Source organism: Mesocricetus auratus, unplaced genomic scaffold, assembly GCF_017639785.1.
Source record: "Mesocricetus auratus isolate SY011 unplaced genomic scaffold, BCM_Maur_2.0 Super-Scaffold_100018, whole genome shotgun sequence".
In the NCBI taxonomy this organism is placed as follows: Eukaryota; Metazoa; Chordata; class Mammalia; order Rodentia; family Cricetidae; genus Mesocricetus; species Mesocricetus auratus.
The window spans coordinates 2,947,498-3,081,292 of NW_024429199.1; the positions used below are offsets into that span (position 1 = coordinate 2,947,498).

Below are 133,795 nucleotides of genomic sequence, written 5' to 3' on the forward strand. Positions count from 1 at the left end.
GGCCCACGGCAGCCAGCACTGAGAGAAAAGCAAAGCCTCCAGCTCAGAGGCTCAGAGCAGACAGCCCCGGGGGCCTGGCTGGATCAGGAAGCTGGGCAAGGATGAGAGGGAAGGTAGGTACCGGCTCACACCCAGCGCGATCACCACCCACTCCCTTCATCGGACCAACTGCAGTCCCAGCTTGTGTTACGTGTTTCTGTGAGAAAGGCAACGTAGTGTTCATATGTCCATCACCCACCGCATCTATTACCTTCTGAGTTTCTGTTTAGAACATCTGTGCTTGTCGGATAAGACAGGCATCAAATTAGGCTCCAAATGTCGCCGTTTGTAGTCATTACAGGCACACACAAACAATAGCAAAACTTCAACAAATGGGGCTGATTTGAAACATTAACTTTCAGAAATGTTCCCAGCTGAATCTACAATCAACTTCTATTTTTTCCCCCCTAGAGATAGAACAACAGGTAATTACTTAAAAGAACCAGGGGAATTTTCCATGTACCTAATTTGTGTCCAGAAATAGCGACAAACACTTGCCTGGAATGGCTGAACAATTCTCTATACACTTGCTGCCACAGAAGCCAATCTCCTGAAGCGTGTCCCTTGGAAGAAATTCTACTTGAAAGACATCTGTGATTTCAGGCATATCAAACTTGACATGTGCACGTATGACTGTGGGTGTGTGCATGTGCTCCCATAATAGAGTCCCTGTGTTCCTCGTTCTCTGTGTAGCCCACGCGGAAGTGGGCATGAAGTGATTAAAAAAACCAAAAAACAAACCCGAGGAGAATACCTTCTAAAGCCTAGAGTCAGTGGCTGCTGTGCTATGGGGGGAGAGTTGGTAACTATAGCAACTTGCTTTAGAAGTTGTTCTTTCCCTGCCAAAAATCAGGTAGGCCCTGAAGCCTTCCTACCGTCGCATGTCAGGAAGAGAGAAGCCATTCAAGGGAGGCAGCGGGCCAGCACACAAAAGCAGAGCAAGCCTCCTGAAATTCCGGTGCTGCTCGGGTCTGCGAAGGAGCAAGAATAGGACAGCCGAGGAAGGCCAAGCACAAAGGGTGGATTTTACACCCACACGAAGAGAATGAGATCGCTACAATCGCCCAGCTGCAGCTATCCCAATACAACCTGGCACAGGACCCAGACAAGGATCAGTGTAAAAGAGCCAGGAAACCACCAGGATCCAGCCAGGGCCAGGGTTTCCCTCCAGGCTTCTGGATAAGCAAGGAGGCTGAAATTAACACCGAACTCTACCACGAACAGACTCTGTAGTTACATTTAAAAAACTAAAATGAACTGTTAGCGAGTCATAGACCTTTGGTCCCATAGGGTGAGCTCACGTGTCTCATCAAAAACCTTCATGTTAATGTTAGCCTGGGGCAAACACCTTCTCAAATATGGTTAGACAAGGGCTCCCATGTCCAGTGAGCCTTCAGCATTCAGGTCCCAGGAGCACGCAGCAGGCAAGTGTCCTACACAGGGTGGCATGTGGCATCTTGTGCAGGACACCAAACGCGGTTCAGCCCACTCTCCTAACCCTGCCATTCAGTTCCGTCTCCACCCTGTCTTGATGCACCTTCCCAACTTGGCCGTAGAGCTGGCTTCTCCTCAACTGAGCATCTGGCGCGGCTCCCTTCTCCCCAGCTCTGAGGACAAAGTCTCCAAGACACTTCTCCTCCATCTGCTCCTGCTCCCCACTGTATCTCATAACATTGTGGGTCTCTACCTGTGTGCTGATCGTGTCTCTGTTTATATCTGCGACTCTCGGAATGACTGACCCAACCACACAGCTGTCTAACAGAAACCACAGGCACCATGTGCCCGTCTTCTCCTAGACAATGAGGGATTCCGCAAACCAAGAGCACACTGGATATGAGCCCCCATAGTCCGTCTCCTCTCCTGCCCAGGTCCCTGTTTGCCTCCTCCCCGTGGTCTCGGGTTTCAAGCCTTTGCCCTCCTGTCTTCAGTTTCTCCTCCACAAGGCAGCCAGAATCTTTAACAGTGCACACCACACCCTCTCGCTACTGCCACCTCCGCACCGAGAAGAAAGTCGGTGCCCGCCTCTTCTGAGTTCAGCGTGGTCAGACACTCCCGCCTGCCCCACCCCTACCCCTTGCAGTCCTCAGCCTGCTCTTGAAATCGGTTTCCTAGTCTGAACTGCACAGTGGAACGGCCATTCCCTCTGCCCAAGCTTCTGTTCTCTCCCTCTTAACAACGTGCCCGTCCCCTCCGTTCTTGTGTGGTGTCCTGTGTTCTGACCATAACCTGTATCCTGTCATAGGCAATATGTCTTCCTCAGATAAGTGTGAGGTTCCTAAAAACGACTGTTTTTCTTGTCCAGTGATGTTCTTTCCCCCAAGACACAGAATGCTGTAATACCTGGCCCGTAGTAAATAAATATTTGTAGATATTGAGTAACAGAAAAAACAAGTATACATTTGTGTGAGGCAAATGTGATAACCACTACACTACGGAAACCACATTCAAGTATACATTTGTGTAACATGTTGGCTATGTCCTGGTCCAATGGTTTGTTTGTTTTTACTTCTTTTTTTGCTAAATGATCTTTTAAAAAATCAGGTAGAAAGTTGGAAACATTTAGAGCTACCTCATGCCACTGTATCTCATGCTTTCAGAATGTTGGTTTAGAGGAGGCTAAATAAGGACAACAGGGTCCTGCTCTGTCAGATGGACTTTTCATTGGGGGTACTGGAGGACCTGGGGGAGGCCTCTCCCTCCCACTCCTCTCCTAGGAGCACACACATAAATGGTTCCTCCCAGCTGTGTCCTGTGGGCTCACTGCTTCCAGGCTTATCCACCTCCCAATGTAGGAGTGTCCGAGAGGGATTCCCCAGGGAGTTGTGGGAGCAGACTCCCTCCATATCATCACAGCATTTTAATAGCTATGCTGACAGCTCATGAGCATTAATGATATGTACACATTTACCAGACAGAGTCTAGGTGGCTGAACAGCATGGCCAGGACAGAATGTAACCTTCCAGTCCCAAAACACACAAAGCATGACCCTATGAACCACTTAACCTCTCTGGCCATAGTTCAATGCCAGAGGATGGAGCTGGATAGCCTGCACCTTCTCTGTGGTGTCTTGTGATCCATACACAGAGAAGCAACCGGTCACAGTGGCGACCATTGAACTCTGAGGCTTTATGTAGTTTACGTACTTCTCACTAGATCCTCAGAACATCATGACAAAATAGGGCACACTGTGTTCCTAATTATTCAGATGAAGCAACTAAAGCATAGAGAAGTTGAAAAACTCGTCCAAGGTGACTCACAGAGCAGGTGACACCTGCTGATCATCAGAGGGTGGGAGGGCTCTTGGCGAAGCATGGGTAGAAGAGGTTCCCACAGACCCACGGAATACCTTTTCTAGGCACAGGGGAAAGCTACAGCCAAGAAGGTATGAGCGAGTGATTTGCCCATTGCAACACTGCAAGCGAGCGTAGGCCAGAGCAATGTGGATTCTCAGGACTACTTAATAGCATCTGCTCCAACAAGTGAACTCTCAGGGGTGCACATCCCCCAACAGCGCGCCTTTGGACCTGCACTAGATCTATACCACTTAAAGAAAGGCTTAGGTTGTCTTAAAAAAAAAAACTGAAATTTTATTTGGAATTTGCATACAGAATGCAACCTGGCTTTCATAAGAATGCTACTAATTGCCATTGTGGGGTTCAAGTTCTTCTCCACAGAACTTTCCCCACAAGTCCACTGATGGCTGAGCTCGCATAAGCTGAAGCTAAACTTGAGACACCTAGGATCAGGCTCTCCATCACAGTCTACAAACCAAAATTTCAGGTTTTTTAGGTAGTATTCCCTCATGTACACTGGGATCACCTGAGTCTTTTAAGATGTTGCCTTTTAAGTTACATGCATGTGCATAACAGTGAGGGCCCAATGGGGACAAAGGCTTCAGATCTCGGAATTAGAGTTATGAGTGGTTGTGAACCATCTGACTTGGGTGCTGGGAACCAAACTCTGCAAGAGCAGGAGAGGCTGGTATCTGCTGACCCGTCTCTCCAGCTCCCCATCCCCAAACACTTTAAAAGATTGTACGGGCTCACAGCACACTGAAGCCACTGGAAGTTCAGAACCATGTACTGGCTATGTAAAGTGGGAAGATGATGGGTAATTGTGTGCTTTTAGAATGCAGGCTGAGCTGCTGTGCCCTAGCTGACTGGAGACGTTTGTTGTTTTTGTTGAAAACACCCAGGTGTGTGCTTCTTAGACTTCCAGAATGAGGGTAGTCCTGAGCCACACACTCCCCACAAACCAAATCCTTTCTTCCCACACTCTCTGGGGAGACTGGCTCTTTTTTGGGGGGGGAGCGTGGAGAGAGGTTGCTCTATGTAGAGCAAGTCTGTGGAGGACTACATATCTCCTTTGAAAAGCAATTACCATGTCACAGGACACACAATGCAGAGGGGGGCAGGGGCAAGTCTCCCACTTACCCGCTTCAGCTTCTCACGTTTCCCTCCCATGGTCACCAGTTGGGAGTTTTGGAATTGCGGCTATGCAGAGACATCCAAGAGAGTGCTACTGCGTTTCCGCTGTGAACCTGGCATGTTCTAGAGCCACCCGTGCAGTCTGCGCGTGTCTTCGAGGAGTTCCTAGACTAGGCCACTGGGGTGGAAAGTCCCTGTAACTACAGATAGCACCGTTCCGTGGGCTGGGCGCTAGTAGAGTAAAGATGACAGTGTGGCCCGAGCACCTCTCTCTGCTTCCTGACTCTGGAGTCAGGGCGCCCCGCTGCCTCTCTCCTGCTGCCATGACGCCTCCACCAAGTGATGAACTACACCCTCGTTCCGTGAGCCAAAATAATCCCTGTCTTGGCTGGAGGGATGGCTCAGAGGTTAAGAGCACTGGCTGTTCTTCCAGAGCTCCTGAGTTCAATTCCCAGCAACCACATGGTGGCTCACAACCATCTGTAATGAGATCTGGTGCCCTCTTCTGGCCTGCAGGGACACATGCAGACAGAACATTGTATACATAATAAATAAATCTTTAAAAATACTAAAAAAAACAAAACCCTGTCTGCCCTAAGGCGCAGTCATCACGTATTTTATCAGAGCAACAAGAACACTAACAGCTAGGTACCTGTATATGTATAGCTCACATGGCAAACTTTGACATGAGTAAACTTGTAAATTCTTAGTCCTAATCCTGTTCAGTGTGCTCTCTGCTGTACCGGAGGAGGGAGCTACTGTCCACCCTGCCTGAAGCTCACCATGGAGCAGTCCAGAATTGCCCCTCCTTTCATGAACGTGCCTCACTCTACACAGTGGTCCTGGGCCTGCATTTAGTTAGGTGGGCAGATGCTTACAGATAACAGACCTTCCAAACCTCAGCTGCAAATTCATGATTCAAAGGGATGTATGCTCCATGGTTCCCCTGCCCCAGGAGCAACCTTTCACATAGTAACTGAGGCTAAGGATGAGGACCTCGGCTATGTTACTAAATGCTAGAAATTAATGGAAGGAGTAATGGAACAATGCCACGAGAAATTTGATGTACTCCAGAAAACCCTGTTCAGGGAATATGAACGTAGACGGGATCAAGACTCTACGCTCAGCTCAGCGTCATGAAGGGTACATCCCCCACAAACAAGATCTTTCTGGAAAGGGTTTCAAATGCCTTTTCTTTTCTCCTGAATACTGCACTCACATTTGAGAGGCCAGCAGGCAGGAGGCATGTCTGTGAGGCAGTCTCTCACCTTTCTCTGCCTCTATTCCATCTTAAGCTTCTGCCTGATCCCATGGGACCATTCTGCTGCAGGGTTGCCTGTCTGGCACCTGCTGAAGCAGGGAACAGCATGAGGCCTAGGCTGATAAAGACAAAAGCTGTGCTCTCTTTCAGGGAGAATACCCTAGAAGAAATAAAGCCACTTAAAAAAAGAAAGGAAGGAAGGAACGGGAAGGTAGGGAGAGGAGGGGAGAAAGGAAGAAGAAAGAGAAGAAAGGAAGGGATAAAGAAAGAGAAGGAAGACAGAAAGAAAGAAAGAAAAAGAGAGGAAGGAAGGAAAGGAGGGAGGGAGGGAGGAAGGGAGGGGGAGGAGGGAGGAAGGGAGGGAGGAGGGAGGAAGACAGGAAGGGAGGAAGCAAGCAAGCAGGAGAGTGAAATTTATGGGTTCCTGGATAGTTTTCTCAGGCAAGCTAGCTGTCTTCCAATCATGGTGGTTGCTCAGTCACTAGGTTGGCTCTGTTGTCCTGACCACTTAATTCCAACACCTTTCCTGCCTCAGCATAGATTACTGATATTGACAGCCTACTGGAGTCTGAAACCGTGAGATGCACAGATGACTTCCCAGTAGTTCATTCAGTTATCTTAGAAGCTATGTGTAGAGACTAAGTAATTCTCTCCCGTATTTACTGACAGGCTGTTTTAGTGGGGTTTTCTGTGGTTCGTAATTGGCCTTGCCTTACTGGGACTATGAAATGTTTGCTGTCTTGTGGAAGAAAGCAGGAAAACCCCATTGCTGTATTCAAAGCTTTACAGGCACATGATACTTCTAAAGAGGCAATTCTCCAACCATCAGCAAGATGTAAGAAATTGAGTCAGTTGATTTGTTATCAATGACCATATATACCTTCAGACCAGAGTTGAAGGCTCAGTAATGTACACCCAGCCGGAAGCAGTTCTGCTCTGCCTGGGCTCATCAGGGTCCAGGCTCATCAGAGGACACTCACCACCTAACCCCCGCGAGGCACCCACCACTGGAAACATTCCCTCTGAAAGCAGCCACTGGAGCCAGGCTACCTGGATCCAAATACTACTACTAGATGGATGACCGTCCACAAGCCATGTAACTGCTCTGAGCCACAGTTTAATGCAGGAGGATGCTACATTCTCTGTGTACCTTGCAATTCCACACATGGTAACAGTAACACTTGTGATTATGTGTCTTGTCTTCTGCACAGTGAGGAAGGACATTAATGGAATGATACAACACACATGAAACATTTAGTGGTTTTAGTCAATAATAGAAACATTTCATACCTCTTTAGAATGTGTGCTGTTTTGCAATGAACTTTAGTTTGTTAAAATGTGGTTCATTTAAAAAATAAGCATTCATGTATTTGTTTTTCAATATTCTGGTGTGTATGTACAAGTATCTTTGAGTTTGGGCACAGCGCACTCATGGACATCACAGGACAAGCACACAAGTTACCATCTTTCTAAAAATGTGTGTACCAAATAAGATTTGGGGGAGGTAACATGAAATCTGAAAAATCATCTCAAGTACACAGTAGGTCCAAAGTGAAAACTGGGAGCTGGTGAGATTTCAGTAACAGCTGAACAAAGAGAAAAAAGAACATTTTGTTTTTGTTTTGAAGCCACAATGATTTTATATTGCACCATGGAGCGATACAAACATTTGTTGAATATTCACGCCAAGTGCTCTCACTTTAAATGAAATGCCTGTTGCATAAATGTTAATTAATGTTTGTTGATCTGTTGAAGAGTGATGATAATCTTCAGCATTTAAGTTTAGAGGCTGAGAATATTTTATTTGAAAGTATCATCATTTAGATAATATATCTGCAGTGTTTTGGAATTTAGCTAGGGTGGCTTTTTCTAAAATACAACAGAAAAACTTCTATTTCATCTTGTTTTGAAGAGGTCCTGATTTGATGGTGATCAGCATGATCCTATTAAACCCCCAGGGTCATGGTGTTGTCCCAGCCAGAGCTGTTGTCTAGGGCCATGTCTGGGTCTATGGCCCTGCAGCAGAGGGGGTCTAGGGTGATGTTCATGGCTCCTATTACCACTGAAGGCTCTGTGGATGCCCAGGGTCTGGTCAGCCACCTGAGACCATGTTGGTATCTGAGGACCATGCTGCTGCCAGGGCTATACTGATCTGGGTGGCCTGTGTTGCCACTGAGGGCCATGTCTGGGTTCATCGTCCTGCTGTGGCTGGAGTATGTGATGGTGTCCATGGCTGGTGTTAGCACAGGGGTTATAGGAACCACATGTGTGGAAATCTGAAGGCTACATTGACCCAGCCCTGCCCTTCACTGGCCCTTGGGTAAATGGCTCTGCCCCTCACTGGAAACGGCAGCAGGTGAGCTGGCCCAGACTCTCAGGGAAAAGCTCAGGAGAGATGGCCTTGCCCCTCACCACTGGTGTGCAACCTCACCTGGGCAGCACACTAGAGCTGACTCTGTAGTTGGGGATGCAGATGAACCGACTCTGAGGATGTGAGAGCAGGAGAGCTAACCTGCCCCCCCTGCCACACACACACCTCATAGACACCCTACAGCAATCAGGAGCGAGGGCCCTGCACCTCACCTGGGAGAAACAGTAGAGCTGACCCTGGTGGTGTGAGTGAGCGGGACATGAGGACCCGAGAGCAGGAGAACTGTCTTGGCTCCTCAGTGTAGCCTGCATTGGACTAGCTAGTCACGGCAGTGCTGGAGAGCTCGCCTGGGTATGACGATGAGCTAGCAAGCTGGCCAACCCAGCTACCCACCCAGGCCCAGAACCAGGGCTCTGAGTGGGTCCACTCCAACATCCACCTCATCCACGAACTGCTGGGGCATGTGAGGGACAAACCCACAGATCCAACACAGCAGGACTGCACGTTTCCCTCGAGAGAGAGCAATTCTTTCCTGTAGATACATGGTCTGAACCAAGCCTAATAAACTATATTGATAATTACAGAAACACAGAAGTCTTAAAGGTAGTTCATGTTAAAATATAGGAAATAACTTAGTTTAGCACGTACATGTTCTCGAAATTAACTTTCCAAGAAACTCAGAAGCATTAACTTTGAGCCAGCCTGGGGATGACTGTCTGTACCCTATATCATCTGTTGTCTGATTCTTCTGTTCTTTTTCCTTGGCTCTAGAAGAAGGAGATCTTGTATTGGACAATGGACTGCCAAGTACTAGTTCTCCAAAGATCTTAAAGGCCACATCTAGAATACTGTGAGTTTAGCAAAAAGAAAAGCACAGATTCTTCAAAGGAAGAGAACATACAACAAGGGGTGGGAAGAACTCAGCTGGCCATGGCAGGCAGAGACAGACACATGGCCTTTAAATGTTGTTTGACCAGAGACCATGTATAAGCTCTCAATATTAAGATAATACAGACAAGACCCTCAAGCCATAGAGTCATCTCAGCCTGTGTGAGCCAAGGTTATCCAAGAAACCTGGGGCCCAAACTTCGTCAAAGTGACAGTCACTTGCTCATTATCATTATTGTAGACCAGGTGGTCTCAAACTCACGGAGATCCACCTGCCTCTGCCTCCCAAGTCCTGGGATTAAAGGCATGAGCCACCACCACCCAACTGCATATATTTCTTAGAATGAATAGAGATGTGGATGCTTATAAATTTTGCTTCCTATATAACCAATCAAAAGTCTTCTAGAATTTTCTTAACAGTGTAATTCTGACCTTCTACGCAAGCTAAGCTATAATAGAATCATTCATTACTTATCTTTGTTGGAATCCAGCATTATGCTGACCCCGCCCCCTGACAATGGGCGGGACATCCATATTGGCATTCAGACAGATACTTGGGCAGCTCAAAGGTCCCTGTGTTGTGTGGTCACCTCATGGCTACCTCACTCCTAACGGTGCTGTGTAAGGACTAGGTATGCATGTGCAAGTTTCCCCTTTTAAGTGAGCATCTCCTGAGACGCATGTGCAAGTTTCCCCTTTTAAGTGAGCATCTCCACGTGTTCACCCCTTCCTCTTGCCCTCATGCCCCCTCTCTCTGCCCCCTCCTCACTCTGCTCCCCTCCAATAAACCCCAAGGTTAATGAATCTCTTGGTTTGTGTTCCATCACCCTGGTAATTGAAACAAAAGAACAACAGTCTTCTCACACATAAAGTATGGCAAGGGGCTGCAGGCTCAGTATTCTGTGGAAGATGTCCTCTGCATCACTCTAGTTAACTTGACATCTCTTTTCAGGGCTATCGCACACAGGACTGCAATCATAATGAAGACCAACTCTCTTCATTTCCTTAAAATTAATTGTGGATCTGTTACATTAGTATAGAACTGACACAGTCTCTAGACCAGCATGAGCAAGAGGGTTTCAATTTCTATCCATCTCTGCTTAGGTTCCACTGTTATAAATTATGATTGAACCATAATAAAATTGTATAAATCATCACTACTGTTTGGAACTTAACTATTTTTTTTAATTAAAACACTCAGAGGTATCTTCTGCCTCATCTACTTGGCATCAGAGTGGTACCAAGATCACAGACACAGAATGTCAGATAATTAGAAAATAAATCTTTTATCAACTTTTGAAAAAGTGATTTCTGAATTAGAATGGCTCCTACAGGCTCATATATTTGGATGATTAGTCACTAGGGAGTGGAACCGTATGGAGGGATTAGAAGGGATCAGGAAGTAAAGCTCTCGGCTACCACTCTAGTGCCATGCCTGCCTGCCTGCCACCATTCTCTCTGCCATGATGACAATGACTAACCCTCTGAAACTGTAAGCCAGCCCCACATTTAAATGCTCTCCTTTGTAAGAATTGTCTTGATCATGGCGTCTCTTCATAGCAATACAACCCTGATGAAGACAGTTAGCAACATACAGAAAGTCTTGGCGACAATATTTTTAAATGATTTGTTCTAAGTAACAGTAGAAGCCACCAAACTTTATCATATCCTATACCAGGGAAGGAGCACAATAATACATTTTTAACTATATCTCTAATAACCATGATTTGGAGATAATAATGCATTGTATGCTTGTGGAATCATGATATAAAATATCATTGATCCCATGAGATGAAATAGTCATTTCCTTAGAAAAATAGCAGGCATCCAAACTCAACTACCAAGTTCCTTAAGACTTCAAGAACATTCTAAGTACACACAAGTCCAGACTAATGTTATTCACAACAGCACTGGATTTGGGAAAAGGTGGACCTCAGTGCAGGCTTATGCCTAAGAACAGATGGACTGAATGCCTATCATGTACTTTCAAATGGTTTGATTAAAAATTATGTATGGAGGCAAGAAGACTCAGCAGGTAAAATGCCTGCTAGAGCTTGAAGACAGGAGTTTAGAAACCTCATGGTTTGGAATCCCAGTGCCACACAGACACTGGATGGGTATGCCAGCCTGTTTATACTCCCAGTATGCAAGAGGCAGAGACAGCTGATGAAGGTACTGACATCTACCTCAGGTCTATACACATGGATACACACACACACACACATACACACATGCACACCACATGACCACATACAAATGGATTTGCATACACACAGAAACATCATACACACACCACTCCACACACATGCACAGATATGATCACATGCACAGATACAAATGTACACATGCATAGCACATGGCCACATACATATGGATATGCAAGCACACCATACACACAGACACATACCACATGATCTCATGCACACAGATATACATGCACACCACAAACACATATATTAAAAACAAAAAGCGCACATGGACAATATACACACAACATCAGAGTAAATAGTAAATGATATAAAGCAAAAAGTTACTGGGATATTTGAGACAGATTGGTTGGGTGTCTCTCCTCCTATTCTGGCAACTTTTCTGTAAGGAACATTAAGAAATCAAAGTCAGGGGACAGAGAGAGGGCTCAGCACACTGGCTGCTCTTCCAAAGGACCAGGGTTCAATTCTCAGCACCCACATGGTAGCTTACAACTGTCTGACACCCTCACAATGACATACATTCAGGCAAAACACCAATGCACATAAAATGAAAACTAAATTTAAAAAAGGAACCAAGTCAATGCCCAGTGTTTGGAAGTGATGGAGGCAGATGGTGGGGCATCAAAGGTGTAGAAGCTACATTCCTAGCTGAGCACACAGGAGCTCCCCGGGGCCTAGGACAAGTTTCAGTTCTGATAGTGGTTGTCCTCTTGCATTAATTATAGGAGGGAAGGTTTTATATGGCTGTGTATCCAGAGCAGAAAACGGGTCTGGGTTTAGAGACTGAACTTTGGTTCTGAGAGTAAGGCCTCCTGCTAAGACACACCCAGTATCCAGAATTATAAGCAAAGGCACAGTGAGGCTGAGAGCCAAAGGAAGAAGGGAATCCTCTCAGATGAGTGCAGCGCAGGGCAGATCCCAGACAGCCTGGCCAAAGGGACACTCAGTCTGTCCAAACTAGGGCAAGGCTTTATCCTACTTGTGGCTGAATTCCACGGAACTGAAAAGAAGTCCGGAGACACCTGGGAAGCAAAGGACTATTTACAGTAAAAGCAGCAGCTAGTGTCAGCTGTCTGTGACGGTTTCCTGAGCTCCAGGTCGCACATGGGTGGGGACACAGATACAGACAGTTTAGCACGTTAGTGAGCTGCACACACCAGCAAGCTGTTGCAGAAGAGCGAGCTTCGGGTACCTGTGGCTCAGAGCAGGAAATTAGCAACCTCTCTGCTTTGGCTGGAGAGTTTTATCTCCTTTCCTCGAGTCACCCACTGTAAAAACATCAGTGAAAAATGACCAGAATGAACAGCGGTCAAGGCCCCCGAGTCATGAAGGACTCTCCTGGTGAGTCTTGGTAATGCGTACCTGGTGGTCAGTATTGTGCAGGCTGCCAATCATAACCAAAATACTTTGGGCATGTATCTGATGTGGGTGGGTTGCAGAGGAAAACAGCAGTTAGGAACAGATGGATGGGTAGGGAACAGTAGCTCATTCAAGATTTCATCATTGCTTAAATAGTAGCGGGTACAGGAACAAAGCAGGTCCCTTCCAAAATGAGACCAGGATCCCCAAGGAACATGGGAAAGGGCTCTCCTGACGGTGTCATTTGGTTTTCCCCTTACAGCTGCTGCTTCTCCCCAGATCTTCCTTTTTTCTCTTGTCCTCTCCGGTGGCTCACCCCTGGCTAGTTGGCTGTGTTCCCCTCTCCTTCATGTTTTCCTGGGCTAGGGTGTGGCCATTTGCATCTTGCCCTTCCATTGTATGTGAGGTTTTGCTTTACAATGAAACTTTAAGTTTTCAAAAACACAAAGATCACTTTAAAACCCAGGATTCTAAAAGTTAAGCCATAGTATGTTTGAATGTTCTTATTTATTCACTGTACGAGGGCACAAACGTGTGGCTCAGGGGATAATCTGCAGGGCCCAGCTCTCTCCTTACATCATGAGGTGCCTGGGAATTAAACTCACATTTAAAAAAAAATTTAAAATTAACTTTATTTAATGTGCATTGGCATGAGATCCCCTAGGACTGGAGTTACAGACAGTTGGGAGAGACCAGGTGGGTGCTAGAAATTGACCCTGGGTCCTCTGGGAGAGCAGCCAGTGCTCTCAACCGCTGACCTATCTCTCTATCCCCTAAACTCAGGTTTCTAGGCTGGTAGCAGGCGCCTTCACCCACTCAATTTTGACTATTCCAAATGAATTTTAGGATAAGTCTAACACACACCATGAGTAACTTTGTTTAAATTGGACTCGTACAACTTTACATGTTACTATCTATGCGCAGAATACACCCATGGGGTAAGATGACCACGAGGAAACACCCTGCTGCTATAGAGGCAGACGAACCTATCGCCAGTGCACATTCACTCGTGGGGATGCGGCGTATGAAAGGTGGCATATAATTCAGTGGAGATAATGTATTTTTATTCATAAAGACAACTGCTAGGTTCCCTATTTTATACTCTAAACAAAGCTAAATTCTAGGTGGTTAAAGACTGAGCAGACTTGATATGCAGAGCTAGGCTTTAAAGCCTGCAGAAACTGGATAAGAGCATCTTTATAACCTCAGGGAACAAGAGATGCCAAGTCCGGGCCATAAAAGAAGATAACAGTAAATCTGACTATTAGAACTTAATGATAAAACTCATCACGCTCAAAGTGAAAGGGCAAACTACAGACTAGGAGACTGTATTTATAGTTCATATCGTCATGCAACATAAATCAGTAAGAACAAGAAACATTCTGTAAGAAAATGGTAAAGGATATTAACAGAGAATACACAGGGAAACTTAAGTGGCCTGCAAATGTGTGAAAAAAATATAGCTAAAGAGATTATTTCACGGTCAACATATTTGTAAAGGTTACCAGGCAGTGCCTATATTTGTTGGAGCTGTCATAAAAGGAATTTAAAAAAAGAACAACCATTTAAAGGATCTAGTGGAAGGGATAGATGGCATGCATGAACAGAGAAGGAATTCCAGCAGAGAAAGAACTGTAAGAATGAAACAGAAACTCCACAAGTACAACATCTAGTAACAGAATTAACGGACTTCTGAAAGCAGACTTGCTACAGTCAAAACACAAACAAAAAAATCCCCAGTGAACTTCAGAGACAGAGCAACAGAGATTATCCCAAATTGAAACAGAAAACAAAATGTGGGATGCTGCCAAGAGGCAGAGCAGAGAGCATCTAGGACCCAAGACAACATTACATTGCATTTCGGAGCATACGGGTAACTGGGGCACCAGAAGAACTCTACGGAAGAAATATTTGATGGGGTGATAAAGGTTGTGAAGTTTCTAAAAGGGACCAACGACCAGCCAGTGTTGATAAACACTGGGTAGCCAATAGGCTATTCCTCCTCACTCCATGAACAATGAAGGCAAACTGAAGCCTGGAGAGGGGCGAGGCCGTTCACTCTACTGAGGGATGCACACATCACACTGAGCGGTCAACAGAAATAGGATGCATAGAAGATATTTTGTTCAGTGTCAGCAAGTTTCCTAAGTAGCCTTCCAAAAAAGGTACCACTATGCACACCTCATGGGAGAATGTAAGCTACTTCAGCTCTGCCATTCTTTATATTTGCAGGCAGTCTTTTGGCTGGTCTGTTAGTAAATATTAATTGGACGATGGGAGAAATGAACAATAAAGCACTGTTCAAGTACAAGGACTGTCAACACTCTCCTGTTAGCTTCATGCATTGTAATAAGCCACATCTATTTCTGCTTCTGTATTTTTAGCATCTCACAGTAACTAATTCTGATAATGATGACACTAATTCATGCATTTAAAAAAGTTATTTTAGCAGTCATTTACTATGAACTTCAACCTACACTGAAGTTAACAGGACACAAAAGTTAACAGGTTCTGGGCTGGGGAGATGTTTCAGCCAGTAGAGTGCCTGCTGTTGGTATGTGAGTGTCACCTGTAGTCCCAGGAAGGGAAGGAGGTAGAGACATGAAAATCCCCAAAGCTTGAGGGCCTGGTAGCCTGGCTTACACAGCAGCAAAACCAGAGGCCTGCCTTAACGTGAAAGACAAAGACCAACACCTCAGCCTGTTCCCTGCCATCCACATGTGCACACTGGCACCAACGGCATGTGCCTGCCTTTACACACATGCACATATATACTCACACAGATTAAGAGTCTCAGAGTCCAACAGAAAGGACAGTAATCTAAGCAAGTAATTATAATACACTCTGACAAATGATACACCAGTATTTAAAATGGAAATGATGTCCACATTATTTCCTAAAAGGCAAATAAATGCATACTAGCTTCTGGCAATAACAACAATTTAAACACGTTGTGGAGTTGGACAAGGCTGGGTGCAAACCTACTCCTTACACCACATGGATTGTAATAAGATGAAGGTCAAGTTGCAACTAGAAGCCTCGGCTCCCTCTTCTATGACATGGGGATAATGCATGTCCCATCCTGTTCTAGCATGGGGAAAAAAAAATCAATGGAAAGAAGTCATGTAAAGTGCTCAGGAAAACAACTGTCACCAAAGTAACAGATGGCTGGTGGATCATGATGGCATACTTCTTTGCAGTATGTATAATTTTAACCCTTAGGTATCTGAAAAGGTGCTATATTCACAACGGTAAGGATTCTAGGCAACTAATATTTTAACAAATACTCACTGGACTGAAGTAGGAGAGAAAGATGGGAAAGACACGGTCTATGATTTATCAGAACTGTTACTGGAGGAGACACCCACGAGGAGAGCATTTGTGATTATTGTAGACTCTATAGTTACTCAAGTTAAAATAGCATTGAACTCTGAAACATGCACCAAACATACGAGTGGCTGCAGAATGTATTTATGACAAAGCTATACAACTCTAAATGGTGCCCCGAAAATGTGAACAATAAACTGTCCACCTGACTGACAATCATGAGGTCTGTCACTTCATTTTCCTCAGCCCTCAGGATACGCTGGACACACTATCTCCACCTCTCCTGTAAGCCTCTGCTTCGGAACATTCCCCTCAGCAAGTTAAAAATAGCCTAGATTATTCACAGTCTCTGTTTTTGTTGCTGTTGTTTTGACAAGTATTAAAATGCAGCTGCATGCAACAAACAGTTTAATTGTAAGTTAAAAAAACTCTAGGAAAACTGCATTTTGGGTTGCTCATACTCAAGATGAAAAAATGGCTATTAAAATTTGCTTTTATATGTAACAAAATGGGCTTTATGTTAATTTTGATGTTGTTGATAACTGAGCTAGCCAATGTCTTGGTGGGGTAGGGAATGCTAACCTCTTGCTATGGACAACTAGAAGAGGTGGACAAAATATTTAAAAAAAACATGCTTGAAGTCACCTGGGAGGTAGGATAATGAAGAATTATCAGGGTGGCAGGGGGAGTGTTGGTGATTCAATGTTTAAACTCACCCAGGAGAAAAGTGACTCTAACGGTTCCTGAGGAAACTGTGGAGAGAAAAAGCAGCACTCAGCCAACCTCATGGTGCTAGGCGGCCAGGGGCCAGCCTTGGGGAGAAACCAAGTTAACCTTCCTGTTTTGGGCTGAGACCCTAAGGGCTGAAGTGTAGGAATACCACTGACTTAGAAGACAGCAACACAACTTTACTGAATATGGACCCAATAGGGGAATCAACAGTAACAGGCTGTAACACAGCGATTCTTACTATGTCCAATGAAACAAAAAGCAGTGTTACAAATATTGATAGAGGCGGGGTGTCATAGTGCACACCTTTAATCCCAGCACTCGGGAGGAGGAGGCAGGCAGATGTCGGTGAGTTTGAGGCTAGCCTGGTCTACAAAGCGAGTTCCAGGAGAGCCAGTGCTACACAGAGAAACCCTGTCTTGGAAAAAAAATGTTGACAGGAAAACTAGGGTCTTTTTAAAAATGATAAATTCTATAAAGGACAAACGTTGCAACATTGCATACAATCACAGGCTCAACAAAGGCTCACCAACTTCTGAAGGAAGAGGAAGACTACATTAAAATGAATTAGGCAGGAGTATAAGAGCTATAGAACAATGGTTAAGAGACCGGTAGACAGTAGGAACATCTAACACAAACGTACCTGAAATTCTAGGGGGAAATAAAGAAAAAAGGCAGAGAATGTTCCAAACCAATGAAAGACACTACAGCCCAGATTCAAGACACCTGCTTGGTTCCAAGTACCATAAATAAGAGGAAACCATAATATTTACCATATTCTTCAATTCAATATTGAAGAATACCAATAAATTCAATAGTGCAGGTGAAATGGGCACAACTGATATCTAAATAAACAACCTACTATCTACTAAAAGTCAAAAAGACTTGGTTTAAAAAAATCCTGCTGGATGTTGGTGGCACACGCCTTTAATCCTAGCACTCGGGAGGCAGAGGCAGGTGGATCTCTGTGAGTTCCAGACCAGCCTGGTCTACAAGAGCTATTTCCAGGACAGCCTCCAAAGTCACAGAGAAACCCTGTCTCAAAAACCAAAACCAAAACCAAACAAGCAAACAAAAAAAAATCCCTTGGGGGTGGGCAGGGGAATCTATTAACCCGAATAGGTTCAAACACTTAAAAAAAAAAGATAGTGTCTTACACAAGTTGAGAAAATAGAGAAAGAACATATTTAAGAGGACAGTGTAAAAACAACTGAAAAACTTGAAAAAGATACTTTGAAAGGGTAACTACTACTTCTTTTGATCAGCAAATACAATAATCTCTTAATAAAATAATACCAAATCAAACCCAACAGCATATAAAAGAGATGATGATCAAACATCCACTTCTAGAAGTACACATATATTACTAAAATGAGAGAAAACCACATCCGAGTGATAAAGAAAAAATGTGACAAAATTCTACTCTGTATCAGGATAAACACTTTGCAAAGAGGGCTGCAAGGGTGCTCCGTAAATGGCAAAGGGGACTACGAGAGTCCTGCAGGTGATAGTCTGATAGGAAATAGCGCTTTCCCACTGATGATGACCCAAGGCATGGAAGCTTATGCTTGGGCCCTTACCACTTGTACAATGCACTGAAAGACGCAGCTAGGGTTACAGAAATAGACACCATGGAGGTCAGAAAGAAAGCTCAGTAACTGCTCGTGGGTGGCTGAATCTGCTCATTAGAGGTGCAGAGTTCTTGAGACTGTCTTAAGAAGCCGTCTTGCTATATAGCCTTGGTACTTCCTGTGGACCAACCTCGAAGCAGCCTCCGGACTCCACTGTTTCAACCTCTGGAGGCTGAGGAGTCCAGGTGTGTATGTGCCATCATGCTCAGCTCCTAGAGACCGGCAACTGAGCCGCTTCAGCTACAACAGCACACAGACACACACAGCAGCAGAAATAAAGACGTACAGTGATCAGGCTATGCTGCTTCTGAATGTCTCGTCTGTTATCTGCCCTCCCAATTCTAAACTAACACAGAAAAGCAAAGGACCAAGATGCCTGAGCACAATCTCACAGGAAACCGGGGAACGTGCTGCGTTCTGGCTACCAATCCTTATTTAAGACTAAGAAAACTGATGAGGATGTGGGCTACAAATACAGGCATTCATCTACCTACACTTTCAGCATTACTGTCCACATATATCAACCCCTGACAGATGACAATACAGATGTAAATGATGAAAACAGTCTCTAGAAGTGAACATAGGACCATAATCTCAGCACAGGAAATTCTTTAAATAGAACACACACACACACACAAACATACGGAATGATAAAAATAAACTTCACTAAAGTGAGTAACTTTTCCCCAATGGCAACCACTAAAAAAAAGAGATCTACCACAAAAGGAAGTCACATAAAAGTATGCGGAGTCTTACTAGATATCAGGGAAAGGAAAATTAATTAAAACTTCAAGGACATTTTGCCACATGCCACACAAATGACTAAAATGAAATAGTTTAATCCCCAAGGCCACAACAGGGTATGAAGAAATGGAATTACGACTGCTACTAGAAGTACAAATTTGTCAACTGTTTTGGGGAAGAGATGGCATTATCTTGTAAGACTAAAAAGATGAGTGTCCTGTGACTCAGTCCACTTATTTGTAAAAGTTCCCAAATATAACCAGGCACGTGACTTTAATCCCACCATTCAGGTGGCAGAAGCAGATGGATCTCTGTAAGTTCAAAGCCAGCTTGATCTACAGAGCAAGTTCCAGGACTAGCTCAAAAAGCTACAGAGAAACCCTGTCTCAAAAAAACAAAAAAAGTCCCAAACATGAAGTAGTCATCAACTGTGAATGGATAAACTGTGACATTTGTGTTACCATTAAGCACAGACACATAAAAACATGGTTTCAATCTCACAAAATTTTAACATGTCAGACACACAAAGCATATCTGTATAATGAAACCAAAGGTTCATTTATTTATGCATATCTCCAAATTTAGGCAAAATCAGACAACAAAAATTAGATTAAATTTTCCCACTGGAAAAAAGTTACTCATTTTAATGACGTTTCTCTTACCATGTGTGTGTGTGTTCTGTTTTTTTATTTTCTTATGCTAAAGTTAGAATGATTGTTGACTACTAGAGACTGCATCATTTACATCTAGGTTATAATCTAGGCATTACAAGGCATCATGAGAGATGCCTCTGAAGTAATAACAGTATTCTACTCTGTGACCTAAAGGGAGTTACTGACAGATTATGGAGCTAAAAATGTATATTTTCCTATATACATTTCTCACAATAAAAATATTCCAGAATGAAAGCAGGGTATCTGGTTAGTTGGCCCTTTGCTCTGAGCTATTTTAAAAGCAGTGCTAAGCAGTTTACATAGAACCACACAATTCTGCTTTTCTGAAAAGCCTTGCTAATGGTAAAAAGTCTATTGTCAAAGAATTGTGGAAAATTACCAAGCCAACAATTAAAACTTTGATCTCATTTCAATATGCTCTAAAAGGTAAAATTAACACCTGAGCCACAGAGATGCCTTCCAGAGAAAATGGACCCCTGCTGACAGAGTAAACTGGGCAGACAAGATAACTCAGACATGAAAGAAGCAAACGTCAAATCTCAAAGGGATTCTCTGTTCTGAATTACACCGTCATCCTAGCAGGGTCATCTCTGACAGGACACTTAAAAGGCAGACTCTAGGCTGGAAAGATGACCATGGAAAGGGCAGCTAGAGCTATTTAATCTGGAAATACAAATTCTGCAGGTGAGGCAGGGAAAGAGGGTCTGTATCCTACCCTAAGAGAAGGAAGACGGGGAGGAACGAAATCTCAGGATGAGAGGATGGTTGGCTTGTGTGATCTGACAATTTGGAAGAGCCCATGAATGCACATGAGAAGAGGAAATCAAAACAGCACTGTAGTGAACTAGAATGCTCCAACACAGAAATTTAATCATGGAATTAGGCCAGGCTGCTGGAAAACAAAACAACCAACCAAACCAACGCATATAAACTGCATACTGGAGCCGCTGTAAGTTCACCAGCCTCAACTATTGCTTCCTGATAATTTCCTATTGATAATTTCTCTACAAAGCTCACTCTACTCACTCCCATTGTTGTGCCCAAATTCTGAACCACAAAATCACCAAGAGGCCCACTTCGATGCAAAAGCAGAGTCTTTATTGTAGAGGTTTAACGAGCTAACCCCATTAGCTCGGGCCCTTTCACCCCACCACCATGGCGAATGGCTGGAGAAAGACTCCCAAGCAACCTCGAGGCAGGGATCTTAAAGGACAGTGTAAGGGGAGTGTCTAGGGGTATGAAACAGTATCAGGATTGGTGTGCTTCCAGGTTTGGGTGACCTGCCCTGTGTTGATTGGTCAACTGGTGGTTATGGCCCATAGGCCCTCCCAGTGCGGTTGCTATGTTCTGCATGTCACTGTTGTGCACTGTCCATAAAGCACACCCAGAGCCATAAAGCTAACTTCTGATTGGTTCCTTGCCACGAGGGCATCTGACCTTAGTGACCAGGACGAGCGGCAAGGTCATGCAAGCACTGGTTAGCCTGTAATGGCTGCTAAAATGAGGGACTGGTCACTCCACCATCATTAACGAGTCCCCTGATCTACCTGAAACTCCAAATAGCACCACACGTCCCTCCAAACCCACTTCTCCCTCACTATTCCCTTGTAGCCAGGACCCTAGAAGGCATCTTGACTCTATCCTCTCCAGTAACCTGGTCTAGTATAGCTAAGCCTGCTGTTCTCAACCTGCGGGTCTTGAGCCCCTTTGAAGGTCTAACAGCCCTCTCACAGGGGTCACCCGTCAGATACCAGATACTTACATTATGATTCATAACTAGCAAAATTACAGTTATGAATAACGAAAATTATTTTATGGTTGGAAGTCACCACATGAGGAACTGTATTAAATGGTCACAGCATAAGGAAAGATGAGAAGCGCTGGTCTAAGTAACCCTATCTCACCCGTGCTATCACCGGTTCTAATCACCTGCACACGTCCTTCTAACTCATTCACATTTGTAGTCACCAGTTAGGTTTTAAAATTATATTCTAATGTCACCTCTCCAGTTTCATTGCCCTTTTTGGGGCGTCTCTCTGAAGACTGCTCACGATTCATTCCTCCCTTCTCCATTTCTGGCCATTGCATCCCATGCATGATGTGCCCTGAACTTTTCCTGCCTTACAGAGAACTTTCTGTTGAAGCAGAGACCCCTCTCTTTATTCCAACACTTGTCTGTCAAGGTATGCCTCAAGCCCTCAATGCTCTTCCCTTTGGACATGTGACCTGACTTCTTAAGTTTGGTCTCTCTGACGGTTTGAATGAGAATGTCTCCCATAGGCTCATATATGTGAATACAACATCTTCAGTTGGTGGGACTTTTAGGAAAAATCTCAAAGCTTGGTCTTGTTGGAGGAAGGGTATCACTGATGAGGGCTTTGAGGTTTTAAAAGCCAATGCCATTCCCAGTTAGCTCTCTGCTTCCTGTTTGTGGCTTCAGATGTAATGCCTGCCTGCCTACTGTTACATTCCCCACCATGATGTGGGGACTGTAACCCTCTGGAAAGATGAGGTCCGAATTAAACACTTTCTTTTGTAAGCTGCTGTGCTGGATAATTTTATGTCAACCTGACACAAGCTACAGTCATCTGAGTGGAGGGAACCTCAATTAAAAAAGTAAGATCCTGCTATAGGGCGTTTTCTCAATTAGTGATCAATGGGGGAGGGTCCAGTCCATTGCTGGTGCTGCCATCCCTGGGCTGGTAGTTCTGGGTGCTATAAGAAAACAGGCCATGGACCCCAGACTGACAGCTGGGAAACCAGTATAGGACCAACCCAGACCCCCTGAATGTGGGTGTCAGTTAGGAGACCTGGGCAATCTATGGGGCCTCTGGCAGTGGATCAGTATTTATCATCCCTAGCATACAAATGGATATTGGGGACCAGTTCCACATAGAGGGATACTCTCTCAGCCTAGACACACGGGGGAGGGCCTAGGCCCTGCTCCAAATGAAATGACAGACTTTGAAGATCCCCCATAGAAGGCCTCTCCCTCCCTGGGGAGCAGAAAGGATAGGAGGTTGGTGGGGAGCAGGGGAGGAGGGGAGTGAGAGGGAACTGGGACTGACACATAAAACAAGCTTGTTTCTAATTTAAATAAAAAGGAAAAATACATAAAAAAATAAAAGAATGTGGAAGACTTTGTTCTAGGAAAGCAGTTGAATGCTGTAAGCAGGGCTTAAAGGGTCATTCTAGTAGGAGCTTGGAAGACAGTACTGCTAAGATCAATGTGGACAATGGGGCCCAGTGAAGAGGATTCAGAGAGGAACACTAGCCACGGGGCTGGAGACCACTCTTGTGATATGCTGGCAAAAAATGTGGCTGCCTTTTGCCTTTGTCCTAAGAATCTGTTTGAGGCTAAACTAAAGAGTTTTGAACTAATTTTGCTGGCAGAAGTGATTCCAAGATAGCCTAATATTGACTCACTTGGTTATTAGTAACGATCCTTATTAGGCAGGTGAAAAAAATCAAGCAGGGAAAAAAAAGTACAGTTTGGAGAGAAAAAGAACACACCAGGAACTTTAATGTTGAGCTAAGGCTTGTGCTGAAAAGGAAAAGGAGAAATGGAAGAAAGGGATTGTGCTACCTCCAGGGCAAGATTCTTGTAAAAAGGAAGCTTATGCAACACAGGAAAACAGAGCAAATCAAAGTTTATGCAAATGTAATGGGGGCAGTTTCTACCCAAAGCCAGAGGCCACATTTGGCAGCGTCTACCACATGGTTCTGACTTTAGACTCATGATGCAGAGGTAAAGGAGTTGTGACTGTTATGGATATGGTGTGAGATGGGACCTTTGGCAGATCCCATGGCGGGTAAGACAAATACACCATCAGGCAGAACTTGTGCGGAAAGTTTACTGGGGGAAGGCAAGAGAGAAGACAGAGAGAGAGAGAGAAAGAGAGAGATAGAGAGAGAGAGAGAGAGAGAGAGAGAGAGAGAGACAGAGACAGAGACACAGAGAGAGATAGACAGACAGAGACAGAGACACAGAGAGAGACACAGAGACACAGAGAAGAAGGATGCCTCCTCTGAGAATGGGAAGAAAGAAGTGGGCAGAGCTTGCCTCTTAAAGTGACCTTTGCGCCTGCATACAGAGCCAGGGTACAGCTTCCCCATGGCGGCCAGGTCCCCAAGGGGTGGGCCAGGATGGTAACAGTGACATCTTCAAAGAAAGCCTCTGAGGCCAGCCATGTGGCAGGGGAGTCCCTGAGAGGTCACTACATAAAGCTGTTGAGAGTGAAGCCTGGATTGTATCTGAGACTCCAAGATGCTGGAGATGCCAGAGAGGTAGACATCTGCCAAGTAGAGCTACAGACAGGGAATGGAAGTAGCTAAGAAAGAGAAGTATGTTTCAGTCTGCAAGAAAAGGGAGGGTGGAACCATCTAGACCTTCTGACGTTAGACACCGACGACAGAATTTGGGGTTTGCCCTGCTGGGTTTTGGTCTTGCTTGGATCCAGGACTTCTTCATTATGTACCATTTCCTTCTTTTTGGAATGGTAAAGTATATTCTGTACCATTGTATGTTAGAAGTATATGATCTGCTTTTTTATTTTGTAGGTGGTTATAATTAAAAGACTGCCCTGAGTTTCAGAAGAGACTTTGGATTTTTAAACTATACTGAGACTGAGAAGCTATGGGGACTTTGGAAGTTGAACTAAGTGCATTTTGCATTATATGGCTATGGGCATATCAATGGTCAAAGAGTGACATGCGGCAGTTTGAATGAGAATGGTGTCCATGAGCTCCTATGTCTGAATACTCAAATCCTCCCTCAGTAACACTGTTTGGGCAGGATTAGGAGGTGTGGCCTTATTGGAGTAGACTTTGAGGTTTCAGAAGGCCACAGCATTCCCCATCTTGTCTCCTTCTACCTCATGCTTGCACATCAGGATACAAGTTTCAGCTACGGCTCCAGCGCCATGCCTTGCCTTCCTGCTGCCACACTCACTGCCATGATAGTCACAGTCTCACCCTGAGACAGAAGCCCCCAACACTCTTTCTTCTGTAAGTTGTCTTGTCGTGGTGTTGTCACAGCAACTGAAAAATAACTAAGACAGTCTCTGTACTGTAAGCTTCCCTAATGCAATGTTCGCTGTGCTTAGCTTATCTGTATACTTAGAAAGGAGGGCTCTGTCTATTCACAGCGATGGCCCCAGTACCCAGGCATCAACCCTGTCGGCATAAAAATAAGTCATTCACTAAATAGAAACAGAATAAAGAATATAAACATCTCTCATAGTAGGAAATAAGCTCATTTTAGAGTGATCTAAGTATTTCCTATGTATTTTCACTAAAGTTAGAAGTATACTTCATGTTCTTCAGGAATACAAATAAAATATACACTAAGGAATACTGGAAGATGTTAAAATAAAAAACATATTGTGATTAAATAACTCTTGTGCCTTTTTTGTTATTTCAGGTCAGAGAGGTAGATGGAGAATTTTATTAGTCTTGAAAATATCTGTGCTCTATATCACAGAAATAATATTGGAAAAGTTAGCTTAAAGGCAGGATGGATAAACAAGACAATTATCAAAAAGTCTTTGGAGTATAACACACACACAGCATCCTGTAAGGACATACATGCACACTCAATAAAATACTCAAAATCATTACAAGTTTACATAAAAGAGAATACATACCCTGAAAAAGACTTCAATACATGCTCAGTGGTGTGTGTGTGTTTCCCCTTAAAGTAAAAAAAGTCAGAGCAGCTGGCCTTACAATAATGAGAAAAAGGTATTGATAACTAGCTTAAAAAAAAGGGCCTCAAATGCTCATTCAAGGCTGTATTCATTCTTCACTCAGAGCCTGGCTGTCAGGCTTGAAAAGCAGCAGCGATTACTGCTGCATTCTACAGTCCAGTCATGCAGAACATAAATAAATGTGCTCTTCATACAGCAATGAATAAATGGGGGGCTCATTATATGTATTACAGGGGCCTATGCATTCTGCTTGGCTTCAATAAGTTGCCTTTAATTAATTACAATTATTTACATCCAACTAAGAAATCCCTTATTTGACATTTTATCAGTTTAACACAGAAACACTATCTTTCAATCCTGATTTGCACAATGGGTATCTTTTTTTTATGTTGGTATATATGCAGTTCTTATCAAGTGAATTAACAGAGATAATGGGTTCAAAAAGGAACTTCTTTAACTGTTTAGAAGCTTGAAATAATCTATCTTATAGTTATTTCAATTGAGGGAGAAGGTTTTTAAAACAGCTGGTATCAAGAGAAAAATGGAGTACGGGTTGGAGAGATGGCTTAATAGGTGTAGTTGGAGAGAGGCATCGGAAGCTGTTGCAGAAAATCCAGGTTCAGTTCCCAGTATCCACATAGCAGCTTGCAACTGTAACTCTAGTTCCAGGGGATTCAATAACTTCTTCCTGCTTCTCTGCACACCATACACATTAGTGGTACACATACAGAACTACAGGCAAAACACCCATATACATAAAAATAAATCTTCAAGAGGAAAAAAGTGGATGGAAAATTTAAAAAAGTAAGCAACAGTGCCTATTTACTGAGGTTAAAGTTAGTTCTATTTTGAAAATAACTCATGAGAATTCCCACTAAAACACAATCAGTTTTGCTTTCTACACACACACACAAAACTTCAGAAATGTTAATGATTGTTAGCTTTTGGCCAGAAGCCATTCCCATACTTTCCACTTACTGGAATACACACAGAGACACACAGACACACACACACACTGATGATATTAAGACTATTTCCCCATCAACTGTTACTGAGGTTAACAGAGAAAGACATTTTAACAGAAAGGAGTATTTTAAGAGTCCTAGGTAACAGAACAAAAAAGGGCATATCTGAAGTTGTTTATAATAATAATTTTGGAGTTGCCTTTTCGTGCCTAGCTGTCTTGTGAGTAATCTACTTGGCAAACTCAAAAAGGTAATGACTGAAATGCAAAGAGGGATGAGTGTTTGTCAAGGAAAGCCTGCAATGAAAGATCGAGGGAAATGAAAGGAGGAATATGTTGAGAGATGGACACATAAGAAAGGGTAGGACTTTCTAAAAATAAGCTCACAGGAGGCGCTTCCTAATTCATGCAACACAAGCTAAATTAACATTGTTTTTTTTTTTTTGTCTCATCTGCTCAGATTATTAAAAGCTCTGGAGGAACGTGGTGACACCTTAACATACCTTGTAAGCCTGAAGCTAGTGGATCTCCCTCACTCAGGAATAGTGAGAGAAACACCCCTTCCATGTACAGGCAATGGCTGCACTCCTCCCCACCGTGTGACTCACATTACTGGGAGGAAGGGGAAACAGAGTCCACAGATGCCACAGGGAGTTCCAGTTTCAAGCAGGTAACTAAAAACTGTTTGCTGGATTTGGTGACATGTGGAGAACGGGTGCCCACAACATATACTCATTCTATGTTTGTGGATAGCCCCAGAGAATATGGGGAACAGTTCAGTCCTAAGAAGGTGGTCATTACCCATTAGCTTTCATTCTTTTTATGGAAATAGAGCTGCTTTCTCAGCAAAGTAAGCCAAATATCCTACACCAAAAGGTTACTTTGACTCTTTGATGGGCACTGTATCCAGCTCCTTTAGTCATGGTATCTCCTAGAGATATTCCCCAAAACAAAAAGAAGAGATTATGTACACTGTGGTAAGTAATATACACCTCTAGGTTTTACTGACAAGCACATCTATTTTATTACTAAAAAATCGCCAATTTTCTTTTCCCTTAACTGTTCAAACCTCATGCCACTATGTTTTAGTTATCTGGCGATAGTTAATCTTTATAAAAAATATACACTAAGGGCTGGAGATGCCTCAGTAGGTAAAGTCTCTATCCCACAAGTCTAAGGACCTGAGTTTGGATACCAAGAACCCATATAAACCTTGACGTGGTGGTGCTTAGCACTCCTACATTACGATGTGAGAAAGTCTACAAGCTTACAGGCCAGTGAGCCTGAGGCATGTAGTAGTAAGCAACACCAGCCCATCTCCTAAACGAGGGGAAAGATGAGGATTGACACCTCAAGTTGTCTTCTGGCCTCCACATGTGCAAACACATACACGTGTGCCCTCTCCCGCACGCATGTGCAAACATATACACAGATTTTTTAATGCAAGTTCCAACTTTTAATTATAATCACACTTAAGACAGACTTTAAACTGCCATATTTTAAGTTAAACTTGATACTATATTTTCCTAAGGCTGGAAAGGAGTCTTGAATGGTTTGAATTCTTGCTCAAAACCTGTGGTTCTCAATCTGTGAGTTGAAACCCCTTGTGGGGGGTTGTCAAACAACCTCTCACAGGAGTTGCATATTAGATATCCTGCATATTAGACATTTACAATTTACATTATGATTCATAACTATAGCAATGAAAATAATCTTATAGCTGGGGGTCACCACAACATGAGCAAATGTATTAAAGCGTCACGGCATTAGGAAGGGTGAAAACCACTGTTCTACTAAACTAAGCTATCTAAAAGACTGAATCAAATCTTTTGTTTATTGAAACCATTAGAAAATTTTTATATACACAAATCGAATTGCCATAGCAGGACTTAGTGCATCATTTCTATTTTACAAAAATCCCAGGTCTCTGGTTATTTGCTTAAATACCTCCCATATTATCATGGTAGCAAGTGACTATGGATCAACCACCTCTTCCCCCAATAATGACTCATGAAATACCCCACCTCAAAACTTAGATGCGAGACAATACGCACTTACAGTTTGTTCATGAGCTCATGTGTCTGCAGTCAGGTGACAGGAAGGAGGTGAACCTGGGCTTGGCTACTTTAACAGGGTCTCTCTTTGGTGTCATTCTCACCAAGTAAGGACAGACTGGAGACGGGGAGGGAGTGGGGTAGGCATGGGGAGGAGGCCTATGTGTAGACCTGGTGTAGCTGCACTGTAGGCACACGCATCTGGTCAAAGCGAGTCTTAAGAGAATCCCAGATACAAGGAACACAATGCGCCTCTTGATAAAGAACTGGAAATGAAACTGCAGGATGTGGACACAAGCAAGGCTGAAGAGTGCGGTCACGAGAAACAAAACAATGAAAAACTGACCTGCCCTGACTCCAGCTAGCTGTTCTGTTTTGTTTTGAGACCAGAACCTTACCATGAAGCCCTGACTACTGACCTCAAGCCTCACCCTTGTCAGATTCCATGTGCTGGACCACACTGCAGGTAAGCAGTCAGCTGGTTCTCTTAGCATCTTTAAGGAGAGTATAACCTGACTCCCGTCACCTTCAAGTGATACAAATACAAACAACTCATCCTTACACAAACCTGTCCAGTGTGATGATAAACTGACAATAAGGCCCGCAGAGGGCAAACAGCAAGTAGGAACGTTAATCTCGTAAGAAAGCATGGCACAGAAGTTCCCACTTAAAAAAACTCAGAGGGCTTACACAGCTCAAGGTCCTTGAACTCTTTCACACACTACCTATGCATTTAGAAGCTACCTTACAACAGATTCATTCAAAGAGCGACACTGGAAATCTTTAAAATGAACCATTTATTACATCAGATTGTTATTCTCACGTTATGTAAGTTACACATATGCTTATTCTGAGTATTTCACATGGAAAAAATTTAAACTTCTATAGGCAAGCAAAACTGTACCACACAATATATAAGTGGGAAAGGGGTTCTGCTAAACGTTCAAATAAGGCAAGTATTTAAAACAATAAAATGATAAAAAAAAATTAGCCATTCCTTAAGAGAATTCAACACTACAAGCTAAATGTTCTTTCTGAGTGTATTCATATAATCGAGGCAGTGTTTCTTCATTTAAAACATCGAGAAATGGAATAAGGCTCATTAACAGACACAGCTGCCTTCAAAATTTCACGCTCAGTTGCTTTCTTTAGATTAAAAAAAAAATCACAAAGTGCACAATTAAGGTATATCAAAAACTGAATCTGCTACTCTATAACAACAGCTGTCCATGCTTAATACTTAGTGGTTTATTGGACCAAATTATATTTTTCCAGGGAGGGAAAAAAAAGCCACTGTAAAATATTTAGTTTGAAATATATGCTAATACTTCTCAGAGAAATAAAAAATTATGGAGGAAAAGGGTTATTCATTATGAGGAATAGGAAGCAAAACACTAGAATGACCAAACATTTTCAAAGAACAAGCGCCACAAAGGACATGGGCATTCAGTCTTGCAATACATAGCAATGCAATTCCTTACTCCAGCCAGTCTACTTCATCGAACTCAGAGTCATCTTCCGAATCACTATACTCCACAGCAATACGCCGAGACAGGATGGTGGCAACATCGTTTTCAATTCGCTCATGCTTAGCTTCCTGTTCACGCTGCTCTTCTACTTTTCGTAGCTGAATACCTGATACAGCAAAGCCAAACCAATTTAAAATCAGAATGCAAAAACCGGATATAATCCTTATGGATTAAAACTAAAGACATATGAGAAATACTAATGGGAAAATAAAAAGCAAACTCCACTAAAAGAATTTAAAGGAACTGTATTTGAGTTTTAAGTCTTTTGCTTCATAATCACCTGTAAATCAGATCCTGAACCCTCAGCTATTCCTGGGGATATCTGTATTTACCCATCATGCTCTGCTGTGCCTCATGCTCATCTGTAACCAGATTGACACACTTCTACTACCTTTAGGGGCAAATGAACTGCTGAATATATCTTCTGTGGCCTTACTGTCCTCTGTACCTGAAGGAAAGGCACTATCATTTTCTATACTCTTGACTCCTGCTTAGGAAGTGTTGAATTAAGAAATGAATAAACATGATCTTTTTTGTTCCTAAGTGAAGAACCTTTAACCCTTTATTAGAGGTACCTGGCAAAACAATTGCCAATTATACCCCAAATAAATAGTTTCTGCACTAAAAATGCCATTTTAAGGAGGTTAATAATATGCAGAGATTTTTTATTAAGTTTTCTCTATCATTGAAGTCCAATGCCTTATGTTCTTTTCTTTTCTTTTTCAGACAGTTTCATGTAGCCCAGGCTGGCATAGGACTAACCATGGCCAGGAATCACCCAGAACTTCTGATGCCCCTTATGCCTCCAGGGCTGGGATTACAAGTGTATGCCACTATGCTCAGTCTTACGCGGCACTAAAAATCACGCCCAGGGCTTTGTGCACACTCGGCAATAACTCTATCAACTAAACGACATTCCCAACCACAAGCTTTTGATTTCTCATTCACTTTAAGGAACCCTTTAAGTATGAAAACAAAATAGTTCAGTGTTATGTTTTTCCTGAAAAATCACTCAAAATATAAGTTCTAATAGCTGTTTTTTAAATACCATTTGTACCATAACATGGTCACCCAAAATTGGGGGACACAGTACTGCCTGTCCTAAGTATTTAGGAGATTTTCAGTGTTGCTGTAACAACGCTTTTCATGGCTGAGAAAATTACCTTTTCGTATTGCTTCCAGTAGTACACTCCTTGCGTCACTGATTACAGGTAGGGTGGATGGATGACGCTTTGGCTCAGAAGCAGGTATAACTTGTGATGGAGGAGATGGGGGCATTAATGGAACATGGGGACCTGGGGCAGTAGATGGAGTTGGATGCAGCCCAGAGGGAGGGTGAGCAAGAGCTGCAACTGTGACGGGTGATGACGGCCGAATGCCTGGTGGTGGCAGAGGAGGCGGAGGTGGGGGCGGAGGCAGTCCCTGCACTTCTCCTTGCGGGAGTGGATGAACTGGTACAGTCTCACATACTGGGGCAGCTCTAGCTACTGGTGGAGAAGGCTGTACTAGAGGAGGAGCAATTGGAGGAGGAGCTGGGTGAAGAACGCCAGGGGCAATCTGAAGAGGAGCTGGAGGTGGTGGTACTGCTGGAGCTTGCAAAGCAGTGGTTGGAGGTGGAGGTGGGGGAGGTACTGGTGGGGGAGGAGTTGAAGTCATCGAAGCTCTTAATGAAGAAGTTGACAAGGCAGATGGCAGAGGTGGGGGGGGAGGTGGGGGGGTGGGGCTCACAAACACAGGTGCTCTGCCTGCAGCCGGCGACTGGGGGCGGTTTTCTATCAAACCTGTAGCAGAGCTGAAATGATAAAGAGATCCTAAAAGTTACTGAACAGGAAACTAAAGAGAAAATAACTATAGAAATTATAAATGACTATCAGTAGCTACATCAATAGACCCGTTAACAAGTTCCTATAGAAAATTTACATTATTTAACATTGTCTCAAAAGAATGAGAACTGAAAGTGTACAAGAAAATTAATGGGTAGTGCTTTGGTTTATAATAATCTAACTTTCTGAACAGTTTCAACTTTGTATGCAACTTTCATATCCACTCAAGAGTTCTATGCCTACTTTAGTAAATAGTGTTCAATTCTGCATTGTGACAGGAGTCTAAGGAGATGCAACAATCACCACACTGCAGTATCTGTCCTCACACTTACTGCAAAACTTGGCTAATATGATCATGGTGTATTTATACTGAAGCTGTTAAGGCTCATCGTATGTCATTTCACTGAAGTCAATGCCAGCTCATTAAAAACCACAACAGGAAATTTACAGACCTTTTTCTTCCTAAATGTGGCATATCAAATAAGTGAGTGATACGAGGCTTTTGTGGTTTGTACTATTTTAAACTAATAATGGGGAAGCTGGGCTGAATTTTTCTATTGGAAAACTTTAATATGCCTATGTAAAAAAATGTCTAAGTTGGATAACTGACCACATTAAATTTCAAAATACCCTTACTGAAATATTGCTACAAGAAATTGCCTAGTCTCTTTGAAATATTACTAAAATATTTTTTTAATGTAAACTAACATCTTTGGCCTCCATATTTTAGACCCTTACCACATTGTAAAAATTTGTTTTTCTTAATAAATTGTATAAGATAATGCTAGTTAACAAAGCTGTAATGACATGAAAACACAAACCTTTGAAGCAACTAGCAATTAGCTAAATGTCCCCAGGAGAATGTGCTTGCTCTAATCAGAGGAAAAGCAAATACATTTTATAGGCCAAAGGCTCCTTGTTTTGTGAACCAAGTTTTGTTTCCCATGGTCATTTATGGACATTCTCCAGCTGCTTGCACACAACGATGGCAGACTAGAGCCCTTGTGACAGACACTATTTGTTTTTTTTTTTTGTTTTGTTTTTTTTTTTGTTTTTTTGTTTTTACAAGACAGGGTTTCTCTGTATTGTTTTCGAGGCTGTCGGTCCAGCCCAGCCTCAAACTCACAGAGATCCACCTGCCTCTGCCTCCTGAGTGCTGGGATTAAAGGCGTGAGCCACCACCGCCCGGCTGATAGACACTATTTGTTCAGAAAGCCCCACATGCTCACTATTGATCCTTTAGAGAAGGCGGCCACTGGTCCCTAAGACTAAGCGCTATGAGGCTGTCCTACGTACCTGATACAGGTGGGTATTGGTTTTGCATCTCCTGCTCCATGCATTGGTGGAGGTGGAGGTGGCTCATGCGGTCTGACTAAGACCCTCTCCTCAGCTCTGGTCAGAAGTTCACTCATCTGACTAAACGGCAAGGCAGAAAGTGAGTAAGATCCATCCATATGATCCACGTATGTCTGTGGTCTGAAAGAAACAGACATGAAGAATAGTGTATCTATTAGAGAAATGAAATGTTACATGAGTGCCAACAGTTTACCTCTGTGTGAATTATTTTTAACCAGTAAAACATAAAAACCAGAATCTATTACCACTTGAACATTTTTTTTCTTAAACTAATGACTTCCAAAAGTTTTGTAACAAGAAAAAGAAAAATGAGATTTAGATAAAATTTTAGCTGAACATGTGAAGATCTGTATTTACCAACTGCAGTGAATTCTGGGAACAAAGCTGGATTAATAGATGTGCAAAACATGTCACAAATTACTTACACTGGTAAACAGGCCAGACTAACACCTAAGTTTAACTGTAGCAGCATGCGTAGCTACAGATTTTGTCTGTTTAATTTCCATTCTTCCAGTAACATAGCCAACTAGTATCTCTCAGATGTGCATTTCTCTTAAAATAGGCACCAATATTTCAGTTATACCTCTATGTGTTATTCAAAAGAAGACGTGAAGCTCGATTCCAGTGAGTAGGTATGATAATACATATATAAATTTTCCCACAGAAACTTGAAAGCACGTGTCTGTTATGGTAGCACATTACTTAGATAGGACCCCTGACCACTGAGAAAGGAACAGTACCTAGTGCACATGTCTATAAGAGAACCCTGTCTGAAATCCCTGATATATCTGAATTGGAGACTTGGAAAGAATAGGAAGTTAGGGGACTGGGAAAGAACAGAATTGAACCTCTTCTTATCTCTAGTTTCATATGTGATAAATCAGTAAATCAAAAATATTCTAGACATACTCTGCTATGTCATTCAACACAGTCTGCCTGAAATATTGAGAGGTACTTAGGTTTTCAGATAAAAGCTAAAACAAATCATCTCTTTAAACATTTCTTTGTACAAATGGCAACACAAAGTCCACATATGGAAAGGACCTGCCAAAGGAGGTTGGATTTTAGCAGGTCAGGGCAGAAATTATTTCTATTACAACAGAGCCTTACAACTCCACAGCTTGGGAGCCAAGACTTAAAAGTATAGAGAGATATTATAAGAAAATCCAATGTTTAGCATTCATTCAAAAACAAAATAAAAAAAAAACCTTGTTTCAAAATGAGAGGCTGGGCCATTAGCAACTTCAATATGCTTATGTAGGAGATCAGCGTCATCTTCAGCCAGCTCTGGACCCTGGGCCAACTTCTGCCATTCTCTCCGTCTGTCATGAGGTGCTCTTGGCACTTTTTCAGGTTCATGAGGACGATCTAGATTTTTCTGCTATAACAGAAGTAATGACACAAAGCCAAGTGATGAAATATTAAATACTTAAACAGAGGTTATAATAATCAAAATAAAATTCCAAGGTCAATGTTTAAAAAGGCAATGTCATCATGATGTAGCAAAACATAGAAGCATTTTACATGTACATTAAGAGTTAAAAGTGACCAGAGTTCACTGTAATCCCAGTTCTCACCATGGTTTTATAACTCATTTTAAAACTGAGGAGTTAGATACGAAATGGTGTGCCTAGACGTAAGGGAGAAAATCCTTGGGATGCAGACAAGTCGCTAACTCTGACTGCCACATGTACTATTTTTTAAATAAGTCTCACAGTTTTATCATGGTCAGAACCATCTACCCCTAGTCAAATTACTAGGATACTTTATTTTCCATATGGGAAATGGCCAAACATTCCTATCGGGAGATAGCATAGAAAGGCCCGGAGAAGGTCAAATATCAAATATCAAATGCCCAAAGGGACAAAGCAAACAACACATATGAAGGAAGCCTGTCAGGCAGAAGGCGGGGCATGCTGTGAATTAGATAGGCATGGCCATCTAGGGAATTCTACTTCCAAGTTTCAAAACCCTCGTGCTTAGCAAACAAAACCTGTGTTCAGGAGCACTTTGCTTGCCAGCACCAGTCTGCAAACTCCAGTGAGAACACAAGGGCACTGTCCAGCACGTAAGAATGCAACAAGAGGGCATTATAGGGACTGAGGGAAGAGAGGTACACAAAGGCATGGTGAGACAGCCTGTGCCTCTACTGTGCCAAAATACAACGTGTTCCTTCCTTCTATGTACTTTAAAAATCATCCACAGGAAATAGAGCAGATCCAGGGAAATTTTATCAGAAAGTAGAAAATGACAGCATAATAGACTGGCAACAGGAGTTTCGTGAGAATACAACAACCTGTTGAAAACAGCTAGAACACATGGTGTCGCAAAAAACAATTGGATTAATTTACCACCTTTATTCCACATCTACACAATATTCCTTTGTGATCTCTGTAGTTAAGGATTTTAATGCATGGGTCCAATGAAACAGGACTGTCCAAGTGTAGGTTAATGAAGTTTCCCGTGTGCAACAACATATGAAGACATAAATGTAACTCCAAGCTTTTGAATCTCTTTAATACCTTCTGCTTTCTCTTTTCCTTCCTCTTATCCTCTGTATCTTGCAACATCTTTTCTTTCCACAGATCAAAGAAATATGAAGGATTGGTATAAAACTTCAGCCCTTCCTTCCCATCGTCCCTGAAATACAGTATGTCCAATGCCATGTATTAGGTGAGACATAGCAACAATCAGACGAACTTATCACTCAAGTGTGTGTTCCCCACATCACAGCCCATTATATAGCATAGCATGTGTTACAGTATTGCCTCCCATGCACTCAAGGCAAGAGGCATGAGGGCCACGAGTTCAAGGCCATTCTGGATTTCATAAAGAGATCATGTCTCAAAATGAATAAATATTGCCAAAATAGAGCATTGTAGGAATACATTTTTTATTATATAAATCAGAAATGAAACTATAGAAAATGAAAAGGCAGAGCTTTTCAGAGTTAATACTAATAGTTTGTAGTACTGCTGTTCAACACTAAGGCCCACTTCTGCTGAATATGAAATTTCCTAAGTCCTTTGAGAAAAGTCAATAATTATAAATAGTTCTGCAGAAAACCTAAGTCTGGAAAGAAGGAACACTTAGAACAGAGAACCTCTACTGTTTCCACCAGTGTTTTAACAAAGTTAGCATCTCACTAAACTCAAAAGGTGTTTCTTAATTTCCAGTTCAACATTGGCATTTATTTACATCTGTCAACCTGCCCACTGAACTACAGCTTCAAATAATTGAAAGAATTCCCAAGAAACACCAATTCCAGACTTCACTGGAGGAAGTAGTGGAAGGAATTAAAAAACTACATATTTGTAATTCAGAAAGTGGAGATATACATATCAAGAACAGATAGAATGCAATAATGATGTCTGTTATTGTGGAATTTTTAGCTTCATTTTTCTGATTAAATCCTAAAATTAAATTAGAAAGACAACGACAACTTCCTTGGCACAATTCCATGGTAACCGCTTTGCTAGTGGATCTTTATAATAATTACTTGAACAGGTCCTGTCTTGTGTATCACAGCCTGTGACGCTCACCTAACAAAGAAAGGCTTTCTGAAAGTGATAGGTGGGAAGGTCATTCTGTTGACAAGAACCAAGTGGGATGAGCGCAGTGTGTGACTCAAGCATGAGAGAGACACCTGTATTCTACTGACCTGTAAGGAGTGAGGATATTGAGTGGCGGAGGCTGCTCACAGACATCATATGTCTCCTGCAATGGGATAGGCAAAGTCTTGCGGTCGAAAAGCTGCTGATCTTGAATTGTAGAACTTCGGAAAGCTTTTCTCATTGTTATATCTTGCAAAGATACTAAAACAAAGATCACAAATTCATTTTATTTTCCTAAGACAACTCAGTTGAATGACTTATCAATGCTGCCCATTTATTTCTAAGCTAGTATGCCACAAAAGGTTGTGTACCTTTGGTGACATCATCAATTGGGTCAGTCTAAATACTCTAAATTTATTCTGGTCATTCTCCGCCTGATTTTCTAGGTGGTTTCTCAAGCTCAGAGGGTCCTAATGACACATTTCCAACAGTTCCTTCTCTTTGCCAGCTATTCTTACTCACCCCACACAACTTAACCTCTTTCCCTTTTCCCTGTCATCTTTCCCATCTACTCTCTTTCTCATTAGCCTATAGTCAAAAGAACCTGAAGGAACTACTTACCAGCAGCATTCTAGGTTACATAGTGTCAACTTCTTGCAATATACACTATAACTATTACATGTGAGGATCTATATCAGCTTGACTTTACTCTTTTAGTTGTAGTATAATGATTTCCACCTCATCATAAACTTTTGAAGACTTAGACTTTCTTGTACATTAGTGCCCCCAAGTAATTGGTAAAGCACAATCACCTACGTGATGATTGAAAGCTAACTTCATTTATTTTTGTAGTGTCCAGCATATTAAAATAAGGTATACATCAAAATACTGCAGTTTTGACATTCAGAGTGATTTCTTCACATTAAAAAGCTGGGTAAAGCTGGGCGGTGGCGGCACACGCCTTTAATCCCAGCACTTGGGAGGCAGAGGCAGGTGAATCTCTGTGAGTTCGAGACCAGCCTGGTCTACAAGAGCTAGTTCCAGGTCAGCCTCAAAAGTCACAGAGATACCCTGTCTCGAAAAACCAAACCAAACAAACAAACAAGCTGGGTAAAGCCAGTATCGGTTGCCCCCAGCACTTGGTAGGTGAAAGCAAGAGATTTGCCACAATTTTCAAGACAGTCTAGTTTATAGAGTGGGATTCTATCACAAAACAAAACTAGAAACAAAAGATGAAGATCTTATATACAGAATATGTATGGCCTTAAGTATATAAATGCTGTATACCACAGCAATGTCAGTAAACAATTACAATTTTTAATCATTTTCCCTAAAGTACCGTATCATTTCTTACACGTAAAGTTTATGAACATCTGGATCTGAGGACAAGCAGAGCGGTGGGGCTGGCTCTGCAACTGTGGCCACAGCGTAGCCTCATCGTCAGCAAGGCCACCCTCCGTCTTGTGAAATACTTACAAACATCGGAGTACAATTCAGAGATAGGAAAAAAAGGTTTCTCCTACTATAATCAGAAAGTGGGTTAGCAGGGGTTTGATGAATAAATACTGTGGTGACAAATGCTTTCACTAATTCTCTTTTCAGTGAACCTTTCTACTTTTCAGGGAAACCAGAACTGTTTGTCCACCTTTAAATACAAACAGTCAAAGCTAGAAAATACACAACAGGCTCAACAAATGACGCTAAGCAGCCCAGCAGAACAGAAACCGAGATCTGGTTTTGAGGGTAATTCTTCCCACAATACTCATACTGTTTTCAGGCTGGGCAAAGAACATGGATTAATTGTTGCTGCTTCCTCACGCAACTTATCAGCTCTAACCAGCAACCAAATCGGAGCCCGATGACAAATGTCCAAAGCCATTTTGGTAAAGGATATAAAAAGCATTCAAAATAGTAAGTCCTTCTCTAATGTCAACTCTTCCCTGTCACACACCACTATGACAATGTCCCTTCCACTTGAAAATATCTTTTATTACCTTAACAGTACTATACACACAGTAAGTATGTTAGCTCAATATTCTTGTAAACAAAATTGAACTAAATATAATTGTATACATTTCTATAACATTTTCACATTTTCTTAGTTACTTGGCAATTTCACGGTTGGTACCACTTAAAGATAATTGAAAATACTTTTATCATACTCTGTAGTTTAATTATATGTTCATAATGTTATTTTCTTTGAATTCCCACTGAATTTCAAAGCCCAGATTGAATCACAAATCTCCACAAAACAATTCTAATTATTCATATTCAAAACAGTTAAGTGTTCAGCTCTTAGATTCAGAATTCTTCTACATTCTTCACATATTTTAAAGGAACTACAGAAAAAAATAAAGAAAGCTATGTATAGTTCTGACATCTCACACCTTTAGTCATTTGCTGGTATCAGTATTTTTATTTAATGATGGTGTTAAGACATTTATTAGCATTTAACAGTATGAGAATAACCAGAATGTAATACATACATGCATCAAACTGTCAAGGAAGAAAAACAATAAATTCTATATTTGAAAAGTAATAGCATTTTGAAATTAAGTGTTAATTTCATTATACATGAAAGCAGAATTTACATAGGAATTATTACATGGTATACATTTGTAACTAAAACCTTAAGATGAAAATGTTGATATAAATTATATTTGAAAGAATATATGGTTATAATGTACTTCTCAATAACAATTAGATATATTTTAAGAATTTCATGAAATGCGATTAATGTACAAAAATATACTTTAAAGGAAGGCTCTAAGAAAGTCAACCTACATGTAAAACATACAGATGATGTGGACCTAGATGTGTTGATATCTTGTTTATACTCTAACAAATAAAGCTGGTCTGAAGATCAGAGGGCAGAGCTAGCCGCTAGTTAACCATGGAGGTCTGGAGGTCTTATACAGACAGACAGAGGAAGTGATAAGAAGGGAGGAGACAGGAGCTCAGCTTCTTTTAGGCTGGGAAGCTGAGGAGGTGAAGGTGGTGTGGCTTGCTTGCTCCTTCATCTCTCTGCTCTTTTGGCTTTCACACCCTAATATCTGACTCTGGGTTTTTATTATTAAGACCTATTAGAACTCGTGCTACACCTAGAATACAGGGACACTCTTAGAACTTCACAATAAAAAGGTAATCCAATTTTAAAATGAAACATATAGGGGCAAAGAACTAAATGGATATTTCTCCAAGAAAATATACATAGAGCTCTAAGCTCAGTATCATTAGTCATCAGGGAAATACAAACAGATGTGAAGAACAAAGTGGAAGACATGGGTCACAAGAGACCACTTACTGTGTCATTCACTCCTATGACATATCCAGACTAGGAAAATCCATTGATAGAGTATATTAATGACAAGACACAGGCAGGATGGAAGAAGGAATGTAGAGTGGAGCCTCCTTATGGAGTGATAAAAATGTGCTAAAATTGACTGTAATTATAAAACTTGGTTAAATATGTTAAAAAGACCTTGCTGAACTGTATCACAATTTAATGAATGATGTACAGCCGGGCGTTGGTGGCACACGCCTTTAATCCTAGCACTTGGGAGACAGAGGCAGGCAGATCTCTGTGAGTTCGAGGCCAGCCTGGTCTACAAAGTGAGTTCCAGGACAGCCTCCAAAGCAATACAGAGAAACCCTGTCTCGAAAAACCAAAAAAAAAGAGTAAACAAATAACTCATTAAATAATGCCAAAAGGAGTTATTCAATCAAGATATTAATCCTTGCCAGGCGGTGGTGGCGTACGCCTTTAATCCCAGCACTCGGGAGGCAGAGGCAGGCGGATCTCTGTGAGTTCGAGGCCAGGCTGGACCGATAGCCTCCAAAACAATACAGAGAACCCCTGTCTCGTAAAAACCAAAAAAAAAAAAAAAGATATTAATCCTAACATTCTACTCTTCTACTCTTTGCTTTAAAATTATTTAATGTTTTTATTGTCTAAATTTTAGATCTATAACTTTAATTTATACTAAAAATGTTATTCACCAAAAAAATTTGTTGAGTATATTATGAAAAATACACATGAAACAATGCTCTATAGTATATAAGTGAAAATGGTATTCTCAGTTTCATTTCTTTTTATGGATTAAAAAAAGCAAAGCAATCCAGGCAGTGATGGCACATGTCTTTAATCTCAGCACTCAAGAGGCAGAGGCAGGTGGATCTCTATGAGTTCAAAGCCAGCCTGGTCTACAGAGTGAGTTCTGTATGGACACAAAAGGTCAGGGGTAGACTGCAACATATTCACACTTAATACTGTTGAGAAGCATACTCATCTCTTTTAATGCACTGTAAAGAAAAACACAAATAAACTTACATTCTTCTTCTTTAGGGTCCAGCTGTGTGACACTAACAGACAAACGGTCCACACGTTCTTGCAATGAGTTAACTCTGAAGGAAAAACTATGTGCTTCATTGAATAATTCTCCAAATATGTCTTCAGCATACTTACCTAAGCAAATATGAAACACACCATAAGTAACACAGCTGTGATCACGCACTCACATCAAGCAGTTTAACAGCCAAAAGTACTGTCCTGTTACACATGACATTTATCTGGAACTGCCTTTTAACCCTATCCTAACGTTACTCCGCAATGCAGGGTGAAGGTAGGTGGGGGAGGGGGGCACACAATGGACTGACTCTACACCCTGCCTTCCTACATTCTGCTTGGTGACTTGTATCTAAAATGGAGACTTTAAATGCGTCATACTTAACTTCCAGATGAGGTTTGTAAAAATACATACAAATAACATATCTTTTCACCCCATAATCAGCATCTATACACAGACTCCACTGGTGCTGGATTTCAGCCAGAGTGCATAATACAAGTCTAGTTACTGTCTCAGGACATTTTACCTTCTATTATAATTTCTTTTAAAAATCATCAAAAAGCTAAAAATTTTCAACTTTTCTATTTATTTATATCCTTACTACCAAAAACTAGAAATCAAAAATAACCAGAAATCCTCTGAAGTTCACAAATCTTAAACAGAGGATGATATTTTAACAAATATGAGAAAATTGAAAATGCAGAGTAGGCTCAAATCTTTCCTTCATTCACTGTGAGGCACTGGTATCCATTCCCTCAACTGTCATATAAGAATAACACATAATAAGTAACAAATAAAATATCTTACATATAATTATATTTGCATATACATATAAAGAGATATAAAAATTCAATAACAAATATCTATCTCAAAGACATTTTAAGAAAAGACGATACAGGCAAGAAAATGCCTGATTGTGACTATAAGATTGTACAGTAAGACTCAGTGACAGGCCATCTTAGTGTAAGAACCTCGAGCAGAGAAAAACATCTAACTGTGGTGTGGGACAGTGTTCAAGGTTTTCCCGACAGTTTCCTGGCAGGTAAGAAAGTTGTTACAAATAGGATACAAACACAAATGTTAGGGTCACAGAGATGCAAAGTCTACTCCATCTCTAAAAGAGTCAGTTCAAAACAAGGAACTTTCAATAGTTTGCAAATGCTTGAGATTATAAGCAAGTTTTTAGCTGCTGCGCTGGCTAGTTTTATGTTAGCTTGGTACAAGCTAGATATTTGAAAGAGGGAGCCTCAATTACAAAAATGCCCCCACCAGATTGGCCTGTTGAGCATCTACTTGACTGATGATTAAAATGGGAGGCCCACACTGTGGCTGGTGCCACCCTTGGGCTTGGTGGTCCTGGGTGCTCTAAGAAAGCAGACTCAACAAGCAATGGGGAGTCATTCTTGTATGCTCTGTGAAGACACCAATTCCTGCCTCTAGGTTCTTTCCTTGAGGGATGGATGGAGTGTGGTATCAGAGTTGCAAGAAATGAACCCTTTCTTCTCCAATATTGCTTATGACCATGGTGTTTCATCACAGCTACAGAAAACCTAACTACGACAGATACATTTGTATTTTTCTAGAAAAAGGGTTCATAGCTTTTCAACAGCTTCAAAAAGTCCACGACACTATCCCCCATTTGTTTAAATGCCGTTTAGTTGATAGCATCCCATCCATTCTCTTTACATTCCTTACATTTCATATCTACCTCCCTTTCCCTCTGGAAAGAGGTAACAGCTTCAGTATGAAACTGATGTATACATATATGAAGCTCAACTATGCTTCAATGAGACCATTTCTATACAATGTCATTATCTATGAAACAAAGCATAAAGCCTCATCTACTCTTCAGTCCTCCAGTCAGCTTCATCAGTCACCAATGTCAAGTCACTTCTCCCCATGGACACATGATTCTTGCCTCTCATCCTCTCCTTTTCAAAATATTTCATTCTTTAAAGACCCAACTCAATCCATACTTCACTTCAGAGGCCGCCTTAAATCATAACTCACCATGATTACTCTTTAAAAATAGTCTGTGCAATCTACAGTTCATTCCAACGTTAATTAGATGCCTGTTCATTCTATTCAGAATGGTTTCTATACTTCTTCCACTAAATGAGATATTATTTTGGGAAAACAGCCACAAACCTGCAACATTAAACAGACCGTTCAACTTGATCTGTCCAATGTCTGTCTCCTTATGTTGTCTTACAAACCCAGTCCACCTATCCCCTCTCCTGCTTTCTAGCCTATGACTTGCCTAGAGTCTATGGTTTAGATAGATTGTTCCCTGGAGGTTTATGTGCTGTAGGTCTGGCCTATGGCATAGTGGCACTGAGACGGTAGAACATCACAAACCGGGGACCAGGACAACATGATTAAGTCACGGAGACATCTTTCGAAGGCTCCAATATTGTTCTCATAGTCTGGATTAGTTCTGAAGAGAGCAGGCTAAAAATAAAGTACCCCATATTAGAGAACTATTCTTCAGTCAGTCCGTACCCTCTGCCTCCCCATCATATTGTGATACAACCAAGTGGACCCTCGCCAGAGCTGAGCATAAGCCTGCTCAAACTAATTTTCAACTTGAAAAGGTGTGACCCATACATATCTTTTCTTTATAGGTATCCACGTTCAACAGGAAATGGAAAATACACTATCTGTCAAATTACTTACATGTGAGAGCAAAAATTAGACTTTATTAGTTCATCACAGCAGCCTAAAGTGACTGTATCCAACAAGAGAAAAACTACAGGAAGGACAGTAAGACACCTTTTAGGTGATTAGAACTACAATGGTTAAGAAATAACAAAAGAGAGGAGGAATCTGTAGACAGTGAATTTTAAATTTTCATTAACTATCTATTACAAAGAATAATTATTTTCTAATAGGAAAATATAAAATGTTAATTGGGAGATGTATTTTTATTCAGAAGTCAGGGGGATAGCTGTAGTTTATTTTCATTGCTGTGTTCATAAGCAGTTTTTTTGCAATATTAGTGGTATAAAATGGAAAACTCAGAATTGTCAAGAGCTATTTTACTTGTTTTTTGTGCTTGTGTGCCAGAAGCTGAGTTCTCTCGCTGTTTTCACGTCATGGTGTGTTTTAAACTCTTCATGTTAATAAAATATGTTTTAAAAGCTCCTAAAGTCCCCAGATGTAAACTCTCCAGCAACAGTAAACAGAGGTAACAGCCAAGCAAAGTCAAAGCCTGGCTCTATCTTCCACAGATCAAATCATACTTCCCATCAACTTCCATAATTCTAATCACCATGTGATCTGTTTTGAGAGATTCTGTTAACAGGAAGAAGAAATTACTGTTAAAACATACTGATTTTACATAAAGTGGCTAAATTCTCACAGTAATGTTAAAATCTTTGTATGAAACATCCCTCCTAAATCACAAGAACATTTTCTTAACATTCCAAGTCTAAAGGAAATACTGGTTTGCAACATTTAAACTCATATAAATGCTTACTTAGGCTACTCAGTTGTCTAATTATATTTGCCAGGGAAATGTTGGTTACACATTCCAGTTCATTCTTTATGCCCCTGGGCAGCGCTGTATGGCACAAGTGCCTAGGATCAATGTTTCTTTTCACTAATGGCATCCTGAGATCAACCGCTGTACCAGCTCACCTGTGAGAAACAGAAAGAAAATTCTGTATTATTTAGCTGCAAGCATCACAGTAACACATTTGAGAATGAAGTTATAAACTGTATGAGGACAACAAAATAGAGCCATCTGACCCAAAGAAGTCAAACTCATTTGTTAACTATTTCTTTGCAATTATTAGAATACATGCTGAGAGCATTCTTTTAAATTTTCAATATCAGCTGTCCCATTCACACCATTGTTATTTACCATGCATAGAGATTTGTGCTATGTAATTGGTATAAGAGATCCTTGCTGAGGAAGTCTAGAAAAGCTAGAAAGTAGCATCAAGTTTGTACTTCTACATATATCAGCTATGCTCAACAGCTCACCACCTGAAAGCTCATCAAATCTACCAAATCTTTAATTATCAAAAAGTTCTACTTCTTTGAATTAGTCTGTCCTCACTGGGGTGATTCCCATGTGCACAAATTCAGGAAGCGAGGGTTAGTCAAACAACACATCTCCCAACACTGTGGTTTAAATTTCAATGATCAGAGAATATTAACTATAAATGTCTAAACTCAAGTGTCATTATGTGCAGGCTGGGTTACAAATCAGTCACATGAGATGCATCATGATCAGTGTGACCAATCCATCAGTTTGTTGCACCATGTGTTACTCACGCACGGACAGCGAAGCTTTTAATTCTGAGTCTCCTTGCCTGGTCATCCTAAACCCACACAAAACTTTACAAAGCAGGTGGCTGAAAAGAGGCCTGACAAAGACAAGAGAGCAGCCAACAACACAAGAAAAGATAATGCTAAGTGGAATGAACGAATGAACAGCTGACTGGAAATGTCACTACTGCCGCTGCTTGAGAGACTCTAGCTATGCAACAGGAAGATGTTACCTTATGGTCACAAATGAGAAATGTGCTTGTGAGAACAGGGAGCACGTTCTGCAGAGTAGATGATCCAGGAAGACGTTCACATTAAGGGAAGCCTCGGTGCTGCAGCACTGCCCTGAGAGGGATGGGAGGCTAATTCAAATGCAGCAGCAGAGAGAAGCTGGAGTTTGCCAAGACACAGAGAAAAACGCTCACTCCACTAGCTGCGCTTTTGTAAGCTACACAAGGCAAACACTGTTCAAAATGCCTTTGGCAAATTCTGTAGTAAGAAATTCTTAATGATTCGAATGGTTTAAGTTATATTTTACTTACATCCAGCTGATTCTACTGTTTTTTTTTTAAAGTCCTTGTACATTTTAAACAGCAAGAGTTCAAAATGCTTTTTGGTTGTTTTTAACTGTGTATTTTGATATGTATGAGTGCAGACATGCACATTCTTGTCCTTTAAGAAATGGCGATGGGGATCAAACCCAGGTCTTCAGGCTATTGCGAAGTACTCTCACCTGCCTAGTCATCCTGCCTTCAAGATAAAAAACAAAGCAACAAAAACCAGGAAACATTAAACATCATAAAGAGTATAATTTCTCCCATGGATTAAGCCCATAGTCTCAGTGTGTGTGTGTGTGTGTGTGTGTGTGTGTGTGAGAGAGAGAGAGAGAGAGAGAGAGAGAGAGAGAGAGAGAGAGAGAGACTGAGACTGAGACTGCTCCAATGAGTCAACTGGGTTACCTGAGTAGGGGACTTGAGGATTGAGAAACGGCAGATTAAAGAAAGACAGAAACGCAGGATAGATTAGGAGGACTGCCCAATCCATGCCTTTCAGCACACTGGACAGCAAAGCAGAACAAAGGACAGAACAGTATAATCAGTTAACCAACTCCCTGCACTGTCCTTGAATAGAGGAGCAGTCAGGCTTGCTATCTATCACGTGAGTCCTGCTAGCAGCAAGCAGCTGCATTCCCTATCTCTGTGTCTTTTGGCTGGTATCAGAGCTGGTTAGATAGATAATATATTTTTTCCCATGGGTTTATTAAATTAGAACTTTCTCACAGCTCTCAGGGAGCCTGACACAAGCAAGCTTGAACTCTAATGTCTTACAAGTCAGAATAGACTCCAAATGGAAACTGAGTGACTTGTGGGCCACCACATGTGTATGTCTGTGTTCCTGTAGTCCTCACTGCCCCATTGTGTGTCTGTGTAGGCCAGAAGTCAATGTTGAGTGTCTTCCTTAATCTCTCTATATCTTGTTTTTTGAGACAGGGTCTCTGCCTAAACCTAGATGAAGCCACCAACGCCCGGCCTAGATGAAGAATCAAGTCAGCCAGGTAGCCTGGCTTCAGGGACTGTCCTGTATGTGGCCCTAGCACTTAGATCACTGGTGTGCACTATTACACTAATGTTTTATGCAGGTGACAGGGAGCTGAACATGGGTCCTTGTGCTCATCCCGTAAGAACTTTACTGACTGAAACATCTCTCCAGCCCCATGGTTTATTTGTTTGTGTGTGTGTGTGTGTGTGTGTGTGTGTGTGTGTGTGTGTGTGTGTGTTGAGGACTTAGCCCCCAACTCTCCTCCTCCTAGATCCCTCTTCACTATTTCCTGGCACTCTAATCGCTCTGACAGTCTGTCTTCACATGCTACTTTGCCTAGAATACCTTTCTTTTCCATGTCCTCTCAGGGAACACTAACTGTTGAGACTATACTCAGCATCTGAAATCCCACTGAATTCCCCAGGAAGATGTAACCATCTACTGTTGGTGTAATCAACTTTGACCTATATTTATATTTAACAGAATTCTATCAAGTATATGCTATTGTATGGTCACTGCCTTATTCAACTTGTATTTCTCATATACTAGGTGATGATCAGATGATCAATAGTTGATTGACATATACGTGGAGGAAAAAGCAAAATCATGGCATCTAAGTATAAAAACAATAAAATTCTTGAGGTCACTGAGAAGGCAGACAAGCACAGACCTTCCTAAAGCAACTATTTAATTATCATTTAAAGAGTTGAGGGGCTTATATTTGCATAGAAAAGGGATACATTGAGAAAAATCATGTCCTACAGTTGCACAGAATCAACACTTGCTTGTTTCGTGCGGGAGTAAAGCAGGGATATGACTTCTTTCAGACACCTTTATATTCCAGCTCAAGAGGCTGAGAGACAGCAAACGCATGCCTTCTGATGGAAAGATACAGAAAGGCTTATGAAGTAGTTTCATACATTATGGTGATGATAAAAAGAAAATGGCTTACTGTGTTTACAAGAGTGTCTTTCCATACAATGAAAAGGTCCTAAAATAACGTCTGCCCGTGTCCCTTACCTTACTTCAGTTTTCACGTCATACTCATTTTTTATTTCCCCGTCTGAACTGCAATGGCCATTTATCTAATTCAGCTATCAAAACCTTAGTGATAAAAATGTAAACAAAAGCTATGAAAATGTCAGATCCCTAGTTTTAGAGATCTCTTCACCACTTTAGCATAGTACTTTGCCTAAAAAGAATAAAAACTAAAATAACCACCAGGGCATAAATTACCAAGCAAATATGAAATCAAATTTATTTAATTGTTTTTAATATCCTGAAATTTACATTTTATTTAAAAACAATACAAAATTGTTCAGAATGAGCTAGCTACATAGAACATCTTTTAAACTATCAATGTTTGACTTGATTCTGAAGGGAAACTTTTATCTAATAAGAAAGACAAAATATATTGTGCTATAACATAAAACAACTCATTTTTGAAACTGTTACTCTGTACCCTTAGGTCACACAGCTAAAGACACTACCATAGAAACCCCCCACCTTCCTATTATATAACCCACATGGTTCTAAAATCAGTCTGGCCATACAGAAACCTAAAACAATTCTCAGGTTTTTCATATATTTCCAATGTTCTTAGCAAATAAATTATCAATTACTGATGCAAACTTAATGATATGTCCCCTAAACAGGCCAATTCTTAAAAATCTTAAATTCTTAAAATGATTATTAAGATAAAATTTTAGCTCAAATCTAAGTAGTGCTTGTAATTAGAAAACACCTTCTTATGGGAATATTTCTAACACTGATGCAGGCTGTAATTTAAATCTTTAAATTAGCTGCAATAATGTTGAAGATGACAGGTTTGCTATAGCAGACTGAATGCTCCCTTTTAGATCCAAGAAAGTGACAACGTCAGCAAAATACCTGACAGCATTTGAAATTAAAGCTGCACTTTGGTGAATATAATAATCATTTTCTAAGTTCTTCTAAACCTGTTTTCTTTTGACTTCTAATGAGGCACACCTATGTATAAAAGCATGAAGCAATGTATAAGTGCCAAAATACCCCCAGATCAGATACCACAATGATGTTGAAACTTTAGAAAAATCACAAGAACAAGTCATACAAATTCTCATTTTCAGAACTCAGAAAAACTAACCTATAGGGGGAAGCCAGGTCTAGGCAGGCGGGCACCACTACAATGAACAGGTATGTAGTGGAGAAATGGGAGAGAAGCAGAACTGAAGACAAAAGGGTGGTGAGGACAGGCGGACATGAGTGGCCTATGCTGCTGCTACCTGGGACCACGCATTGTCCAGGCTTGTGCTGTGGCTGAAGGTTATGTCTGGGTCTGTGGCCCTACTGCAGTCCGGGTCTATGTTGATGTCCATGGCCCATGACATCATTGAGGGTCGTATGATTCCCATGGTCTTGATCGCCACCTGAGTCCATGTTGATGTTTGAGGGAAATGCTGCTGCTATCGCCATACTGATCGGAGTGGCCTGAACTGCTACCTGAAGTCATGCTGACATGCAAGCCCAAGCTGAAGGACACGTGTGGATCCATGGTCCTACTTCAGCCCAGGTCTGTGGCCCATGTTACTACAAGGGGCCATGGGAAAGCTGGCTCAGGTGGCCTGGGCACCAGAGAACTGGTCCTGCCCCTTGTCAGCTGTCTCAGCGGGAGAGCTGCCCTGTGTCTGCATCCCATCCCCCCTCCCCTCGAGAGAACTGGGGCATCAGTCGCATCAGCATGGGAGAGCTGGTCCTGACTCAGGCCTGAGAGGTGGTTCCAGCAGAGGCCTGGATGGACCAACTCAGCTACCACCCAGGCCCACATCCAGGGTTTTGAGTTAACACACCCTAACACCTACTCCATCCATGAGCTGCTGGAGCCTGAAAGGTACCAGTCCTGCAGAACCATAGCTGCAGGATCTCCAGGACTCAAGGTAACAGCAGGATATCGGAGAGGAATCTTAGTGAGGCTCCAGTATTGATGGCGTAGCAGAAGCCAGAGGCCTTGAACCAGACCCATAATTCCTTGTGATGAACTTTGCACATAAAAGTATTTGGGCAAAAGGGTATACTGCATGTCATACCAAGACTACTACAACAAATGAATATGGGATGGGGTGGGGGAAAAGATGGAGGAAGCGAAAACTGTTTCATTTTGCTCTTTTAATTCTCTTTTGGGGAAGAGGCTACAAGGATGGAGGGCTAACATGGAAGGATTGGGATATGTATGGAACTGCGTTGCATGAAATGAAATTCCCAAAGGATCAAGTAAAAAAAATTACGAAGAAAAGAGAAGAAAACTAGCCTATAAAATTATTTAAAATGTTCAAAGGATTACAAGTAAACAATGCCAAAAAAATCAGGGCTTAGAGATTAAAATAATTATAATCAATAACTTTTTTAGTTTAAATGCAAAAATCCTTCGCATACTCATATATTTAAAGGGTTCCCAGCTGGTGAGAGTATTTGGGAGGCCAAAGATCAATACAACAGTCCTGCTGGCAGAAGTGGGTCTGGTAAGCATGGGATTTAGAGGGTTCTAGCCTGCCTCATCCCGGCCCTCTCTCCATCTTAGTTCAGCTGCCATGTAAAGATCTTCACCATGTATTCCAGCAGTCACAGAATTGCTATCATCCCATCCCCATCAGTCAACATAAAAAAACCCAACCTTCTGTAAGTTACTTCTGTAAATACTTGTTAGAGCAATGAGAAAAGTAACTAATACAACCTGCTGAAGCATAAGAATTACTAGTATTTTACTATGAGATCAGCAGTAAGTGACTAAGTCTTAGGACTCACGTCAAATAGTCTATAATCACTTCAAGTAGTATCTTAGTTAAAAAAAATAACATCAGCATTATTTCTTAAAACAGACTTAATTCACTTTATTTTTCTTATTATAAAACCCCTCTGTGGTGCCACAGTTGGAGGCTGGGTCCTCTGAGCAGAGACTCTGGTGTGGGCTTTCCCACAATGGTCAGTGAACTCCTGACAAGGAGATTTGATGAACACAGTCTCTTTCCAGAGGTTGGAGGTCAGGTAGCTGTAGGTCTTGGAGATGGCATCAAAGGTGGCCTTGGCAAAGTTGCCCAGGATGGCAGTGCAGCCCCTGGCTGATGTGTAGCAGTCATCAATACCAGCCATCAGCAGCAACTTCTTGCGCAGAGGAGTAGGGACGATGCCAGTGCCTCTGGGGGCATGGACTTACCAGCAGAGCCAAGTGGCCTGTCACCTTGAATGGAACAGTGTGGGGCTTGCCAATCTTGTTCCCCCAGTAGCCTCTGTGAACAGGGACAATGGAAAGCTCGGCCAAGATGATGGCAGGGATTATCTTCTTGGAGCACTTAACACCAAGACCAACATGACCACTATAGTCCCCAATAGAGACAAAAGCGATGACCCTGGTACACTAGCCAGCCCTGCTTCTCCACTGGCATGATCTTCAGAACCTCATCTTTTAGGGATGTGCCCAGGAAAAAATTAATAATCTCAGCTTCCTCAGTGGGCAAGGAGAACAGGTAGAAAGCCTCCAGGGACTTGATCTTCATGTCCTTGACCAGGCAGCCCAGCCTGGTGATGGGGATCCTTGTCTTCAGCTTTACCTCCATGAGCCTGGTGGCCTTAATCACAGCCATGGCCTTGACCCTGACCACTGTGATATAAAGACTAAGACTGCCGCCAAACCCTCCAAGGAAGCTGCTGTGGCCTCCTAATCCTGGGCTGCTGCTTCCTCCAGCCCCTCTGCTGCACCAGCAGCATCTACCATTGGATGTTTTCCAAAGAAGGAGGATTAAAAACTCTGCATCACAGAAATAACTGTCAATTTTCCTAACTACTGGATATTTAGTTATTCAATCTAAAGATCTATTATGTGATCAATGGGGCAGACCAGGATGAAATAATTATTACATATAAAGTTCCAGAATTTTAAATATTTTCAGGATTTTTGACAGAGGAAAAAAATTGTTTTTTAGGTGAACAGGCCTATGTGTGTACATGCGGAGGTCAACTTTGGGTATATACCTACATGCTTCCCACCTGATAATTACTACTAGTGATGTTATTTTTTTTTTTTTTGATAGTGTCACACACTGAACCTGAAACACGCCATTGTAGCTAGAATGCTGGCTCATGATCCCGGGATCTGCCTGTCTCTGCTCTCAGTGTCTCAGTGCTGAGGTTATGGGTGAAGGACACTACATCAGCTTTTGTGTGCACATCTGGACTCAGGTCCTCATACCTGTGCAACCACCACTTTATCCCCTGAGCCATTCCTAAGAAAACCTTGAGATAACAACTGATTTAATTACATGTAACAAACTAATTAAATAATTTGAGCATGGAAATGTTTAGAGAAATTATTAATGGAAATTTTTTTCTTAAAATACTATACAAATAACAAGATGTTTTATAGTTATGAAAGGCAAAACTGATTAAGGTAATATAAAAGTTTTGAAAAAAGAATTCATGAAATAAGAATTACAACAAAACAAAATACATAAATATAAATCTGTAATACAAATTCAACTCCGTAAAAGTCACAGACCTCTAAACAATAAACTATTATAAAATACACTGTTTGAAAGAATACCAGTACAGGGCTTCATAACTTGCTTCCCTCTAAACCTCCAGTGTTCATATCCCAGCTTTCATTACTGTAAATTTTCGTTATTGCAAGTGAAAGCCTGAAGGAAAAAAATAGAGCTTAACAGTGTAATAAAAGAAGCTTGTACAAAACCATCTCAGGATTATACAAAAATAACAAGTTTCCTCTTTGTTGTGAATAGTAAACTACTCCCTATTCATGAATCTGCATTCAAGATAACAAAATCAGTTTATGAGGCTAAAGAACGATGAATAACACTGGACAACTCCAGGTCCACATTGCTTTGAGATGCTCTGGCCTTTGCTTGAAGAATCTGTCCTGAGAGCAGTGCTGCCTTTACAAAAAATTAGGTAATTATATTTTGTAGTTCATATGACAATACTAAAATGTTACATTTTGACAGGCTGAGACTGAAAAGACTTATTAAATGAAATGAAATAAGCTACATAGCAATCTAACACTGACAGTTTCGACCAATTCAAGAGTCAAAAGAGACAGTGCAGACAAGCAACAATTAGATCACCAGATTCAAGTTTATCACGAGTCCATGTTACTGTCAAGAAAACATGTATTTCTGAAGTTAATAAACCAGTACCAAAACTTTACAAATCATATTATTACACTTATCTTATTTTCAGTAGTTTGAGATGTCTGCATCACAAATTCAGATTAAGTCACCTGAAAAGCAAGATCAAGTACTCTATACTACAAAACAGTATCTTTAGGCATTTGAGATATCTCACATTGTAACCCCTACACTAAAAAATGGTAAGGCGGGCGAACTACTGCGAGTTTAAGGCCAGCTTGAGTGACACAGTGAGTGCTTTGAGGACAGCCTGGGCCACAGAGTGATGAACCCTGTCTGAAAAGCAGTACTTATCTATAACTCATAGTTTATTGAACACCAATGGCTCAATTACTGTACTGCATGCTGAAGGGGCAAGAAAAACACAGGTTCTCTTTGGATTGCCTAGTTTCTATTCTCTAACTATGTCAGATCTATTTTTTAAGATTTATTTATTTATTATGCATATAGTGTTCTGCCTATGTGAATGCCTTCAGGCCAGAAGAAGATACCAGATCTCATTACAGGTGGTTGTGACACAGTAGGTGGTTGCTGAGAATTGAACTCAGGACCTCTGGAAGAGCAGCCAGCACTCTTAACCACTGAACCATCTCTTGAGGAGAGATGCTTAAATTGAGATCAAAGGATTTTCATTTGAACTCATACACCCAAGTTCTGACACCTCAGATGTGAACAAGGCCCAAATTTGGAAGTGCTTTGTGGGCTTACTTAAAGTGGTTGGCCTATAATCACCTGAGGAAAAAAAAGGGGGTGGGGTGACGGTGATCAGGTGTAAGATACAAATTCTGGGTGTAAAGAAACATTCTACAGTCAGATCAGACCAAAAGAATTTCTGCAGCATAGCAATTATATCACAAGGTGTGATCTCTTCTTTCTGCAGAGGACAGCACAGCACAAGTGAGCATCTGTACTATCGAGTCATTGACTCCTTGACTGACTAAACTCTTCACATGTCTGAGCAAACAGAATGAATGGCGATCATGTCAATGGCATCATCTATACTAGTCTATGAAACTAAACATCCACAATGAGATAATTTTTATTTTCTTTTTTAAATTGGCTATTATAGGACTTCTTCAATGATTCCATGGCTACCAGTACAGTGACACACATGATTGAGCATTTTTTTTTTAAATAAAGAATATTTACTGTTATTATGTGGGCTTGCAGTGCATGCCATAGTGCATTTGTAGAGGTCAGAGGACAACCCTCTTTTACCTTTATGTGGGTTCTGAGGATCAAACTCTGGTCACCAAGCTTGTGCCCAGGACACACGATTAATTTTTCCATTTACTATTTACTTATTCATTTATTTAGTGGCACATATGTCAGAGGACAACTTGGGGACTTAGTTCTTTCCGTCTACAATATGGGTTCTGGAAATGAACTCAGGTTGCCACTTCCTTTACCCACTGAGCATCTCATCTGTCCCAGGGCAGAAAATTGAGTGATGTATTATCACCCTTTGAAGAGGAAAAACATCTTTCAGACTTCTCATATTATCATCTTATGTTACTTAGATATACGCAAATACCAAACCCTTGTAATTCTTACACAACCATGAAAACAAAGTAGATAAAACTACAAAGCCAACAAGTTGTAAATAATATTTTTTCATATACCAGAGATTCTTGAGCTCTTACAGCACTGCCTACTGTAAGAATCATGATGAACTGCTTCACAATTATGCCTTATTTTGTTGATGTTGCATGACCACAGCCATTTCTCTGAAGAAATTTGATACTAGTTAGTCTTACTGTGTGAACATAAGCACATAGGAAGCTTGCCTCTTTAATGGAAGGTTCAAGGTAGACCATTTACCACCAAAGCTATGCCAGCATAACCATAAAGAAACATGTTAAAGTCATCTGACATGCAGCCTTCTAAAAGACTCAGAATATGCTTTCATTACTCCCTTCAAAGTGAAAATTAAAGCAAAATAATAAATAAAATAGAATCTCTTGAGCATCTACAAAGACACCCTGGGTCAAGCGAAGCACACATGCTCAAAGGGGGAGCTGCACCCCTGAGGATGAGGGGCTGGGAGCACAATCTGCTTCTTGGTGTTCTTTTGACCACACTCCTGTTCTTCTTTAATAGTAAGATGACTCACATGGTGTGCACTTTACAAAAACATTCTCATAATTCTTTATTCAGAGAATAAACAAAATTTCACTAAGGAGAAGAAACACAATTATTCTTTTTCCTAACCCAAATGGAAGATCGTATAATTTTAAAAAGCTGCAAATCCTCGATATCACAGAGCACAGTCCTGCCCACAGACTTCTGGCACATGACTTCTGCCAACATATGAATAATTTACACCTGATCCAAACAGTTTGTTACCTTCAGGCCAGGTCTCCTCTTTCTCTTGATATGAATTTAGATATTAACTGGCTGTCTTTTCTTCCATGTTTCTATTAAGAAAACTCAAAATCACCGGCCCTATTTTTATTTGGAAAAAAAAAAATCTGGCTCTTAACTGTTAACAGCACTATCAAACAACAGCCGAGTTAAAAGCACTGAGATCCTTCTACCTCGACTGCATCAAGTTTAATTTGTGCAAACATCTTCCATCAGCTACATCTCTAGAACTGGTGGCATTAAATGCTGATACATTTCTTAAATAGCTATGGCTGGAAAGAAGGTTCAGTGGGTAAAAGCACCTGCTGGCAAGTGTGAGGACCAGATTCCAATCTCCAGAATCTGCTCAGTGTGAGAACGCGAATCTCCAAGTGTGGAATCTCCGGAACCCACACAAAGCTGGGTACCTCTGTACCCAGTGCACCCAGAGTGAGATAGGAGCAGAGGCAGGAGAATCCCCAGAAGTGGCTGGACAGCTAGCAACCTTCACTCCAGGGCCCTGTGGGAGATGAGTGAGAATTGACGTCTGACCTACATGCACCTACACACAAAGTGTGCACACCAACACATTTCTTTAACTGACAATCTTCCATTTTCTTTAAATTTACACCCCATTCCCCTCACAAACACTGGAAAAGCATTTTGATTCCTACTTTATAGCCTTAAGTTGTAATTTAACTTTCCTCTAGTATTAGACAATTTTATGACTTTCAAATTTTTGGGGGGGGGAATAATTGACACTGGGAGAAGCTTTCACCATGGCTCAAGTTTCTATTGACTTATATATGAAAAACTCAAGCCTCTGAAATATTAATTTTCAAAATAGGTCTTATAGGATAATACAATTTTTCAGTCATCATACAAGGGTCATTTTACTATTTTCTCAGCTCTCTAAGAACCAGGACAGGTTATCTTCTTTGTGCCCCAATTTCTTATCTCTAAAACGAGGAACACAGTAACTCCCTCAAGGGATCTGACATGATAGCTAATATGGTCATCACATGTGCAGATACAGAAAAGTCCCAATACACAGTAGGAACCCAATATCCACTACCTCTGAGCTCACTAATAACAATCACGCTGAATGTTAGGAGACAAAACTGGTAGTCTCTATGACTTCTTGTTTTGAAGTGAGAAAATGTGTAGATAGAGTATTACAGAGCAAAGATGGCTTCCAAATATGGCATGTGGAGTGTATATATGGGCATACGTAGCACTTTCACCTAAGAGGCCATAGATAAAATGAATTTCGAGGACAGATTTCAGTGATGGCAAGAAGATGGAAGGCTAAAATTTAGACGAAAGGTTGAAAATAACTACATGTTAGGGATGTGTGCTTGTCACAGAGGCAGAAAGTTCTCAGGAATACAGGTTTAGGAAAGCTGGAAAAATAGGTCAAATAGGGAGTCTCAAAGGAGTGAGCATTCACGAGTGCAGAAGATAAAAACAAAGCTTGTTCTGCTGGCTGACTCAGATAAACAGTAAGATGAGTCATAAGACAATTACTTCTGGATCTTTTGAAAGCAGAAGGATACTAGTGTTTATGTTAGGGTCTAAAGGGACCAGCTATATCATATAGAAATAAACTGCCTTTCCTTCTAACTTTACTGCATATAAGTAACATACTTAATGATTCACATTTCAGGGATAGTGCTCTCTGTTCGAAATTCCAATTCGCTGTTTATTCACTTCATTATAATCCTGTTGACTTTTTCCTAATTCTTATTCCCAGACTTGCTAATCACTAGGCACACATAATCATTTAAATATGGTTTATTATTCTTTAGTTTTATTCGGTGCTACAAAGAAACTCCTTTGCTACTTTCCTACCTATTATATGTTCCTGACATAATTTGTCATGTTGGCATTTTACTACACAGAACAGTATTTTCTCTATCAAACCTGGGCCTTTCAACATTTACTTTCTCTTCAAGGACACTTACAAAACACAAAAGAAAAGCACTACCAACTCCAATCCTCATTGATAATCATTTTAATTCACAAAAACCTATCTCTTTCAAGACAGGAAGAAACATTAATTATGTCTCATTTCTGTAGATAACTAGACTTACGTGGAAAAGAAAATTGTCAAAGTTCATAAAAGGCACCAGTAAAGCTGAGATCAGACCTTACGCTTCACACATTTTGCAGATCCTGCTTACTCTGCTCTTAACCAGCTACTGTTTCATATCCACCTTATACTTCTGACAAGACAGCCCCCCCCCAGTCTCATAATATCCTAAAAGACTCCAATGGTATTCTGAGGCTGCAAATAATGCTTCCCAATTCTCAGATGGCACCACTTGCAACTAAAACCTGCAGATTATACAGGAGGATTAAAACAGAGTGAAGATGCAAAATAAGGAAAAGAGCTTCACCACCCAGAAGCCTCCACAACAGGAACAATGACACAAAGACTTCAGAACAGTCAAGACTAACACTTAGCCAAGGTCTAAAGCAGGCCAGAGAAAAGTAGTAGAGAAAATGGCATAAAAATAAGCAAGAGGTTAAAGTTTAATGTACAAAGTGCCTGTTATAAAGCATAAGGACCCCAGCTTATGTCCCTAGCACCCACATAAAAAGACGGGCATAATGGTATGTGCCTGTAGCCCCAGCACAGGGGAAGAGGGACAAAGATGGATGGTTTACTAGCTAACAACTCTAGCCAAAAAAGCAAGTTTTAGATTCAGTGAGAAACCTTGTCTCAAAAAATAAGGTGGAAAAGCTTACGAGGAAGATATCGTGATCCACACAGAGGGATGCAGGGGGAACACAGAACAGATACAGAGAGAAATGAAAGGGAGAACTATATCTCTTGTCATTCAGCCATACTTTCCTAATGCAGTATATAATGTCTATATCCCACACTTTTCACCTCCTATGATGACAATGTAACTCTGTTTTCTAAGAACTGGCTCCATGAAAGGAGAAACATAGGTTAGCTCTGCCTGGCCTCCATGAAAGGACCACATTGTAGGTAGATTTTTAACAATTGGGCATTTTCAGTTAATACAAATTAAACACATACATTAAAAATGGTCTGAAAGAAAACACAACAGAGGAAATTTGCTATTTCCAACTGACGTATGAAATAATCTCAAGCTTAGTGACTTTGAAAGACTATATGTAAGAGCAATGAAATTCAGAATTCTGTCTTGACATATTATGTAATTCAGCAGGTATTTCAAAGAAAATGCATGCATTACTTTTAAGGAATAAAAGTATGAACATGTACCACAGTATTACGTCTGTTATGCATTTCTGGTTTCTAGGGTGGGTCTTAGATCAGGGAATTCTGTTTCTGCTTTGTTTTTGGTAGACTCTTCTGAGAGAATCTACTCTGATCTACTCACAATTTAACTTCAAAACAAGTAAGATACAAACTAAATTTGTTAAGAAAACAGCAAACGTATTGGTTTGTATCATAAAGCACACAGCTGGGGAGACTTGTCAGCTTGTAAACTGCATTCCTGTTTACAGGAGCTACATTAGATCCTCAGAACCCCCGTTTATAAAATCTATGAGTGAGAAAAACAAAAAAGCAAACCAACCAACCAACCTAGGTGTGGTGGCATGAGTTTGTAACCCCAGTGCCGGTGAAGCTGAGGCATGTACTGCCAATCCTTGGGCTTGCTAAATTCCAGGACAGTGAAGAACTATGTTTTAAGAAAAACAACAGAGTCTAGGAACTGTATTAAAAGGTTGCAGCATTAGGAAGGTTGAAAACCACTACTCTAGAGGAATATGGTGAATATGAATATATACAGGCTCATACATATAAGATAAAAATAAAATAATCTTTAAACATCAAAAAATGAAGAGACTCAGTTTTCAGAGGTCTAGAATTCAACACACCCAATCTGTCTTCTAAAAAATATGAAATTGTTTGTCCTAGTTAGGGTTTCTATTGCTGTGGTGAAACATCATGACCCAACAGCAAGTTTATTTGGCTTACACTTCCACACTGTAGTACATCATTCAAGGAAGTCAGGACAGGAACTCAAACAGGGAAGGAACCTGGAAGCAAGAACTGATGCAGACCCTAGAGGAGCTGCTTACTGTCTTCCCCTGCCACCCCTCTCCCCTCCTCCCCAATGGCTTGCTCAGCCTGCTTTCTTAGAGAACCCAGGACCACCCAGTCCAGGGATGGCACCACCCACAATGGACTGGACCCTCCTACATCAATCATTAATTAAGAAAATGCCCTACAGCTACATTTTACAGTGCATTTTCTTAATTTGGGTTCCCTCCTTTCAGATGATTCTAGCTTTTTATGGGTTGACATAAAATTAGCCAGGACATTGCTCCTTTGTGAGGACCCATTCCCAGCAAATGACATTTCTGTGGCTATCAGGTCTCAGTCCCAATCCTCCTTATCACATTCTCCCAGAATTATACCCTCCTTGTTCCTACTACCAAGTAATTCAAGTTAAATTCTTGTGATAATTCGTAAATAACTGTGCATCATTACTTGCATGAGTTCAGTATATTGCTCCTGGGCTTGTGTGAGCCTCACGGAAGACAAACAATACAACCACGATACTTAGAACTGGAGGCTTTGAGAGGCGGTTAGGGTTAGGTAATGTCGCACCTGGGCTACTTGTCTTTTGTCATGTGGATGGCCTAGAGTCCTAGGACTCTGCCAGTAAGGAGACTGCCATCAGATGCAGACTCAACAATGGAGCAAAACCATAAGCCAAGCTAAACTTCACTCTTCACAAGTTTTTCAGCTTTGCATATTTACGTAACAACAACAAAAGACGAATCATATCATCCAAAAACATCATGCAACTTAGTAGGTACCTTAGGAACTCTGATAAATTAAAAATCGTTTCAAATCCTTAGTAAACATTTAAAAAACTAAGTTTTTGTGTGTATGTTAGCATATTCCTCCCCCATACCCTCAATCTCAGTCAGTGTTCTAATGCTGTGAAGAAACACCATGACCATGGCAACTCTTATGAAAAGAAAGCAATTGGGGCTTGCTTGCAGTTTCAGAGGTTATTCCATTATCATCATGCAAGCACACATGGTGCTGAAGATAGCCACGAGTTCTGCATCAGGATCTGCAGACAGCAGAGATAGACACTAGGCCTAACTTGAACTTTGAAAACCTCAAAGTCCACCCCCAGTGAAACACATCCTCCAAGAGCGCACCTCCTAATCTAATCTGTCTCAAGTAGGTCCACTCCCTGGTGTCTAAGTATTCAAATGTATAAGCCTAAGGAGGCTGTTCTTAACAAATCACAGTATACCTCCCTTTTACCACCAGTCTCCTATCAGTAGACTCACTCTTTAGTTCCTCTAGACAGTTTTACTTCTACTGTTCATGTCAAATATGCATACATGGCTTTGCATATCTTTATAAAATCTAAGAACTACAAATGAGAGAAAATATACTGTATTTGTTATTTCTAAGACAAGCTTAATCCATTTGTGATTGTCTCCAAGTACACGCATTTACCTACAAATAACATGACGGCATTCTTTATGAATAAAAAAAGTCAAGGTCAGTTTGGGCTACATGAGGTCTTGTTTTAACAAAATAATACGACTAGTAATAAATACAGCATTCTAAAAATGCTATTCTTCCAATATTTAATAGTATCCAGTATGGCCCCTGATTTTATCGGTTCTTAATGTTATGCTAGAAAACACTACCAAAATTCATAGTGTAGAATAACAACTGATTTTATGGGTCAACAATTTAGGCGGGGATCACTTGTGTTTGTGGCCAGCTGCCACACAGTTGATAACTGGCTAATCTACAATGGCCCAGGCAGGATGGCCTCCATCTAGTCACCATGACTGCACATCATCTACTTGGCTGAGACGTGAAGCATGTAGAAACACGTAAGGAATAAAGCCCAAGTTCCACTGAATGTGCAGCCAAAACCCTATGACTAGGAGGGCCAAGACTTAAAAGAATGGAGAAGCAAAGTCATCAGCTGCTTACTGTCATTTACAATCTGTCATAGACTTCTATATCAAGTACTGTGTTAATGTGTTAGGAAAATAAAATTCTTACTATATCCCAGCCAGCCTGCTAAGTACTATACTATATACATATAGTTGTGCTATCTTATGCATTTAATTCTATCACATTTAATAGTTACACAAAGTCCTCAGGAAAGAAAGACATCCCTATTTTACATGTAGGGCAGTTGAAGTTTTTTCTTTTTTCTTTCTTTCTTTAATTGTTTTTGAGACAGTGTTTTTCTATGTAACACCCTCTGGCTGTCCCTGAACTCACAGAGATTTGCCTGCCTCTTCCGTCTGAGTGCTAGGATTAAAGACATGACTGAACCTGCCAGTCTGGAAATGGAAATTTCTAAAGCTAGTGAGTAACCCCCAAATAACATTTATATACATCAGAGTCAAAGCTGAAAATTATATTTTCTAGGTATTACTTAGGTCATTATTTTGTCCATGACATCAATTTATTGCTGCAAGATCCTGGCAGCCATACACCTTAGCTTTGCAATTCAATTCTTTGCAGTAATTCCATAAAGTAGCTTTCTCATTGTTAATATGGGATATACGTTTAAACCAAATTTGTTTGACTACTTTGGTGAAGCCTACCTGTCTTACAAACCACTCACGGTCAACTTAATTGAGAAGCTGTTTATATGCCACAGGGATCATCTTGTCCAAGTCTGATTATGGAAAGTGTACTTTTCTTTCAGTGAGTATAATTCATATTCAACAAATCCCCACTGAATGTCTATTGTGTTAGTCACTGTGCTAAATGCTAAAGATGCAACAAGATAAATCTTGACTCATGAAATTTAAAAAAAAAAACAGATCTCCTTAAATCTAAGAAAATGTTAAGAAGAGTTGGGTGGTGGTGGTGCACGCCTTTAATCCCAGCACTCGGGAGGCATTGGCAAGCAGATCTCTGTGAGCTGGAAGCCAAGCCTGGCCTACAGAGCAAGTTCCAGAACAGGCTCCAAAGCAATACAAAGAAACCCTGTCTCTAAAAACAAAACAAAACAAGCAAACAAACAAACAAACAAACAAAAAACCAAAAAATCTGTAAATGCTAATAACAATGGCAATTTTAAAAGTGTTTTATGTGTCTAGCCTACATGTATGTATGTGTGCCACATCATGTGGTACCTGTGGAGGTCAAAGAGGGTGCCAGACTCCTGGATACAGAGTTATAGATTAATGTGAGCTACCTGGTGGGTGCTGGGAACCAAACCCAGAACCTCTGCAAGAACAGTAAGTGCTCTTAACCATGGAGTCATGAAGAATGGCATTTTAAAAAATTATAATCACCTGTATATATTAACATACATTCACAAATGTAATACCTATTGGGACATATTTGTTATTCTTGGCTCTTCCTTCTACTCATTATCCACATTTTTGGCACCATTAGGTTGACTGTACCTTCAAAATAAATATCAAGTTCATCTATTACTCTCTCCCATCTCCACAAACAACTACTGTGGATCAAGCCACTATAGTTTCTTGCTCAGACTATAATTGGTGCCCATCTGTGTCCATTCTTGCCTTCCTAGAGTGGCTACTGGTAATCTTAACATGTTAGTTTGATCACATTGACTGTTTTATGTCAATGTGGCACAAGCCAAAGCCATCTGCAAGAATCTCAGGTGGTGGCCCTGGGTGTTGCAAGACGGCAAACTGAGCAAGAATGAGAAGCAAGCCAGCAAGCAACAACCATCCATGGCTTCTCGAGACATCAGCTCCTGCCTCCAAGTTAACTACTTGGCTTCCCTCAATAGACTCAGGGTACATAAACCACAAATAAACCCTTTCCTCCCCAAGATGCTTTTGGTCATGGGTGTTTCCATCACATCAATAGTAACCCTAAGACACATGTTTAAAATTATGGCAGCTTTTGGCTACATTGTAACATGAATGTAGTCCTTTGTGTTTGTCTTTGTTAGTCTCACTAAAGTATGCTAAATATGGGTAGAAACTATGTTTCATTCATTACTATCCCAATAGTTAGGCAGAGTTTGTGTGTGTTCAATGAATAGTTGTAAAAATAATCCGATTTTACTTTTGTACAGCATCACTTAGTTTATTGTCTAAGAACAGCACACAACAAAAGAAAACTAAATTCACCACAGGAAATAAAAAGGAAAGATACTGAGTCAAATTCTAATCCATGAAAATATTTATTACTTAAAAGCCATTGCCTGCAATTACGAGTTTGGGCAATGACTTATCTGAAGCATTTAGGAGTAGCAATTTGTTCCTGAGAAACCCAGGGTTCATGCTGTTACTGCCAGTGTGACTTTTCTCACTGCTACTTCTCCACAAGACATCACTAATTTGTTCCAATACGGAGAAATGGGCTGAAGCATTCATTTAAAAATATAGAAAGTGTAGTCTCAAAGATAGAATTACATCCTATTTTTAGCACAAAAGTTGTTCTAAAACAAACAAACAAAAAACGTAATAATGGTTGTTTCCAGGCAGTGAAATGAGAGAATTTCTAAGGTCTATGAAAGAATAGCAAATCTTTTTGTGGTTGTTTTTTCTTTTTGGTTTTTTTTTTATTTTTTGGTTTTTCGAGTCAGAGTTTCTCTGTATTGTTTTAAAGGCTGTTCTGGAACTCGCTCTGTAGGCTGGCCTCGAACTCACAGAGATCCGCCTGCCTCTGCCTCCCGAGTGTTGGGATTAAAGGCGTGCGCCACCAATGCCCAGCAAGAATAGCAAATCTTCATAACATGAAACTAGTATAATAAAACAAAATAGCTAATTTAAAAAATTTACCAAATAGCAGTCAGCACAAAATGGGGTATTTTCCTAACTTTATTCAGAAATGTGAATCTTTAATCTTATGAAATATTAATCGTAGCTGATTATATATGTATTTTCTCACAAAATGATGTATTTATTCAGAAATGCGTATTGCATATCTTTTTGTCATGAAATACTGATTGCTGCTAATTATATATGTATTTTCTTTTTTGGGAAATACACATTTACATATAATCAAAGTAAAAATCATCTCATTTCTAGCAACTCAGGGATTAACAGTTTACATTTTATCCAACAAGTAAGTGTTCTAGTTGGCTATATTACTATTTAGACATACATATTTCATGGGAGCCTTGGTATTATTTTGGAATACTTTATGCTTTGGTAATTCTATACCAGTATATATTTTGGCCACAGTCACTGCAAACTTCAGCCTCCCACCAATCCTCCACCTCCCCAACACATCCTACAGATATCTCCTTTGGTTTTGTTTTCTTTTGAAGAAGGTATGGTCTCATGTTGCCCAAAATGGCCTCGAGCTGCCCAATTAGATCAGGTTGCTTGAACTGCTCACTCGTCCTGCATCCAACTCCTTGGACAGACATACGCCACCATTCCAGGCTAGACTGAATCCACCTCCTCAGACAGACATATGCCACCATTCCAGGCTAGATACACTGTTAAAGAGTCAAACTCTCTGAGCTCATTCTATACCTACTGTCAAACTCCAGTATTTTGTTCAGGCTAGTTACCTTTCACAGAATGAATCCAACACCCAGCCTGCTTACCCTTAGAATTACAGGTTATTAGAAACTAGTAAATTACTTCATTGCAAGGTTTCCTTAGGCATTTAACAAAACACATTCAAAATCTAGTGGATTAGGTGATACATAAAATAAAGTCAAGTCATTGATTTTGTTTGCTTCAGTGTTAGCATAAGGAGACATGAAAGCATGTGTCCCAAAATGACTCTACAGGAAAGCCAAAAGCAAAACATTTTTACAGTCATGACCTGAAAACAATCCCAAAAGCCCATAAGTAAGTGGATGTGAAATAATGGTGTTATTCATTAGAATGGAAATTATATAATGGAGAGTATTCAGCAATATAAAGAACAAATGACAGATGTAACAACATAATTAACTCTTCCAATAATTCTAACTGTATGTATACTATATATTCCTTTTACATAGAACTTTTAAAAATGCAAACTAACCTGTAGCAGCAGAAAGCAGGTTACTATTGCTTAGGGAAGGAATGGGACTGATGGAAAGAGCAGGGAGAACACAAAGACTACAAAATTCTGATGGTGTCTCCTTAGCTTGATTATCAGGAAAGATTCCTATATGAATTTCTAAGTTAAATGAATCCAATTGCAATTTATTATACCAATTACATTTCAGTAGAGCTCTCGAAAATCCATTTAATCAACTACAACCAGTCATTCTAACTAAAGAAAACATTCATGGTATGAAATACTATTTTCTACTACCTACAAACAAAAAAAAATGTGATCTAAGTTTAGTACAGTTAAATGGCAAGTTGACAGTGTATAGGTAGACATAATAGTTTTTTAAACAACTTTCTAGAAATATACAAGCAAAAAATCTTGGACACATACGGACTAAAGCAAATTCAGACAAACAAGCCAACCAAAGAGCTTTGCTCTCTATCTCCTGCCAACATATTACAATCTTATGCCTGAGAAAAATGGGTTGTACAATGGAAAACTGGTCTAGTTATATTAAAGTTCATGGTATCATTACTAAAGATAATCTTCATATAAAATAGTAGATTTGTTGTTGGTCTTTCATAATATATTTATTTCAAAAGTAAAAAATTGGGGCTGGAGATGGCTCAGAGGTTAAGAGCACTGGCTGCTCTTCCAGAGGTCCTGAGTTCAATTCCCAGCAACTACATGGTGGCTTACAACCATCTGTAATGAGATCTGGTGCCCTGTATACATAATAAATCTTTAAAAAAGAAAAAAAGTAAAAAATTTCTCCTCAGATACCTTTTGTTTTAGTTTTTTGTTTTATTTTGTTTTTTGGTTTTTCGAGACAGGGTTTTTCTGTATTGCTTTGGAGCCTGCCCTGGCACTTCCTCTGTAGACCAGGCTGGCATCCAACTCACAAAAGTCCACCTGCCTCTAAGTGCTGGGATTAAAGTGCTGCCACCACTGCCCAGCTTCATACACCGTGTCTTGTGGTGGCTACACTTCAGGACAGTTCCCCAAACCTATCTAAGCAGTAGGGATCAATTATCCCCTTTCTTCGGCACCATCTTCTCCTTTATTGAATCACTGCCCTCAGCAGAATGCTAAGTGATAACTGCATCCATCTCAAAGAAAACAAAATTTCTTTTGGTCTCAAACTTGTCCCTTTAGCCACACCTCCCTTCTATTCTCCTTTATAGCAACATTCCTTAACAAGTCACTTGACTTCTCCAGTTCTCACTTAAATCTGTTCCATTATACTTTGAATCTCAGTATTGCACCAAATCATGTCACCAGGGTCCATTATGACCGAGCTGATTCAGTTTTTTCTCGTTCAAGATATGAACAGTTGCTCACTCCTGCAGAACACATAATTTGACTTTCAGGACATTGCGAGTTCACGCTTTCCTCCCACTCCATTCTCCAGCTCCATTCCTCATACATAATCTAGATATCTTATCATTAGCTATATTCACTTCACTAGTTTCCTTACAATTAGCTATACTTCAACATAACATTTAGAAAACCTTCATGCTTCACTCTTATTCTCAAATATCAATGAAAGGTAATTTTAGTATTTGTAAGGTAGCTGAAAATGAAAACTAGGTATCAATAGAAACAGAAAAATCAAATTAAGTGTCTTAATTTTCAATACTATCACCACCCTTCCTTAAAGTTTTACATAACTAGTATAGTCACAAGCTTAAAATATTACAGCTAAGTTAATGGAAAGCCAAACAAATACTCTTTATTGGATATTTCATTAAAAATATAAATCATAGTCTTGTCTTTGGTCCTAACCCATGGGCTTAAAATACCTACTGTATAATATACTTATTTCAAAAGCCTTTCTATAATAATTCTCTCTTTACCACCAAAAAATTATAAGGATAGTGAAATAAATAATTTTTAAACCAATGGCTTCTGGGCCTAACAATTTCTCAGAGGCTTTTTATTGTTTTTGTCCATTTCAAACAGCACCCTCACACACTGTAGCCCAAGCTGGTGTTGAACTTTAGGTGGTGTACCTGACTGAGCCTCCTCAGGGATGGTATTACAAGTGCTGCAGTTACAGATACGAGACAACACACCCAGCCTATACAGGCTTCCAGGGAGTGAATTTAATGAGTGGGTACAGTGGCGCACACACACTTACACCTACTCAGAAGGTTGAGGTAAGAGGAGTCAAGGAGTTCGGTGCTAGTCTGGGAATATAGCAAGGCTGCCAAAAAGTGAAATTAGAGATGGCGGGGGAGAGGGCTCTGTGGGTAAAGTGCTTGCATTTGACAGTCCCTAGGACCCACACAAAGGCCAAGCATGGTGGTGTGTGTCTATAATCCTAGAACTTCAGGAGGTGACGGAAGTAACTATCCAGCCAGTCTTGATGAAATGGCTAGTTCCAGGTTCAATGAGAGACTCTACTCTCCCAACATAAGGTTGGGAATGATAGAGGAAGATGCCAGTGTCAACATCTGGTCTCTACAGAAGCACACAATGGCAAGTAAAACCATCCCATATTAATACATACATACATAACACACACACACAAAATTAGAGAACTATAAATCCATTCCTACTACATGAAATACAATACTAAATTTCATGTTAAATTTATAGAAGATCATTAATATCATTTTTCTGTACTTAACAAATGCTTTTATAAAATATGTGGTGTGTAACACTATGCCCACAGAGGATAAAGGCATTGGATACCACCGTATCTACGAATGCTGGAACTAGCTCATGATCTTAGGTTCTCTGCAAGACCTGTATTGAGTCATCTTTCCAGCTTGTACATTTTCTTTTTACGGTTAAGAATAAAACTAAAGTCTTTATGTAGAAATCTATTAAAAGACATACTCTGGTTCATTTCCTTCTATGACAATAAAATGGTGACTTTTATGATACTTGATTACTCTATATGAAGCACAAGATGATAAACTACATAATCAAAGTCTTAGTTTTACAAGCAAAGAAAATATATTTCTAAGAGAGCAATCAGTAGTAATGCATGATGCATGGCGCTTTTCATCCCTCTATGAGTCTCATACTTCAATATGGCTTGTATTATTTGCTGATGACAGCACATGTTTGAAGCATACAGACTAGAACAAGGCTTTCAGAAGTATAACCCTCCTCCCTAGGGCTCTATTACCATTACTTCCTGTTCTAAAGACAAATAGTACCTTTCCTTCTACTAAGCATGTCAAGTGCCTGTGTACTCTTGAACAATGGTTACTTCCAAGATTTCCATCTTAGAACTGGCCCTTTCTTACCTAAATATTCCACACTATCCCTTTGTTTCCATATCATCTGTCTTTCCTGTACTTCTTTCACTCTCTATTTTCAAAGCAAGAGCAGAGCTGACTTTGCCTCACTTCCTACTCACTAACCTTTTGGGTTTCTCTTCAAAGACAGACGTGTGGCCTTTATGTGAGAGTGCAGTCAGATCACAAGGTAACACATTACATCCTTTCCAGTCTCTTCAAGGTCCTCTTTTCTTCTCTTCCTATGCTCTAAATGTACACCAGGAGGTAAATTTTATTACATGCCAGGTCTCTTCCCTTTTCTTCTTGAGCCTGTCTACTTCCCAGATTATCTATCAACTCTACATTATTTGTAGAAACTCAAACAGCTCGAAGAAAGACATATTACAAGTTCAGATCGAATAGACCCCAAATCAAATTCACTATCCATGACTTTTTACTCTCTCCCAAAGGAAATGTATTCACTCTTCAGAGTTAACTATTTCTAACAATACCATATATCATTTAGGCTATGATTATCCTTAAAGCAAATTTAAATTAAAGCAAGTATTAGATTCTCCTATAAATCAATCCACTCAAGTTTTCTGTAATGGTGTGTAGTGAGAGACAGTGCTGGCATGTGTGTACAACACATGTGAAGATCAAACACCAACTGTTAGCAGTGGGTTCTTTCCTTCCAGCATAGATTCCATGGATCAAGCTCAGGTTACCAGGCTCACAAGGCAAGTACTTTTCCCTACTGAACCATCACACAGGCTGTCAGTCAACTCCTGGCTGTACAAACCACTGGTAAAATAGCTGCAGTCTGTTATTGGGAAGATATTTCCTTTAACTGTGACAGGATTATTGCCAACATGAATAGGAGTTGCTCTGATGGAACACCTTGGTCCAGTAAAGTCAACAGAATAGGAAAACAATCCAGTGATGGCCCGCCCATGTGTGCAAGGCTACAATAAAGAAGGGCTGTTAGCATCATCTTGGGTGGTGAGTGAGGGGGAGGAAATTCAGGAGACTTCACCCGAGAGACACCAGTCACCAATCCTTCCTTCCCTAGCTGCAACTGGTCTTGGATGTGCTAGAGTGTATAGGAAGTGGAAGACCGTGGACTAGGGATTGGGGTTGTGGTTCAGCTTGGATGGTTTGTCACCCACTCTCCAGTAAGTAACCCCAACAATCACAGAAGGGGAAACTTAAGAGGCATCCTTTCTTTAGTCTGTCAGGGATCTCCCTGGGGTGAATAAATATTTATATTTTCCAGAAGTCATGTGACAGTCTCATTCAAATATTCTAATGGTAAACTGATCTGGTATGTTGCATATAACCTTAACTCTGGAACTAATTCCCAACAACCATGTCCAATATTGCAACTAAGTAAGGAAATTAAAATAAGTCTGTTTTCTTCTATGTCTACAGAAAGCCTGAGTCAGAAATAGATATGAGATAGTTATAATATTTGACTAGAATTATAAAACTTCTGTTATGGTCTATATTTAAAATTCAGTTGCCCTGAAAGGTAAGAATTATACCTTTTTACAAAGTTGTTGTGAGGATTACATCAACTATGTAAGATATGCAGCACATATCAAACTAAAGTTTTCTACAATCAGTGACAGAAACCAAATGTAGACCCACGAAGAACGCCAGAACCAGAAAATCTACACCTAAGCAGGTGGTACAGACTACAAAAGACAGCAGCAGGCCAGGAGTGCAGCTCAGTACTAGAGAACTTACCTACCATGGACAAGCCCTTAGGCTGGATCCCCAGCTTTAATTAGCTAATTAAACTAAAATCTGAAAGGCATGGAAAGAAATCCTGAAAAGGAAAAACTATTTTACTTATAGTTGGACAGGTACAACTTACACTGGACTTGTCTCATTATTAGCCACTAAAACAAGAAGTAGAATGACATCTTTCAAATTTAGTCATTCCAAGGTGAACAAATTGTTTTCTCAGACAAATACAAACCAAGGGAATTTCACACCAATTAATATGTTTGTCAAGAAATGACAAAGCATTTCTGCAGAGGGTAAGAAAATATTAAAACATAGGCCAGACCTACATAAAGATATAAAGAGTGTAAGAGAATAAATAAGGGAAGGTAAAATAAAATCTTTATATAATTATTCATTCAAAATAATAGATCAAGGTATTGTGTGATATAATTAAGTGAAATGAAGACACCAATGTTATAAAGGACAGGAGAGCAGATTTGGGAACACTGTTCAAGTACCTGAACTACCTGTTAAGTAACATTAATGTACTTATATGGAGACTTAGATTACCTATAAATATATCCAAAAAAATCTGGGCAGCCATTAAAAGAAAGTTTTAAAAGATGTAACTAATATGCTAAGAATGAAGAAGAAATGGAGCCATACAAAATGTTCAATTAATGTCAGGCAAGATGAAGTAAAGGAAGATTTTTAAAAAACAAAGTATAAGAGCAACTGGTAGAAGTTGAAAATATGACAGCCATTAATCCAACTGTCATTAATTACTTAAGTTAATGTGAATAGTTCAAATACACCAATTAAAAGAGATATTCACTGAGTAAAAAGTAAGCTCCAACTATGCACTCTCTACAGGAAATGTATTTTAGATAGAAAGACATAGGTTAAAAATAAAAGGATGGAAAAAATCTTGGCAGAAAAACAAACTTACCAACCTAAATTTTGTAGCTATGCAAAAGTGAACGAAAGATTTTTTTTCAGACAAGTAAAAACCAATGGAATCTGTCACCAGTGAATAATGTCAAGTAACAAAACAAATTCTTCAGGGGAAGGAAAATACTAAAGCATGGCCTCGATCTACATGAGGAAATGTTGAGTGGCTAGGTTTAACAGGAAACCTCTGAATGAGGAGAACTGTCTGAAATTTAAAAACATGCTATAGTAAGATAAAAGGATACCTTTACTAAAACAATACAGCAATCTTATAAATGTACATGTTCCTCAGAACAGAACATCAAAATACATGTAGCAAAACTGACAGAATGCAAGGAGAAATGGTTGGATAAACTAGCATAGCTGGAGACTTCAGCTTTCCTCTATTTGTAATTAACAAATTCAACAGGCAGAAAAATAAGTCAAGATATAGTTAAAGTAAACAACAACATCAACCAACTGGATCTAAATGTCATGAATAAAGCACTTGATCCCCAACCAGACTATACATTCTTCTATAGCTCACATGGTCCATTCACTGAAACAGGTGATGCTTTAGGTCACTAAGTACACTTGGAATAACTTTAAAATAGAAATACAATGTATGCTCTCAGAGGATAATTAGATTAAATTAAATATCATAAAGATAGATGAAAATACCAAAATATCTGGAGATTGAATACTATAGTACAAGTCTCAAATGAATTCTTTAAATATTCAGAACTAAAGGAAAATATGTTCTCAAAAATCTTTGAGATATCCCTAAACAATGACAACCAGGAAATAAAAGGAGTCTGACCTGGAGGCCTACACCTATAATTCTAATACTTTCGAAGTGAAGACAAGAGGCTTGGGAGTTCAGAGTCATCCTTAGCAACGAAAGTAAGACTAAGGTCATCCTAAATTACATGAGACTCTATTTCTAAAACTGGGAAAGCAGGCTCCTAAATCAAACTTCCAACTCAGGCAACTAAGAGTAAACAAGCCTGGAGTAAGCGGAAACTAGTAAAAAGGACAGAAATCAATACAATTAAGAACTGGGAACCAAGACAGAAAAAAAAAATCAGTGAGGTCAAAGAAGTATTCTCTAGGAATAACAATAAACCTGATAGACTTCTAGGTCTAACAGAAACATTTTATTTTGGTTTCAGGAAATTGTTAGGCTTTTTTTTTTTGGTTTTACGAGACAGGGTTTCTCTGTATTGTTTTGGAGGCTGTCGGTCCAGCCCGGCCTCAAACTTACAGAGATCCGTCTGCCTCTGCCTCCCGAGTGCTGGGATTAAAGGCGTGCTCCGCTGCCGCCGCCACCACCACCCGGCCACATTGTTAGTCTTTAATCACCACTAGGATACAAATGCCTCACTTTTCTCTTTTTGCTTAAATTTTCTATAAATTTCTGGCATAATCTCTAGTATAAGTATGTTATAAAAATTACTCAAAATGAACAAATATAATTGGACAGGAGACATTGTATTAAGAATTAGTAAACAAAACTGCTTGGTCTTATAGACAAATAGGAAAACTAACAAACAAGCAAAAAGCCCAAGAATCTTCTTAATCTTTGATAAAGGAACCAAACAAGCTAATTTATATCCTGACACAAAAGCCTTTTCTTTTAAACTGATTTAATCAATGCAGAAGTATTAGCCAAATTACAGTACCAGCCACTCAAGAAAACAATAGCAAGAAGCCGGACAACTATTTGATACATTCAAAAAGCTGTGCTGTCTTTCATTATTCAAATCCAACTGATACAAACATCTAGATCCACTCTGCAGAGTTCCTCTAAGATCCTCAGCCTTAAGAAAAGATAATCCTAAAAAGAAAAAAAAAAAAGAAAAGGAAAAAGAAAAAATACTTCCTAGAGGAACAAGAAAAAAGAGGGACTGGAAATCAGAGTGTGAAATCTGCCTCCATTTTTATTAGTCATGTGACCTTGAACAAACTACCTCATGTAAGACAGAATGCTCTTGGGTAGATGGCAACTATCTAAAATACAAGCCAAACCAATTACAAAGACATGGTACAAAAATGGCATCTTTGGTGAAGTCAATCTCAGGACCATGGACAAAGACACTGGGTTCTATAGTCAGGAAACTGCTCCCTGTAAGGCCCTTCTCCTTTACCTAGGCTACATGGCAAGGAAGCAATCATTAAATCTCAGAGTTTGTATTTACAGCCTGAACAACTGAAGAGAATTTGCTCATCCTCTGGACATCTGGGATCCAGGAATAAAGCTCTAAGTGACTTGGTGTAAGTATGCAAAACTGGGATAACAAACAACAGAATTGTGATTGGTCTTCCCGGAAACAGTCAGGTCTGATCCAGCCATCAGACAGATTTAACATGAGCTTCTCACCAGACTCCAAGTCGATTACATTGTAGATTCAGGCTCTAGCAGGCTTGGGCTTAGCACTCTGTTGGCCCTTATTTTATATGAAGAAGAAATAACTGGTTAGGCAGAAGGTTAAGCAACTACAAATGAGCAGAGGAGAGAGGTCTAACTGAGCTTATTGGGAGAAAATGGGAGGAACACAGTTCCCAGACACCCTGGGACTCAGCAAACTCCATTCTTCCATACAACCCTCCTGAGTACCATTTGGTAAAACAAGCCTAAGAGACAGACTCATTGTGACTTGTATATAAAGCAAGCATGTAATAGCACTTCCTTTCCTCTGCAGAGAACATGCTATACATTATCTTTGAGTGTCATTAATCTTCAAATAAGTTCATTAAACACCTACAAATACTCCAACTGAAATGACAAACAGCTGTTTCATGATTCCTTTTCTCACAACACTCAGATCTTTTCACTCATAGCAGAATGACTTGCCTGCTATTCTGTAGCGATTGCATCCAGTTAAAATCCATTTAGCTTAAACTAAAAAACAGGCACATAACGAACTGGGAGTGGTGGAGACAGTCAAACAAACAAAAATGCCTCTTTCCTTGATGCATTTATAATTCACTTTTTTCAGTCTGCCTTCAACCCTTCCTTACCTCTATTAAAGCATGTCATTATAATTCCATTAATTGTACTGAGAACTTATTTTAAAAACTATCAAAGTTAATAACATAAGAACTAAACACCTTGATTCCAAAAGGAGGCATAGAAAGAAAAGTTTAGAACTATGTTCCTTTTGGAAGTAGATCTAGAAGGAAAAGTCCCTGACAAGTGTATAGGTGGAAATATTAGAAAGGAAAATGGCTCACAGGGAAGGAGAGTTCCACAGATTGCTTTCAAGCTCCTCTGTTCTAGGGACAAGACCAGCTGGGGCCTTTTACCAAAACCTTTTGATTTCGCAATTGACAAAACCAAAGCCCTCGAGTTGTAAAATCACAAGGCCTATACCCTTCCAATTTCTCACATGCCCTAACTTCTTGCCCCATATAAGGTGCAGCAACATGAAAAATCAAGAAATATCTTCGTCTTCCTGTTCGATGGATGAAAGAAGACAAGTTCCTAATAACGCTGTCACTGTAGACAAGACGAAAGAATTGTTACATAGTGTTATAAATACTTTAAATATATTTATTATATTAGTTGCTAGCATAATTTTGTAATTTTCCAGAAATTAATAACTACTAGCATAATCTTTTAACTCCAATGTATTATGTATTGAATGGGCTTTTGGTGGGCTGTGTCTAATCACTAAGCATACTGTTTCTGAGAAAGTCTGAGATGATTAATCTTCATTGGATTAGCTGGATGTAGAATCACCCAGGACACAAACTCTGGAGGATTCCAGAGATGGGTAACTCAAACCCACCCTGAATGTTGGTGACACTATTCCACACACTTAGATCCTGGCTGAATAACACAGAAAACTAAGTGGAGACCAGCATCTCTCTCCCTCTCATTCCTAAGCCTCCATGCTGCCCCTACCCTAACCCCTGCCCCGCCACCTTGAGGGACAGTATCTCCTCAAACCCTAAACAAAAGGAATCTTTCCTCTTTTAAGCTGTTTTTGCTAATTTTTTAAATTGTATTTCAGCAATGAGAAGAGGAACTACTACAAAGTCCTACAGCACACTATTAATTTTAAAATGTAGTAAAAAGTTAAGACTATGAACTCATAAAAATTCAAGATTCAAAATCAAGAGCAGGAAGATTAGCTCAGTAGTGGGAGTGCCGGGCACACATGAGGCCCCGGATTTTATCCCCAGCACTGAGAAAAAAAGAGAAGGAAAAAAGGGAGAAGAGAGAAAATTATAAAATTATAATCTGCATGGAACAAGTAGAAACATACAATTCTTACTTTTATCAAGTTCTAGCTTGAGGTCATATGTTTTTAAAACCTGTTACATAAACAAGCACAAGGCTTCAATGTATACATCTTTTTTTAATGAAGATTTCACTGGAAAACTGAAGTCACAAAGATAATCTCAGAAACGAAAGTGTTAATGTCCATTTTCAGGAAATGCACTGCAGGGAGATTATTAATATCCTTTCATGTACGATGCCAACATCTACATCATTCCGTATCTAGTGCTAACTCAATAGTATGCGGTAAAAGACTGAGCGGAGGTTACAAAACACCTCCAAACAGATATTTCTCTCTAGAGATAAAACTAATTAGATAAATATTTGCTAAATCTGGCATTTGGTGGCTACTCCGAACACAGATGAACCCTCTGCTATTTGTAAAGCGCAATGCTACTACCTTTGGATTTGTGACGGGAAGCCGCAGGCTATTCTTGTCTTCAGAGCTCAAGAAAAACCAGACATTTTCTTTACCCCAATTAAAACAAAACAAACTAAACTAAATTTTAGCTCTTTATATTTAAGGAAACATGATAAAATGTAATCAAATTAAAAAGCTATACAATGAATTGTAAACACACTTGTAGAGACTTTCATCTATATGACTTCCTCCCACGAAGTAACCAAAAGTCTAAATTTAAGTAAAGACTGTTTAAGGATTTACAGTCTTTCAACAGTAGTTTTTGATGTGAAAATGAAGGAATTAATCTCTCAATAAGGAAACCAAATATATTCTCTACTGTTAAAATGAAGATTAAATCTTTGGAAAAGATATCTTAAATTATTCTTAAAATTAAGCAAAAACTAGAGCACTATACTACAGTAATGCACCATCTCTCAATAAATGGACATTTATGAATCCCAGTGATGAAGCTGCCCTATCTTTCAAGTGATCACAGTTATGGATTCTGTTAGCCAAAAACTTTAAACCAAATGCCTCAACATTTTCTAGACTCTTCTTGAATTTCATTTAATATTCTACTTGTTACCAATCATTTTTATCAGTGTATCTGCAATGTGTACATGTACGCATGAATCCTATAGTAAAAAACCACTAGCAAAATTAAATGAAAAACAGCCATTCTTGGGAAAACATACTGAGGCATTTTCATGATTCAGCAATTAAAATACTTAAACTTAGCTTTAAAAAATGCTATGAAAATATCTTCTCTGAACTAAAGCCTAATATCATGTGGAAAATGATTCTACAGCACAATTTATATGTATATGTCACTCACAAGTGCCATTCATTAAACTATTACTGCACCTTCAAACTCTTGCATTGCCCTTTTGTAACCCTGTTTTTATCAAAAGGGTTAACAAAACAAGCTTACACACAGAAAGATGGGAAGGATGACAAAAAGGAAAAAAAGAGATGGTTCTGGTAGTTAACAATTTGTTTCTAAATAATACCATTTAAGTTTAAGTTATGTTTGTTTCCTATATTTCCAAAAACATATTTCATCCTTAAAGTAGAGTGTGCAAAACTGGATCCACTCATCCACAATAAAAGTCAGAAAAAAAGGGAAAAATTGTAACAGTAATAAAATATACTGTAAAAATAGCTAAGTGAGAAGCAAAATCCAAGTAAGTTAAGGATTAAGATCCCCCTTAAATATTAAATCCTTCCTTTCATTCAAATAAAGGCTATGAATTAGTAATAAAATTCCACAAATACAAAATACAAAACTTTTATTATTCAAAACAGAAAATTTTGTATTAACTACTTTATTAAAATATTAAAAATAAATTGCTTCCTAACAGAAACTTGGATCATCAGGGATAAACTGTTCCTTCGAGTTCCAACTGGGATTGCATTTGTAATTGTGTTACACCGCTATCAGCAATTAGAAAAATTAAAGTTTACCAAATTAAATTTACAAACATCAATGGACTGAACAACTATTAAAAATTAATCACACCGATTACTGAACAGAAACAAGACTTCGTTAATTTGTGAACATCAAGAAAAAATATAGTCTCAGGCACATGTTGTATAGTAAAGGATAAGGTCAGAATGAGTAGTATTCAAGTACCTATTCTAGCTACGTATTAATCAATTAGTCGGTCACGGGGCAGGTCGTGAATGTTCGGATCGGATGAGCTTTCTTTTCACCATTATTCTAGTTCATCATCCGCAAGTGCAAGAGAAGGTGTCCGAGTACGGAAGCTAGGGGGCATGCTGTAGCTAGGGGAAAAGAAAAATGGGAAAGGTGCAATGGATGCTGCATAGTTGAATAATTATCTGGGTGGCACAATGGGCGAGTCCTGCCGACATCAGAGCCCAGCGAGCGTCTCCCTAACTCTGCCCGAGGAACCTCCCGATTCCCAGGCATCAGAAGAGACGGCCACCGCTTTGCCTTCTCTTCCAGACCGGAAAATAAAGGGATGCCCGCACTCGCTTTACCGCTGTCGTGCACAGGGAGCCGCGGCGCAAAGACGCGCAGCCAGAGCTCGCTTTTCGGAGCGGCTGGCACGCAGGGCGAGCCGGGGCTCCGCGGTGGGCTGCAGCCTTAGCCGGCGCCGTGGCACGAGGGCGGAGCGGCGGGGTGGGAGCCGCGAGCCCCGCAACGCACCGCATCGCAGGTGAGAGCCGCCGCCGCTGCATCCGGAGCAGCCTCGGGCTGGTCCCCGCACCCGAGATCCCGCGCCTCGTCCTCCACGCTCAGCCCGGGCTGCTAGGCGGCGGGCGCGGGGGAGCCCGGGATGGGGGCGGGGGCGGCGCGCCCATCACCGCCGCCGCTGCAGACCCGGGCTCCACACACGCCCCTCTCGGCTCCGGCCGGTGGAGAACAGTTCCCTTGCCAGGACCCGGGGAAGAAAGGGGACAAAATCCTGACAGACTGGTGCTCACCGTGAAACCGTGGGGGGCTCGCGCCTTACCCCTTCTTCATGCTTCGGCGGCGGTCGCCGGTCCCGCTCCGCGCTGGGACCCCTCCGAGAGCCCCTCGGGAGCGTCGGCTTGCGGGGTGGAAGCCGCGCCGGGCACTGGCTGAGGCGCCGGGCCGCCGGGAATGCCACCGGGGGCGTCCACTGGTCGCCCGAGCCGCGGTGCGCGCGACGCGCGAGCGAACAACACCGCGAGCCGCCGCTGCCCTGCGCCGCCCCCTCCCCGCGCGACGCTCCACAACCGGGCGCGGGGACCCGCGCCTGCAGCAGGGGGAGCCGCGGGGCGCTCTCCGCCTCGCCCCACAACCTTGCCCCGAAGCTGCGCCAGGCGGGTCCCAGGTCTCTGCACGTAAGATTCGCACTGTCCCCTTGAGTCCCGCAGGGCGTAGGGTCGCCGGGCGGGAGATTCAGCCTCCGCTCACTTACTCGTCCGTGGGCAAGAGGACGGAGCTTCCCCCTGTCCTGAGGCTCTGTGGTATTGCCCGATCCGCACTTTGGGGGAGGGGGCCGGAGAGAACGATGCTGGGCTAGGGAATGAGGGAAGATGATATCCAATTGAATGAACCATCCTTTGGGGGCGGAGTCGAAGGCCGACCCCTCCGCCCGGCTCCGCCTCCTCTCTCCAAACTACATTTCCCATGGTGCCTCGCGCCTCCCACCGCACTGCACGCCGGGAGTAGAGGACCTCGAGGCTTCAAAGGTATCTCAGAACGGTGGGGCTTTAATCAACGAGGTCCTGAAAGTTATAAGTAGTTGTAATTTCTTGTGCTTCTGTACATTAATGTTTGCGAATCTCAGGTGCTTATCCAGTCAGAGTAATAATCATTACATTTTTTTCAGGAAGTTATAAATGATTTTTTATTAAAGAAGGTAAATAAAGTGTTCCTTGGCAATCTGTCAGGACCTGGGAGTCGCTGCTTCTTCCGCCCTGGCCTGACCACAGCAGAGAGGATCTGTTGCAGTCATGTCCGCTGCGATTGCAGCTCTAGCTGCTTCGTATGGCTCGGGTTCAGGGTCCGAATCGGACTCGGACAGTGAGGGCAGCCGGTGTCCGCTGCCAGCCGCCGACTCCCTCATGCACCTGACCAAATCGCCTTCAGCCAAGCCCTCTCTGACAGTGGCGGTGGACTCGGCTCCGGAGGTGGCGGTTAAGGTAAGTGTTTTGGCGACTGATGGGTGCGGGAATTGGTTTCAGCTCCCAAACCGCCCGTCTCCGGTGAGGTGCTAGTTTCTACCTCAGCGCTGAGAAGTAAGTTACTAGCGTTTACGCGTCTTCCCACATCTTCCTCCACTACCCCCTGCCTCTTGTGTCTCCATCGCATAAACGTGGTCCAAGAAGGGAGCAAAGTTTTAATTTTAGACTAGGACGTAGTCTTATTAGAGCAGATGGAAGTTTAGATGATACCTAAAAGCGGATCGGGACTTCCTGACTAGAATTTGTGCCCTCACTAGAAGTGAGCTGTGGCCAGGCACTGTTTTGTTTTTGAGAAACTAGTCTCGAATCCTGACTTCACTACTTGAAATTTATACAACTTCCGGATATGGGGGGGGGGTTGTAAAGATTAAGTGAAATTATATGGTAAAGTTTATATAACACAGAACCTAATAATCTAGTAAAAGGACAATACTTGCTAGCCACTTGTGATTGTATATATTAATAAAACGAGTGAGAAAAGCTTTAGGAAGTAGCATGCATGAACCCAGTGAAGGAAGGTGATAAAGGGAAAATACAAACCAGCTACGTAGTTCTTTATTAAGCATGTATTATTTTCCAGAAACAACAGGACTGAAAGCCACAATGGCCAACAAAACAGAGCATGCTGGGAGCATTTAGTGCATACTGGAATTAATTAAATGTGGACCAAAAAAGGAGTTACAGATTGGATTGAACACTTGGAGGGGGAAAATAGCCATGATAAAGAGCAAAGTAAGGCAGAATGGTGTTGGTGCAAGCCTCCCAGCACTCAGGGGGCAGAGGCAGGTGGATCTCTGTGAGTTCAAGGCCAGCCTGGTCTTCAGAGTGAGTTCCAGGACAGAGCTACACAGAGAAACCCTGTCTCAGGAAGGGAAAAAAAAATAAGAATGAGGTAGAAGTGTGATTTTTGTAGAATGCTCAGATCCTCTCTGAAGGGTAGATTAAAGGTCAGCTCAAAGAAATTGAAGCCATGTATAAGGCAAGGGTTTTCAAGCTTAGGTTTTGCAAACCTAGGAAGGCAGAGACTTGGTGTGTCTGAGGCTGATGTCTTAAACTCAGTGAGAGCATCCATCTATCAGTACTGAGCTCCATGTGGGTGTTCAAAGTGTGGAGAGGGAACTGTACAAAACTTCCTTTGGAAGATGGAAGGGAGGAGCGAGGGAGGTCTTGTTTGTGTCTTAAGTCTTTTACAAGTTTTGACGAGCCATTTATGAGATTTTTTTAAAATAAGGACATCTGGCATGAAAGAATGCTGGGAATTCTGTCTTTAGAACAAAACAAAGCTCTCCTAACTGAGGACTCTTCACCAGCCTCCTCAGTCTGTTGCATAGAAAACTCAACTTTTGGTTCTGCATTCTTGCCATCTTTGTCACAGTCTCCCACCCACCCCTCACCCCAGCTCAGTGCAGTCTAGCCTTAGCTTTTTGATTAACTACTTGATGGGAATGATGTCTTAGACCTTGCATTCATTGGGTCCTGCCATCTGACTTGAATCTCTGCATCAAATAACACTGTTAATCTTGAGCTGGGCGTTGGTGGCAAACACCTTTAATCCCAGCACTCAAGAGGTAGAGGCAGGCGGATCTCTGAGTTCAAGGTCAGCCTGATCTACACAATGAGTGCTAGGGCAGCCTCCAAAGCTACACAGAGAAACACTGTCTTTAAAAACCAAAAAACCAAACCAAAACACCAAACCAAAACAAAACAAAAAACCCTTCCTCTATCTCAATTCATTCCACTGAGCTTTCTGAAGCCTCTGGATTCCCTGATCTTTTGCCAATCCCTTCAGCTTTAGTGTTTCCTAGGTCTAGGCCCTTATTTCAAGTTTCACTCCACATATTCCCTCACTGAAGAAGTTAACATAGCAAGATTCCTGTATTCAGATCTACCTCCAGCACTAACCACACGGCCACTTGGATATGTTACTTAAGAGCTGAGCCAGTTCGAACTCATCTTTCAAGTAGATTTAGCTACTCATTTCAAAAATACGAAGCAGTTTTAACTGTACCAAATAATACATGCTGATTAAATGCTAACTACCCTGGTAAACCATCCTAAACTCCTTGCAAGCTTAAGCATTAATTGAAAAGAATATCTCATCCAGGGTGGTTCTCAGGCCCCTTTTGTATGGTGTGCTGAAAACTTCAGTTTCTTTCTTCAGAGTCCACGAAACAGAAGCTCATCATTTTCCAGTTCGTTGTTGAGGCTGCTCGTGATGGGTCCCTCTCCCATGTAACTGAGTAATGTTTATCGAATTTCTTCTCTTCCTGCTGCTGCGCCACTGTTTAGGTCAGAGTCTCCTTTCTTCCACAGCAAGAATAACTTTGTGTGCTTCTTTCTTTCTGTCTTCTAGCCCCATAGCCCCTTCCTTCTTCACAGTACATTCAGAATGTTCATTCTAAATTCAGATTTCATCATGCCACATCCCTGTCCAAAGGCATCATGTCGTCTAGTAGGTAAATACTGAATTCTTTATACAGCTTGTGAAGCCTTATGTCCTCCCATCCTCCCATTCTGAACTCTTTATGAAGCCCTACAAGTCTGATTTTTTTTTCAGATTCCGTGACCTCTCTCATATATCCAAAACTGTGGTCCCCCAGCCTTAGTGTACATGTTTCTTCCTATATCTAACTATCTGTGTACATATATATGTGGATGTGTGTGTGGTATACATATATATATATATGTATATGCATGTATTCCTACATCCTTTATCATATCCCACTGGCATCACTTACCACATTTCTAAGTTTCTTCTAGGGCCCAGAGAGTACTGTATCTCCAATGCCTTATACACATGATTAAGGGAAATTCAATAAGAGACTGGAAAAACTAAATGAAAATGTCTTGACAAAGTATGGACATTGAGAATCAGATTTGGAGTTGAGCAGACCGTGGCACAGAGGAAACTGTCTTGAGAGCTTGCTTTGTCCAGTTTCTTCCAGGTGGAACCTACCTCAGAGGCACCAGAGGTTCAGTCCGAGCTGGCCTAGATCCCCAGCTACCCGGGTTCTGTCATAAGACATGAGCTTTGTGCTTCAGCATTCGCTTATATGAAGGGGGGAAGAAAAGATCATATGTAGTAAATGTAATTGCAAATGATTAGAAAATGATAAGGAAAGAATCGTGACTGATTTTCTGGTGACTGACAGTTATTTGACCAAAAATGAATGTGTGCTCTGTTGTGTTGCATTTTTTTGGATTAGGGAGGGGAAGGGTAGTGCATATCACAGAACCCACGTGAAGGCCAGAGGACAGTTTGTTCCCTGACTCCCTAACTCACCAGTCTAGCTGAATGAGGAAGCTCAGATTCAGTGAGAAACTTGTCTCAGGAAATAAAGCGAAGCACAATTGAGGAGGACTCTTGACGTCAACCTCTGGCTTTCCCAGGTGTACGTGTTCACCTGTACACAAATGTGTACACATGTGTCACAAACAAAGAAATTAAAGCTTAAGTGTTTTGCACTTTTGACCACATAAACTCTGACAGGCCTTTCTTTTTCCTTCATTTCTTTGTAATCAACAATTTAAGACTGTGAATACCATTCTTATTTTTGTTAGTACAAAATTTAATCTGTAGCCCATGTATTGAAGTTTGCTAGCCCCTGCTCTAGACCACACAATGATGCTTAGTAGCTTAGGTCACGTGACACAATAGTACCTAACCTTAATGCATCCTGGTAAAAACTAGACACAGAGATAAAATTTACATGTGACTATGAACTTGCCCTTGAGCCACCAAAGAAAAACCTTATAATTCTGTTTGGCAGAAGACAGATTACCTAGAGTGTGGACCTTTCAGCATTTCTGGGAAGTTCACAGTTCTCTTCACTACATATTACTTTAGTCCCATTCCCCTTTGGTTCTGGAACTCTATTGACAGATTTGTATTCTCTAATATATAGTAATGATTGAGTTTTTTGTTTGTTTGTTTGTTTCGGTTAGACTTTCTTTTAATACAATGCTGTCCTGTTTGCATGTTATAAGTCACACTTTATACATGTACTATGCTGGGCTAGGTATGGTGACACAAATCTGTAATTCCCACACTTGAGGCCGAGGTAGGAGGATCATGAGTTCAGGGTCATGTAGATTTCATAGACAGACAAAAATAAAACAAAAAATGTGGTAAGCCTCATTGTATTGTGAAAATTATTATGCTGGCACACTTAGGAGACAGAGGGAGGTCTCAAAACACAACAAAATTATTTATTAACTTTATAGTAAAAAAAATTAAAAACAGTCATTTCAGACATTGACTGTTACTTTCCCCAAATGAATTCCCTGTTTAGCATCGCCAACTTGACTAAAATGCAAATTCTGCCTCTTACATCTATAGCATAGCTTTAATTTATTTTTGGGTGGGATTCTTATATTCATGATCTTCAATTAAATTACTTTTCCTTCTATATCTGTTAAGGGCCAAGCTCAGAAAATCTGTATATCCAAATTTGTATTCTTTTACTTCATCCATGCAAACTCTTCACTTGGTGAAATTTAGTCATTTCTAATTCCTGAGAGGAAAATATGTCATAAGTTGATAAGAGTTCCATAGTAATGACTAAAATTTCTGATCTGTTTTTAGTTTACATAGTATTTTCATGTCTGATTTCTTACATATCACTAGAAGAAATGTGAAAAGAACTGTCAATGGTAACCTTTGTTTAGTCTGAAATTTAAGTCAATATCAAGTGCCCTTCAGTTACTAACTTTCATTGTTTGTAGCTAATTGAGACTGGATAGAAATCCTTTGTGATGTGTGGCAATTCTAAGTGCATGCCTAATTGGCACTGGACTACTGAGGTTTAAATAAGGTGGTACCATCCTTGTTTCTAGTTAAAGTTAAAGTAACCACCCTTTTCCTAGAGGGTTGTTCAGTTCTCTCTGTAAGTTTAGCCATGAAACTTATGATCTTATTTATGTTGGTTTTTTTTTTTTTTTTTTTTTGGAAGGTTGGTTCTCTATGTAGCCTTGGCTGTCCTGAAACTCACACTGTAGTCTGAGTTTCAGGCTGGTCTTGAACTCACAGAGATCTGCCTGTCTCTGCCTCCCAAATGCTGGGATTAAAGGTGTGCACCACTACCGCCTGACTTATTTGTGTTGTTTACTGGTTGCCATTGTTATTATAAAATGTTAACTTTTTAAAATTGAACTTTGAATTTAAAAGTTGATGTCTCACTGTACTAATTTAGAATCATCTATTCATTGGGAAGATCTGGCAACCCATATATTATCTTCAGTGAGGAATTGGGAATGTGACTAAGCCACCTGTTCTTTTAGTTAATTTGTTCTAGGAGTTGAATATTAGGAGGAAATGGTGTTTGTTTAATTTTGGTTTTGTGCTGTTTAAGCAATGTCTATATCTTTACAATAATGGGTTTGACATTGTCTCAAGGCCCCAATGTTAGCTCTAATCAGGGAAAAGACCATTATGTATTCTAAAGGATTGTCATAGCTAGGGTTACTATAGCAGTGATGAAACACCATGACCAAAAGCAACTTTGAGAAAAAGGGTTTATTTCATTCACAGTTCCATGGAAGAGTTCATTATCAAAAGCAATGAGGACAGGAACTCATTAGGGCAGGAACCTAAAGGCAGGAGTTGATGCAGAGACCATGGAGAGATCCTGTTTACTGGCTGGCTCCTCATGCCTTGCTCGGCCTGCTTTCAAATAGAACCCAGAACCAGCAGCCCAAGGATGACACCACCCACAATGGGCTGGATCCTCTCCCATCAGTCTTTAAGAAAATGCCTTACCGTTGGATCTTATGGAGGCATTTTTTCAATTGAGGATCCTTCCTCTCAGATGACTTTAGTTTGTGTCAAGTTGGCATAAAACTAGCCAAGACGGGCATTACATGGTTGTATCTTTAGTCTCCTAGCCTTCGGCTCCCTCCCATAAGATTCTTGCTGTAAAACTGGATGGTGGTTGCACACCTTTAATCCCAACATTTGGGAGGCAGAGGCAGGCAAATCTCAGTAGGTTCAAGCCAGCCTGGTCTACAAAGCAAGTTCCAGGACAGGACAGCCTGGACTGTAACGTAAAGAAACCCTGTCTTAAAAATGAATGTCCCACTCACACCTACCTTCAAGGGAAAGAAACTGTTTCCCATAATCCCAGCTCCCTTTCTTGTCAGCACTTTAATTTTGGCTTAGCCAGAACCCCACCTGAACTTTCTAATTCTTTAATTTTTGCTTGATTTTCAAGACAGGGTTTCTCTGTGTAGCTTAGTCCTAGAACTCGCTCTGTAGACCATACTGGCCTCCAACTCATAGAAATCTGCTTGCCTCTACCACCTGAGTGCTCGGATTAAAGGCATGCACCACCAAAACCCGGCCTCTTTAATTTTTTTTAATTCAAGGGCATTCTGGCTACAGCAGATTCATCCTCAATCATCTGCCTTCCTACCTGGGTCTTCATTTATAGTGTTTCTTCTACAGTATCAGGAAACTCCACACAGAATTTGTGCTGTGACTCTGTGTTGCCTGGTATCTTGTGAATGACATAGCCTACTGTCATCAAGAGGACAACTCAACAAAAGTGGCTATATTGACATAGTTGTAGGGGTTGGTTGTACATTTGTATGTACAAAATCACCTTTGTAGATTGTTTTAGCTGGGGGTCACAATAAAGTTTATATTGGGTGTTGGTAAATGTAATGGGGAGTGATAAGTCAATGGAAGGAAAAAAGAAAAATTTGAGTAGACGTAAAAGGAGAGAGAGCAACCTAAGAACCTTGAAGGTCTCCAGGGGAGAAACATGCCAAGGAGAAATTGACAGCCTCACAAATGCTAGGCAAGGCTCTGCCATTGAACTCCATCTCCAGCCTCCCCCATAAGCTTTTAGTAGACTTTTCACTAAGAGTAGAGCCTGCTGGAGTGTAGGCTAACATAAGCTGACCATATTTTGAAGGAATTGCTTGTAACTTCTGTATGGAGGCTGTAAGTGACAACAGCAGGAAACAGGCTGTTAAGTCTGTCAAGCATCGGATGAAGGGTGTTGTTTGGGCTGAAGGGGTAAAGGTGTTAATTCTGGATGTATGTGGAGGGAAGTTTGTTGGTGGGTAACTCCAGAGAGTTTCACATTAGCAGCTGAAGGAGAGGCCTGGAAGGATTCATTTTGAGTGGGGAGCCAGCAGTTACAGGAGATATCTGTTAAGGCACCTGAGAAGAAAAGATGCCAAGCTGATGACAGCAAGACACTGATCTATGTGTGAGTATAGTAGAATGTTGTTAGTTTCCCCTAGGTCCATGGCCTATCTAGTCTCAGGTTCTTGGCCAGCAAAGCTGTGTCAGGCATGGGTCCATCTCATAGAGTAGGCCTTAATATCAAGGAGATAGTGGTGGGTTACTCCCATAACTTTTGTGCTACTGTTACACAAGTGTATCTTGTAGGCAGGTCTCCATTGTAGATGGAAGGATCTGTAGCTAGGTTGGTGAGTACCTTTCTCTTCTGGTAGCATGCAGAGTACTTATTACTACCGTAAATACTTCACTAGAGGTGAAGACTCTAGGTAGACACTAGCTCCACGTTTCCCTGTCCTGTGAGTTATGTAGGTGTTGTCTTCAGCAACAGGATCTTATTTTTTGTGGAGGGCGACCAATAGCCTTGGCAATAACCTGAGTTGTTTGGTGGTTTCTGTGAGGCCCCTTTGACCAGTAACTCAATTAGATGTAACCTATTCCTGGCACTGGAGGTTTCTTTTGATGGCTAGAAATGTCTAAATTTTCCTAGCTACATCCATTTACCTGTGAGTTTCATGATTTTGTTTTTTAACAGTTGAGTAATATTCCATTGTGTAAATGTACTGTATTTTCTTTATCCTTTCATCTATTGTCAGTCAGCTAGTCTGCTTCAGTTTCTGATTATTATGAATAGAGCAGCAATGAACATGGTTGAGCAAAGGGCTCTGTAATTGAGTGTAGAGTCCTTTGAGTAGATGTCTAAGAGAAGGATAGCTGGATCTTGAGGTAGTTAAGATCCCCAGCTTTCTGAGGAGCTGCCACACCAATATAGTGTCTGTACAAGTTTACACTCCCACCAGCAATGAATGAGTGTTCCCCTTCACATCCTCACCAGCAAGAGCTGTCATTTTTTTTTTTTTTATTGATCTTGGCCGTTCTGACTGGTATAAGGTAAAATCTCAAAGTAGTTTTGATTTGCATTTCCCTAATGACTAAGGATGTTGAACATTTCTTCAAGTGCTTCTTAAGTGTTTCATGTTTTAAGAATACTCTGGTGGGGCAGTGGTGGCGCATACCTTTAATCCCAGCACTCGGGAGGCAGGCGGATCTCTGAGTTCAAGGCCAGCCTGGTCTACAGAGCGAGTTCCAGGGCAGGTTCCAAAGCTACAGAGAAACCCTGTCTCAAAAAACAAAACAAGCAAGCAAACAAAAAACTCTTGTTTAGGTCTCTACCCTACTTTTAAAATTTATTTTATTTGGGTTGTTTTCTTAATGTTCGATTTTTAAAAAATTCTTTATATATTTTAAATATTAACCCTTTAACAAATGTGTAGTTGCCAAAAATCTTTTCTCATTTTCTAAGCTTTCTCCTAATGATGGTGTGCCCTTTGCCCTACAGCTTTTCAGTTTTATGAAGTACCATTTATTAATTGCTGTTCTTGGTGTCTCTGCTATTGGTGTTCCATTCAGAAAGTCTTTCCCTGTACCAATGAGTTCAAGGCTATTCCCCACTTTCTTTCTCTTCTATGAGATTCAATGTATCTGGCCTTTCACTGAGGTCTTTGATCCATTTGAGTTGAGTTTTGTGCAGGATGATATGTGTGGATCTATTTGCATTCTTCAGCATGTAGCCATCCAGTTTGACCAGGTCCAATATGTATCTGGCTTCTTGGTTTAAAAAAAAAATCAGGTCGTGTCCATAGGCATGTGGATACATACATGTCTGCGTCTTCATCTCAATTCCATTGATCAAGTCTGAGTTTATGTTAACATTGTTTTTATTACTATAGTTCTCAATACAATTTGAAATCAGGGATGGTGACACCTGTAGCACTTCTTTATTGTTCAGAATTGTTTTAGCTATCCTGGATGTTTTGTGTTTCCATATGAAGCTGAAAATTGTCCTTTCAGTTCTGTGAAGAGTTGGGTTGGAATTTTGAAGAGGACTGCGTTGAATCTGTAGATTGTTTTTGGTAAGATGGCTGTTCTTACTGTGTTAATCCTACCCCATGAGCATGAAGATCTTTCCATACTCTGATATCTTCTTCAATTTCTTGCTGTAATGTCTTAAAGTTTTTTATCACATAAGTCTTTTACTAGTTTGGTTGGAGTTACCCCAAAATATTTTCATTGAGGCTATTGTGAAAGCTATTGTTTCCCTGATTTCTCAGTCCATTTTTCATTGGTATATAGAAAGCCGACTGACTTTTGCATATTTTTTTTTTGTACCCTGCTACTTTGCTGAAAGTGCTTATCAGCTGTAGAAGTTCCTGCTGGAGCTTTTTAGAGTCTCTTCTTCCCTTCCTGCTTGTGTTCCCTTAATCTCCTTAGCTGTCTGACTGCTCTGGCTGATCTCCCAAGTTCTGTATTGAGTGGGTATGGAGAAATGGACAGTGTTGTCTTGTTCCTGATTTTAGTGGAATTGCTTTGTGTTTCTCTCCATTTAGGTTGATGCTAGCTGTCGACTTTCTGTAAATTGCTTTTATTATGTTGAGGTGTGTCCTTGTATCCCTAGTCTCTCTAGTACTTCTATCATGAAGGGGTGTTGCCAAAGGCCTTTTCTGCAGCTAATGAGGTGATCATGTGATTTTTGTCTCTCGGTCTGTTTATGTTGTAGATTACATTTATCGATTTATATATGTTGAACGAACCATCTCTGCATCTTTGGTATGAAGCCCATTTGATTATGGTAGATGATCTTTTTAATGTGTTCTTGTATTTAGTTTGCAAGTATTTTATTGAGAATTTTCGTATCTGTTCATAAGGGAAATTAGTTTGTAATTCTCTTTGTTGGGTCTTTATGTGGTTTAGGTATCAGGGTAATTATGACCCCCTAAAAAGAATAAGTTTGGTGTTTTGATTATTTTGTATAGTAAGGAGTAACTTTTCTGGTTCAGTCTTTTTTGTGATCCTGTAATTGAAGGAAATTTTCTTCTGTGGTTTTGCTGAAAATATTGTTCTGGGTCTTTGACCTGGGTTTCTCTCCTTCCTTAATTCCTATTATTCATAGATTTGGTCTTTTCATTAGTGTTTCAGATTTCCTGGATGTTTTATGCCTGGATTTTTTTTTTGATATTTTCTTTGACTAAACTATCCATTTATTTTACCTTGTCTTCAGTATCTCAGACTTCTCTTCTATCTCTTATACTCTGTTGGTGAGACTTACCTCTGAGATTTTTGTTTAATTTCCTAAATTTTTCGTTTCCAGTTTTACCTCGATTTTGGTTTTTTTGTCGATTCTATTTCTACGTTCATGTCTTGAATTGTTTTCTTTATTTCATTTACTGTTTGTATTTTCACATATTTTATTAATGAATTTATTCATATCTTCTTTCAGGACTTCTGACATATTCATAATAGCTATTTGGAAGTTCTTAACTTGTGTTTCAGCTATATTGCATTTCTGTAGGCCTACTGTTGTAGGGTTGCTGGGTTCTGGTGGAGACATTGTCCTGGCTGTTTTTTATTGTGTTTTTACTCTGTTGCCTACTCACCTGGGTTTGGAATTATTGTGACTCGGCAATAATCAAAACACCAAATACACATGGCAAAGAAAGAATATTGAAAGCTGCAAGGGGAAAAGACTGTAACATAAAGGCAGACCTATTAGAATTACACCTGACTTCTCAGTGGAGTCTGGGTGGGTGTTCCATTCCTTGTTTTCTGGATTTTAGGAGAGTGTGGCGGCTGTGGGGTGCTTGGTAGGGAGTGCTTCTGAGTCCCTTTCTTTCTAGTGTCCACTGGGTGTCCTGGGTAGAAGGTGTTTCCAGATATTGGGGGGCTAGCAAGAAGGAATGAGGCTGGGCTAGAAATGGGGGCTAGCAGGGTCCACTGTAAGGAAAGCTCGGTTTGGCAGAATCCCCGGGGAAGTAGAGGTAGAAAGGGGGGACAGGTTGTGCTGCAGGTGGTCGTCTGCTGCTAGGCTAGAGATGAGGCTGGGGATTGGACACAGAGGACAGGAAGGAGCGGGAAGATGGTCTGCCTGATTCCCAAGTGCTGACACAAAGTGATGGCGTGAGAAGCTAGACTTTCTTAATTTAAGGGTTTGGGCAGTGTTAACTTATTTAGTTAATAAAGTTAGTGTGTTAAAAAATAGGTATTTTGATATCTAAAACTGCATGTATTACATAAATGTTTCATTACTCTTTGATATTATAATTATTAGTGCTGGGATACTAAAGTAATACTCGTGAAGACAGCGTTAGGTGTTTACAATGTGACTTTGCTTTACTTCCTAAAATATATGCTCACTTAGCATGTTTGTAATGTTCATGTGACTTTCTTTTAGGAAGATTTGGAGACTGGAGTTCACCTTGACCCTGCTATCAAAGAAGTTCAGTATAATCCTACCTATGAGACCATGTTTGCTCCTGAGGTAAGACAGCAAACCCAGGGTTCCACTTTATGCTGAGTATTTAAATTAATACAGAGATGGATAAATGGGCGTTGAATTTTTTAAAAATTTTCTCATTCAATGTTACTCTAAGTTTTAGAAAATATATCCTTCTAGTCTCCAAAAAAACCTAAATAGTTTTTATGAGAATCTTTTTAAAAATCCACTGACTGCTTATATGCCTGCATGCAAAAGTCATACAGAACCTGAAAATATTAATTCTTCACTGTACACTTGATATCCTTCTCTCGGCATTGATAAGGGACTATTGCAATTAACTACAAAGAAAAATGGTTTACTAACATTAACACACAGTAAATTATGAGCAGTCCCAAATGCCTCTCTATTGTCCTCCTCCACGGCTGGGGACACACGCTGCTCAGGGAAGCAGTGTGCACTGGGGAACCTTCCCTCCTCCCGCTTGGTAATAAGTAGTAATAGAAACGCTGGGAAAGAACGAAGCAAAACTTCATGTCCATTTAAAGTCTTTGAACACTGTCCATTAAGGAAAGCTTATTTAAAAATTTAACATCGTTAGACATTAAAATGGAAAAGGCACTTGACTGACAAAAAGAAAACAGAAAATAGTCATTATAAGACATACCTTTCTGCCCCTGCTTAAAAAAAAAGACTTGAATAGCAGGACCCTTAAGAAGCATCTTAAAGGCAGACATGGGGAACTGTAGCTTATGGTAACGTGGTAGAAAATAAGGTGCTTTTAATAGTTTTCTTTGCATAGCGTACAGACACATTAGCATGCAGAGCTGTGTCATACCTTACCTGCCGAGGTTCCCAAGGCATCTGAGATGTGTAGCACAGTCAGTGCCGTGACGTCTGCATCAGACAGTGCACTAGCTGTTCTGTCAAGGCACAGTACACAGACGTTTGTTCAGGTTCTTCTGTTGTCTCTTAGTCCTGTCCTCCTGAACTCTGTAAGCTGTCTCCTCTCCGTGAGGAACATCTCAGCTGGCCCATTGAAATGCCATTCATGTATGCCTCATGGGTTTTACAAATGGAAAGGGCTTCAGTAAAATAGTGCTTATTTGCATTCAGAGGATGAGAAAATTTGAAAGCAGTGTGGCGTATAACATTTTGGTGCCAGTTTATTTTCTATATGGTCTGCTTTTTTTCCTAAATCTTTAACTGTGATATTGCTATATAATAATATTTTCAAAACTTTTAATCAAAAGACTAAATGTGAATTAATTAATTTTGTGATGATATTGGCAAGTCAATCATCTACTCATTATTTCCAGCCATCCTTCCTTCCTCATGTTAAGAAGCTACCACCAACATGTAAACTTGTTCATGTTAAGAATACCACATATGTTAAAATTTAAGAAAGGAGTGATTCTTGAAAGCAAATTTAGAATCTTTAATAATTACCAAGGAAGCAGTCATCTGTAATGTGACAGATTGTGAACTTTGTGGTTTATGACTAGAATCCAAATCACTTGGCCAAGTCTGGAAAGGTATCACCAGGGACTTTGCTAGATTCTGTTCAAGTCCCTATATGTAAGGGATCCACTGTTAGAATCCCTCACCTCCACCTCATCCTTGACAGAGGGTATGCTGTGTGTTTTCTTAACCAGATAGGCACTAGGATGTTCCCTGAGCCTCTCATGTCGTTCATAAGTTAGAGGCCAGACAGGTAGTTATGTATGAACATTGTATGTGAAGTGGCAATACATTCCATGTTTGAAATTTGGAATGAGACTGTGTATTAGTTTTTGTAAGATCTTGAATGTTCTTAATCTTCTCAATTAAATGTGATTTCTACTGTATTATAATAATACATGATATGAAAATTGAATGATAAATACAAGAGCAAAAAGAGACCAATGGGTGAGATAAAACTACCATTGATTTTTGTCATAGACGAGTACAGACTTGCTTTTGCTCCTTTTGTACTTACTAAACCTATGATGTAAGTGTTCTTTCTTGTAGAACAGAAGCCAAGTCTGATTCTACTGCCATCAGTTAATGTTTTGTAGAACCCAAGTCCAGATCTCTATCCGTCAGTAACTGGAAGCAGCATTTGAAGGCCACTGTGTAATGTGCATAATACATCCTATGACTTTGCTAATTCTGAAAATTAGTCAAATTGCTTGTTTTTTAAATGTCATTCCTCCATTGCAACCAACAACTTTTCCTAGATGGTATACCTATTAATACAGAATTGTTTGCTCAAATTATAGACTGAAGTTGAAAATATAATAGATGGTGTTTTATACCAGCAACTTTCTTCCTTGAGCTAGATCCTCTTTTAGCTTCTCAGAGATAAAGTATTTATTAGTTTCTTTAAAATCATATTGAATTCACTGGACTCAGGAAGAATTCCAGACCCCTTAAACTAGCCATACTTTTAGGGGAAAAATATACATCTAAATTCAGAGAACAAATGGTAGTTGCTATTAAAAATATAACCACAAGAGCTGCTTAAGTGTTCATGCTTGAGAAATAGTGCAGCCTCCCACTCTGAGGAGATGGACTTTACTTATATCTTACAAAATTATTCTGTCAACAAAACTGTCCTGAACTTTTCCTGATTTGTAGAAAGTTGTGGTGATATTTTATTTGTGATCTAACAAATAAGGCTTCCCTGGAGATCAGAGTGTGGAGCTAAACCACTAGTTAACCACAGAGGCCAGGCAGTGGTGGCACACAGCTTTAATCCCAGCACTCAGGAGACAGAGGCAGATGGGTCACCCTGGGATATACAATACTGAACCAGTCTGTAAGAGAAACAGAGCCAGGTTGTAGTGGCCATACCTTTAATCCCAGATCTGCCACCACCTCCTGCCTCCCCCCAGAAACGAGCAGACCTTCCAAGGACATCAGTGGAACATGGTGGCAGGCAGTGGTGGTGCCTGCCTTTAATCCTGTCACTCAGTAGGCAGAGGCAGGCTGATCTCTGAGTTTAAGGCCATCTTGGTGTACAGAGTGAGTTTCAGGACAGCAAGGGTTACCCAGTGAAACCCTGTCTCGAAATACTGGGGAGAAAAAAGAAAAGAAGAAATGAACATGACACAATTAGATACAGTAAAACCAGGTACAAACTCACGTCAAGGCTGGGAAAGGCAACTCAATAGGAGGAAAAGGGTCCCAAGAGCAGGGGAAGGATTCAGAGACAGCCCCACTCCCACTGTCAGGAGGCAGCCTCTTGCCACCAGACACTGCTTTGAGGTGTGTCTGAATGCACAGGTAGTGCATCTTAAGAACTCTTAAACATGTTATTATCTCTAATTTTTTAGCTGTTTCTGCTCATTGTTACAATTTCATGAGTAAATGGACTTGTCAGCGAGTTCCAGCAGTCTGCATTGCCTTCCCTGTGGCTCTACCCATCAGCAGATGTGGGCTGCAAAGTCCTGCATTGTCTTTGTAATTGTCCTTTATAGTCTGGAATGAGTACAGTTAAAAACTTGGTAGAAAAATAGGTATTTAAAGCAGAAATGCAAGTTTTCAGTCTGTGGCAATCTTGTAGTGGTTTATTTTCCTTTAATGCATACATACATACACACACAGATATACACACACACACACACACACACACATCAAATAATCTGACAGATAAATTCATTGTTCCTCATGCATGGTGTAATGATGTCTAGAAAAGACACAGTGCTGTTAAGGAGAAGCAGGAGCACATTTGTGACTTTGAAAATGTATCATAGAAAAGATGGTTCTAAAGATAGTAACTTGAGATGTTCTAATGTCAAAATATTTCATCAAGAACAATGAGTGTTCCAGTGTTAAAATAAATAACCTTTATGTGCCAGGAGCGATGATGGTATGTGCCTGTAGTCCCAGCATTCAGGAGGTGAAGACAAGAAGATTGCTAATATAAGGCCAGTGTGGGCTCCATGCAGTTCCAAACCAGCCTAGGCTATATTGTGAAACAAACAACCATAAAGAGGAGTGTTAAGTTCATTCTTCCGTTAGTGTGACCACTCATTTGACTCTTCATAAAAACAAGCAAAAATCAGGAACTTTAGAAAGATTGACAGAAGTTCAAGGGGAGCTTGGGCCACAGAATGAAACTGTCGGAGAGTTTTATTTTCCCAGGATCTTTTATATTAGTATTATTTAATGAGGGTTAACACAGCTTATTGTGGTTCTTCTTAAGTGAGTATTTTACAAGTCAGATGTTATGGTTGCACACTTAGGGAATGTTTCAAGGTAGTAAGACATTTGTCTCAGGTTTTTTCTAGTCTTGGTTCTTACAGGTTGTAGAACATGGCCCTAGGACAGTAAAACACCCCATTGTGAATTTCTTTATGTATGGCCGAGGAAGGTGCCTGACTTTCCAAAAGCAAATTAATATTTGGAAAATAATTCTGGAAAGTCCCCATGTTATAAACCAATAGGTAATAATGCCATTGTTTTATTTGAGAAGGTGAATTCTGTGAGTGGAGAAATTCTATTTAATTGGTGATGTGTCTTCTTGGGGACACTAGGATCCCAATTGAGCTGTATTTGATTAATGTTGTCTGTGGCGAATGTAGAGGGTTCTGAGTCTCTACCATTGAGGAACTCACAATTAGTAGAGGAAAAACATGGCTTTTAAAACAAAAATTGTATTTCAGTGCTGTCATTGTCAGAAGATTGCCCAAATCCCCAAACCATAATTTGGAAAAATCTATAATAGTTTTCAGTTACCCAGAGAAGTGCCTTCCAATTAGACTTCCTGCTGTGCAAACGTGTAGCTCTTGAAATAAATGTCCATACGTGGACTTACATGAGCTGTGCTCTTCTCCTTTCCAGGTGCTGGCCAACAGTGCTAATCAGCTGTTGCCTGATTCCACTGAACCGTGTGTGGCTGGCATGATTCCAGATAGATCAGTCAGCCCTGATGGTTAGAGTTGACAATTACGTTATATGGTAATTCCAGTAACCTTCTTTTCCTTCCTTATACCATTGCAGTTTGGACCAGAAAATCCCTTTAGAACACAGCAAATGGCTGCCCCTAGAAATATGCTTTCTGGATATGCCGAGCCAGCACATATCAATGACTTTATGTTTGAACAGCAAAGAAGAACATTTGCCACATACGGTAAGGTGATGATAAAACTTTAACAATTGTAAGTTTGGCTTTATTAAAAGCATGAGTAATGTATGCCATCATTCATTTTGTCTCCTGGCTCTTTAAGTTTATTCATCTAGATTTCACCAGAGGCAGCGTATCTTCTTGCATGCACCTGTAAATACTGAATGGGAAATGTCATTGGATATTGAGCTTTTATTTTAAATCCTCTATGATTTTTTTTTCAGTACTAAGAATAGTCTGTGGTCCTAAAACCAGAATTTTCCTCGATATTGTACTTGGTGATGAACATTTGTTATTAAATGACCATCACATGCAGATAATTATTAAATTGGTAAATGAAAATATAGTATAAAATATATTCATTATCTTAAATGCTTCTTTATTCTGTTTCTTATCTTATTTCTTAAATATTTTCTCTTAGTTATTAAAGGGTGTTAGCTAGGAGAATAGTAAAAAAGCCATAGTATAAAATAACTATAGTCTATCAGTGATAGAATCTTTTAAAATTAACTCGTATTAAGAATGGTTGAAAAGGATTTCTCCTATATTATTAGGTCATGTGTCACCATGTCAAGGATGCAGTCACAGTGAAAACTGCACACCAGCTGGGACTGTAGCTCAGTTGATAGGCCACTGGCTGAGTATGTAGGTCCTGGGCTCAGTCACCAGCGCAGTGTGGTGATGTAAGCCTGTATCTTAGTATTCCAAGATGTACATTTCAAGGTCATCCTCAGGTACATATTGAGTCTAGGCCAACTTGGCCTACATGAGATTCTGTCTCAAAAACAAGCAAGAATAACAACAAAAAGGGCTGCATTCCACTATTAATCACCCTAAAAGATTTCATTGATACTCCTAGTCCAACAAAATGGTTACAAATTCATTTTGTACCCTCTTTCTATAAGGAGTATATTTAAGCCTATAGTAATGTGAAACACATTAAAAACTAAGTCATGAGAGATGGGCATGTGGCTCAATTAAGAACACTTGACTCTTCTTCCGAAGGACCTGGGTTCAATTCCCAGCACCAACATGGTGGTTCATAACTGTCTATGCTCTAGTTCCAGGGGATCCACAGTCCTCCTTGCCTCTGTAGCACCAGGCACTCACATGGTGCATAGACATACATGCAGGCAAAACACCCACACACATAAAAAATGAAATAAAAACTTACCAATTTATATATTCTGTCGTGTACTAAGATAGACTTATTTTTGTTTTCATAGATTTTAGAATGGAACCATTTTAATAATTTAAATCGTTTTAAGTGTCCTTAAGACAAAGCAGGATTAAAAAATAGCAATAAATTATGTTTTTATTGACATCTACTTTTCAAGGTATTTTATGTGAAGAATAAACATTTACACTCATTAAGTTTGCTTAGTTTGGAAGTGGACTTGTTTAAAAATAAGCAGCCATTGTGGTGTGTACACACCTTTAATCCCAGCACTTAAGAGGCAGAGGCAGGTGGATCTCTGAGTTCAAGGACAGTTATTATTATTATCATGCATTTAGTTTCATGCAATTAACAGTTTTAGAAATTGAGGTCTGCTAGACTAACTTCTGTAAGTAATTCTTGAAGCATTAGATTTCATGTTGGTAATTTTCAATATTAAAAATACAATTGTGTGTTATAATACAGTAAGATGCCTTTTATAATATAGTAGTAAATATTCTTGTGCATAAGACTTATACTTCTTCATTACCGTTTTCTTAAATATGTTTCCAGAGTAGATCAGAGACTGTTTTTAAGCTCATTGTACATTATCAAATTGCTTTCTGAAAGAATTTCCCCAGTTTATTCTACCATGTGATACATGGGAGGCCATGTATGGTGCGTCTACCCAGGACTCAGTGATTGACTTTTCCTTTGTTATATGATAATCAAAATAGTACATCTCTATTTAGTTTGATTTCTCTGGATTGCTAATTAGGGTGAAGGTTTTCCTATATATTTTCAAGTAATTCTTTGTAAATTGTTTATAATTTCTTTTGATTAACTTATACTTTTATAACTATGAGGTTATAATAATAAAATTAATGTTACAACCATTTCAAGTATGACTACCAAAAGGAAAAAAAATCAATATTAACTCCGTTGAAAAGGCAAAATGGAATATAAGCTTCAGAAAGGTACCTAAGCATACATTAAAAACTATAGTGGAGGTATTAATTTTTTGAGATATGGATAATAGAAAACTAGTTGAACTGAGATCCTATACTGTCAGATTTAGACCTTGTTTTGTCCAGAGGGATGTGTGTCTATATGTTTTAATCTCTGACTTGTGAAAGGAAGATAATGTGACCTGCTCATTGCTGGGGTGGAAGGACGCAGTGGGGATGATGGAAATACTGATGAAAGATCTTCACACAGAGCTCAGTTCCTTTCGTTGGGACCAAGACGGGCTACATGAGCTGGGGACTGGTGTTTACACAAAACAAGAGTGACCAAAAACAGCCTCCTTCCCGTTCCACCCCTGCAATGCCATGCCATGCTATTCATATCAACATAAATCTCATTTCAATTAGAGTTTTGATAAATCTTTATGTTCGAAGTGTACATTTTTAAACTTACACTGTGATGGTCTGGATTCCATTATACCTTATAAATGTCTCATTAAAAAATTCAGGTACAGGGCTAGAGAAATGGCTCAGTTAAAGGTAAAGGTACACAGACCCAAAATTCATGTATAACACAATACTTTAAATATCAAAGGTTACCAGATGCAAGATGTGCTACATGTAACCATGGCCTTCAGTGGTCCAAAGGAACCCAGGGAAAGAAAGTTCACCCAAATGCACTCACATTAGTTTTTCCCAAGTCCCCTACTACTTGGTATAATTAGTCTTCATAGTATTTCAGCTTATTCACAGGAGGAAGCCAGATCATCAGTTAGCCTGTGGTTCACAATCTTTTTGTATATCTAAGATTACAAAAAAGTTTTCTGTTATTCCATAGTTCAAATCATTACTATGCAAACATTGTAGTTCTAAAGTATTCTCTTTTCCATTGTAAGTTTTCAGTGGAGTTTAGTTTTTTCCTATGGGTAGTGATTCTTGGAGTGGTTGTAACACTAATTTTATCCTTGTGCCATTACAAACCTGAAGTAACTCGTGGTGTTTGAGCCTGTGGTTTCAGAGATTCTACTCCAAAGCCACTCTTGTGATATCAATCTCTCCTCTGGCTAAGAACATACTTTAATGGTGGAAAAAGAAAAGTATATGCAGATGAGCTAATAGCCAGATGGTTGGCTCTATTCTGGTATATTATAAGGCTGATTTGAACTCCTACATCCTTGGCCTGTTTTAAAGTTATACTTCATAACAAATCTATTTTACATTTCCCCAAAGAAATTCAATCTTCAGTTGCAAAAATAAAAATAAATGTTAAATCCATCTACCAGTATATGCCTTTTAAAAAGTGCCTGTCGACATGGTTGTAGGCCGTAGCTTGGTGATCTGATTCAGCTTTATGAACATGTGGATTATTATGAAGACTAATTTATCAAACATTTATTGTAATAGTGCATCCACTCCAGAAAAATCTAATTTGAGTGTGTATATTCCTTGTTTTCCTTGGTTCCCTTTGACCAGTGAAGACCATACATCCATGCAGCCGTGTACTGTGTAATTGGTTGAAGGATCGTATTAATATGCCAGCAGATAGTCTCTTCACTTTCCAGAGAAACATCAGGAATTGCTTTTAAGATTCCTATTTTAAGATTGGAGACTGCCCTAACTAAGAAAGATATTTTCCAAATAATAGCCATATCTTATATATAACTTCTTATCCTGTTTCTTTTCAATTTATTAGTGTTCTAACTGTAGTGTCCATAATCAGGAAGGAAAAGGAAATAGCTTCTAACTTTCCGAACACAGAATGCACCCTTATTTTAAGCTCTGACAGAATTTAAACAGCTTTGAATTTACAGCTAGAAAGGCTCTTAGTACTGCAATGACTGTTAGATTCCTCCTATGAAATACTGCTTACTCTAGTCTTTCATGGTGCAGCCTGACACATGGGTAAATGGAAATGGAACTCAGGAAGGAAGGCCTAATCTTTAGGGACACTTTTGTTATCTGGAAAGGAAAATACGAAATGGGTGTTTGCAGACAGTAATAAGACAAGTTGTGAAAGGGGAGTTGGTCATTTGTACCTTTTTGCTTTCAGGCTATGCACTGGACCCTTCACTAGATAATCATCAGGTGTCTGCTAAATATATTGGTTCTGTGGAAGAAGCTGAAAAGAATCAAGGTAATATATCTGGAATAGGTAATTACGAAGAGTGTCTTGTAGTCAGCAGACAGTAGGGAAAACTAGTATTTTGTTTAGGTAGAAGTCACAGAGAGGTAGAGGTTAGAGTGGTAGTTAGAGCCGTTACTGTTTAGCGCTCACACAGGCCACTTGTCAGCTGTGCCATCTCGTCAGGTAGGTGGCTGTACTTGCCTCTTTCGGCTATTTTAAGTACTTGGCACCATGTCAACCACTACAAATCATTCTGTTACAATTCATGCATAGGTAAATTTTGCAATTAGCCTCTCACTGTCAAGCTACATTTTAACAAGAAAATTCCATACTAGGTGTCCTGTGAAATAATTTTTGACAAATTGCTATGATGCAGATTTCTAATATGCCTTTTAAAATATATTTATGCTCCTATTCACTTAGTAAGTGTGACAGACATCATAACCTAAAATTTGCCATAGTATACAAAGCTCATCAGAATATTGGAATCTATTTATAAAATGTGCTCGTTGCATAAGGATAACTCTATATTATGAAGCTCCCTTCTTCCTATGGGCTAATTAGTATTGAATTTTAATTTGCTTTGTTGTAGATGGGCTTTTTTTTTTCAGTTACACCTTTACACACACACACACACACACACACACACAATTAGATTCTTGGTCAGCTTGTGACCATGACACTTAAACGTTTCTTTCAGTTCAGTGGGTACAAACAGTATGCAGCCTTCAGATGAAATAAAAAGCATCATCCTTTATCAGTCTTTTTAAGGTTGATGACTTTAGAGGCCAAGTTTAGATTGACATCGTATGGAATAAATACCAGATTCCTGTGACGCATTGTTTAATTTGTATTGTTGTATACACATGAAATAAAAATAAAGTATTAAGTGTTTATTGTAGTTTAGTTTCATTTTTTAATGATAAATTACGGTTAATTTTGTTTTCAGAGTTGCTGGTATCTTTCTGGGCATGATGGTGCACACCTGTAATCCCAGTTAAGGCTATCCTGGGCTACATGAAACCTTGTCTCTTTTTTTTTTTTTTTTTTTTATGAGACAGGGTTTCTCTGTATTGTTTCGGAGGCTATTGGTCCAGCCCGGCCTCGAACTCACAGAGATCCGCCTGCCTCTGCCTCCCGAGTACTGGGATTAAAGGCGTGCGCCACCACCGTGTCTCTTAAAACAGAACAAAAGCCAATACTGGTTTTTGATCCATTAAGAAGGGTCCTGGATCAAGCAGCTCCCCCTCTTCCCTACACCTCACCCCAGATCTTTCATGAGTCTTTAAATGCCCAAGACCAACAACCTGGTAGTACCCCCATTGCCTGGGACCTCTCTGGCCACGCAGGAGCTGTTCTCTCCACTTCTTAAGCTAATGGTAATAAACCTCTCTCTGAAACTAAAAACCAAAAGAGGCAGTATACCATGGTCACATGTCTTTTAAAAAGTGTTAGAATTAAAATATCTCAGCATCTTTCCCTCGAATGCGGCATTTCTTGTCAACACGAGTGGTCTGTGTGGCAGATTTAAACAGATTTTGGTTTTGGTTGCTCATAATTACTTTAGCCAAATAAAATCATATATGCTGATATTTCTAAAGAATAGCGGGTTGCTTACTTACTGTTTATGTTTGTTGTTAATGTAGGTTTAACTGTATTTGAAACTGGTCAGAAGAAAACAGAAAAGAGGAAAAAGTTCAAAGAAAATGATGCATCTAATATTGATGGTTTCTTGGGACCATGGGCAAAATATGTAGATGAAAAAGATGTAGCCAAACCTTCAGAAGTAAGCTTTGATGTTTTTCATCATCGGTTCCAGTGTGTGCTATGCTTGTATCAATCATATCTGTGTTGATAAATGGGAGATTTCCCTAGAAGACTCATGACTCATCAGAATTCCTCAGCCGCAGCTGACTGAGAAAATATAAAATTTCTTTGCTTTTCTTTGCAATATTTGTACTTGCCTTTCTTTTTCTGCTGTTTTCTCTTATGCTCTTTTGACTAACAGAGTATGTAACCATTTTTAAATAAAATTAGCCTTAATAATGCTCATAGATTGCCCTGCTTGCTGCCCTTCCAGTACCTGACAAATTGTTACTACAGAGTCAGACTTGCTATCATTCTGGCATTGGTAGGGGCTTTACTTACTAATTTATTTTTTAAATCTTAAGTTCTATGTATATTATTTTTAAAAGATTCCTGTGAAGTTTATAAAGTAAAACTATACAATTCTTCCCTGCCTCTGTAATCCACTGTATCTGAGAGCTAGAGGCTTTGTTCTTGGTTTTGGAACACAGTGATGGACAAGATCAAGAAACTCTTATCCTTATGAAACTTGTATTCCAGCTTTTCCTTATGCCGTATAACTTAGTAGCATGTACATGCTGCTGTCTTACTTTAGCTACCACATCTTCACTTGTTTATTATAGATATGGATTTGCTGTTTCCCTGTCTTCCCCTCCCCAGCTCTCCCCCAAGATATTGATCTCAGATCCATAGTTGCTGCTTATGTCCTTATTGATGATGTGAAAGCAACTTGCTGAAAACAACACTACCTTCTAAAACTCTCTGATACCAGATTTTCTGATTGCTTGACTTTTCATTTGCATACTTAGCATAACGCATTAAATTTATTTTTAGGTGTTCCAAAAGTATGAACTTTACACATATATACATATAAACATAATCAGTTTAAAAATATTGTCAGGCATGTGTTTAATGTCATCTTGTGATCTGTATAAAAGGTAATCCATCTCTGACTGTGGAAGAGTTACCATTACTATTCTAAGAGACATATTTGTAAACCTTATTATAGACAATATATGACCAACAGTGGGCATGATGAGATTTTCAGAAATTCATTTTAAAGTTCACGTCTTTGTTTCCTTAGGAAGAACAAAAAGAATTGGATGAGATCACAGCGAAGAGGCAGAAAAAAGGCAAACAGGAAGAGGAGAGACCTGGGGAGGAGAAGACGATCTTACATGGTAATAGTATTCATGTCTTCACTGTCCTGAAAATCTACTCTGTTTATTTTCGTTCTGCATAACACCACTTGCTCTTGCTGTCAGCTGCTAGTGTGTGACTGTTATATTAAGAACAATTTGCATCCTACATGAATCACCATAGACTTTTCATACTAATAAAAGGGAAATGTGGTATGATTAAAGATAAGCACAGATAGTCTTTGTATAAATATCAGTGGATTTTTTTTTTTTTTTTTAGTTTTTCGAGACAGGGTTTCTCTGTATTGTTTTGGAGGCTATCGGTCCAGCCCAGCCTCGAACTCACAGAGATCTGCCTGCCTCTGCCTCCCGAGTGCTGGGATTAAAGGCGTGCGCCACCACCGCCCGGCTCAGTGGATATTTTTAAACAAGAGTAAGGAGAAACTTGAATGGTCCATAAGTTCTTTCCTAAAATGATGTTGATATCTTAGGTGCATCCATCATTTAACTTCATATTCCTGTATCATCATGTGTTACATTTCACTTTCACAGAATAAGTTGTTTTCCTTGGGAGTAGATTTGAGATTACTAGACTTATAAATGTACTATAATGTACCTGTTCATTAACAGTTAGTTACAGTTAGGGAATTTCATAGTGATGACCAGCTTAGAGAATGATGCAGTACTGTCCATGCTGCTTTGCCACATCAAGTACTTAGGTTTCAGGAGGCCACATTTAGCTTCACAAATTTCAGTTTTATGTCATAGGAATCTGGTAGTGCTGTGGTCCTTCCATCATGAGCAGTGACTGGCAGTGCTAGGGAGCATCATGAGCAGTGACTGGCAGCGTTAGGGAGCACTATGAGCAGTGACTGGCAGTGCTAGGGAGCACCATGAGCAGTGACTGACAGCTTTAGGGAGCACCATGAGCAGTGACTGGTAGTGTTAGGGAGCACCATCAGCAGTGACTGGCAGTGTTAGGGAGCACCATCAGCAGTGACTGGCAGTGTTAGGGAACACTTCTGTGTCAGCATGCTACCAGTTTCTGTAGATACATTCTGTTATTTAAGTTGGCTGCTTAAATTTTTTCCACTCATGTTTCTTCTCACCTGAGAGATACCTCTGTGACTCTTAGTGTACATAGTAGCTATGAAAAACTGGTGTGCATAATAAGCATTTGCCTGCTAATTAATCAAAAACATTTTTAAATTTTGGGGTGTGTCTGGTGTTTTGAGACAGGATTTCCCTGTTTAGCTTTTGAGCCTGTCCTGGAACTGACTCTGTAGACCAGGCTGGCTTCAAACTCAAAGAGATCCACCTGCCTCTGCCCCCGAGTGCTGGGATTGAAGGTGTGCACCACCACCAACTGGCTAAATTTTACCATTCTTTAAATAGGAAAACAAGTTTTCATGCTAAAGAAATCAATGTTCTTGTTTAATTTTACATAAGAAATAAATCTTGGTTGAATATTGGTACTTCAGGAGGTAGAGAGCATTTTAATGTTTTTCAAACTTGATCAGTATTTTGATTTTATAATCATCAATGCTGAAAACACCACTTTGCATGAACAAATACAAAATGACAGACAACTATTTAGGGCCATTTCAGAAGTTGTTGGAAATCCTGGTCTAATTCTAAGCCAGAACTCCTTTAGTAATTTTTAATGAAGCTCAAACCAACCACTCAAATAACAGCTTTTTAAACCAAACAAACACAGTCCAAAGGCACACTAATTGAATGTACATGCTAAGAATGGTTGTAGGGAAATTGAAAGTCTTTTTTTCTCTCCAAATTAAACCACTATGTGTCTACAAAGCACAGAGCTTTGTACAGTTAGAATACATTTAGTTGTCTTATACGTGAGCTGAGGGTTCTTTAAGTGGTGATGACAGTACAGGAGTGACAGCATGCACAATGCAGAGTGCCACGTAGTGTTTTCAAATCTTTGGGGGACCTGCTGGAGTGGCACTGCGCAGCCCAGAGAAGCCCAACTAGAAACACCTCAGATTCCTTATGCATTTGATTATAAATTCACATTTGGTCGGGGCTTTTGTAGAATCCTTTTGTTGTGTTCATATGAGCTGTGGCCTGAGCCACCTGTGTAACTTCTTGTAAAGTTTGCAGTGATAAGTGGAGAAAGGCAGATGTAATGGAAGCAGAGGTAAAGTGGAAAGATGGAGAAAACAGGAGCTAACTCTTGTTCCTTGTTCCCTTCTGTCTTGGCCTGTTTCTCCTCCAGTTCTTTAACAGTGACTCGGAAGACCTACGGATTATCTTTTGGTCGCTCATTGCAACTGTTTGGCTGCAAAACGTTTGTTTGTTTGGGTTTTGGGACAGAGTTTCTCTGTGGCTTTGGAGACTGTCCTGCATCTAGCTCTTGTAGAACAGACTGGTCTCAAACTCACAGAGATCCACCTGCCTCTGCCTCCTGAGTGCTGGGATTAAAGGCATGCACTGCCGCCACCCAGCCTTGCCATGAAATCTACTGAGATGTGTAACTGAGTGAGAGAACTGTAGATCTTACTCAAAGTCTTGGGTGTTAAGAAATTCTAAAATACTACCTTTCGTTGTAATCATAGCAAGGATTCCAGGAGCTTAGTTTTAGCTAACCCATGATTTTAGCATCAGCGTGTTACTACCATAGTCTCAGTATGGACAGGAGACCTATGCGTTTGTTACTGTTATAACAATACAGATTTCACAACTGTGACTTGTTTACTTATGGCTTCCTTTTGCCTTTTTGTTTCAGTTAAAGAAATGTATGACTATCAGGGCAGGTCCTACCTTCACATACCTCAGGATGTTGGTGTTAATCTACGGTCGTCTGTGCCGCCTGAAAAGTGTTATCTTCCCAAAAAACAAATTCATGTGTGGTCTGGACACACAAAGGTAAGGCGGCTGAGTGTCCACTATACAACACAAGGGAAGGCAGTGTGGAGTTTCGCTGTTGACACAAGGAAGTCAGACCAGGATAGGAGCATCAAATTCAGGGTCAATGTGAAAGAGGCTTTGCAGAGTCCTACACGGGATAGTCACTCAACAGTCTTCAAGGCCATCCAGGTTGCGCATGGCACAAGCTTTATGGGTCAGTGTCCATCCTCCATATTGTTGCCTGTTCCTTCCCCCTCAAATTCCTGCTGCCATCTGCTTCCTCTTGGCACCACACGGAGTAACAGGCAGATGGCACCGAGTCTGCTGCTTGGCTCCTGGGGTTGTACCACACCGGAGGGGAGGTGCTTTCTAACCCAAGGCAATGTTTTCTATTTTAAATGAGTTGATTTAGATTATTTTGAAAGAATGCAAAGTGAGATATTTGCCAACTTTAGAGGCTGGTATTCTTTGTCATCTGCAGTGGTCCAGCTGTTGATTTCCAGGTCTTTGTCAAGAGCAGGGAACCACAGAGAAGAGGGGGAAGAAGTGGACACATAGCAATTTTGACTGGCCTAACATAAGGAAGTGGAAATTTAAAGTCTAAAATAAAAATCCTTCGATAACTTAGTGTCGCCATAAGGCCTCTTGGAACACTGATAAAGGCAGTTCCAGAGCGTGATGTTTAGAATACACTGTACTGTCTTTTTGAGTGCTTGGGGGCAATAATGAAGTGCCTTTTTCCAGGGTGTCAGTGCGGTCAGACTGTTTCCACTTTCCGGACATTTGTTGCTGTCTTGTTCCATGGACTGTAAAATTAAGGTGAGTTTTCAGTAATCCAGTGAGCCTGCAGAGGCAGGGCTTTGGTTAAGTCTGTTTGAATAATCATAAATAAATCTGGGGTTGTTAGGCAATTAGAGGCTAATTGTTTTCTGTACAGCCCTATGTATGTAGCTGTTTGTGAACTGCTTCCAAACGTAGATATGGCTCTGTGGTCCAATTGGCTGGACTCTTTAAAGCTCAGACAACTGATTAGGATGTAATCCAATCACTTTGGCATTGGGCACATAAATATTGAATCGGGAATAATGCATTTTTTATTGAGGTTATGGATATGTAACTGAGTTTGTTTGTTCCTCAGACTGACTGAGGAAGAAAAGATATTTGATAGAAACCCCATGTCTAGAGAACAGACAGCTTACTGTATCCTCTTCTTTTGAACACTTAGATACCAACTAGCAGCTATGTAAGAGTGTATGGCAGGAAAAATGAGCTGTCACTCTTGTCAACTACAGTATAAAGAAAACTTCTTTGAAACCTTAAATTTTCAAAGTCTCTTCTGTGTCCAGATCATTACGGTGGTCAGTAAATTCCAACCCTGTATTATTTTTTGTGGCTTGGAGAGTCAAATTGCTAAGGCTTTTTATCCTGTTTAAGCAGTGAGCTGCGGTGTTTGATGGGAACAGCCATTGAGGCATTATCTATAATAGAAATACTTTGTCTCTGATTAAAAGTTTCTCAGAAAACCCCTAATTTTCTTTAACTTTCATTGAGATTATGATCTTCCCTTGGATCAAGAAACAAAACATAAAGTTGAATTTAGTTCACACCTGTAGACATTTAGTAGGTACCTATTATAATATCAAAAGTTTGAAAGTACTGACTCTCTGGGAATGATCGTTTCATGTTGATATAAATAACCATGACATGGGAAGATACAGAATCACGTTCCATCTTCAGTGGAAGCATGCCTGAGCAAGAAGGCCAAGGAAGGGGAGGGGACAGGGAGAGTAGAGTATACTTGGGAAGGCTGAAGAGAATGAGTCAGCATGATGAATACTCAAACCTACAGCAGGTTTGTGGTTGCCGAGCATAAAATATACAAGGGAAAAAAAATTGCAGTCCCAGGCATGGGAGCAGATCCCAGAGGTCCTTGTCTGGCAAGTACAAGACCTGAGGCTTCTGTCTGATTTTGGGTGGCCACAAAATGCCTCTATCTTAGAGCACTAGTAGTGTTGATGAGTTTGAAGTAGACAAGAGTGAAGCTAGTTTTAAATCCTTTGTATTTATCTGCTTTAGATATGATGAGAAAACACTTTTCAATATTAAAATGGTACATAACAGCAGTCCTAATAACACTTAATTCCTTTAAGATTAGTTTATAATGTTACAAAAGTAAAAACTATTCCTCATAGAAAAATACATAAAATATAGGGGGAAAATAGTGAGAAAATAAAAATACCCAGATAAGCTCCATATATAGCTAAATCCTTTTGATAGTTTGATATAAAAAACCTCTCTAGGTATAAAGATATGTGTGTATATATGTCAATATCCCAAAAGGAAAACACAAAAGGGCAGCTAATGAATAGGTAGTAATTAAATCCATTGTGCCTACAAAGATGTTGTTATTGATAAAGATTTGCATTAAGACTAATATTCCCAGGGCTGGGGTCTTTGCTCAGTGGTAGAGCAAAGCTTAGTGTCCATGAGGTCCTGGGCTCAATTTCCAACACCATAAAGAAAAGAACTAATATTTTCATATGTTTTTATTCTCTCCAGCTATGGGAAGTTTATGGAGACCGGCGCTGTCTGAGAACATTTATTGGTAATACTTCTTTTTCTCCATGTCTATAAATCTGTTTAGGAAAGCTTTTGCAAGAAAGCAGCAGTAGCAGTAATTTTACTACCCTATGTGAAGGAAAGTATTCACGGCTCTACTGAGCTGACTCATGAAGGAGTAGATCTCTAGGTAGGCAAAGAGCTAGGAAGTGAGAGTGGACAAAGAAAAATGGTATGAGAAAGTGTGCTGTGCCGGGGAGCCAGGTGTGTAACTGTGTGTCAGGGACACGAGAGGGACCAGGTGGATAAAAGTGGAGGGAGCCAGGTGTGTAACTGTGTGTCAGGGACACGAGAGGGACCAGGTGGATAAAAGTGGAGGGACCCAGGTGTGTAACTGTGTGTCAGGGACATGAGAGGGACCGTGGATAAAAGTGGAGGGAGCCAGGTGTGTAACTGTGTGTCAGGGACACGAGAGGGACCAGGTGGATAAAAGTGGAGGGACCCAGGTGTGTAACTGTGTGTCAGGGACACGAGAGGGACCAGGTGGATAAAAGTGGAGGGACCCAGGTGTGTAACTGTGTGTCAGGGACACGAGAGGGACCAGGTGGATAAAAGTGGAGGGAGCCAGGTGTGTAACTGTGTGTCAGGGACATGAGAGGGACCAGGTGGATAAAAGTGGAGGGACCCAGGTGTGTAACTGTGTGTCAGGGACACGAGAGGGACCAGGTGGATAAAAGTGGAGGGACCCAGGTGTGTAACTGTGTGTCAGGGACACGAGAGGGACCAGGTGGATAAAAGTGGAGGGACCCAGGTGTGTAACTGTGTGTCAGGGACACAAGAGGGACCGTGGATAAAAGTGGAGGGAGCCAGGTGTGTAACCGTGTGTCAGGGACACGAGAGGGACCAGGTGGATAAAAGTGGAGGGAGCCAGGTGTGGAGAGCCAGTCGTGCTGCTAATAAAAGAGGCTGAACCCTAATGGCAGGGAAGGGCCATTTCGCAGCCATCTCTACAAAGAATGTGATTGGAAGTGTACAAAGAATACGTGGCAGTGTGGAGTACTCTTTGATAGGCAAACCTAGACATGAGAAAAAAATTATACGGTTATTTTATTAATCTATTAAAAATGGTGAGAGTTTGAACTAAAGCACAGAGATAGAAGAAAGAATCTAATGAGATCCAGTAACAGGATATGAGTGATACATGGCAGGGACCTTAGATGACTCCCAGGTAGCCAGATGAATGGTAGTGCCATCAGCAAGGGAGGGAGCATATGGTTTTGGACTGTTGAGTCTGAGCAGCTATGAACATGTCCAGTAAGCAGTAGCCATGGGTGAAGCTTTGTAAGGAGTTGGGAGCTAGCAGCTGAAGCATAAGAAACAGTGGGATTGAGAAAACTCCCTGAAGATAAGAGATGGACCAAAGGGAGGACAGGGTGTGCCAGTGTAGCCTGACAAACTCCTCTGTCTTTGTTGCTTTTTGTTACTTTTTTCCAGATTTAACTGTACCACATGAAGTGCTGTGGACCGCAGTGGCTCTGTTTTTAGATTAAAGTGGGAGTCTGTTCTCCTATGCTATGCTAACAGTGTCGGTGCTCTGTGCAAATAGATACTGAGATACCACGCCAGCACACAAGACTTCAAGGGAAACTATTGTCTGTGTCGAGGGGAATAAAATGTCCCTCAGATACAGCAGGTTTCCTCTTCTCTTCCTCACCTGTACAGCCAGAATTCTTCAGGGGAAAACTAGAATTCTCTACAGGCAGCCTCTGCGGGGCGGGTAGGGGACCTGCCTGTCACCATGCTCACACGTGCTTGTTGCCATGGTGCTTCTGCACTGTGCTGCATGATTGGAATTCTGTGGTGGGGGTGGTTCCAGGGTGCAGCCCATGGTTGATAGTTTGAGCCCCATACATTTTGTGAAATTATCTATGTCTTGGTCATGGTGAAAAATGGGCATGTTTCTGCTTTTGTTTAACTACATTTTATTTGCCTCAAAAACTTTGAAAAGATTCATTGGTCTGGCAAGGTTGACATCCAAGTAAAGCATAATCAGGGCCCTGAAATTAATTTAGTGTCAGAATAACATCTTTTCAAAAGTAGAGCTAACATCAGTTTTATGGAATTAGGTAATGTGATCACAGAAATATGTAATTACTGAATAAGGGCTACAATTTCCTTGCACTTGAGATTTGGAACACTTTGTTTTTACTTCCAACATGGTGAACAATCTGGAAGTAAACCCCCAAAATCTCAGCTTCATTTCTTTGGCTGACAATAATTAGAACTGTGGATCTCAGTAAATTCTTGACTGGTTAGTCATCAGTGTGCGCACTGCATATTAAAAGATGCCGCAACTGTTCTTACCAAAATATAGTGCAGCAGAACCACCTGCAGAGTATCTTGAAGGAAGACAAACAGACACACATACAAACACAGACACACACACACCCCGAGCCTGTGTGCACAGATTGCTGCCAAACCAGGAGATGAGGCTGGGCGTGCTGACTGGCAGCTTCCTTGAGCCCACTGTTGAGTACTTCTCTCGTGCCGTGTATGCAGGGGCATCACCTGATCTCACCATAGCTTCTGTTGGCTCTCCTAGGTCACAGTAAAGCTGTGAGAGACATCTGCTTCAACACTGCAGGAACACAGTTCCTCAGTGCGGCCTATGACAGGTACCTGAAACTCTGGGACACTGAGACAGGTAAGTGCGGCTTACTCTCCTGAGTTAACACGTCTGTAAGGCTGGCCCTCTGGTGAAATGATGCCTTCTTCACCCACTGCTTCTCAGTGTTGAAAACCAGCTGATAGCACCAGTATGTGCGTAGATTGAGGCTCATCTGCACCAGTGTTTTCCCTGGGAAGCATCCTCACCAGTACGTTTATTCAGCAAACATGGCCTGCAAGCTCCCAGGATCCATGTGTCTCTGCCCCCCTGTGCTGGGTTTGCAGACGTGCACAGCCATACCTTACTGTTTACGTGATGCTGGTGATTCAACCCCAAGTGTTTAACCTGCACAGAAAGCATTCTTACCAATTGAGCCATCTCCCCAATCCTGAAAAAGAAGTGTTTAAGCATCAAAATCTATGAAAAGTACCAGTGTGGTGGTGTTGAGAGTGAGCAAGCTGAGCTTCCTCGGGATTCGTTAAGCAATGACTACTTGATAAAGGATGAAGGAGTGAAGCTTACTTTTCTTGTTTAATTTGACTCTGGTTTAGGACAGTGCATATCAAGATTTACAAACCGAAAAGTACCCTATTGTGTCAAGTTCAATCCCGATGAAGACAAACAAAACCTCTTTGTGGCTGGGATGTCTGACAAAAAGATCGTGCAGGTGAGCCTTTTTCAGGGTGTCTGTTAGGATTGTGACGAGAATAAAGCACTCCCTTCGCTGTTGATGAACATGGGATACTAGGAGTCTTTAGGTTCTGAAGCATAGTCTGCTACATGCTGTGAGTCCCATCTTAGCTGTACCTTCTCTCTTGTTGCTGCACAGTGGGACATTCGCAGTGGAGAGATCGTTCAGGAGTACGATCGGCATTTGGGAGCTGTCAACACCATTGTTTTTGTGGATGAGAATCGACGATTTGTGAGTACGTCTGATGATAAGAGCCTACGAGTTTGGGAATGGTGAGTGTTCACCAGTAAAATGTCTGACTTTTATAAAGCAAATACATAAAAATTATAGTCAAAGGCAAAGCCTGATAACATGCAGCTATTTGCATATTTTTCTAGCCGAAGTGTTTTCATTTGGAAATTGAAATCTAAACATACTATCCTTCACAGTCTCTGGAGACCGCTCCAAAGTACATGGATTTGAACTGCTGGTTTTGTGGTCATGAAAACTGTCATGTTGTGGTTGATGCATTCTCTTTCCTATGTTATTGTGTGTGTGTGTGTGTGTGTGTGTGTGTGTGTGTGTGTGTGAGCTTTGGCTTGTGTTTACTGCATACATATGGAGTCTAGAGATCAAACACAGGGTGCACACAGCCCCTCTACCCACCAAGTCATCTCAACAGCCCCTCTCACATTCTTTACTAGATAGCTTATTCATCCTTGCAAAGTGGCAGACAAAGTGTAGGATGTTTGGCTATATTTCGTTATATGTGGGTCACACATAAAGATCCTGTCCTCAGAACAAATGCAAAGAAAGTAGTTAGCTCTTAGTTTTCTAATCATTCATGCTGTCGGTTACCCCATAGCTTTCAACAAGCACTTTGCTTCTTGACTATAATCAGATATATTGAATACTTTCTCCTTTTATCCAAAAAAAAAAAAAAGGTTTTCTAAAGTCAAAAAAATACTTAAACTGGTTTCATTAAGTGTCATGATTGTTTTATGATTTAGGTGCAAATAAATAAGTGATAACCTTTCTTATTAAAATCAGAGCTTGGGTAGAACCCATCTTGTTTATTTATAGTCACAAAGCAGAGCTCAGGGGAGACCACAGCCTTGTAAAGACTCCAGAGTGCACCTTCCCACTCACCCCTACAAGTTGTAATTTAAGAGAAGACAAGCAGCCTTGAACCCCAGCTGGGGTTTTCTTCTCAGACTGACTCCCATGGAGAGCTGAGTAGGCTGAGTAGGCCCTCAGGGTGTTAAGAAAATTGAAGTAATTTTAGATTTAATGCAACTTGTACACCAACACTATAGCCTTCAAGATTATCCCCGATGACATTGACTGTACTTTGTATCTAGTCTTAACATTTAGCTTCATCCTTAAGGGTCATGGTTGGAAACTAAGATCAGTCTTGAGAAAGGGTGCTTCTTAGGGATTTAGCTCTAAGTGAGAGAGTGCTGGCCTAGCATGTGCAAGGCCCATTGAAAGAAAGGAAGGGGGAGGGAGGGAGGCTGGGAGGCTGGCTGTTTCCACAGGAAATCTGATGTGAACACTAGTGTTTTTGTTTAGATGGTTTACCTTGATTTTGGGGTGTATGCTCATGGTGTGTACATATGTGCAGAGGCCAGACAAGGGCTTGAGGTGTCTTCCTTTATCTCACTGGTGCTGGGAATTTGAACTTAGGTCCTCACACTTGCACGGCAAGCACACTTAGCCACCAAACCATCTCCCCAGCCTGATACCAAAGTTCATTTCCAAACCAGATGATCTAAAATTAGTTCCTACCTTGTTATAATTGAATCACAGTGTCTAAGTAGAAAATTGGTGCTGTGTTTATGACATTTAACTATGTCTAGCTGTGGAACTCAACACTCTAGACCCATAGATTGAGAACCATACGACCCTTGTGGAAGTGTCACTCGACAATGTTCTAGAGTTAATTGTACCAAGACTCCTGATGCTATGTTTACTAAAGATGTGACCCTAAAATGTGGTTGGTTGATTTAGAATATACTCTTGCTTCATCCGTGTTATAAAATTCACTGCCTACTAGTGGTAAATTCAAAGGGGAAGACATTGATATTTTTTAAAGACTTGGATTGTTCTGAAAGTCGCTTCTCATTGTGCTTAGAAACATGAGCCCTGGGCACTGATGAGCCTCACTTCCCTGGTTATAGCAGAGGTCTTTTCCTCTAGCCATCTGTTCCTTCTGGATGATGGGTAAATGACAGAAAAATTCGTACATGAAGTGAAGTATAATTATTTTCCAGTTAAGCAAAGTATTGAAACTCAAATCATACCTTAAAATTGAAATCACTCTTCACTGGATTACATTTCCTACACGTTACTCCACACAAACACTTTTTGTACCAGAGGAAGCAGCAATATCAAAATCCCTTTCAGAATTTCCAAATAATTCTTATTATTAAAAAATAATGAAAATGAAAAGGTACTTGGCACATTTAGTTCTCAATTTAAGTGAATATTTCTGAATTTTGTTGAGGTTTTTGCTGTTCTTTATTTTGCTTTTTTTCCTGTACTATATACTTTGGAAATGTTTTACATGTGAACTGAAAAGATGCTTGGTACCAAGCACGTGATCTCTGTGGCCTGGGCCATTATTTCTGGGTAGACAGAAGTAATGCACAGATCCCTGCAGCTCTGCCTGTCATCCAAGATAGTGCTGAGAATGTTGTGACATTCCACCTGCTCCTGAGGTACTGAGGCGTGGTTGGATGGCAGGTAATAACCCTGCTCACAGGTTTGCCCAGGCATCTTCTGCATTAAAGGACATTTAGTAATATAAGGACCAAAGTTAAGTCTCAGAACTAGAAACTACAACTACTGACACCTTTACAATTTTCATGGAAAGTCATTTGTAAAGTAAAAGCTTTTTACTGATAAACTGCATCCTGGAAGTTTAGTGAAAAGCAAGTTGCTTTTATTTGGGTAAATGTGCTTTTGTGAATTACTCATTCCAATATGTATGCTATTTTCAACTTTTAGGGATATCCCTGTGGATTTTAAGTACATAGCAGAGCCCAGTATGCACTCAATGCCTGCAGTGACTTTGTCTCCAAATGGTGAGTTGGAACACAGAATGTGCTCTAAAATGAGCTTCTAAGACACAGAGTAATGGCTGGAGTCCTGAGGACTGGAGCACTGCGTGTAAGGGAGTCCGGATGTCCGTGCTTGTATAAGGGACCCTTTTCAATAGTAGGAGTAATTACTGGTTTTCCTGTGTGAACACTCACCCACTCTTTTGTTATAGAAAAATAAAAGAATCAGTAATTTACAGTTGACATGAAGGATTTCTGACAGTTGTTTCTTTGTTTCTTAGTTTTTAATAATTTTTCTTCCAACACAAATCAGGTTCAATAAATCATTTAATAAGCACTTTCAAGAGAATAGGAAATTTTGGTCTGATTCTTCAGAATGAGAACATTTTAGCAGTTTGCCTATAAAAGGTTTTTTAGAGCAGTCTTACAGCCCTATTTGACACCCGGGGTTAGTTCTCATGCACATTTTTCTGTAGAGTTTGACTGGTAGCAGGAATAGGTCACCACAGTGGGAAGCTTGTCTGATGTGCCCTCATCCTCGTTACCCTTTGTGAACAGACATACAGATATGATACAGAACTTCATTCCCCTGGCCCAGACGGCTCTGGTGAGCTCACATCGGTGCTCACGTCTGGAGTCTATCTCCTTCATGGCACATATCTGTATGTATCTGACTGCTCATGCTTCATGCAACCCACTCCCTGCATGGATGCAGCTAGGAGTGTTAATGGTGTGTTCTTTTGTTTTTAATTTTAATTTTCTATGCATTAATGTTTTGCCTGCATGTATGTCTGTGTGAGGATATCTGTCAGATCCCCTAGAACTGGAATTACAGACACAGAATTGCAGTTGTAAGCTGCCATGTGGGTGCTGGGAAATGAGCCTGGGTTCTCCGGAAGAGCATCCAGTTTTCTTAACCCCTAAGTCATTTCTCCAACCCTAATGGTTTATTCTTGTTGATGGCAGCGTCCCTTCTTTCTACCCCTTTGTGGGAGCCATTTTGCAGGGCTAAGTTGAAAAGAAAGGGTACTGGGTATTGTGGGAGAGAAAGTTGCAAAACAAAACAAATCAATACTGTTTCCTATTGCATAATCCATTGTCTTTTAAGTAACAGACAATTGTGCTATAGGCATACTGATACCATCAGGCTCTCATGAGGGTGTGAAGTGTGTTTTCAGAGCTGTTCTGGGAGTAGACAGAGGACAGGGAGCATCTACCCCTCCATCTGCCTTTCTATGGCAGCTCAGTGACAGCTGGCAAGACCAAGTCCATGCCACTTTGTCGGTCCCCATATATACCCTTAGTCGTCAGGATTCAGAACTTCATGTACTATTTTTTGGCCCTTCTTGAACAAGCCTTTCCCTCACTTAGGCAGTGCTGGGGCTGTTTCCTGGGTGATTTTTACAAATATAAAGATGTGAGTGAATACTGTGTTCAGGGCCTGGGGGCTTTGCAGACTCCAGGGTAGATAAAAGCAGCAAGCCCTTTAAGAAAGAGTTGCTGCAGCCTTGCTAACCCTTGGTTTTGTGCACTTTTATTTGATAGTCTTCCATTCATCACCTGAGCCAGTCTTTAGTAGTTCAGTTCCATTCTGTAGTTCTATTGCCTATGTTTTGTTAATGACTTAGTTCTGTTGACACTAAGCTTTGCAATTGTTCCTTATTTTTAAAAAGTCAAAAGCCTTGATGTGAAGAGTAATCAATGGCAATGGAATGACTGGAGCTGAGTCCCTTACTTTAGATAAAACATATCTCTTGCCAGTGACTAATTTATAACACTTTACAGGTGGCATAGGAACTTTCTTTTCTGTTATTAGAATGTAGTTGAGCTGGGCGGTGGTGGAGCATGCCTTTAATCGCAGCACTCAGGAGGCAGAGGCAAGTGGATCTATGTGAATTCATGGCCAGCCAGGTCTACAAAACTACACAGAGAAACCCTGTGTAGGAAGGAAGGAAGGAAGGAAGGAAGGAAGGAAGGAAGGAAGGAAGGAAGGAAGGAAGGAAGGAAGGAAGGAAGGAAGGAAGGAAGGGCTTGAGCACAAAAGTAATGAAAGCTCGTATACTTAAAATAAACTACTAAAAAATGTTTAAAAGCCAGGCAGTGGTAGTGCACGCTTTAATCCCAAGTACTCAGGAGGCAGAGGCAGATGGATCTCTGAGTTTGAGACCAGCCTGATCTATAGAGCAAGTTCCAGGGCAGCCAGGGCTACAAAGAGAAACCCTGTCTCAACCCCCTACCAAAAAAATATTAAATCTTCCTCTAAAATATGTCACTTATTGCATTTTACAGGGAAATGGCTAGCGTGCCAGTCAATGGATAACCAAATCTTAATTTTTGGAGCACAAAACAGATTCAGATTAAATAAGAAGAAAATTTTTAAGGGACATATGGTAGCAGGCTATGCTTGTCAAGTAGACTTCTCGCCAGATATGAGGTAAGTTGCATCTTCATATTCATGTATAATGGTATGGTACAGTGTTGCATGAGAACTGTGTACTCTTTCAAAATGACAGATAGGAAGTTACAAAGGCAAGAACAAGTTATAAAATGGCTTTTCTGAAGGGTTTTCCTCTGTCTGTTTTCTGACATTACTTAGGCCTGTGCCTTTTAACTACCTAATACACCCGTTTATGTCTCCATGACTTTCTCTCTGCATTCTATGTCGCTGTGTTTGAGTGGATACCAGAATTCCTCATCACAGCGCTGGACAGACTTCAAATCTTGTGTACAGATTTGTCTACAGTGGAAACAGAAATGCAGCTTTTGGATATATCTAGGTCACAAGAGTGAAATTTCTGCATTCGTTTTTCTACTCTTAGTTAAAAATACATAGGTGGAAGGAATTCAGAGACCCTGTGACTTTGTTTATTCAGCATGGTGATTAGGCCTCTGGTTCATCTCTCTGACTTAGTCTCCGACATGTTCAAAGCATCCTGAAGCTAAAAGTGTTTAAATGTTCATTGCACTATAACGTACCTAACATGTGCACTGGCTACATATGAAACAGGTTCCTCTGTGCAGTCTACCTGTCCAGAGACTCCCAGTCTCCTTGGTGAAAAATAACTTTCTAGCTCTTAGATTGGCAGCTTATCAGAGGGGAGTGGCTGGAGACAGTCAACTACAGACTGTTCATACATGTATTCTTCTGAGTACTGTACATTCACATTTCCTATGGTAAAAACATGAGCTCTGCCTCTTCATTTCACCAGTTTAAGGTATGTGAGTAATTGGGATTGTTTTCCTTCTGTTGCAGCTATGTGATTTCAGGAGATGGAAATGGAAAACTAAACATTTGGGACTGGAAGACCACAAAACTCTACAGTCGGTTTAAAGCCCATGATAAAGTGTGCATAGGTGCAGTGTGGCATCCACATGAGACATCCAAGGTTGTCACCTGTGGTTGGGATGGCCTCATTAAATTGTGGGATTAGTTCTTTCACAATCTGGGATCATTTTTGATCCAGTGTCATATTTAACTATTTAATTATTAAAATGTGTTGAATGACAATTTGATTTATAGGTAATCTTTTCATATGTGGCCTTATGAAGTTGCCCGATGGTTTTTGTTAAGAGCATTGTAAATTTGCCTCATAAATTCCTTGGCAACTTCATCTTGTTCCTTATAGATGTTATTTATATGAAGAATGACAACTAACTATATTTGATAAGTAGTTATTGTTGGCAGCAGTTTGCATTTATTCCCATAATGTCACTGAAAAGATCAATTTTGGGGTCAAGAAAAAAATGCCTATTGGGTATGGGACCCTGGAGGAAATGATGTAACAAATGACTCAGAAAAGATACCAGACACTTACCAACCCAACCAAAGTGGAAGGAATGGCGAGATACAATTTGATATATACTAAAAGAAGACTGGAATTGCCATTCCTATCGTTTTCATTGAATCAAGTTCTAGTCGTTTGGTTTCACGAGTTCCATTGTTTTTATGGCCTGTGTTGTATATTTTTACTTGTAAATGAATGACCCTTATTGGCTGCAACATTCCTCTAAGAACTAAGCAATGTAAGATTACAAAGCAGCCCACAGTTCCTCCCTTGACACTTCTGATCAGGATGGTTGGACTGTATATAGCAAAGTAGAAAGGGATGTCTGGAAGATGGAACTCCAGTGAACGGCCAAGGCTATGAATTTTACTCGTAATCACTGTCAGTAAGGACCTGGCTGCACTCTCAGAAATCAGGGTCTCTAGGGTTCTGCTTCACCACTGCTACTCGTGAATCCCCTCTGGCGAGTGTGAAGGCATAGTCACAGTTTTTAAAAGTACTCTGATTTTGCTTGTGAATACAAACAGTAAAATTTTGGGATGTTAGAAAAAAATTAGACTTCCTCTCAGATCTTTAAAAAACATTGACATTAAGAAAATTCCTAGAGTCCCCCAGTTTGAGAGGCAGTAACCATGTTTTAAAAAAAGATTGCATACTGAACGTTGCCTTGCTGAGGCATTGCCCTGTCTGTGTCTGGAGGGAAGACTCAGCCACTGTCTTAACAAACGGGAAGTACCGAGATGTGGTAAGAGAAAGGCTTCAGCAGCAGTAGTGCATGTTACCAATCATAATTTTGGAATCTCGATGTCTCTTATTGTGTTTTTGACTGTTTCTAAACCAAGTATCTGTACATAAAAGTTTTCTCTTTTTTGAAAAGATCTTATTTTTTGAATAAAGCATTCTTTTTTGTAGAAAGTGCTGTTGAAATGTCCGTTGTGTCTTTTTAGTCTTAAGTCTATGGAGACACTAGATCAAACCATCTTCAGACTTGGTTGGGTCATACAGAAAGAAATTACATGAGAGATGGGCATGGGATATTTAGTATGTTAATGTGTTTATTCTAATTACATGGTCAAACACAACTCAGCGCCCTTGAAGCATTTAGAGTATATAAATATTCAGGGTTCTTTCCCGGCAAAGAAAATCTAAAAGCACACTGTTGCATAGTCTGCCTCATCCTTGCTGCAAGATCTTTATCACACCTAGGACTGAGTTCTTCCCTGAAGTTAGAATTGTTAAACTGAATTCATATTAAAACACTGAAGTTGGATTGTTTTGCCTTAAGTAAAGAACCAGTTTTAAGACAACAAACAGGAAGTCCAGTCAAACAAGCTCTTTCTGAGGAGAAACATATTATTTTTGTGTGTTTTGAGACAGTCTCATGTACCTAAGGCTGGCCTCAAACTCCCTATATAGCCAAGGATGTCTTTGAATTAATTCTCCTCCCTCTATCTCCCAAATGCTGGGATTACAGGCATGTACCATATCTGGCAGGAAGTGACTTTTGAGAAACACATTACTGCCTAAAAGAGAATATTGGCAGTGAAATGTCAACCTTTGAGTGACAGCCATGGAGATCCTAATACCAGCAACAATTGCAGTTGCTCCTTGAAGATCAGCTGACTAACTGTACATTTTGATTGTGTTGCTTGCTATGATAGAAAATAGTGAGGGGGAGGCAACAGTAAGTTCAGGTGCTGGAAAGGAATATAAAGTACCACCCAGACCCGCTGGCAGTATTAAATGTGGATCTCAGCATGGGGCCTGGGGAATGCAGCTGCCGTATTTCATCAGATACATAATGTTCACATTTCAATGTCTCGGGAAAAGGCTGTAGTTTAAAGCAGTGATGTGCCATGGCCTACTGGCAGCTTCCATGCATAGTGAGTTATAAAGTAGTTGATAGAATAGAGTATAGACAAGGCCAAGAACAAAGGAGCCAGGAGGAAGAAAGTATTTGTCACAAACGTTGAAGCAAAAATCATGTTGAAATACATCATCAGTGAGTAAATAAGCACAATGAACTAATGGACAATTCAGTAAATGAAGATATAGACACATATGAAATCTGTGGGAACTGTACTTAAAATGCAGAATTCTTGTTTCTAACTCAGACCAAAACTGTTGGCAAGTTCTCCAAATGATCCTCCAACAAGATTGTACTAATGGGGACAATAATAAAATTGTAATCACAGATTTATCTTGGACATTTAAAAATCTAGACTGTTTAGGGTAAAGAAATTGGATAGCCAAAAGTACATGTGACTGCCTGTATGTACATATATCATAGGCTTGTATTATACCTTCCATATACACAATTACTTTAGTTACTACTGGAGCAACTTTCTTAGCCTGTTTTACCCAAAACCTAAGAAAAAGGAAATTACAGACTTTCAGCCAAAAGTCTTTAAATGTGTAAAAGGGAGTTGTATTGGTCCAAACAATTAAAACCCCAGAGTCAGATATAGAGGGAAATGCTGAGAGATCAGAGAGAAGGAGCAAGCCACAGCACACCTTACCTCCTTAGTGTCTCAGCAAAGAGAACCAAGTTCCTGTTTCTCCCTACTTATACCTCTGTCCGCCCCGCTACCTCGCTTCCTGTCTGTACAGACCTCCAAACTTCTATGGTTAGCTAGTGGCAAGCTCTATTCTCTGACCTTCAGACAGGCTTTATTTGTACAAGCAAGATGTCACCACAGAAATGGCTTCATTTTCAGTGGCAGTGAAAAAGAGAACTTTAATTCCAGTGTACCATTGTCGTAGTGTGTTTTCTGTTGCTGTGATAGACACCATGGCCAGAAGCAACTGGGGAGCCAAAGACGTTTATCACTCTACTGGTTACAGCCTATGGTCAACGGAAGCCGAGGCATAAGCCTAACGCAGAAACCACAGCCTCATGGCTTGCTCCCCATGCCTTGCACAGCTCCTCTCCTTATGCTTAGATGGTCCAGCCCACAGTGGACCTAGATTAGCAATCAAGAAGGCCCCACAGGAGTGGAACGTAAAAAACAAATTAGTAAAAAATTTTAAAAAAGGAATCAGAAGGAAGGAAGGGAAAGAAAGAAAGAAAGGAAGAAAGAAAGAAGGAAGGAAGGAAGGAAGGAAGGAAGGAAGGAAGGAAGGAAGGAAGGAAGGAAGAAAGAGAAAGCCCCACAGGAGTGAAACGTAAAAAACAAATTAGTAAAAAATTTAAAAATTAGAGAAAAGGAATCAGAAGGAAGGGCAAGGAAGAAAAGAAAGGAAGGAAGGAAGAAAGCCCCACAGATATGCCTACAGGCCAGTCAGATGGAGGCCATTCCTCAATTAAGGATTCCTCTTCCCAGGTGTGTGTAGGTTCGTGTTAATCTCTCGAAACCTAACCAGCACACCTGTATTGGCTGCCTTTAAATGAATGTTTTAGCTCCCTGCTTTCCAATTTATAGTATTTTAGACCTCAGGGTTTTAACTCAAATCTCAAACACTGTATTGTTTGTTTTGTAGAGCAGCTTGGGCTTGAACTCAAAAAACAACTGCCTGCCTCTGCCTCCCAAGTGCTAGGATTGAAGGCATGTGCCACTATGCCCAGATTAAACATTTTAGAATTTATGCTCTTTTAAAATGTATTTTTCATTCTTGAGATTATAATTATATCATTTATCTTTTCCCCTTCTTCCCTCCAAGCCCTTCCATGTACCCCTCCTCGTTCCCTTTCAAATGCATTGCCTTTTTCATTAGTTATTGGAGAGAGAGAGAGAGAGAGTGTGTGTGTGTGTGTGTGTGTTCCTAAATACAGAATTACAGCCTGTTCAGTCTGTGTAATGTTACTTGTATGTATATTCTCAGGGCTGATTTGTAACATGAACTCTTTTGGCCCTGTGGACACTTCAGCCCCAAATGAACACACGGGATACTATATTAGTTATAAAGCTGTTGACCAGTGACTAGGGTTTCTTATTAGTTATCTGTCTTAATTATTAACCCATTTCTATCAATCCATGTATTTCCACATGCTCTTATCTTACCGGGGAATGCTAGACCTGCAGCTCCATTGCCTGCTACATGATGACTGCTCAGCGTCTCTACAGAGAAGAGAGAGATTTCCTGTTTGTCCCTGTCCAGCTGTGTCACTTCCTGTCTGACCAATCAGCCAGTGTTTTATTCGTTAACCAATAAGAGAAACTTATATACAGAAGAACATTCCCCATCACTGACTATTTGGTATCCAGCTGATCTGTTCTTCCCTGGGGAATACTTTGTCTCCTGCTCTCAGTATTCCTTATTTGCCTGTAGTTCTTTGTCTCTGGTTGAGGTCTCCTGACTTTCTCCCTTCCATATTAGCATGTCTGTTGGTGGCACCCTTGTTCAGCTAGTGTTTAGGCAATCATTTTGGGTAAACTCTGACATTGCTAGTTGACACAGTCTCACAACAAATCCCCTGTCCCTCTGACTCTTAGAATTTATCTGTCCCTTTCTGGGCAGTGGTGGCACACGCCTTTAATCCCAGCACTCAGGAGGCAGAGACAGGCGGATCTCTGTGAGTTCGAGGCTGGGCTGGACCGACAGCCTCCAAAACAATACAGAGAAACTCTGTCTCGTAAAACCAAAAAAAAAAGAATTTATCTGTACCTCTTCCACATAAATCCCTGGGCTTTCGGTTCAGGAATTGTGTTGTAGACACGCTTTTAGATTTGTGGACTTGCACAGAGCACTGTACAAGGAGATTCTGTTGGTCTGTGGTGGCTCATGCCTTTAATCCCAGCACTCAGGAAGCAGAGGCAGGTGGATCTCAGTGAGTTCGAGGCCAACCTGGTCTACAAAGCAAGTTCCAGGACAGCAGCAGCAGCACAGGAAAAACTCACTCAGCAGTAAGAGGCAAGGCCAAACCATCAGCAGGCAAGCTGGCTTCCTTTGAACTGCTACTAGAAGGTGCTGCCACATTTGTGGGGAGCCTTTCCTCATTCATTAAGTCAAATTCTCAACGTCCCCAGTTCCCTACACAGATGACTAATTTCTCAGACATCCTTAGTGTTTGTTATCCCTTTCTCCACCCTCTCCTCTGCCCTACCCTCTCAGTCCTCTCCACATATAACCCCCCCCCACCCCTGCATTGTTTCCTCTTTATGTCGCCTGGCTTCTATGATCTCCTCTCCCTTAAGGTCTCTCTTCCTCTTCTCACCAATCATTCCTTTCTAGTTGCCTGGATTCTGTAGGTATTCCAAGTTACTAAACACACAAATATGAAGATTGGGCATGGTATGTCAGCATATGAGTGAAGACTCGTGATATTTATAATTCTGGGTCTGGGTTATTTCACTCAGTATGGTTTCCATTTCCATCTATTTACCTGCAAATTTCATGATTTCACTTTTCTTTAAAGCTGAATAAAATTCTATTGTATATCAGAACACATTTTCATTTTTCAATTGGGCTGGGCATTTAGGCCGTTGCCATGCCTAGCATCTGTGACTAGAACAGCAATGAACATGGATGAGCCTGTGTCTCAATCAACCACATTGTAACTGCTCAATAACAACATGAGCCCACTGGCTACCATCCTGCACAGTATGGCCCTAGAACTGTGGGAACACCAGACCTTGAGCAGAGACCCACTTCCCCTTCTGCCTGGGAGTAGGCAGCTGTAAGACAATGTTTACTAAAAACATGTTTACTAAAAACGATACAATGCCCGGGGCAATAAGTTCCTGGAAAAGGCCTTCCCACAGAAACCGCCCTGACCTCGACCTTGTCCAAAGACTAACCGCACCTTCAAACCCGCACACATCCACCTCTGGTGTCAGAGCAGAACCAGCCAGGGGAGAGGAGAGAGCAGAAGCTTCTCTGGTGGGAGCTTTTCTTAGGAAGTTTTCTTGAACCTTTTTGGAGCCTGTTTAAAGTTTTCTTTATATCGTTGAACAGTCTCTGTGTTGTCAATCCCCGACACCCTCCCGCACGTTCTCGGACACAGGCCGAGAAGCAGACGTGACATAGAACTATTTTTAACATAAAGAATTCAGATATCCAGTGCCTTACCTTCTAAAAGATGATCTAAGGCCAAGTTGCTCATAACAGAATTCATATAAGGAATTTTGATGTTCATACTGTCCTGTGTTACATTTTGGGTATTTCCTCAGACCTATCTCCAGATAACTTTAAATTCTCTTTGGTTGTGTCTAATCTTTTGTATTTCCCAGTTCAATCACTGTTTTCCTTTTGAGAGGTCTACTTGCACTTGTTTATATACCTGGATTTTTCCCCCCATAATCTCTTGTTTTCTTAAGGTTTGTATGGTCTTTTATGTTTTCATTCATGAATGGTTTATATTTTACAATCTTCTTTAGAGATTTATAGTGTGTTTGTGTGTGTGTGTACGCGCACAGATAAAAGTGATCTACCCATGTGAGTGTTTTGAGCTGAACTAAGGTCCCCTGCAAGAGGAGCATATAATCTTAACTGCTGAGCCATCTCTCCAGCCAATATTCTACATTCTTAAATATATTACAGAATACCCAGAATTCGTGGTCATCCTCAGCTACAGTTTAAGGCCAGCCTGGGATTGATGATACCTTGTCCTATCCCTCTGTACTGCCCCCTCAAAAAAAGGAATGCCATTCAGTTATCTCAAATACCTGAGCCAAAATCTCCAGTGCTTCATTGTCCGTTAACTCTACTTCATAGTTCATTCCCTTATTGGATGTAGCTTTTTATTATGAATGAGTCTTGTTCTCCAAGGAAATCCTTAGTAGCCTGGGCTGGTGAAGAGTCTCTTCACAGCATTTTGCTTCTGTCTTTACCATGTCCCCCTGGGTGTGTCCTGCCTAGAACCAAATAGTTACCGTAACCCCTCGGTTTATAGTTTTGCTCATTTGTGATTAAGATAAACTCCACTACTGCACTCCTATCACAAACTTGATGTTTATTTCTCATGAGAAGCTTCTATTTGCACTCATCCACAGCACAAGGTAAGCTTCCTGGTGCTGGTGAATGTGAAGTCTTGTGACTATTTCTTCACTGGAGTCTGCCCTCCAAGAATCTGGTCCTCTTGGGACTGCAGGCTAATCTCTACTGCTCTCAGCCTCCAGCCATCACAAATAACTAAAGTGCTAAGGTGTGACTACTCTGCCTCTCCCTCTAGACTCCCTTTGGGCTTTATGCATCTGAAGATTTTGTTCTTGGACATCCATCGACACCTGCCCCATCCTCACACCTACACAAACACACATACATGGTTGTGTGCATATGGAAGGATCGTTGGTGCTATTCATGGTTCTGTTTAGCATACCATCATGCTTTTGAGACAGTCTGAAAACAGAAGTAATAAACTAGTAGCACCTATAAAGCCCCAGCTCTGCTCTTAGAGCCCTGAGTTTATGTGAAAGGCAATTCCCCCCAGAGCACTTCTGCTTCCTGAAGAGCCATCGGAATTGGTTCCCTCTTATCTGGACTTTTTTTTTTTAATGCTTAAGCATATTGTATCCTATAACTTCCTTTCCTGGCAAATGCCTCAGTCCAGTCAAGCTTCTGTGACAAAATGCATTAGGCTGAATAATTCATAAACAACAGATTTATTGCTCACCATGTCAGAAGCCAAGATGCTCAGGAACAAGCAGGAGTGTCTGATGCAGGGTCATTCTCTACCTCAGACTCAGCACCTCCCTGCTGCGTCCTCAGGGTGGAAAGGGAAAGCATTCTCCCCAGGCCTCTTTTGTAAGTACCCTAATTCCAATCATGAAGGCTCTACCTCCCAGATGTCTTACCTTAGCTGGCAAGGTGCTGGGTATTAGCTATCAGAGTAAGTGTAGAAGGGCATTCAGATCCAGCAGGCACACAAGCAAGGTGTGATGCTATCATTGCCAACACTTCGCCTAATCTTAGGACTCAAGAAGAAACTTGTAAAAATCCAATAGGCTCGCCTAAAGGAAGGAGACAGACCAAGAAAGTGATCTGTCAGACAAGATGAAGCTAGCTAGCAGCAAGTGTTGGGTCCCCTTACTCCTTCAGCCCCACTGTCCTGCCTCCACACAGCCATTTAAATGTGCATCTTAGAACTAGAGGTTATGTCAGAATCTTTGTGCTTTCATCGTGTTGTCTCTGCTCGGTGGGTAAGGGCACTGAGGACCAATATTCATCCCATGTTGAGACCAACACATGGTGGGAGTGACAGGACCAGATGCCCACCCAGCCCCCTGCTTTAGCAGCCATGACAGGCTGCAGAAGAGACCCAGCAAGATGTAGGCCTCTGACTCAGCACATGTTCTGACCGCCCCACTGGACCTTGCCTGACTTACCCCAGTCACTTGGAAGCCAGAAACCTCCATGTGGCAAGGAACAAATCAACTGGCAGGGACTGGATGTGCTTTACTGTAAACAGTAATATACACAGCATAGGAACCACCCTGGGGTGGAGGGGAGGGCATAGGCCACAGCAACCAGTTGACCAGTCAACACAGGACAGGCTATCCAAGCTTGGAAGTGCACCAATCCTGAGATGGTTGCAAACTCCTAGACACTCCCCTTGCTCTGCCCAAATAAAATCCCTGTCCCTCGGTCCCTTCAGTCCTCCTCAATCCACCCGCTGTGACGACGGAGGAACTGAATTAATGCAGTCAGTTAATTAGACTCTTTGCTTTTTACATCAGAATGGGTCTCTTGGTAATTCTGAGGTTCAGAATTTGGGCACAACAGGAGAAAAGAACTGATTCCTGAAAGTTGTCCTCTGACCTCCATATACACTCAGTGACACATGTCTGCACATGCACACTAAACAAATGAAAAATATTTTACTGTTTCTTCCCCTAGTGAGACAGAACCTGTTCCTAGAGTCTTTCTCAGAGCCCCTTACATTAGAGAAGGTCTCTACCTCTTCCTCGGCCTACAGAGAAAGTTTCTCGGCTCATAGTTGTCTTGATAATATATAACACCTTTTCCCACCTTGATTTTTACTAGAACTGCTGCTTTTATTACTCGTTTTATCTTATAAAAATTGTGTCTTGAATTATTAAAGCTGTATGTATACATAATTACTAAGAGAGTAGCTTTTAAATATTCTCATCTGAAACAACACCAAGGTAAGAATGTGAGGTAATGGTGACAGTCCATTCTAGTTATTCTACAATGCTTACGTATACCCAGGCATCTTGTTCTTGTGCACAGTAAATAAATGAGTGTGGGAACACCAGACCTTGAGCAGAGACCCACTTCCCCTTCTGCCTGGGAGTAGGCAGCTGTAAGACAATGTTTAGTAAAAACATGTTTACTAAAAATGATACAATAAGTTCCTGGAAAAGGCCTTCCCACAGAAACCGCCCTGACCTCGACCTTGTCCAAAGACTAACCGCACCTTCAAAAAAACACACACATCCACCTCTGGGGTCAGAGCAGAACCAGCCAGGGTAGAGGAGAGAGCAGAAGCTTCTCTGGTGGGAGCTTTTCTTAGGAGGTTTTCTTGAACCTTCTTGGAGCCTGTTTAAAGTTTTCTTTATATCGTTGAACGAGTCTCTGTGTTGTCAATCCCCGACACCCTCCGCACGTTCTCGGACACAGGCCGCGCAGCAGACGTGACAATTGGAGGTCCCACCGAGATCATGAAAGCGAGGTAAGTGGACGGGGTTAAAAAACTATGGGGAATAGTTCCGGGAAGCTAGAATCATTACAGTATCAACTAAAAAAGCTACTTAAAGAACATGGGACTGCAGTCAAGTCTAAAACCCTAGAAGGCTTTCTAAAATCAATCAAATGAGCCAGTCCATGGTTCATTACTGGGGGAAGCTTAAATATTCCAGATTGGGAGGAGGTTCGCCGTGATCTTCATAGACTTTTACGAAAAGAGGGATCTGAGTCCTTGCCCCCTACGACATTCTCCTTATGGAGATTAGTGAGGGAAGCACTTTTGACAGATAAGGTTCGTCACCGCCAGGTAGTTCAGGACACAAAAGAGGCTTTTTTAGAGTTACAAGAGACTGAGACTCAAGCCTCCTTGAGTTCAGGGGCAGAGAGTGATGATAAAGAGACCGTGACTGAAACTAGAGGCTCCATTGTTAGTGAGGATGAGGAGGAGTCTCTTAGTAACAACAAAAAAACGGGTAGACATCTCCGGGCACGACCCAAAAAGAAGGACTCCGGTCAGAATCGGTTATATCCTTCTCTATCAGACCTAGAAAATGGAAGTAGCTCAGACTCAGACTCATCACAGTCTGAAAAGGAACGGTTACTTGCTGAGATCGCGGCCCTTAAAAAAGAACTAAAAAAGATTCTAATTAAGAAAAGACAGGACAGGGAGAGAAACCCTTCCCCATACTCTGAAAAAAGGGACTCCTCCTATGAGATAACCCAGTCCTTCTCAGACCTGGAGGGAAGACCCAGAGGAGGGGTCCAATGCTGCCTGGTGGTGGCCCCAGTAATGGAAGTTCCAGATCCGAACAATTCTGGACAGGTCATTCGACATCATAACCCTTTAAATTTTAAGGATATAAAACAACTTAAAGAGGCAACTTTAAATTATGGAGCACAGGCTCCCTTTACACTTTCCTTAATGGAATCTTTTGTGTCTCTTAATTTGACACCTGGCGATTGGCAGCAGCTTTGCAGAGCAGCTCTGTCAGGGGGAGATTATTTGATTTGGAGAGGTGAGTTTCAGGAAAGATGCAGCCAGACAGCCCAAAGGAATACACAGGCCGGACAGCCCCAGAGAAATGTGGAGATGCTTGCCGGGAGTGGTCAATATGCCACCATTCAGCAACAAATACAATATGACATCGCAGTCTATGCCCAAGTGGCAGCAGTGGCCCAAGGGGCTTGGAAAGCATTGCCTTCCAAGGAAGGAGGGGGATCATCTGTCCAAAATCCTTCAAGGACCTTCTAAACCTTTTCAAGACTTCGTAGACCGTCTCAGTCAGGTAGCACAAAGAATATTTGGGGACATTGGGCCTGCGATGCCAGTCATAAAGCAAATGGCATTTAAAAATACAAATAAATATTGTAAGGAAGCCCTTCGCCCCTATCGCAATAAAAGTCTAAATGACTATATCCGGATCTGTAGGGACATTGATGGAAACTTCATCCAGGGCCAAGCGTTAGCTGCTGCTATTCGGCCCCAAGTGGGGAAAGAAAGACCTACTCTGGGAAGGAGAAAAACATGTTTTAGCTGCGGTAGGGAGGGACACTTCCATAGAGAGTGCCCTCAAAATACTACTACGGGTCTCAAGAGACCTGGTTTATGCCCCCATTGTCGAAGGGGATATCATTGGGCCAATAACTGCTACTCTAAAACTGACCGGGAGGGAAATTTCCTTCCTGCTAATAATAATCAGGGAAACGGGAGGAGGGCCCCGCCCCAGGGCCCCAAAACCAATGTGTACGGGGCAATGACCCCTGCTCTGGGCAGTGGCAGGACTCATTTTCTCCCCCAGAGCAACCCCTTCATATCTCAGACCTCCTTAGAGCCACCTCAGGGAGTGCAGGATTGGACCTCGCTCCCTCCACCCGGGCAATCCTAACACCGGAAATGGGGATCCAGGCCCTCCCTACTGGGGTGCATGGGCCATTGCCCCCAGGCACGGTCGGACTACTCTTGGGACGGTCCAGTACTATTCTTCGAGGCATCCAGGTACACCCCGGTGTTATAAACCAGGATAGTGAGGGGGAGATTAAAATAATGACATCAGTGGGCAGTGGGGTTGTTGCCATCCCTGCAGAAAAACGGATTGCTCAGTTACTCCTTCTCCCTACAGCTCCTTGTGAGGCTAGAAAAATTAAAGAGAAAAGGGGCAACCAAGGTTTTGGAAGTACCGGCCCGACAGCATTTTGGGTAGCCACTATGGAGAACCGCCCCCAGCTTACATTAAAGATAGAAGGCAAGTCCTTTAGGGGCGTCTGAGATTCTGGGGCAGATTTCTCTGTCCTCTCAGATAAATTCTGGCCCCCCGCCTGGCGGAAAGAGAAAGGGACAGTGACCCTCCAGGGACTAGGACAGGCTGTGCCCCAAAAAAGCCTCAAAATCTTAAAGTGGCAAGACTCTAAAGGCCACACAGGGCTTTTCCAGCCATATGTTTTGCCTGGCCTCCCTATTAACCTCTGGGGACGGGACCTCATACAAGAAATGGGAGTGGTCCTCACCACTCAGGCACCCAAGTCCAAAAGCAGGGGCCCCCAGATGATGCAAGGGAGGGGCTGGAGCCCGGGGAGGGAACTAGGTAAACTAGAACAGGGAGAGGTTTGCCCTGTGGCATCCCTCCCTTTGGAGACCAGGGCTCCGGGGGATAGGAAGGGTTTTGGCCATTTTTAATGAGGGTCACTGTTGCGCCGCCAGCCCCCATACCCATCACATGGCTATCAGATGATCCGGTATGGGTGGAACAGTGGCCCTTACCAGCGGAAAAACTAAGGGCGGCTCACCAGCTAGTTCAAGAACAATTGGAGACAGGTCATTTGGTTCCTTCCACGTCCCCTTGGAATACCCCTATATTTGTAATAAAAAAATCTTCAGGGAAATGGAGGTTACTACAACACTTGAGGGCCGTGAATGCGACCATGCAGCCTATGGGGGCTCTGCAGCCTGGCTTGCCCGTGCCTGTGGCCATTCCTAAAGACTGGCATTTGATTGTTATTGATTTAAAGGATTACTTCTTTTCTATTCCCTTACATTCTCAAGATAGTCCTCGGTTTGCATTTAGCCTTCCTGCGATTAACTTTAGGGAGCCTGCCCTTCACTTCCAATGGGTGGTGCTACCCCAAGGGATGGCTAATAGTCCAACTATATGCCAGATTTATGTAGCTGCCTGTTTAGATCCCCTCAGACGTAAGTTCCCTGATCTTTACATTATCCACTACATGGATGATATTCTTTTGGCCGCGGCCAAAAAAAGACAATGTTACATAGCCTTTACAGAGCTACAGGAGCTTCTAGAGGCCCGCGGATTTATTTTGGCTCCTAAAAAGATCCAAAAGAGACCCCCTTATACTTATTTGGGTCATCAAATTCAACAAACTGGCCTCTGGCCACAAAGACTCCAAATTGATTGTTCAAATTTAAAAACACTTCATGATTGACAGAGATTCTTGGGAGAGGTGCAATGGTTTCGCCCTTCTCTTTCTATTAAAACAGGGGCTCTTAAAGCGCTTTATGATATTCTTCCTGGAGATCCTACTCCAACTTCCCCTAGACAGATTACCCCAGACAGATTACAATTGTTGTTAAGAAGTATAGAGCAAGCCCACCTTTGGCGTATAGATTATGGGCAGCCCCTTGTTCTGGTTGTACTTTCATCTAGCTTTTCGCCCACTGCCGTGTTTTGACAGACTGGTCCTATTTATTGGGTACATTTGTCAGCCTCCCCTAAGAAGGTAGTGACCCCTTACTATGATCTCATTTTACAATTGTTGTGGAAGACACACAAGTTTAGCATTCAAACCTTTGGAAAGAGTCCTGATAAAATTATCCTTCCTTATGGTAAGGAGGAGGTGAAACATCTACAGATCTTCCATGATGGGTGGACCCTGTTTATTACATCTACAGGCGCCCAGTTTGATAACAATTATCCCAATAGCCCCTTGATGTCTTTTTTTAAACAACACCCTGTGATCTTTCCCAAGATTTTAAAGGAGAACCCTCTAGTTGGAGCTCACTCAGTCTTTACAGACGGCTCCTCCAAGGGTTTCACGGTGGTGGTTTCTTCTCAGGTGCAGAAGAGGGTACCCATAGGGCAGATGTCAGCACAAGCTGCCAAGTTGTTTACATGCTTAATGGCTTTCCAAATGTTTGGGGGAGAGCCCTTTAATTTATATACTGATAGTGTTTATGTTGCCAACATTGTTAGACCTTTAAAAACTTCTCCATATGTTCTTCCAACCTCCCAGGTTCGTTCCTTATTAGTTCAGCTCCAACATCTTATTTGGCAGCACATCCACCCTGCTTATGTGGGATTTATTCGTGCACATACTAACCTTCCAGGACCCCTTGCCCAGGGCAATGAAATTGCTGACTCCTTGACCCGCCCTAGGGTCTTATTTACTCAGGAGCAGCTGGCCCACCAGCTCCATGAGCGGTATCATCTAAATGCCCGCTCCATTAAATTTCACACTGGGTGCCCCTTATCCATAGCTACACAGATTACCTCTCAGTGCCCTGATTGTGCCCCTTATCATAATTCTCCCAATGAGGGGGTAAATCCCCGGGGCCTCAGGGCCAACCATCTCTGACAAATGGATGTCACTCACCTGCCGCAGGCAGGAAAATTAAAATATATACATGTCTCTGTGGATACGTATTCTAAACTGATTTTTGCCTCTCTCCACTCAGGAGAGAAGATTAAAGATGTTATTTCTCATTGCCTACAGGCCTTTGCCTACATGGGCGTACCCGATGCCCTAAAAACGGACAATGGCCCTGCCTATGCCAACAATCGCTTTGCTGCCTTTTGCAGGAAACATCACATTGTCCATTCTTTTGGTATTCCTCACAATCCCACGGGACACGCTATTGTGGAGCGCACCCATGCCACTCTCAAACAATATTTTAAGAAAATAAAAAAGGGGGAGTATGTTACCTCCCCTAATATTCAGTTATCCACCATACTTTACATTTTAAATTTTTTGACCGTAGACCGTAATAATTTGTCTGCTATGGAGAGACATTGGAACAAACCCTCCCAGTCCTTGGGATGGGTCAGATGGAAGGATTTGATTACAGGAAAATGGCAGCCACCCACTCCCCTACTAGCTAGGGTCCGAGGGGCTGTTTGTGTTTTCCCTCCAGGAAGTGAGAAGCCCATTTGGTCCCCGAACGGTGCATCAGGCATGTCGACCCCAATAC

At 40.9% G+C, this 133,795-nt stretch overlaps 2 protein-coding genes across 5 annotated transcripts; one reads left to right on the forward strand and one right to left on the reverse strand.

The window, feature by feature from the left end:
- Nucleotides 1-29,166: 29,166 nt before the first annotated feature.
- Wasf1 (WASP family member 1) lies at nucleotides 29,167-78,918 on the reverse strand. Of its 4 annotated transcripts, none has more exons than XM_013115787.3 (9): nucleotides 78,810-78,918; nucleotides 44,473-44,633; nucleotides 40,979-41,113; nucleotides 36,756-36,909; nucleotides 35,617-35,734; nucleotides 34,303-34,475; nucleotides 33,035-33,214; nucleotides 31,079-31,707; nucleotides 29,167-30,021 (listed from the first exon to the last, which is right to left on the reverse strand). In XM_013115787.3, the coding sequence occupies exons 2-9, from the start codon at nucleotides 44,603-44,605 to the stop codon at nucleotides 29,864-29,866; spliced, it is 1,680 nt and encodes a 559-aa protein (XP_012971241.1). In that variant the 5' UTR covers nucleotides 44,606-44,633; nucleotides 78,810-78,918; the 3' UTR covers nucleotides 29,167-29,863. The 4 variants fall into 4 exon arrangements, with proteins under 4 accessions (XP_012971241.1, XP_012971243.1, XP_005073299.1 ...); XM_013115789.3 differs by lacking the exon at nucleotides 78,810-78,918 and adding an exon at nucleotides 78,349-78,573 and having other exon boundaries at nucleotides 34,303-34,472; XM_005073242.4 differs by lacking the exon at nucleotides 78,810-78,918 and adding an exon at nucleotides 78,349-78,571.
- Nucleotides 78,919-79,089: 171 nt separating this feature from the next.
- On the forward strand, nucleotides 79,090-119,925 carry Cdc40 (cell division cycle 40). Its single transcript, XM_021229061.2, has 15 exons — nucleotides 79,090-79,536; nucleotides 91,053-91,139; nucleotides 96,081-96,210; nucleotides 100,376-100,459; nucleotides 102,097-102,236; nucleotides 103,341-103,437; nucleotides 106,145-106,284; nucleotides 107,011-107,085; nucleotides 108,826-108,871; nucleotides 111,428-111,529; nucleotides 112,045-112,160; nucleotides 112,323-112,456; nucleotides 115,173-115,249; nucleotides 117,515-117,659; nucleotides 118,479-119,925. Exons 1-15 carry the CDS (start codon nucleotides 79,348-79,350, stop codon nucleotides 118,654-118,656), a joined length of 1,740 nt encoding a protein of 579 aa, XP_021084720.1. The 5' UTR covers nucleotides 79,090-79,347; the 3' UTR covers nucleotides 118,657-119,925.
- Nucleotides 119,926-133,795: the final 13,870 nt, after the last annotated feature.

What these genes read in the sequence shown, in the direction of transcription:
- Wasf1 (XM_013115787.3), bottom strand. Translation starts at nt 44,605, where the DNA reads ATGCCATTAGTGAAAAGAAACATTGATCCTAGGCACTTGTGCCATACA. An exon ending in GCCTCTCATTTTGAAACAAG is followed by an intron (nt 33,215 to 34,302) that starts GTTTTTTTTTTA and finishes TGTTTCTTTCAG; the next exon opens with ACCACAGACATACGTGGATC. An exon ending in ACTGGAAGCAATACGAAAAG is followed by an intron (nt 30,022 to 31,078) that starts GTAATTTTCTCA and finishes TTGCTGTATCAG; the next exon opens with GTATTCAGCTACGAAAAGTA.
- Cdc40 (XM_021229061.2), top strand. Translation starts at nt 79,348, where the DNA reads ATGTCCGCTGCGATTGCAGCTCTAGCTGCTTCGTATGGCTCGGGTTCA. An exon ending in CTGTCTGAGAACATTTATTG is followed by an intron (nt 108,872 to 111,427) that starts GTAATACTTCTT and finishes TGGCTCTCCTAG; the next exon opens with GTCACAGTAAAGCTGTGAGA. An exon ending in AGCCTACGAGTTTGGGAATG is followed by an intron (nt 112,457 to 115,172) that starts GTGAGTGTTCAC and finishes TTCAACTTTTAG; the next exon opens with GGATATCCCTGTGGATTTTA.